Consider the following 106071-nt stretch of genomic DNA (forward strand, 5'->3'; position numbering starts at 1 on the left):
TTGTCAGAACCCTCTCTCCAGATGTGTCTCCAATAGTCCAAATTATGCTCCTTTTTTTTCAGGTAGTCAAAATTGGTGGAGTGGTCATGACAAGGATCATTGAAGTGGAATGAGGTTGGAGCACAAGGTTAACACCTTAAGTGGAACTGGACCGTACATTAGATATTAGGTTTCTGAGTTGTTGTATCTATTTTAAAACCACAGCAAAATTCTGGCTGATCCCAGTAGTTTGAGATTTAACCTATAAAATCAAAATGAATTAAAAACATTTCATTTTAGAAATGGAAGAACTGTAGCAATTCATATCATAATGTAGCCAAGATTTGTCTAGGGAAGAAGGGGAGAAACAAGAGAAACATTCAGAACATAGGGCAGTAGTGAGAATCAGGTATGTTTAAGAACAGTCTTTAGGTTGTCAGACCCCTGAGGACTGCTGGGGAACTGGCCTTGCGTAATTGAGTGGAAATGCCATCCTTCCTGAAATAGATAGTCTTAAAAAAATATTTGTTTTGAAAAATCCATTTTCTGGGAAGGAAGTAGAGCAGAAAAAGATTTTCACCTTAAATCTTTGTAAACGGCTGTACTTTAAGAACTGAGTCTAAATATAAAAACACATTTGAAGATAGTGTGAGCAGGGGTGAATATTTTTTTTACTGTTGGCGTGGTATTTTGGTGCTGAAAAAATCTCCAGAGCAGTTAATTAGGGGTGAGATAAGAAAGGGTTTATTTGCCAAGGCAGTAGATGTTACACGACGCACGCGCGCCGGCCGTGCCTGAGATGTTACATTTTATGACACCATCCATCCAATCCCAGATATGTCCACCCTGTGGCCTTTATTCTGGTCCGCCCCGGGTCCACCCCCTTAAAATGGGTCTGGGGTGTATTTCAGGACCCCTTATTCATCCCATCTTCAATATCATCAGAGCACAAAGGGTACATAGTTACCTAATTCTTGACCGTGTTCTGTGGTTTAGGCCCAGATATGCTGTTCTGCCAACAATCTAGGCCTTGCCTTGACAAAAGACTAAACATTTCCGCTCTATTCAGAAGTAGGATTGATATGGGGAGCATAGAATGGGGTAAGAGGGTTAAGGAATGTATAAACAAGGGTACTGGAGAAAGGGAAAGGGACAAGGGACAAAGAAGGGAGGGGTTTCTGCTTTTAAAACCTACTTATAAAACTTACAAGTCTTACAAATATTAGAAAAATAAAAAACCATTAGGGGCTTAAGGCATCATTACCCTCACAATAATAGACTAGACTTTCCAATAAGTATGCCCATAAATTTTGCCTCTAAAATTATTGAAAATTGTACATGAGTTTGATACTAGAGGGATTTATATTTCTATCAACTTTTCAGGACCCAAAATATTTTCCCAATAGATATTTGATATTCTTGTCTTGGCTACGTTAAAGGAAATATTTTCCTCCAATGTTTAAGAATGTAGATCGGGGAAGAGCTGCTTTTTTGAGGCTAGAAAGAAGCTTTCATTTGGCTTCTATCAGTGTAGGACAAAACCAGCAAGCAATCCAAGTTACTGCAATCTCAACTGCATACTACTTAGATTGCCAGATTCACAAAAAAATAAATGACACTCTGGCTGATGGATCTATCTTTTCTATAGATGTGATTAATTTAAACAGAATTATCAGAATGCAGTTATTCCACGCAATTTTCAAAATTTCATTGTGCAGAAGTACCCTGTTTGATGGGAGATGGATCGCTACCTCATTACTCAGGAACAGGTCTAGAATACTTTGACCCTTGGCAAAATTGCATTGTCACTTTTGGGTGTATCAAAGATGGATCTAACTGTGTTATTCTCTCAGTTACGGCATCACTGCTTCCCACAGCTTCATGAAAGCAGAAACAATCTACCTAAAATATTCTCCTCTGTCAAAATTTTAATTTTGTTTCTATGTAAATAATGCATGTGCTCAGGCACCAGTGCTACTGTCATTAACTGGGAATAAACCTGGAGCTTTCAGCTCTGAAAGTAGAGATCCACACAATTTGAGCAAAAGAAGCAGTTCTGTCACATACTATTAAATAACAGGCTGTTACTCACCATCGGGAGGGACAATCTGCATGCATTAAACACTGCTTATAATACACTGCGTGGAGGTTCCAGCAGACACTGTGGAGCCCTCATTTGATCAGTTTTAAAGGGTAGGAATGAAGCATGGCACGGAGACAGGTTGCACGTAGCTTTGCTTGCAAGCACATCTACCTAACTTTTGCTTTCTCTGGGTGTGCTACAGTCATTAACTACCACAGCTGCATGACTCCAAACAAACCACACTGGAAGGAGCAACTGCAAATGAAATAATTAAAGTCATCTCTGCTTTACTGAATGTTAAGAGGCTAATTGTTCTACAAACACTTCATGAAAGCCTGTACCTTTTCCTTCTGTGAAGTAGAGAAAGCTTAGTTAAATTCTGCAGATGTGCCTGAAATGATCCAGCTAGAGACACTACGTGCTGCACAGGGAAAAGCAAAAAAAAATACTTTTTTTCCCAAGTCTCAAAGTGATGAAATCTCGATTGCAGGGTAAGGCTGTCTTGAAATGCCTGAGAAATAACCCATTGCATTGATATTCTGTCAGAGCCCTTCACTGCTGAAGATACAGAAGTAAAACAAATAAATCCCTTCAGTAAGGAGCAAGCACACATTAACACGGTACACAATGTTTGCAAGGTCACTCTGTGCTCTTTATAGGCAGGTCTGTTTATAACTGCTGTATCCAAAAACCAAAGCCCACTGTTGATCCCCATGTGCTGACAGCAGTTACTATCGCACTGAAACCAAAACAACAGATTGCGCCAAATTGCACCATTCTTTAAAAAAAGACCTGTATTCTTCAGGGTTAACTCTGCAGAAGAGGAAAGTGATGTCAACATGGAGGCAAACATTAAAACACATTCTTGGAAGAGATTTGAACATCACTTGGACTCTGGGAGGGGAAGAGTCCAGAAGTCCCGCTGATTTTTCCATCACCCTTCTCTTTCCAAATAATCTCCATTTCTTTAGTTGTTATTCATTTTTCTGTATGTTTCATTGTATTCTTCTGTGCCTAAACTTGAAGAACCCCTTTACCATAATTTTTAAGATCTCTTTACTCAGCTCTTCCCCTTTCAAGCTACGTGAAATGAGCATAATTGATGTGTTGTGCTGCTCAAGAATGAGTGGATCTTCTATCACAGTCTGCATAACTGTATCACACCCACAGACCATATTCACTCAGTGAATATACAGATTAAAACGTGTGTGCCTCTTTATAGCTGACCACACCCTCACTGATCACCTTCTTCATCACCCTCATCAGGAGGCTGAACAAAGTTCCTCTCTAAGAGGTGTCCATTCCAAGGGAAGGGAAAAAAACAATGGGTTTTTGGGTCCCCAATGACTCAAGAAGGCAGCCAATCCTTCTGCTAGGACACCAAAAAGCAGGTTATAGGAATCAGCCATCAGCCCTGAACCCTCCTGTGCACACTTTCAAATCAAGGAGAGAATAAATGATTCAGGTAGAGGACAGATGTTTAGGCCGTGACTGCTTATAGTTTGAAAAGGAGAAAGATTTTTTCCTCTGTTGATGTCAATAAGGTTGAGTTATCTCATCCTTTTATTTGAGGGAAAATTAAAGCTGTTTTGAAATGCTACCCCTAACTTGGGGTTGTACCTGCTGAGGAGCAGTCATGACCAGCCACCTGCAACACATTAACTGGGAAGGGCAAAATGGGCAAAACTATCAACCTCTGCTGCACAGAAGAACTCTGTGTACACCTCACCACTCTTCCTGTCTCATTAAATTAAACTAAATCAAATCACTTCTGAGGTTTAGAAGGTAGAAATGTGCACAACAGAGATCTGTCTGTGCTTTAAATTCTGCATGAAGTGCGGATAAGAGGAATGTGCCTTTGCAGCTCAGTTTCATTGATGTGTGAGCTAGTATTCATGTCAGGTTTTCTTTTAAAGATACTTGAATGACTCTATTTTTAGATTTTACTGTGATGTTACTTCATCAGCTATTGCATGCATAATGCATCATCGGCAACAAAAATTTTAATCATAGCATAAATCAGTCAAAAGATGCTACAAGAAATCAAAGTCCAAATTGCTCTGCTTTGGGACTTGAGTAAATGGATTTTGATTTTTAATTCCTAAATTCAGAGAGGCTCTGGGGGGTGCTCCCCAGATGTGTAGCTGATTGAGGAACGTGTGATGCAAGGCCCCTCAGGTTCAGTCCTTAATCCTAAAACATCATATTTCAGCCTGAAAGCAGCTTTTACCTTTACAGTTTTCTTAAGAGAAATCGAGACCAGAAATTGGTTCTCTCATTTAAATAATTCAGTTAAAGTAGAGCTCCAGAAAAGTGGCAGAAAACCACTTGCTGATCATTCACAAATTCCAAAACAAGGAAGACTCTGCAAAGTAATTTCAGTGTGGTCCCCCATGACCCAACAAGCAAACCCTTCACAGGCACAGGAGGCTCAAATTCTTCTAGTTTAATTTCCAGCAGCAAAGAAAGAGTAATTACCTGAGGCCGTGCCCTGTTATTAATGTGTTAAGGAAATAGAATTTAAATCAGACCTCTTACGGAACAGCAGAGAGCACTGAAACAGGATTAACAGACATTTTTTTCAGCTAGGAAAGCTTTTTACTCATTGCTGCTGGTTTTGTTATGGACAATCCATTTAATCTAGCTCAACAGCTTTAAAAAGGGGGTCAAATATGTTATTTGTGGGGTCAGATTTGAGGGGGAGGGCATATTCCTTTTCCTTGCATGTAACATGGATATGACACCACCAGATATTTCAGCTAGACAAGGCTCGACTGTTTGTGCAAGTAGATGTCTGCTCCTTGTTTCCCACTCTCTGGGAAGTAGAGGTAGGACCAGCTCATGGCATGCTCCATATAGGGACACCCTGGGCTTAAAAGGAAGTGCTCAGGGATTATGGCAGCTCTTTCTGCCTAAATAGCTGCTCTAGGCTGGATAGATGAGCCAGATTTGGGGAGCAGGTGAGCAGCTGGATCTCTCCAATCCCAGTAGGACAACTGTTGAGTAAAGGTATCATTTAACTGGAGGACCATAACTATGTCCACAGGAATACTTTTTCCTGACCACCGTGACTTCTTCACATAGTGTTTTATCTTGTACAGGGAAAAGCTTTCTTCTCCACACCCCTGCAATCTGGAGAAGCCTTTTGTAATTCTCTGTTTCACGGTTCCATCACATTTATCTTCAAGTTATCTCTTTCCTTTGATTAGGCCTTTTATTTCTCTTTCCTCTGGATTATCCACCTCTATTTCCATAGTACATAATTGAGCTGCTGAATATTCATTATTAGTCCCTGGAGTCACATAAAGATCTCCAGAGCACGATAAAAGCCTCCTTGGGTGTGTTTCGGTTAGATTAGAGCCAAAATACTAAATGTAACTGGGAGATGCAGTATCTCCCCTTAGTTTAGAAAGAAATGGAGAGGGAATAATTATCTTTTCATAAGGGAAAGGAGGGAAAGAAAGACAGCTGGGGAGTGAGAGGGAAGGAGGAAGGAGGAAGAAAGCATCCAGGCAGAGAGCAAGAAGGCAAAAGGCTACAGTCCAGACACCATGATTTGAAATCCTCTCTGTCCTGACACCATCACTTTCACTGAGGGTATTGCATCACTGCTTGGTGATGATGTCACAACATACAGATTTTCAAAGCAGCAGGAATAAAAAATTCAAGCAACTAACTTTTTCCTCAGTCAAGCATACCTGCCAGAAACAAGCCCCACTGTGCAAGCAGAGGGGTAACAGTGCCAGCAGTGCTTCAGATGGTCTAACTGTTACATGTGTCTGAGCACAGCACTGAGACATTGCTTCCCTAGTTAGAAGCATGGTTTCATGCCCTGGGGATCCCAGTCCCACTGGGGCACGAACCTGCAGCAAGGGAAGGCTGTATGCAGTCTGCTACCCTGCCTGCTTTGAGCCCTGCACCAGCAAGCTGATTTCTCCAGGTTGGGTATGGAGGCAGCAGGGAAAGCAACATTCCCAGAGGGCAGTTCAGAGCATCTGGAGGTCTCATCCTCAGCACCAACTGTTTGCTTCATCCTTGATGAATTCCCCATCTGATATTGCAGTTTATAAGCTGAACAAACAGATCAGGAAAACATGCCAATTTGGAAAAGCAAACCAATATATTTTTTCCTTAATAGAATGATCTGCATGACAGAGGGATTTGAACAGTTTTGGATTTGTCAGGCAAATGCTATGTTTGGCTGTAGCAAATACTCCTAATATTCTCATTTAGTAGTAATTCAGTTTGACCTTTTTACACTTTATGAATACAACTATATGAAATATTCTCTCATGACTGTGATTGGGACACTAACCTAGATCTGTGTCCAGGGATATAATGAGTATTTACAACTAGGAGTAGGAGAGAATGAAAGGCTCTAGCCTTTCTAGGAAGGTAGAAGAACATATTCCTGAATGGGATAAAGCTGCACTAAAGTCTCCTCAAGCGCCAAGCAAAATTAAACCCACTCTGTATTTCTGTTGCTTACACCACTGAAACCGTCTGATGTCTTTACTCAGGCCCTCTCCCTCAGTACAGGCCATTTATCCACCAAGGATCTGTGCAGCCCGCCAGTGTGTTACATATGCTACACTTATGTTAAATCCACCATGAGGGTTTGCAAGCAATTTCTTACATTTGTATGCACAAATTCCCATGTTGGACCTTTATGCTGACAAGAGCAGACACGCAGCATTTACATCCCGAGAGGCAACGACGAGATGTATCCTCATGATCATCCCTCTCTACATACCCAAAGTGACTCCCAGCACTTCAAAGTTGCCTGTAAAGCTGGGGGGGGGGGGGGGAGGGGAAGGTCAGTACACATTTTCAATTAAAAAAACCCCTAGATTTGCATTACAGAAATCATATAAATTGCAAAGCAGTGTCTTACAGAAGATGATCTATCTGAATGACGCTTCCTTTGCTGCCTTAGGGAGTTTTCAGAAACAATAACTTAAAATCAAGTCAGAAAGAAAAACTTTCTATAAGGGGCTACTTTTAATTGGGAACATGAAGTATTATTCACGAAGTATTATATATCTGCTGCTCATGTAAAGATTCTTTACAAACCTAGTGAAAAACTTTTCCTTGGTAACTGCTGTGTTAATGGAAAATACAAACACTGGCCCAAGATAATAATTGTTATTCTTATATTTGGAATTTCAAAGGAAAATAATTTTCACTCAGAATAATTTTGCCACAATAATTTTGCCAGATTGGTTTTGTCTTTATTTCCAAATAATCCATGTTAAATTTAAGTTAGCATAGTAAAAGACTGTTGATATAAAAGAAAAATAAATAATTGAGACATCCAGGGAAAATTAAATGTTACATGAAACATATCTTTTTTTTTAAAAGAGATAATGAAAACCAGGATATTTTTTTCAATCTATGTCCTAGTAATCACAAGACGAAACTATTATAAAAAGTATTCAATGTGTTGAGGAAGTAAACAATAAAAAGATCAAAACAGCAAGTCCTGAAATTTAAAAATTAGAATTACAGCCATCAAATCCCTGAATGAATTATAATGAGCTCCGTTTTTTACCAATGTGAAAATAAATAAAGGATATGTTGAACTACTTTACATAACGAATTATAATCAAATGTATCATGAGAATGTAATGTATAGTAAGTGCTGAAGTATTCTTATAAATAAAAAAATTAAAAAGACAGGAAAGATACAGATTCCCCCAAACACTTTGGTCAGGAAAGGATGGTTCTCTCACTCCATCTGATGACACAGGTGGACCCGGTGAATATTTATTTGGTCATGACAAACACCCAAACACACAGCACTCAGTGTTTCAGGTGTCACTGTGGAGCTGGATCTGATCTTCCCCAGGGGAGCTAAGGAAAAAGAGCAATCTGCAACTCTGACAAGACTTACAAATTTTCTGAGCCATAAAATATGGTGCTTCATGTCTGCCCTGGAGAAGGTGAGGAAGTTACGCAAAAATTTAGCAAAAGCACAGAAACTCAGGCTCCAGTGACTTCTCATCATTAAAAGCTGTGTAATCACTAATTTATTAGCTGAGTGTAGAAGTTCAAGTCACAATGTCTCAGTCATGTCCAGTTTTTTAGACAATTACAGTCTGCATAGCTAAAACCCCTCTCCTGATTAAGTGGGCATCATCTACATGCCACCCTTCCCCTCGCCTTCTTTAGCACACTTGCTTTCCAGCTTTCCTCTTCTGTTTCCATCTCTTTGTTTTGAATTTCTCTCCCCACACGTGGGGTAGCTTGAGCCTTTTTCCATGCTGAGTTTCATTTTGTTATTTTCAGCTCAGCTCTGAATGAGTTAGATGATGCTCATGCTGCAGAGCATTGCCAATCTTGTCATGCCATCTGTTTCAAAAATTTGAGAAGAAGCTGATCCCATAATGGGATGAAATAACTGTACTTTGCTCTGGGAGTTTTCTTCATGGGTTATGTTTTTTGTTAACTTGTTGATAGTTCTGTCCTTTATAGCCCAGTAATTTAAATACCATTATGTTCTCTGCAATTATGCCTTCCCAAAAGCTTCATTTTGCCTAAGACTGCTGACACTCTATACAATTCAATTTATTTTTCACTTCCTAACACAAAAGTCTTTACAGGTTTTCTAAAAACTCAACCCCTAAGGAAGAACAGCATGGTTTATGAGACTTTATGATAAGTGAGTGGCCCTTCTACTGATATTTAAGGTCATATAGATTTCTGCATCATCACCTAAAATAATAAAATGAAACAATTTTAGTATTGCTCTTCAAAAATGCTTGTGATTTTTGCTTAAGCTGAATTTTACTCAGGTGCTTTTGTGCATCCAGTTGCTCCTGCCTCAGATATGAAGGATTTCTGAAGAGTCAGTGAGCATGTGCTCATCTACCCCTACGGCAAGCAAATGAAAAGCAACCTGAAAAAGGTCCAAGAGAAAGACACAGCTATGGGAGTGAGTAAGCATTGTTTCTCCTGTGTGCACAGCTGAGCATAAGCTTGTTTCACACCAGTTACACTCCATCTTCCTGCTTCTCTCAGCAAGCTGTCAGTGAAGGTGAGCATGCGGGTCACCAATAACTAGACATGATGAGAAATTTGTTTTATTTTGCAAAGGCAGTGAATATGTAAAACATAATTAAAACATATACTTTTTCCTAATACAGTCCTATGGATGTATGAGAGTGTTTTTTGTTTTTTTTCTTCCCAATTAATTCATTCATTTCATTGCTTTCTAGTGAGCGATTTGACCTAGTCTCTCCAGAGGATGGTATTTTCCTCACCCGAGGGACAACAAGAGACAGAGTTGACAGAATCCTTCATGACATGGGCTTTTCAGCAAGAGGGCCAACGGTAAATTTGCAAGTCCATAAATAAGCAGGAAAACAACTGAGAAAGAATACAGCAGTGGAAGAGGATTCAAGAGGAGCTGAAGACTTCAACAGTTGTATGAAGCTCAGGTAGCAGCTGTTTTTTTATTTCTCTGTTTCAAGCCTAGCTGCAAGCTGCTATTGATGGGGAGTATCACAATCTTGTAGTCCCTATTCTCTGCTAACCAGGTTTATCTTCAGCTCTTTAGGCTTTCTTCCTTCAATTGAACTTTTTGTTCTGCTGGACTTGCTGGAGCTGTTCTGGGAAAATGGAAAACAGCAGCAATTTAAGAGTGGAAGTATGTACCAGAACACAAAGTACAGCTAGAAATAAGTGAGTAGTAGGGGTCTGTGGTGTTTCTCAAGCACCTAAACAATCTGTAGTTACCTACCTGCCCTCCAAACACCCACAGTAAGCAGTGTCTTAGCCCATCACCTTTGGACAGATGTGAATCTCTCTCTTCCCTGGAGATGGGGAGTGGACAAAAAGTCACTAAACAGTTCTTACTTCCCTCCTTTCTCTTTACTTCATGCAAACAAAACAAAGATTATAAAGTTGTGGGCATGGGTCCATTTTACAGGATACAAGAGAACTTACAGGAGTTAGAATGGCAAGCTTTTATGGCACTTTCTTCCTTTGTAAAGTACTGTTACTGTTTCAAAGAATAAGGTGCAAAAAACAGGATTAAAAAATATTAATGCCTATTAGGAAGGATTAGACTACAGCTGCAACTCAAGAAAAGGTTTTTCAGATTGGATCATTTTTAATAAAATGCTCATTCTTCTTTCATCTGATCTCATCTCCTAAGCCTTGAAGTGTTTCACAGGCAAACTTCTTGTTTCTGTGGGACTTTTGGTTGCATAAAGACTGCAAATGCTCACAAGATTCGAATTACTTTTAATTTTTTATAATCTTTGAGATTAATTATTTATGTGCACTTTTTAGAAACTTTCAAGTTTAGTGTTACTAATTTAATGCATCTTTTCTTCTCCAGATCCTTTTGATAGTGTATTTATATGCAGCTCAACTCAATCAATAACGAAACTTCATTTTTTCACTCTAATTAGCCATCACATTTTTTAATAGCCTACAAAATAAAAATGACAAAGTGATTTATTATTCTGACACAATGACCAAAAGTTTGGTACATATACCATTCTTTACCTCTAATGCATAAACCAATTTGTGGCACTTCAGCATGTTATCTGCACAAGACTGCAATGTGATGGATAGCATGTAAATAATTTTGAATTCCCGCAGTGTTGAACGTTTTGGTAGCAGAATAAATTTGTGATTATACCATAGATTTCATGCTACCTAAGAGAACCCATTTGCTGTTTGCCACAGCAGGCTCTGTACTGAGAGAAAATATTCTTTTATTCTGTTCCTTAAGTGAAAGTCAGCATAGAGTTCAGTGTACAAAAAATCTGCTGTCATGAGGACTTTCTCAAAAAAATAATGTTATTAAGAGGATCTAGTCAGCCAGGATGTTGATTAGTTTAAGCATCCAGTCCTCAAAGTTCTAAGCTCATGTTTCTTTGTGAAAGAAATGAGCCATACAGAAAATCAATTTTCCTCTGAATCTGCACATATTGGATTATTTATAGACACTGCCTCATCACTGAGGGCTTTTTTTTTTATTATTTTGTCCAAGATGACTAACTAATTTGAAAATGTGAGAGGAGAAATTGCCTGAAAATACCAATTCATGCCAGTCAGTCTGCGATGGTACCTGTTAACCTTTGTTGCTAAAAGAGAACTAGTTCTTGACAATATTACACAAAAAGAGACAATAGTTACAAGAGAGTCTCATGTAGTCTCTAGAAACTTCTGAATTAATCTAGGCTTTTTTGATTATTTATATTTGTAGGTACCTGAATTACCATGGATCTATGTTGGGTTTTTTTAACTTTCTAGATGCTAATAGGCTTTAAGTGTTTTCTAGTAAAGGCTGCTATTTATTCAATGGAGCTTTTATTCCTTTGATTTCTGGTAACAAAAAGTCCAGCCCAAACAAGGATCAAAATTTTTATACCAAAACAGTGAAATTCAAGGGGAAAAAAAAAATCATATAAAATTAAAATAAGTTAACATCATCAGGATGGCTGAATTGTATAAAAAATACAGTTCCATACAAAGCTTCTACCCATACCACTTTTTTGATGGTAGCAGGTCAAATTCAAGAGATTCCTACTCCTGCTACATCTACCACTTTGCCAAAGCACCCAAATGTGGGTTCTTACCTCTCAATCGAAGAAAGGCCTCAGTTGCCCAGTCTTAGTTTCATTTCAGATGCTGTACTGGTTTAACTGGGATATAAGTTACAGCTTATCTGGAGCTGTGTTTTGGATTGTGCTAGAAACAGTTTTGATAACACAGGGATGTTTTAGTTATTGCTGAGCAGGGCTTACACAGTGCTAAGACTTTTTCTGCTCCTCACAGAAATAAGCGCACAAGGAGCTGGGAGGGAACACAGCTGGGACAGGTGACCCCAACTGACCACAGGTATATTCCAAACCATATGGTGTTGTACTCAGCATATAAAGCTGGGGAAGAAGAAGGAAGGGGGAGGACATTCAGAGTGATGTCATTCATCTTCCCAAGTCACTGTTACATGTCATGGAGCCCTGCTGGCCTGGAGGTGGCTGAGCACCTGTCTGCCCATGGGAAGTGGTGAATGAATTCCTGGTTTGCTTTGCTTGTGTGTGCAGCTTTTGCTTTACTTATTGAACTGCTTTACCTCAACTCACAAGTCTTCTCACTTCTACTCTTCCTATTCTCTCCCATGACCAGCTGGTGGGGAGAGAACAGGCAGCTGTGTGGGGCTTAGTTGCTGGCCAGGGTTATACCATGGCAGAAATCTGGGGTACTCACGGGATGCCAATATGCAGAGGTTTCCAACAGGCAGTTTGCCCAGAGTGGACAGATCTAACCTGAGGGATGTAAATGGCAGCACTTCACTGGACTGCCCATGTGCAAGCACATTGATCCTGCAGCCTTCAGGAATGGCAGAATAATTGTACTTTTGCAGATTCATAATAGCAAAATACTGAGCTACTTGTCACAGTTTCTTATTACCTTTATCAAGAGGGTGGGGAGGAGGGGGGTGAGTAACTTTGCAAGGATCACATTGCAGAAAACAATCCCATCGAGAGGTGGTGCTGTACGTTCATTTTAGAGTGAAGTTTTATCTGCTGTTCAGTGCTGGTTAGGAGAGAGGAGTGGGAGGCAAGTGCTATCCATCCACAACAGGGTTGTTACAATCAAGCCATTGACTCCTTTACAAGAGCAGTACAGTACTTTTTTCTCTATTGCAGCCAACAATCCACTCTCACAGAGAGATCTGTGATTTTTGCTGTTCTTCACAAGCTGATTTTTGCTTGTTCTTCACACCAGTTGTGGTTATAAATTCAAGGTGACCTCAGAACCCTTCTTTTCAACTGAAGTGTTCTACAGCTTCAGTGACAGATGTTTTTACTGTCAGTGATGCAAATTTGAGCCTCTGATATTGAAATGATACTCCATAAGTATCTTGGCTTATCTGCTCCTGGAGTGCTGCATCCAGCTCTGGGGTCCCCAGCATGGGAAGGACATCAATCTGTTGGAGCAAGTCCAGAGGAGGCCACCAAGATGATTAAAGGAGTGGAGCACCTCTCCTATGAGGAAAGACTGGGAGAACTGGAATTATTCAGCCTGGAAAACAGAAGTTTTAGAGGGTGATCTCATTGTGGCCTTCCAGTACCTGAAGGACCATAACAGCCAAGATAGCAGGCGGGAGGATTGGCCAGTTTGCTATATTATCAGAACATCTAGCCCCCGTAGAAGTGTTTGCATCAGTGGAAGTGAATGTTCTTTATATAGGATGTAGCAATTACTAGTCCCATTTCAAATATGAGGAGTGGGAAAACACCCTGGAGCACATAGTAGGGCAAGGGCAGAGTCTGTGTCCTGAGTCCCTGCTCATGGAGAATACATTTATTTATTACAGGAGTACTTTATATAAACTATATTTTTCAGCCAGCCAACAAGTTTAACAGGAAAGGTAAATTTGCAACAAAATGTTCTGATATAAATTTTATTTCCTGCAGATACATTTATTAATCTAAACTAAAGAATGTATAAAAATGTTTCTGCAATCTGCGTGAGATACATCCTAAAGTAATGTAGGAACTAGGCATCAGTGTCTCAGTGTATCCCTAGAGATCCTGAAATTAATAGCTGTATTTATAACTGAATTATATTCTGAATCCTAGCAATGGCAAGAGACATTGTATACGAACTGAGCCATGTTGTTATTCTAGTGAGATACTGTCTCGCTAAAGGAGGAACAGAACTGGGTCAGCCCAAGCAAAGGCAGAATTTATGCCAGAGAGAGGACTAGTGTTATCCCTTAAGCATTTTTGAAATTTCAGTTTTCTTCCTTGTGGGTAAAACGCTGGGGAGTCATTCTGTGAAATGCAAATCTTGCAAGCCCAGTGACGCTTTTTGTCTCCCAGTTCTAAATGTACCTCGGAGCTTGCAGGCACAGTCTCCTGTCTCCTGTCTGTCCCCTTCCCTTACTCCCACCAAACAGAAGTCCCTGAAGAGTGGAAGTAGTACCGTGGAGAATGGCCCTGCAGCCTCCCTGGCACCTGAGACCTGCTGATGGAGCCAAAGACAGGCTTTTGCAGGATCAGTGGAAGTGGGTGATAAGAGAATGATATTAATGTTCCCTTCAACTTCTGTGTTCCTCTCACCCCAGCTTCATCTTACTTGGATTCCCTCCAGAGACAGAAGTTATCAGAATAATCTGCAGTGCTACAACACCTAAAGTAACTCTGAAGGGTGAGCCAGTGTATTACAAATGAGGAATTGTGTACCATTTGTAGTCAGTATTCAGATGACCCATTCAGTTCTGCAGGTGTAACAATGCATTTATAACTATTTATCTGATAAACATATAAGTATATAATGCAAGATTTGTCAGCACATCCCTCACTATGCTGAATCAGCTTGAAACTTAAGGAGACTTTATGCATTAGGGGAAAAGCTGCATAGTGAGGCCTGGTTTTGGCTGCTTATCATTTTGAATTCAAAGTCACAGTAGAGCAACCTGGGTGACAGCAGTTACTGCCCTCAATCCTTCTCTCACCAGACTCATCACCACTGGAAATCAACAACCACATCACCTAAACAGCATGAGTGTTCAGCTGAAATTTTCATTCCTTATGGGAGTCTCCTGATCTGTTGGGTGTTATTCCTCAGTAAGGCGTGGGATGGGAATGTAAGTAGGTTACCAGACAGGCATCACAGCTGGAGACATAGCTGGGAGGAAATGCTGTGGCTGAGATAACATTCAGGGAGCAACACAGAGAAATTATTCCTAGTTCTGAAGTTCTCTACCAAACTTTACCTCATCTCCTGTGCCCTACCTTGTCCCTGTCATAATTTCACCCCCTACAGTTTAGTTAATGATATCACGATAATCTATTATCAGAATTAAAGAAAGGACCTTTTCAAGCTATGCTGATCAGAATGGTTATCTGTTGAGCATTTCAAATACACAGAGAATTGCGGGAAAATACTCTTCAAGTTAGACAGGCAATCACACAAATCCATTCCTAATGAATACTATGGGAGAAAAAAAGCAACCTCATATGAAGAAACCACAAACCCTAACTATTTCCATCTGATTTGAAAACCATTTTAAAACTCCTTAACACAAGCCCAAGAGCCTAAAGGTGAGAAGCTGCTGGAGTCTTTCAGTCTCTCAGTCTTCTTTTAGAAGTAAAATTAAGTTTGAAGTCAAGGATAATTGTCAAACAACAGTTAGGGGTTTTTTTCAATTGTAACTTGCTTCAAACGCAGGTTACTGCCTCTCACGGCAGCGGTGTTGGAACAGCATGGTCTTTGAATTTCATTCCAACCCAAACCATTCTGTGATTCTATGATTCTTCTGGCTTGTAAGCAAAGTTGCTTCTTGTCACTACACAGAGTTCCTTGAAAATACTGTTCCTTCCTTTATTTTTATTCCTTCTTTTGCTTTACTAAGTTTTACTCTATGCAAGGGAGCAAAAGTTAGTTTGTTGCCAGTCAAGTGGAAAGGTGTAATTTTATGGACCACTACTCTCTGGAATGGGACTGATGAGGTAGGAAACAGTAAGTCAGGTACAGCACCATAGCTGGGAGGGAAGAGAGGTTTATGCAAGCCTGTTCCTCTAAAAAGGTCAAATAAGAAGACAAAATCTTCCCTTTGAGAAGGCTTTGCTTATGTGACAGCAACGTTTTCTACCTACCCTTTGAAAGAGTGTACAAAAGTACAGGGAATACTGAAGTATCTTCTGAGCCAATAGTAAGCAATAACATGAATGTGACTAAGTAATCGCATCAGAAGTTTGCAATCAATGACAGACATTTGTCTAAAGGTAGTAGGAGAAGATGAAGCACAAGTTAATCTTTTGCATTTTATACAATACCAGAAAAAACAAAAAATGTCCATAGTTTGCCTTTAATTTTGCCATTAAACATTTTATTGTTAACACAATAAAATGTATTTCATCAGTCTCCTTTCACTTAAGAATCAAGTGCACAAATACCAGTTGTAAACTAAGGCCTGCAGCTTTTGTAAATACAAAGAAAGCAACACCAAAGCTGTAGAAGGATGATGCCTGAGACCACAGCCTGTTTGTGTGGGATCGGGACATGTTTAGATTCCCTGACAGAAATCAGATCAGACATTCAAAGCAAGGAATTCTTTGGACACTATCCAAAATGAGCTCCTGCATTTGGAGATAAAAGAATTGCCAGTGTAAATCGTACTGAAGATGGGATAAACTGCAAATGCTATGTTAATAAATCTGGTGGGTGGCACACATCAACTACGAGCAGTGACAACCAAACACTTTATCCTATGCTTTTAGAGGCTAAACCTGGAGTGATCTATTTGCAAGTGTATCTGTAGTTGCAAACATCTGAAGATGGTCAGAAAATTTGCACCATGGTGCAAATTACACCATGGCACAGTATTTTTTGGTTGTAGCCATGGGTTTCTCTTCAGTACATATGCTGATAGCTGTGGTTTGTTTTAAATAACTAGGAGTTTTTTAAATTATTTGCATATAACAAGCAAAGCAAATTTTAGATTAGGTCTAAGTGAGAAATATTTCCTTTAGCAGTATTCTCCTTTAACACTAGAATATAGATAACAAGATCTATTAACCATAACATCAAAGGCAAAGCGACTGCAAGACAGAACTTCTATTCTGTCAAGCCTTATTCCTTGTGAAATCAGATTTACTGTTTTCAAAAACCATAAGGAGATAGTACTGTCATCCATGATTAGTCATACTGATGCATCATATGATGGAATTATTTTCCAACTGCAAAGTGAATGTCATCACAGCTTCCGGAGAAGTTATCCCGATACACAGAAAAGGGAAGGAGGTAAGGAATGAGGGAGGGAAATTGGCAAATCTGACAGATCTCTCTACAGAACTGAAGTTCTGAAGATTTGATTGTTTGTAAAAGGCAAACAAACAAAATATCAGATGCATCTCACTTAGGCTTTATTATGCACAACCACCAAGAGAGTGATTATGTGATAAATTAGAATCCCACTCCTGTGTCTTGGCCACAAAAGCGTTTTAAACAGGCCTTTCTGTAACACAGAAAATTTTAATAAGGTCCTGAAGAAGAACCGTTAGTTCCAGATGACCTACATTTGTCTTCACAGACTTTTGTATTAAAGTCTATTTTGTCTTGGAACCACAAGTTTTAGTGATGCATAAAGAACACTGCATACCTGCAGTAAAAATGCAGCACACAGTAAAAGATTTCCCAGTTGCGCATAATTTTCATCAGCCCATTTTATGCACTAATCTGAAAAACAAAACCATGTTAGTGGGAGGAAAGAAATGACTGCTCTTAGAGTAACACAGTTATCCTTCCATAAATGAAAAGTAAGAAAACTACATATTACAATAGTTACAATAGGATATACTACTTCTAGGAGTCCTTCGAGATAAAAGGAAATATTTATTTTACTTGGTTTCGTTCTTCTGAAGGTCTAAAATGTAACATAAAGACTAAAGTCTATACTAAAATAAATTCATGTGACAAGCAAGGAATGGTGCTTCCAAATGCCAAACTTATTTCTTTCCTTTCCATATACTGACAGGTTGTAAACAACACTCTGTAAAGAAAGGAAAGGGTTGTTCACCTTTTTCTAGTCTCCATGCAAAAACACTGTGATGACTTCTAAACAAAAGTCTCAGATACTTTTAAGAGCATGATACAACTGCCTTTTACTCTCTGACCCATCTACAGTTTAAATGACTACATAACCATGTGCAAGGCACGCTATGAATGACTGGAAGGCAAGTAGTTGGGAAGAGATTCTTGCGGAATTTGTATCTGTAAAATCTGTCCAGTTTCTTTAGATAAAAGGCATTATAATAGAATCATAGAATGGTTTGGGTTAGAAAGGGATCTTGAAGATTATCTAGTTCCAAACCCCCAGCCATGGGCAGGGACAACTTCCACTAGACCAGGTTGCTCAAAATCCCATCAAACCTGGCCTTGAACACCTTTCCAGGGATGGGGCAGCCACAGTTTCTCTGGGCAACATATTCCAGTGTCTCACCACTCACAGTAAAGAATTTTTTCCTAATATCTAATCTAAACCTACTCTCTTTCAATTTGAACCCACTCCTTCTCATCCTGTCACTACATCCTCTTGTAAATAGTCTTTCCCCTGTAAGCTCCTGTAAGTTCCCTTCAGGTACAGGTATGTTAAATTTATATGGTCAGGTATATTAAATATATTACTAACAATTTAGATATGAGTACTACCAATACTGTGTAGCATTTTTCATGTTTTTTCTGGTTCATGAGTGAAAGGTTACAAAGAAAATGAAAATTTTTTTAACTCAGCTAGAATTTTTTGTTTGCTTCTTTTATTTTCTTCAATACTCTGAGAATTTGAATTTAGAAGATTGAAAACACATAAGAGAAAGCTCTCTTGCTTCAGAAACTCTGAAGTGGAAATCAGTTCAAGATTGCAAAATAAAGTTTTTATTCCTCAGAAACAGCAACTTGTTGTTATTTCTGAAACAAAAGTCCTGTCTTCTGCAGGCTATTTCAAGAGTAAAGCAAATATCTCTTTCATGCTTTCTTTAGAAGTCCAATCATGAAGCCAGCAGAAAATAGAACCAATTGGAATACATAAGCAATTTAGAGACACTTGTTTAATCCCAGTGATTACCTATTCACAGAGGGAGGATTGGTTAGAAATGGCTATAGATATTTTTCTATTTAAAACTTTAAAGAGTTTCCTGGGATGTGTTAAACACAGGATAAATGTCGTATCTCTTCTTCTGTAAAAATCATACTAAGATAAAGGATAGAATATGGTCAAGCAACACATAATATTTTCTATGCAGCAGTCACAGCAGATGAACAACACTGAGCTAAATTTTGTCCATTCACATGCATACAAATCTTGCTTATTTCATTGAACTTCCTTCTCTAGGGCAAAGTGAGGTCAGAAATCAACCCCGTCACTGAGTTTCTGAACAACATTTCTTGAAGTGGTTTTACAAGTCAGCAACGTTGAGAAGCTGCATTTTAACACGTGCTCTTTACATTTTTGATGTGTTTTGGGTTTTTTTTAGTCAGATTCCATACTATTTAAATACATGCTCAGTCCTTCACTCTTTCACTGGGCATCCCGATTAGCTTGGGAAAGTCAGATGAATTTGAGAATCTCACCTGTTCCGAGGGAGCAGGGATAAGCTTCAGGGGATTAAAAAGTACATGGCAGGATATAGCGCTTGGCTGTGCAAGTACTAGGTCACTTTGGGCAAAATTAATAAATTCTAGTGCCTAAAGAAAAAGCATGTGAATGACAGACACCATCAGGCTACTTTACTGACAGCAGTAACCTTGCTGTGGAAATGCTGGCCTTCCTCGCTGCCAACTTTTTGATCAGTTTTGGCCCTAAGGATTTTTGTCTTCAGGGTGACACCTGACATGAACCCTTAATGAAGGACATATGGCTTAGGGAATCAGGTTGTAAGCACGAGGACCAGCTGGCACATCTGAGAGCAAAGCTGAAACTAGTTTCAGATTTTGATAGTCACAAATGTCATGTCAGGGCATGACCTCCTCCCAGGCTGCTGAATCCAACACAAACTGCATAAAGCAACACCTTTACCACAGTTTTCTGTTTATGAACTTGGTATATTGATATAACATAAAAAAGGGAAGAGAAGGGGGGAAAGGAGAGGAGAGGGGAGGAGAGGGGAGAGGAGAGAAGGGCGAGGAGGGGAAGAGAGAGGAGGGGAGGGGAGGAGAAAAATAATGATGCTAAAGTTGGCAAACAACTTTCTATGTGTTTGGTGATGGTGGCTTTATTCAGCCATTTGGTAGCGGGGGGCTACAGGGGTGGTTTCTGTTAGAAGCTGCTGGAAGCTCCCCCTGTTCCATGGAGCCAATGCCAGCCGGTTCCAGGACGCACTTCCTGCTGCTGGCCAAGGCTGAGCTAATTAGAAGCAATAGTAACACCTCTGTGATAACATATTTAGGAAGACTGTTGCGCAGAATTTCCAGCCAGGGAAGAGTGGGATGAGAACATGGGAATAACAAAGTAGACACCAAGGTCAGTGCAGAAGGAGGGGCAAGAGGTGCTCCAGATGCCGGAGCTGTGGCCCTGCAGCCCGTGGTGCAGACCATGGTGGGGCAGCTGCGCCTCTGCAGCCCATGGGGGACCATCGGGGTGCAGAGACCCACCTGCAGCCCATGGAGGAGCCCATGCTGGAGCAGGCGGATGCATGAAGGAGGCTGTGACCCTGTGGGAGGCCCAGGATGAAGAAGGGTCCTGCTGGAGACCTGTGGCTCGTGGAGAGGGAAGCCCAGGCTGGAGCAGGTTTTTCCTGAATAGGGCTTGTGGCCCCTGTGGGGGACCCACATCAGTACAGCTCATTCATGAAGGACTGCACCCCATGGAGGAGTGACCCACGGGACAGCAGTTTGGGAAGAACTGCTGACCGAGGGAGGTCACACTGACTCACACTGGAGAGGTCCATCAAGGACTGTCTCCCGTGGGAGGGACCCCATGGGAGCAGGGGAAGGGCTCCTCTCTCTGAGAGCAGGGGAAGGGCTCCTCTCTCTGAGCAGCGGCAGAAACAACTGACTGCAACCCTCATTCCTGTCCCCCTGCACTGCTGGGGAGGAGGAGAGAGAACATGGAAGGAAGGAGGGGTGGGGGGGAAGATGTTTTTAAGACTCTTATTTCTCACTCTTTGGCTTTTATCCTGTTAGTAGTAAATATAAGTACTATCCCCAGTCTTGTTTTGCCCGTGAACATAATCAGTCACTGACTTCTCCCAGCTCTTATCTCTACTCATGAATCCTTAGCTGTTTTTTTTTTCCTCTCTCCTCTGTCTAGTTGCAGAAGGAGGGTGAGAGAGCGGCTTTTGTGGGTACCTGGTAACTGGCCAGGGTCAACCCACTACAGTCTTTCAGCTCTGTAGGTAAAATTCAACTTGGTAATATGGACAGCAAGTGGGGAAAAAGAAAGATGGCAGGAGATGACTAAAGGAAAATATGAGAACTTCATGCAGGGTCTGGGAAGACCAAGGGACTGTGAGGCAAGCAGAGGAATTTGGGTGGGCTTTTGGTGAGGAATATTGAGTGATGTCAGCATGACTCTGGAAGACTGGGATACAGTTGGGCACAGGGGCTTTACCTCCACCTATCCTTCTCCTCTCCCACCGTCTCCTATACTTAGTCTCCCTCCTCTTGCTCTAGTTCCCCTGAACTATTGGTCTCCCATCTCTCCCAGAACCCACAAACCCTATCTTGCCCTTAGCAACTACATTTTTTCCAGTTGTCCAATTTTAGACCTAGGAGACAGGATTGGAGTGGGAAACCACTGGAGATACTGGAAATTAGCAGGTAGGCATTGACAGTGTTTGCTTCTGCAAGGCGCTATATGGCATAGAAGTAGCAATTGTCCTAGATAAATACTTCAGAAAAGAAAACCCAACAAGTTTTCTGCATTGTAAACTCTGTATCCCAGACCTTAATCTCTGTGCGTCAGTTCAAATGAGGTAAAAGTGTCTTACGTACTCATCTCAAAAAGGTGCTGTATAAAGCAAATTAACATGTACATTTTGTGAGGAACTCAGATAAGTATTGACGAGCACTAAGGCAAAAGTCCACAAGGAAATTAAGTTATAAAAGCAAAATCTGAAGAGGTAACAAATGCTCCACTGAGGAATATGCTGAACAGTGACGAGCAAACAAATTAGAGAATAGCTTCTCATTTGGTAAACACTAATTGCTATGTACCTAAAACATGGCAGAAGTCCAAGTGGAAGCAAATGCATATATATGATCAGGTACTCAAAGTGCAAAACTATGTGCTTGAGTCTGAGGGAGGAAATTAAGGAGTCACACGCCATCTCCTGGAATTTTTTAAATAGAGCTCAGTGACTTATTTATGTATTGCCCACATTGTAACTTTGCAGAAAAATGCAAATCTGACATATGTGCCAAACTATGATTAGAAAAAGTAGAAAAAAAATATTACATCTATATTGTTATTTTCAAAATGAAATCTTCCGGGATTTCATCTTCCGGGAGTTTTGCTCCATGTAGTATTATTTCAAAATTTATCTAAATGACACAGGAAGGATTAAAACATTATAAACCAGCTGAACAAAAACTTGTGGAATCATCTGTAGTTGGGGTAGGGGGAATTTATTTTTTAAAATATATGAAATTATGTGATCCAAGACCCTAGCCCCAGTATTTCCAGTTAACCGGTACTTCTTAAAAAGATCAGGTACCAGCAGAGGGGCAGGGGGATTCCCGTGCCTCAGAGTCTGTTCTTAACACAGGAGAGAGGATGCTGTAGTGAGCATAGATGATCCTGTGCATTTCAACCAAGAGGGATTCCCAAGCTCTGCTCTCCTAATGCCACTCCATGTTTCAGGATGTCACTGACTCCTCCTCACAGTCCCAGTTTCCTCCTTGTGTCCATGTTTCAGGCTTTTGCCCCAGCTTAGGTCTTCTTGCCAAACAGATACTACTTTCGGTAATAGGGTAAAGAAAACTGGGAAATGTTTTGTGACAGAAAGGGATGAATATCCTACTTAGTTTTGATACACTTAAAATAGTTAATATAGTTAATGTGATAATTTTATGCCCATTTCCCTGAAAAATATTCCTGCCTAATTTTTTTTGTTTATTTTCATCATTATGTCATACCCTGATAGTTTTAGTAGCCCCCCCACATTCCCTCACTGCCAGCTGGGATGAAAGAAGCACACATTAGGCCTGGCTTGGTGTGTCTGTGCTGTCTGATGTTGGTTGTGCCTGTAGTTTGTACACACAGCATGGCCAGGCCAACAAAAAAATGTCGAGTTCATGTCAGGCTTTTTTCTCTCAGTGAGGTCACTAATTCAGTTCACTCTTGCCAACCACTGAAAAAATTTTCACAAATCCTCCAGAACCGTTTTACCTGTTAGACTTCTATTCGTGTTTATTGTGGCTGAATTTGGCCTGTTGGTTCCCAGGTTATTAGAGACTGCCCAGTGTGATTGCAAAAGCCCTAGAAACCAAGTAAAAATTAAAAAAAAAAAAAAATGGGACATAATATGGATTTTTTGTTAACAGTACTTTAAATGACATGGAACAAACATTCTTTGCAGCAAAAGCAAAGATTTTTGGAGCACATTCATTCTTTTCTAAAGAGTTTTAATTGATTCTAAAAAAAATAATCTAGCCAAGGCTGAAAATGGAAGAGAATAATTAGATTCTATTTTTGGATGTTATGGTAATAAAACATTTTGACATTACTCTCCTATTTTGTAGCAGAGGGAAGAGAATGCTTCAAGTGAAGACATACAGAATATGCCAAGGTACATCAGCAGCTCAGTGGAATGGAGTGGGAAATTTTCTAATATACACAGTTACTAATTCGGATCATGAAAAACTGCAATGGGATCAGCTGGGACCCATGCACGTGTCCTTACAGACAACACTTCGGGAAATCTGAGTGTCACATGCCATGTGTGAGGCATCACATTGCCACCCACTTTGGATTGGTGAAAGCTCTGTACTTCATTCCCCTTCTGTTCCCAGTTGGACAAGTCAAATTTTAATAACACAGACCTCATTTTAATATGGTATTATAACCCCTTTTACTTTATAGAAACACTGCCTATCCTAAATATAAAATCTATCAAAAACGCTCCAATCTGCCAGAAAAATCATCATTATAGACACTTCTGATGCCAGAGGAAAGGATGGAAAGTATGTAATCTAATGGAATAAGAATGTCTCCTCCGTTTTGCAAAGCATCTTTAAGACAATTAATGACATAAGAATAAAACATCTCTGAATCTAAACTATTATTTGTTATCAAATGTGTGTAGATATGATAACTTCTCTTACACATCTGAGGATTCTCTAATATTGACATCTTTAACCGTGGAATTTCCTCTCCAAGTGTATATGGCCATAGTTTTGAAAAATATTTGGAGATTTTGGCTGCAATTGTAAGATTCTTGCTCTGAGACATCTGCAAGACACTCACTTTTCTGACAGTGGCTGCTCAGCACTTCCTTGGAATTTCTAAAAAAAAATGTAGTCATTCCAATCTATTTTTGCTGTCCCTCTGACAGCTGTCTTCCCAGTGAGCAGAGCTGTCACTGAGAGCTATCGCTTGAGACAAGACTGGGAAAAAAAAAGAGAGATCAACCAGGAACTACTGGATAGTTTGGAGGGAGGAATTGGCATGAACTCTCTGCTCTGCTTTTCATGGCTGGTTAATGTTGTCAGTTGGCATCCACCATGACTCCTGACAAAATGAACAATGACAGAGTAAAAGTCCTAACAGAGGCCCTGAGGATTCGATCTCTGCAGTCTAACAATGCTTGGTAGAAACATCTTCTATCATCAGCTACATTTAGATGGTCATAAAATATCATAATTACCATTCATTTACAGAATCAACCATAAAAATACAAGGTTGGAAAAACACACCAACAAACACGTATTAACAAAATGATTATTCCTTTGGTGACTGACGTTTTTTATAAATAAAACATATTTCAGTGAAATGCCTGTGAGTGGCTTTCTTTACTGGTGGCCGAGCAAGTAAAGGAGTCATTGCTATGAAAACTCCTGTGTTCTCACTAATGAAAGCCAAAATTAATGCTATAATGAATTATAATTGCTCAGCAATTGAATTATTAATGCTCATCAATCCAGCCTCTAATCATTTCTGTTGATGAGTACTGTACGTTTCCTTATCTCTTTTTCTCTATCTACAACATTTTAAACTTGACTGTACAAAAATAATATTAACTTCCTGTCATTCCTGCATTATATGGTTGTTAGGGTACATTAATTCCTTCAGGGTTTTTTAATTTTCTTTAAAACTCCTTGAAGAGCTCATTCTCTTGGACCATCTAAGGCTAACTATTCATTCCTGATATCCTTTTGAACCTCCATGAGCATTTCAAACTAAGGTACTTTTTGCTGCTTGCTGCAGACACTAAACATTTGATTGTACTTTTAGGTGAATTAGTAATCCAACTAGAAAACATAGAACTGTTGCCGCCAAATTACTCATGAAACTCACATTTTATTATTGGCCTCAGAACAGGACATCTGACATCTCACACTTTAGATACTACTAGGGTGAAAGCTCTAAAAGCTCTGCTGATGTAATGATCACAGAATCACAGAATGGGTCAGGTTGGAAGGGGCCACAGTGGGTCATCTGGTCCAACCTCCCTGTTCAAGCTGGGTCATCCCAGAGCACATGGCACAGGGGTGTGTCCAGACGGTTCTTGAATATGTCCAGTGAGGGAGACTCCACAACCTCTCTGGGCAATTTGTTCCAGTGCATGGTCACTCATAATTCAGGTGGAACCTCCTGTGCATCTGTTTCTGCCCGCTGCCTCTTGTCCTATTGCTGGGCACCACTGAGCAGAGCCTGGTCCATCCTCCTGACACCCTCCCTTCAGATACTGACAGGCAAGGATGAGGTCCCCTCAGTTGTCTCTTCTCGAGGCTGAACAGTCCCAGCTCCCTCAGCCTTTCCTGTTAAGAGAGATGCTCCAGTCCCCTAATTATCTCTGCTGTCCTCTGTTGGACCCGCTCCAAAATTATGACAATCACTTTTTAAAGAAATATAAAGGCAGGTCACTTGAGCCATGGAATTTTGTGTATATTGGGATCAACACATGTATGAACTGGTGCTCCAGGAGATTTAGGAGATGTTCAAGCCAAACTGGGCAGTCCGCTTACCTAGACTTGGGATGAAGGGGAGTAAAATAAGACAGTTTGGCTGCAAATTAGTCATGCAGCAATATTATATATATGCAATTCAACATTTTCTTAATCTTACTGGGTAGTGTGATTGTCACCTTCGTGTGGTCAAATGATCAAGTCTGTCTTTCATTGACAATAAATGAAAAATTGGTGTTGGACAGAAAGGTATCTGGATACTCTTCTGCCGTCCTCACTAAACCAAAAAATTCTTGTATTTCACAACTAAATTTGTTACCCATTATATAGCACATAAGGAAGCTCAAAGAGATCAACACATGCATATTCATAGACTACAGCTGTTTCCTCTGTTTTGAAATTGAATTAGGAAAACAGTTGTTTTGAATAACAACACTACAATTACGCTAAGAGCTTTATTGACTTTTATTGATTATTAGATACCCCATGGTTTATGTAATAATGTTGTAAAAGAGGCCTGCTTTAAAACATGCTAGCTTTCTTCAAACAAACCTCAATCCCAACACTATATTTATTTTGTGATTTGAGCTTTATAAGGCTACTCCATATTCACAGATGCTTGCAACACAATAAAAATGGAGGAAAATTTTTTTATAAGCCTCAGAGAATAAAAGGTATTAATCACAGAAAGAGGATCTGTAACGTCATCAGGCAACTGAAAATTTGGTTTTAAACTGTTAAAGAGAAATTAGGATGTTACATTTATATCCGTGAGTATTGGCTGAATGAACACCAACCTGGCTCGCTGCTTGTCTCATTCAGACAACTAGTAAGATCTGGTAACTGCACTACTTGCCAGCATTTTGGTGAAACCCTATGGCTTGATGAGCACGTTGGAGCCTGCATGCTCTTATGCACAGCTAATAGAAAAATGAGACAAATAGCTGGAATGAAACACTTCAATAAACAGAGCAGTCTGCCTGGAGCTGATGGATGGAAGAATGATCTTTGAACTAAAGCTGCATCTGACATGAGTTAAGGGCATGATAATTAATTCATATTTTTGGCTGATGAAAATTTTTTTAAAACTTTCCTCTAGGTTTCTGAAAATAATGAGGAGGATTATTATTACCAGCTGTACTTAAAGGACAAAGGACAAATGTAGCTCTACAGAATATCCCAGTGCTGACTGTTTTTGGCAGAAACATCAATAAATTGCATGGCAATTCCAACATGTTCTGCTTTGCAGGCAGTGACTCAACACGCATATTGAGTACGACTGTTCACTGTGTGTTATCACTTTCATGATGTTTGGCCCCAAGAGTTCAAAACCATAAGCTGTATTTCAGAAATCATATAAGCAAACAAGAAGGACTTTAGTTTCTTCCTTTCACTCCCTCAGTTGCACCAACGTGTGATAGTCTGATCAATTTTTGCAAATTAACATGCCTTGGATAATGCTGAAAACTGCAAGACGTGTAGACATCTCACCTCCTCAATTTCACATTTTTAGGGATTATTTTCAAGAACACAATTGAGAAATACTGATCCTGTTTTGACTGTTGTTGAAAGGAAAGAAAATAGATTCAAAAAGTGTAAGAAAATAAAATGTTAGTCTTTAATAGATGCAACATGAGCAGACCTGAAGTCAGTAAAATATATAAACTCAAATGGACTCATCCACCTAACCTGGAAGTTGGATTGATGTCTTCCCTCAGAAGGGACTACAACAGGAAAGGGGCTGTTAGGGGCTATAGGCTGCATTAATGGGCTGAGGTGAAGTGCCAGGTCCTGCACTTGGGTCACAAATAACCCCTGCAGCACTGCAGGCTGGGGGAAGAGTGTCTGGGAGTGGCCCTGAGGAAAAGAACCTGGGGGTGCTGATCAACAGTGGCTGAATATGAGCCACTTTGTGCCCAGGTGGCCAAGAAGGCCAATGGTATCCTGGCCTGTGTCAGCAATAGTGTGACCATCAGGACCAGGGCAGTGATCGTCCCCCTGTAACCAAAGGGGGCAGCGGTGAGGCCGCACCTCAGATCCTGGTTTCAGTTTTGGGCCCCTCACAACAACACAGACATTGAGATGCTGGAGTGTGTCCAGAGAAGGGCAGCAGACCTGGGGAAGGGTCTGGAGCACAAGTCCTGTGAGGAACAGCTGAGGGAGCTGGGGGTGTTTAGTCTGGAAAAAAGGAGGCTCAGGAGAGACCTTCCCGCTCTCTACAACTCCCTGACAGGAGGCTGTAGCCAGATGGGGGTTGGTCTCTTTTCCCAGGTAACAAGTGACAGGACAAGAGGAAATGGCCTCAAGCTGTGCCAGGGGAAGTTCAGGTTGTTCATCAGAGAGAATTTCTTCACTGAAAGAGTGGTCAAGCACTGGAAGGGGCTGTCAGGACTAGTGGTGAAGTCACCATCCCTGCAAACACTCAAGAAACGACTGGACCTGGCGCTTAAGGTCACTAGACAAGGTGACTACCGATCAAAGGCTGGACTCGATACTGGAGGTCTTTTCCAAACTTAACGATTCTATGAAACAATGAAACAAACTTTTCAGATTTCCCCTTGCCCGTCTAGAAAACTGGGCATCAAAGGCACCAGATTTGGAAGCCAGCAGTATTATTTCCAGGAGAACAGCCTAAGAGGTTGTGCTGCCTTGGGTTTCACATGATTCTCACTGGGGTTTGGCACCACGTTCTGTGTAGGTGGATTTGAGCTCTGGTCTTAGCGCAGCCCCCAAGCACCACTCATCCTCCCCTTCTCCTTCTTTCAGTCCACGGATGAGGGGAGCCTCAGCACAGCCACGGCTGGTCCCATAGCCCCGATCCGATGGATAGCAGGACAAATTCCCACCCAAGTCTCGGATCCTCCCTCACGGCCGCCCCTGTCCCGGCGGGCGCTCGGACACGTGACCCGGGACTCTGCCCCCAGGAGCCGACGTGTCCGCGCCGCAAGGGCTGCTAGGACTTGTAGTCCGCTGCGGAGGCCTCCACCCGCCTGCCCCGCACCTGGCGCTGCCAAGCCGGCTCCATGCCTAAGGCTGTTCCCCCGAGCCGTGCCGAGGCGCTCCTTCGTCCCCCGTGAGCCCTCAGTGTTCCTCCGTGCGGGACAAATGGGCGGAGAGGGGCAAAGCACGGCTTTCAACAGAACTACAACTCCCGGCGTGCACTGCGCCCCGCGCACCACAACAAGGGGTGTGGGGAAGATGGCGGCTGCAGAGCTGAGCGGGAGCGGTGGTTGAGGTGAGTCTCGGCCAGCCCGGCAGCGCTCCCGTCACCCGCGCTCACCCTCACAGCCGCCTCCTCTTCCAGACCTTCCGCTCCCTTCCCTCTCTCCACGCTCGGGACCGAGGAGGACGCGCCAGAGGGGCGGGCGCTGAGGGGGTGGCGGTAGGCTCAGGTCGCCCGGCTGCGGCGGGAGGAGAATCCTCAGGGCATCGCCGCAGCCCAGACCCGCTGGGACGGCGGCTCGGGGATGTCCCTGTGGTCCTGGCGGGAATGTTGGCTCTCCGCCCCCGGAACGGGCGGCTGCTCCCCGCAGGAGCTGTGCCAGGGGGATCCCCCCTCCTTCCCCGGGGAGGGCTGTGGCTTTGGGATTTCCCTCAGCAGGTTTTCCTCAAATGGACGTTAACACAGCGAGATATTAACCGAACGCAATGCAGATTTACAGACAGACGGCACTGTGAGCTTTCGTAGCTTCGTCTTCTGCTTTAAAGTTAATTGTGAGTCACGGAGCCGTGCTTTGAATAATTGGGGTGTAGATTCACAAATCCTGTTATTAAGAACTAATTATAGTACAGTCTCTGAATACATCTAGGAAGGGATCCCGTCGTACTTTTAGCTGATACACAGGGAAGAAAGGATCCCGGGTTGCATAGATCTCTGCTCTGTTGTAGAACTTGTGGGAAAGCCACTAACTTAGAACCAGAGTTTAAGTACCTTTATCAAAACCAAGTTTGCTTGCCCAGATTTTATGCTTTGTAAAGCTACATCAAATGTTTGCTGTGCAAATTGAGTAGGTAAGCTAAAACCAGAGTTAACAGCCAAGACTTTGGGATTTTATAGACAATTACTTCCTGAATTATTTGTAATTCATTCTAGATAATTTGAAGTGTTTTCTCAAATAACATCAGGGCATCTTGTTGGAAGACTCTGCCTGGATGCTCTTAAACATATAGTGAAATTTCTCTGAGAAATTGGCACTTTGGAGTTGAAACCTTGACTGTAGTGCCCTGCTATGCCTAAGGGCTTATCCATTAAGCCTTCTAATATTTGTTTAAAAAAACGCTGCTATAATGGTTTAATTTCTGATTCAGGAAAAACTTTACGAAGATGGGAAATAGAGTACAGTTTGTAACTGTTTTAAAACTACATATTTTTATATTTAATCCTGTTATGAAAATGTTTGTGATTAATGATGGCCAGTACCTTCTCTCTACTTCTGATCCAAACTTGTTCAGGAGAAAAAAATGAACAAATTTCATATTATATGCAAGTTGAGGGAGGCATTAGAATACTAATCAGACTTGGCAGTCAAACTTCAAGTATAATAAAAGGGGATTACACTTCTAATTATGAAATCTGAATTATAAAGAGTATGAAACAGCTTTGGTAGGTATCAGTGACTTTTAACTGCCCAGCCTGACACTATAAGGAGTAATTCTTGTAAGGTTACTGTACAATTTTTAAACAACTTTGAAGATACTTAATTTTTTTAAGTAGAAACAAATCCTGTTTTCTGTAGTTGTGTTCTGTCTTAGGGAGGAGAACTGGGTAGTCTCATTAACTGGGCTCATGCATGGCATTGCTTCTTCACCTGAGAAAGCTAATTCAAAATAAAGTCAGGTACTTTCACAGAATTATTATCTTGCATTTTTGGGTTCTGGTAGGTGGAGTTGGAGCCTGACTTGTCTGTATTTAGGAATGAGTATGTGACTTATTAGTCTTGCACTGCACTAGCCATTTTCCTACCTTCCAAGCTAAAGGCATTGATTAATTTTTCAAATAGGAAATATGAGTGGGGAACCAAGTGATGTAAAAACTTAATGTGCAGTGGATTTTTAATTTTTCAGTTCATGCCTGACTAGCTTGGGTTGCATGACTATCAGAGGTGCTCAAACCTCTGCTTTTCGTTGGCTTAAGTTGGAGGAATGAATCAGTGCCCAGCTGACAATTTCATTTTGAAGACTTAAAATCAAGTTAAACATTTACGGTGTTACATAATAGAATAACATATTAGAGGGCTTATTAGAAGAAAGTACAAAAACTCAGATATGCTGACTTCTATTCCTTTGCCCATAGCACAAGGTTATGTACGTTTTTCCATTTTAAGTCTTTTAAAGAGATCCACTCTTTTAGGCAGGAAAAAGATCTTTGCTTTTCTGTTTGGCTTTCAGTGCCACTTATGGAATCTTGTGATAATAATAAGTAATTTGTGCTTATAAACTATCCTTTAATTTCAGATCCCAGGTTAGTTAATGAAAAAAAAATCAGCAAGTCTAACAAACTGTATTTTCATTCTTGTTCTGATAGAACAACACATTGACATTGGGTTTCCTATGGTGGCCAAATTGTGTAGAATCTTCTCTAAACTAAAAGGTTTTGTTCAGAATAGTGACTCTTGCATGACGTGCAGGTGTTGATCGGCCTTTTAAGGTACATTCACTATCATTGCACTTTGATTATAATTGTAATTAGAATTATTGTTATATCCCTGGGAAAACAAAATAAGTTTTAATCCTCCACAAAAAAACAGACATGATTTTATTTACCATTTTAATATCCAAGAGTCAGTTCTTTTGGTGCTAGAAACACTGTATACATGTATAACATCCTTAAGTTGCTTCTGCTAATCTCTCAAATGTCACAAAATGACATGGAATATGTTAAAACAGTGTTAGACGCTGTTTAGTAATCTAAATGGTATCTCATGATTTTCCATCTCTCTCTTTTAATTGGAGCCAAGTTCTGCTTCAGATTCTGTGGAGTTTTTTTTTTCTCACACTATGTAAAATTTTAATTCAGTGACAAACCACTGAGCAGACTCATGGTGGGAAGCTTCTTGGTTTGGTTTAGTTTAGTTCTGTTCTGCTGGAACAGAAAACAGTATCTGTGGATTAAACTTTGCCCTAGGCGAAATGAGGCAGTGATTGAAGGCTTTATGGAGAGGGAATTGTGTGGTCTGTTCTGCATGTAGAAGCCAGGCCACCTCTATATTGAATTTTTGGTTCTGTTACAGATCTTAAAATTATTAAAAATCCAGTTATTTGGTTCTGTTTTTAAATAATTGTCTTCTGCTTGTTTTAGTTGCTTATACAACTTTTCTGGTAATTTCTGCATTAATATCTTCCAAAGTGAGTTGACTTTGCTGGCAGCAGCAGTCATTTCCTGATTGCTGGTGATGGTCAGTAAAACACTCAGAGGCTCTGGCACTTGACTCCCTGAAACTGTCACGAGGTTCTTTGCGTTTTTATGTTCTAATATGCCAGTAAATCTGACTACTGTAATCTCTCAACTAAATTAACTACACTCTGAATTAGAGATTTTGCTTTTCCATGTATCTGTTGACCATCACAATCCACAGCATGTTTTCTTTTATAAAATTACGGTGTTTCTCACTCTGTCCTTGGAGAGGGACGCACACAGCTTTCTAATAGGAAGGGTTATTTTAAATAAATTACTTTGAACTGCTATTTTTAGTCACAGTTGCTGTCAGCAAATTGCAGCCTTTGATTGAAATACATGTACAATGAGAATAAAGTTTATTTTTAGTAACTATGAGCATTGCTTTAATGTGTGCTCATTAAAACATATGACCAAATAAAATGTTTATTCTCACATTAGCATGTTAGTAGTCTCTGGAATTATGGTTTTTTGGTGTGCATATACATGCAATTCTTAGATGAATATCTTTAATTTTTTATTGTATTTTTTTAAAACAGCAAAACTCAGTGTCTTTAACTGAGATTTCGTTTTCATTTGTGGAAAGGTACATTTGCAGGGAGTTTGCATTGGGCAGTTAATGAAACCTAAAATGCGCTGCTTTAATATAGAAAAATCTTCAAATGATTTGTACTTTAATGCTAGTTAATTAAACAGTAGATTAGGCTACTTCTATCCTCAAAGTAGCTTGTTGTAACTTCAATTGAGTTAATTGTATGAATATATTTAATTGCATCAAAAATCCTTTGGTCAGCTGATGTTTATAGTACTTTGCACTCTGATCTACAAAATCTGCCTTTTTTGATACTGAGAGAAAAATGCCCTAGAAAGTGTTACACACCTTGTTTTTTCATAGCGTTGAACAGAAACCTCTCACAGGCATTTTAGTGGGGAAGTGCTGTAATTTCCATCTGAAGGGGAAGTATCCTGTGAGGCTGTACCCAGTTTAGCTTCCTGAAACAGTGGTAGTTGGAAAGGTCATCCCAACATACACAGAGAAAAATGTTTATTCCGGCATCAAAGGCGAGAATGGAATGACTACATTTCAAGTGCTGGCAAAACCTACAGATAGTCTGGACAGATAAAATGATATCTGGGTTTCTGTGGTAACAGCCTCTTTGGTGTTGGAGCTGAAGAATGTGACTTTGGCTCATTCTGCAGAAGTTACTGTGCTTATTTGGATGTAAATTGTCTAAAGCTGTTGTCTTGACTTTTTGTTTGTTTGTTTGTTTTCTTTATAGTTTATTATATTTTTGCAAAATTGAAGACAGATTCCTGATTAATAATGCCTGCCAGTAAGTATTCTTACCTTAAGTACATTAAGACAATATTTAGGGGTGTTTACTATTAGATATTTTCTTCGGGGTTTAAAAATTCTAGCAAAATTAAAATGGAAAAAAGAAACATTATACTTGCCATCATTTTTAGGAACTTTAAGATCTCAGTGTTATCTGGTCTCTATAAATCTCCATATATTTTTCAAAGAACCCAGTATAGGCTCTGCATTTTCCTTTTCGATCAGAAATTCACAGTTTAACACTGATGAATTTTGTGATTTAAAGTATATTCTGAAATAGTTGAATTCAAAAAATAAAAAGGTATTCTGATATAGCTATAATCCTAACTTTGGAAAATGGTAACTAGTGTTTATAGGGCATAGAATCAGTATTTGGGATAAAAAGTGATAAGGCTTAAAATTTTAACATTCAAAGTTAAGTGAGATTTTTGAGGCAGATGTCTCTAAGAATCAAGTTACCTTCAAGAGTAGCAAATTTCACTAACACAAATGCTCGAGTTATGAAATGTGTTATAATAATATTAATTTAACAATTTTTTAAGATTATCTTTTCTGTTTTCCATTTAGAAAAAATTCTGCATGATCTCTAGTAAGATTACCAACATCAGACTTTGGATAAAGCAGTATTCATAAAGTTACAGTACCAGTCATATTGCATGCACTTTAATTATATAGGTTTGTAATGGATTTCATAGATGTTTAATTTCATGAGGAAATGTTTGAGCACTTTTTTTTTTGCAATGATTTGTAGTAAGCTATGACTACTGGGTACTAGAACTGCCTTACAGTAATTCTGTGTTGTGTTGTTTGAACCACTGTCATGTAAAATATCTTACTGTATTTAGGTGTCTTCTGCTTTTGCGGTAAAAACTGAATAGGTTGAAATTATTTCTCTGCATAGACATGGGTTTGTAACAGACTAGTGGCACATATGTGTGTTTTATGTCATATATGTACATGAGAAGCTGCTGGCTTGGATTGTGTCAGCTGGGATTCAGGTTTGTAACACAGGGACCTGCTGGTGAGGCTTCAGCTGCAGGTCAGTGCTGCTGAGGCGCCCCTCTCATGGGACTCACTGCTGCTGTGAAGGGGTGTGTGGGTTTTTTAAGCAATTAAACTGAAAAGTGATATTTTTTTCTTCTAAACTAGTTATGCTTATGTTCAGGGTCGTCAGTACTAACGTGTGTAGAGCCTGCATTTCTGCAGCAGATGGGACTTAGACGAGACCAAACCAACCGATCACAGTGTTTATCTGCAGCGAGACATCCAGAGCTCTGCAGCCACTTATTTATCTTTAATGGGTTTGAGCGCACAGGTGAAGGAAAGGGAACCTCCCAGGTGTGTGTGCGTGTGTATTGCAATTCTTAAGAAATTTCATAGCAGTACTTTCTTAATATTTCACTTCCAAAAGTGATGGCGATGAAGTGTGATTGGATTTTAAGGCAAAGAAGCATCTTTTTGTGGCTGGTTAACTTATTATCAGTAGAGGTAGAGAGAGCCTTCAGAATGTCAGCTTTGTTGCATGTGAGAAGAAAAGCTTCTTCCTGCTAATTTAGGCTTCTCTAGAGGTTCCATAGGCTTCTTTTCAGAGCATTTTGGTGGGCTGGGCTGCTGCTATTTAGTGTTACTTTGAAATCTTAAAGTATTTGTCCTTGAAATGCAAAAAAAGTTGTTTCAGAAGGCTGGATTGTTTTAAATTTTATTATTTTTTTTCACGTGGAGTTCTCTCATCCCACGCATGAAGAAACTCAGACATCTTTTGGAATAAAATGTGGAAAAGGCTGTTACTGTGAGATATATTCCTTAAATGTTTCTGTCATGCTAGAATGAGTTCTTTATAAATTAAGTAGAAGAATAATATCTGGTTAACAGGAAAGTTTGATGGAGTTCTTGGGTCCTACTGACCAACTCCCTCATCCAGTGTTGCCCTTCTTGCTTTCCTGAGTCTGTATATCAGTTTCTGCTGGTAATTTTACCCCTTTATTTCCAGTACAGTAGTTAAGGAATGTGTAGATCTAAAAGTGCAGTTTGGAAATACCAGGAGAGGCCAAGATACTGGTATTACGTAAAGACTGAATAAGAAGACTTAATTAGTCTTTCTGGAGACTTTAGCTGTTCCTAGTGACATTTTGGAAGTCAGTCTTGAAGTTACTGTGCATGAAACATTCACAGGACCATATGCTTTTTATCTCGTTCAGTATTAACTGTGGAAAAAAATAGGCATGTGGTCAGAACTGGGATGGGGTGTTGAGAGGAGGAGAGATGAATGTGGGTCGTTAGCCCACACTGAGAAGTGCCCTTCTCACTGAACTCAGTCATGGGTGCTTCTCTTTGCATTGGTTCTTTCTCACATATTCGAGTTATCAGATTTTCTATTGATGTTTTTGCTCAGTGATCACATTTAGGAATGCAGGAATTTTGTTCTGCATTGAGTCCTTAATGAAATAATATTAAGGTTTCAGTCTCAGTGCAGTAATAGTCCAAAATAGTGAAAAATCTGAAGATGTAAAAGTGCTTAGCTTTGACTAGCCATAGCATGGCATTTGTGTCGACGTTTAGTCTGTAGAGGAGGTGTGAAGCTCTGTCATTGCTGCAGCACTTGTATCAGCCTTGCCAATATAGAGCCTTTTCTCTATATTCTTTGTGTATGAAACTTTATGAGTTTCTCCTGTGCAAGTAACATGGGCATTGATGTGAGATATGCTTACAAACATGGTGTCTTCAGCTGAAGTGCAAATTTTGAAATGTTGAGAAAGCAAATATGTTTTCTCATTGCTATTATAATACAGTACAAGGAGAGCGATTTGAGCCACAGCTATTTTATTAACCATTTAAGCTGTACTTTATCACAGAGAAACTGTGGATTAAAAGATTAATTTGTCCTTTTATTTAAAAACAAAACCAAAGAACTTATAACCAGTTAACCTTTGCAATACAGGCAGTATGTGTTTTTCATTTGCTTCAAGTGTGCTCTCAATTTCCCTGTTAAATAACTTGTGCAAATAATTTCATTTAACCTACTTCTCTTATGGATCATCAGTGGTTTTGGTAGGGTTTTTTGGCTGTATTTGGATTGAAATGTTACAAATGCTTCTGTTAGTGAAAAAAAGCAATAACTAAGTCATATATCAAAACAGTTGTTTAAGAGACTCTACTTTTTGAACAGTATGTTCTGGATATTCACACTTATTAATCAGATGCTTGAAACACAGCATGGTAGATAATGAGGTTTTTTTTCAGAAAGAGCTAACCTACTTACTGGCTGTATTCCCTGACTTGAATTAAACATTTAACTTAAAGGCAGATTTTGTGCTAAAATGAAATTGCATGAACTAGAAGAATTATGTGTGATACAGGTGAGAGCACCTGCCGACATCAGAATACATCAGAATGTATTTTACTTGTGGTAGCTCTGTGTGTGATTTCTTTTTTCCTTCTTTTATGGCTCATACCATTAACATACTTAATTATATCTTTGCTTTTCAGGGTTTTTTTAATAATAATTGTTATGCTGACCTGTTCTTAGCTGCTGACTATCAAGTCCTTATGACTGCCTGTAACATGTAAATTAAGAGAGCAAATAAATAAAAATTAGGATTTTGCCAAATGTTATTTTCCCACATTCTTCCCTTGAGTTTCTGCTGTGAAATTTAGTATTATGAACACCTCCTACGCTATTCTGTCAAATAATTGCCAGTTGGAAAGAGACCACTCTGATTTGAGAGGTGCATGTACCAGTTATGAGGAAAATATTCCATGATTTGGCCTGGCTTTGGTTACAATGAAGCGGCGGTTTTGGTAGCTTCAGAATGCACCTCCAAGGATACTTAGTGCAGATTGCTTCTTGTCAGACTGCATAACCTTGTGTTTCCTTGGCCTTCCAAACACCGTGTGGCTTTTTGCCAGTTGTCTGTGCAGAGGCAGCTACTCTGGCAGAAGGTGGAACGTGCTGGTGGCTTCCCTGGTTGGTGCCAGGTGAAAGTAAATAGAAGACATAACAATTGAACAGTGCTTGGTTTTTTATTGTATTCAGGGATGTTACTGCTTTCAGTTACTTCATAGTCTTTAAATAAACAAACGACCCACCCCTCCCCCCAAATCAAAAATACCTACTAGACTTTTAAAAGTATAATTTGCTATGTGAATAGAGCTTCCTTGCCAAGTGTAGGAGGGAAAACAGCACTTGAAATGGAATTTGAAATGAGTGAATTCTTAACTGGAATTTAATGTTCTTAACACATTTTAAGGTACAGGTAATTTCCTCGTTTTGGGTTTCTCCCCTCACAGCAATTTTGGGAAATTAATTTTATTTGTGGTTTGCTATTCTAGTTTTTATTTTATATATAATAAATATTAATGAGATTGTTAATCATAGAATCATAGAATCGATTGGGTTGGAAAAGACCTCCGAGATCATCGAGTCCAACCCTTGGTCCAAATCCAGTCCATTTACTAGATCATGGCACTCAGTGCCACGTCCAATCTGCGTTTAAAAATCTCCAGGGATGGTGAATGCACCACCTCCCTGGGCAGCCCATTCCAATGCCTGATTACTCTCTCTGTAAAGAATTTTCTCCTGATATCCAACTTAAATTTCCCCTGGCGGAGCTTAAGCCCGTGCCCCCTTGTCCTATTGCTGAGTGCCTGAGAGAAGAGACCAACCCCCACCTGGCTAGAACTTCCCTTCAGGTAGTTATAGACGGTGATGAGGTCACCTCTGAGCCTCCTCTTCTCCAGGCTAAACAACCCCAACTCCCTCAACCTTTATGTGCTTTTAAACTATACATGGACAATTCACCAAATGTTAAAATGTAGCTTAATAGTTTTCTCAGGTTTTATTAAAATATGGCTGTTGTTGTTATTTACAGAAATCGCTTTGCAACTGTCAGTCGATTAACCTTCATGTGCAGCCTTGTTTGCTATTGATTTCTCAGTCATGGGACGAAAGGGTAAGAGGGCTCATGCTGACTATGCATGCAAGTGTCCTATTTTTTTGTGCATGACAACAAAGAAAAATTGATTTTGGTGAGTGGGGGTTAAGATTTCCATTATGTGATTAAATGCATGTCTCTGGAAAAGCCAGGATGAACTGCTTTTAAAAGTATTTTGGCCTTCCTTTCCTTGCTATATGGACTTTCCTTCCCACCATCAGCCACTATGAACTCCAGTGGCTCTCTAGAGAATCAGGTTCCTACAGATGGAAAGGTAGCTGTGTTTAGCTCTCTTGGCTTTCTGAGAGTGCTTTTTCATTTCTAGGAAGTTACATCTTTCCAGATTAATTGGTGCAGGAATTAGACAGGAATGAATAGAAAGGTGAGGTAGGTAGATGAACAAGACTCTTCTACGTCTGCCAAGAGTTCAAGAAGCGTTTGGACGATGCTCTCAGGCACATGGTGTGATTCTTGGGGCTGTTCTGTACAGGGCCAGGAGTTGGACTCGATGATCCTTGTTGGGTCCCTTCCTACACAGAGTACTCTATGATTCTTTTTCTAACAACTTGTAGACACCAAGACTTCAAAAAATAGTTGTTGCCTTTATAACTCAGTCTTCCTTTAGATGTCCAACTTGAGATCTGTCAAAGGTCTCAGTCCTTTCATTTTTCAAGAGCACATTTGTGATTCTGAATTGTACTGGGACCTGTGCAGTGTTTTGCTGATAATGGTCTGTGCTTTGGCTTGAAATGGGCACCCTGAGTCTTCAATTGTGGTTTGAGAATGCTTACTCGTTCCTTAGTAAGAGAATGAGTAAGGAATTTCAACCTAACACTTAGCTGTATAATTATATTAAATCAGTACTCTTTCCTGATTGTTTTGTAGAGCTGTTAATAGGTAAGGAAATATGTGTAGATAAAGCTTCACAGGTATTTTGTTAGAATTACACAAATGCACCAACAAATACAGAATAATTTATGCTATTAGAACCAATTTTCCTGTGTTCAGTAAACTGCACTATAACTGTCTAATGATTAGAAAAGGACTTTAGGATGCTGATACACTACTTATGAACTTCATATGTAATAAAATATGAATAGTTATTAAATTATAATCGATCTATGCCTGACATGATTGAGTTAGTAGAGTCCTCTTGTCTTGTAATAAATGCAGTGTAAGCTGGATTCAAGACCTTTTCTATTGTGCATGTGGTGTTTTTTTAAATGAGTTTGTGATTTGTTATTGACATTAGTTTAGTTGTGAGCTTGAAGTTCTTCATAACTGACAAAACATAATTTTTACAAATTGAATCTGGTGTTGGAATTGCAGCATGGTGAGAAGTGCTGGTTGTGGGCAGGAACTGCTGGATTGCTGTAGAAACCGATGAGCCTGTGTGCCCACAAATGTCCCATCTGGTTTCTACAGAAAGCTGGGACACTCAGTATTTACTGATTAACAAAATGGGTTTATAAAAGCTACTTCTTTGTGTATAAATACAAAGCTTTCTCCTAGACTGAACAGTTCAGTTTGATGGGAAACAGAAGTTGTGGTAGTAAAGGAATGTGGCCTTTAAGTACTGAAGGTGCATAGAAGAGCAATCCACTGCCTCTGTGTTCCTTTTGTACTCTCTGACTCATTAGATGTTACAGGAGGGGGGAGGATGCTTTTTAGTTAGCTGGGATATGTGGTTCTAGATAGGAATATGTTTTACCCTTAAATCTCACTGTTTGGGAGACAAAACAGTTCAGAACCTTTTAACAGCTGCTTTTCAGTTCTTGTAGGAAACCTGAATTTGAGCTGAAGGACTTTTTAGAACTAATGTGAAAGGTAACAACCATGAGGATATTTTATAACTAGAAGGAGGCTGTTTTTAGTGAAACTTGTCTCTTTCAAGTCTGTGTTTAAAACTGTTTGTTATTGAGAAGTTGTTGCATAAAATTCTGTTTGTTGGTTTGTTCAAAAGCTTCTCTTCTGTGGGGGCAGGATGAACTAGGTAAAGCTGTCTGCAAAGAAAAGAAAGTGTGAAAATGGAGTGTATTGGCAGCTCCAAGGACCTGTTTTTGTAATATGTAACAAGATTTTTTCAAATTTTTGATTCCACATTCTTTTAATGTTCTTTTAATGGAAACAATGTGTATGTTTCCGTGTCCAAATTGCCATATCCTATTTTGTAAATGTTTTCTGGGAAAATCAAAGGAATAGGTAGGAATAGACACAGAGTATTTTATTGAAGATTGGTGATATTTAAACAAGAATTTGAGTTCTTAAGTATCCTCTGTGACTCTTATTTTTCAAAGTAACATTACAACATTTTTGTTTAGCATTTTATTTTTCATTAATGTCAATATAGTTTAAACACTTTTGTGGCTGAATAGGAGCAGATGTTTTGTCATGTTTGGAGCCCTGTGTATGTGCCTTGGGAGAATTGCTGCACTCTGTTTTCTCAGAGGAGATACCACAGTATGGTTCTGGATGCACAAAAGTGCTTTCATTTATTCTTTCTTATGTTGCTTTCTATGTATGTGTATGTTTGGGGGAAATAAAATTTATGTAACGTGGTATTGAACTACTTGTGAACAGAACATTTTCTTTTTAATTGAGAAATGTTTTTCAAAATCTGTGCATATGTACGGAAACTTGTAGCTTAATGTGCTCACATGAAGTTAAAACTTGTTTTTGAAGCTCTGGCTGTGCTTATGTTGGCATTTGGGATATCTTAAAAGGAAAAAGGATCTATAGAACCACGCGCTCTTACATGTCCTGTGTACAGCTCAGCAGTGTATGCCATACTAATTAAAATCCCTGAGTTAAACTTACCTACTGCATTAGCTTTGAGGCTCCAGAAAGAAAGCCTGTGAGCCTTTGCTTTCTCCTCATCATCAGGACTTTTAATCATGACATACATGCCCTTTTCATTCACAAAAAGCTTCTTGTGCCTTATTTTACTTCAAGTGACAATGTGGTACCTACTCCCTGATCGCTTTCAGCCCTGTGTGTTTGTGCAACGTGTGCTGAAAGGCACCATTGGGCAGGAGTGGAGAATTTAATCCTCCCTGCCTAGATACTGCAGTCATAGGATACCTGTGATGGAGAAGTCACACCACTGTTCTGACCGTCCTTTTTTTCTCAGGGAAAAGGTGGATAGCAGCATAAGATTCTGGGAGTTCTTACCACTGCAACTGTATTCCTGCCCTGTGGATTGGATCAAGAAAACAAACTGCATTGTCTTAAGGAAATGGAAAAAGTAACAGTAGTCAGGAAAATTCTTCTTGCTTCTTTGTATTCAGATTTTTCAGTGCACAAAGTTGCAGGTGTTCATCACCCTGAGAAGACTTGAAAGCCTGGGCACTTGCTGACTAGTTACTGGTTTGAAGTGGGCTTGTCTTCTGTAGGGTACATTTACAATGGGAGCTCGTGTAACTCGTGGTACTGCCGTGAGATGTTGCCTTTGATTTAGCATCTGCTTAATAGACTGTCAACGTATCGTGTCCTAATGCTCCCCCAGAGCTGTATCCAGACGTGTGCTCTTGTCCCAGCTCCCTTTTGATGCCACTCTCATTCTTAGAATTCATATATGTACAACAGGTGTTCCTTTAAAGGCAACAGCCTAATCCACGTGAATTCCTGTAGCAAAAGAAGTGAGCAGCAAGTGTTAAAACAGCAAAATAATTTTCTTCCTTGTCAGGAAAGACGACCGTGTCCAGTAACCTGAGGAAATGCAATGGAATGGGAAATGTGAAAAATCTAGTTTAGAAATTTTAAAACTAGAACTGGGCATGGATGGAGTGGCACAGAGAAAGTCCTCGTCTGTTGTGCTGCCTGGAGCTGGGACTGGGAAGAAAAGATATGACCAGCTTGAGCATCTGGAAGGGATTCTGTAGCCTGGGCTTTATGTAGCAGTCGCCAAAGTTTACTGAGGCATTTAGCCAAGTATATATGTTTTTACCTGTAGTTGACCAACCTGCTGATCAGAAGTAGAGTTTGAAGGCTCCAGAAGCAGAGCGTGACCCTATTGGAAAAATTTTGCCGTTGACATCCCTCAAGAATTCCTCATTACCCACCTCTGGCCACCCCAGAGATAGGCTAAGTGTTCCTCCTTGGACTGTTAACCTTTCAACCATGCCTTCCATAGTGTCTTTTCTCCCCTTCAGACACAGTGTCCATCTCAATCTTGAGGTGCACCAGCACCTTCTGTAGAATGATCTTCAGTGTTAGGTGTTACTCCTTAGTTGCAACAAAGTGGGAACAAAGTGGTATGAGAGGTGTGGGTTTTGCAGTCCCTCTCCTCAGTGGAACTCAGGGAGGAGTGTAAAGCCAAGTTATTTGGCCTTTGTGTTCCTCCAAAGGTTACAGCACACTCTTCTGCCCTCTGCAGCTGTTTTCTGCAACTGGGAAGTGTTCAAGGATGGAGCATTCTGAAAATGGCTCATCTGGGTTAGAGAATAGGTTAGGGTCAAGGTGAAGCCAGGCTTTCAACAGGATAGTCTGGTACTGGGTGGTTACTTCTATGCCAGGATCATCACTGTGCTGAGGAGACATCATTCACCTGTACCCATGGATCTTGGAGCATGCCAGACATTTGGACAGGCAGAAGTAGATCAAAATATTTGTGTTAAGTAGCAGAAGAAAGTGGTTGCTGTGATAATGTCAATCCTTCTTTACTTTTTTATTCTGAATAAAATAGTAGGGAAGGAATGTCCTCCTGGCTCAGTGTGTTACTGGATGTGTACAGTGGGTGTTTTGTTAGTGTTACGAGTCTGCTCCATGCTCTGCTACTTGCCTGGATGGAGGAATAATGCCAGTTCATGTGGTTCAGAGAATACACAAAGCACTATGAGCCTCCATTTCCCTCCCCTTCTCCTTTAGTCCAGTAGTTTGCTTATGTCCCCATTTTTCAGATGAAATACGTTGTTATGAAATCAGTATTTGCTTAGAAATAGGAATGTGATGACACAAAAGCTCTGGGGTGTTTTTTTCCTGTGCTGGGTTTATCACCTAGAGCTCATTACCTGATTGTGAACCAAATACTGAAAGCAGGAATGAAAGCTGGACTTTGCCTATTTTTTTTTTAACCATGATCAGGTTATCAGTGCCACCTGTGAAGGAGAGGGGTCAAGGAGGTTTATGTAGATGTGTCTTTCCAGTCTCCTGAAGTCAGAGGGACAAAACTTCCTTTTTATATTGTTTCAGTGATGAGAAATAAATGACCTAGGCCAGTTTAATAGGAAGATAAGTAACAAACCAACAAGCAAAACTCATAATGTCATAGAGCTTCTTTCACTGGAATCAAATTAATTTTAGGTAATTTTAATGCTGTATTAAAAATAGAGAGTGCTGGTATAATCTTAGAGTAGGAAAGGTGGAGCTGGTGTTGAGGAGAACAGAAATGAGCAAGTTAAACAAAGTTACTATATGAAAAGAACAGAGGTGGAGGAAAGAAGAGACAGTATGGAAACACTGCAGGTGGTGGAACTTGTGTAAAAGAATGCAACCGGAGAATTTGATGTAATGGAAAACTTCCTTTTAATGGATCAGGAGTCTTTAAAAGGCACTTTCCCAAAGATAATATCTTTCCTAGGGATTTGTTTTAATTGCTACTTCTGAAAAGAATACTTCATTGAAGAAGCTTAGCGGTAAGCATTATTTGACTAGCTTGGGTTTTTTTCCTGCTTCTTATTAGTATCTTCACATACACTGTCATTTCTTGCTTTCACAAAAAGTTTATACTCAAATTATTTTTACATGTAGCATGCTGTGCATCTCTCCATGCTGATTCCGTGCAGTGCTACAGGTTTGGAGAAGACTGGCTGGAAAGCTGGCAAAAAAAGACCTGGGGGTGTTGGTCAAAGGCAGCAGAATGTGAGCCAGCATGTGCCGAGGTGGGCAAGAAGGCCAATGACATCCTGGGCTGTATCAGAAATGGTGTGACCAGCAGGACCAGGGCAGTGATTGTCCTTCTTCGGCAGGACAACCAACTACTGGGCACTGGTGAGGCCACACCTCAGATCCTGCGTTCATTTGCAGGCCCCTCATGACAAGAAAGACATTGAGGTGCTGGAGCGTGTCCAGAGAAGGGCAATGGAGCTGGGGAAGGATCTGGAGCACAAGTCTGATGAGGACCAGCTGAGGGTGTTCAACCTGGAGAAGAGGAGGCTCAGGAGAGACCTTCCTGCTCTCTACAGCTCCCTGAATGGAGGTTGTAGCCAGGTGGGGTTTGGTCTCTTCTCCCTGGTGACAAGTGACAGATGAGCAGAAATGGCCTCAGGTTGCACCAGGGGATGTTTAGCATGGATATTAAGAAAAAAATTCTTCACAGAAAAGGTGGTCAGGCATTGGAATAGGCTGCTCAGGGAAATGGTGGAGTCACCATCCCTGATAGTGTTCATAAAACATGTGGATGTGGCAGTTGTGGACATGGTTTAATGGTGAACCTGGTGGTCGTGCTATGTTGACAGTTGAACTTGATGATCTTAGAGGTCTTTTCTAACCTTAGTGATTCTGTGATTCCAGTATAGAAAAACACATCTTGAAATCATATCACCTTATATGTGATACTTTACACACTTTATAATTAGCTTTACAGTAAGAATAAATTCTAGGGAGAAAAGTTTGGGGTTTTTTTCACTTGTTTCAAATAACCTGAGCACCAAAATATTTTTAAAAATAAATGCAAAATTGCCGAACTTACGTATGGATGGAATTTTCCCCATTAGCTGTTACTGGGATTTTACTGTCAGCAGGTGAGAAATTCACATCAAGGTGAATATTGTGTTCTCAAGACAAAAATTTCATCTGCAGGTTGGACATTATTTTTGCTGACTTTTGGTGGAGGGAGAGTGGAAACCAGGTGTATGGAAGTCAGTTGTCACTCCGGTGGGAGGAGGAGAGGCTCACCCAGGGATGAGATTCATCTTGTCTAAATGATGAGTGCACTATTCCCTCTGGGAGTGCATTGCAGTGACATTGCAATGGCTGATGAGCCCATCCTTACAGCAGTTGTTCTTTTTATAGTAGATTGAAGAATATTTTTAATTAGCTCCCTTATATGGCTGGAATAATTTTCTTGTTCTAAAATATCTGATCTCTTTTTCATAGTAGAAGGGGAATGCCCTTGAAAATCTTTTCAGTTCTGAATTAAATGCGTCAACTGATATTAACAGTTCCAAACTAACCAGGTATAGTAAGTGATAATGGTTGTAGTGTTATTTTATGCACTTTCCTTCGATATTTAAAAGAATTTTCTTTTTGTTTATTTTTCTCATCTTGGATACAGAAAAATAAACAAAATGAAAGTTTAATGTATAGAAGTCAAATAAATTTTAACGTAATTATGTTTAAATACATTGAGCAACAAATGTAATTTTAGTATTTCTCAGTTTCTTGATATTAGCAAAACATTTATTTGTAGATTCAAACTTTTATGTTAATTATACTATTTTTGATAGAATAAGATCTATTTTTTTAATCTTGGAGGATAGTCAATAAAGATATGAACGACCAGATCCGAACTTGAGTCATGACCAAAATATTCTGTGAGTGAACGTGAAATCTTGCTTCAGGTTGTTAATGTTCTGCAAACTGTTGACAACAATATTAGACAGCATTACCAAATTTTGGAAGAAATTGTAGCGTTAGATAAATCATACAGTTGTTTTCTGTTTTGCTAGGGTTTCATGAAGAAGAAAATAATGTGGAAGTTTTAAACTTGATGGAAAGAAGTTAGTGCTTTATGTTTAAAGTCTCTTTGAAGGTTTTGTTTTCCTGTAATCTTTTTATGAGTAAGAGGTAGCACAAATATTCAGACAAACTAATTTGAAATAAAACTTATTGTAATGTGCATTTTTCTTATTTGCACTCTAGGATTTCCCTTAGTGAAATATGTAATGACAGTTTCTGTGCAACTTAGTGTTTTCTCTGAATTTATTAGCAGTAAACACTACTTTGTTAACATTAATCTTCTAAGTCTGGAGTTGGTATGGAGTTGTCATTTAGTGGATGTTATTCGCTGCGTTTTTATTAAAACCAGTAGTTATGATTTCCAGGGTTTAAAAAAAGGCCTGTATGAAAATCCTGTATTTATGTTGCCCAAGTGGATTTAATGTAGGAATTGAAACAATAAAGTGCTGAGAATTAATGGGAAGCAAGAAAGTAACTTCAGAATTGTTTAACTCAAAAGTGTTTTCTACCTGATGTTTCATAATCTTTGTGAGTAAAGGTGTTAAGGATTTAAGTTCTCTAATCCTTGCTTCTTAAACTCAGAAGTATTATTAGAGATAATGTTTAATTTCATTAATTTTCAAATGTTTCTTTAAACCCTTCTGTCTTAAAAAGTCTTTTTGGTCAGTAGTCTGCTTTGTATACTTTTCTTTCTGTCCATTCTTCTGCAAGATCAAGTGAGTAGGTTTTACTAAAATATTTATCACTCTGCAGTGATATGTGGCAGCTGACTGAGTATAGTTTTATCTGAAACTGTATGGATTTTTTACTTCTAGTCACAGAAATAATGAACTGTGTGTACCAGGAAAGCCAAAGTAATGAAACTGTTTCCGTGCGGTTTCATTCGAGGAGCTGTGAATCACACACTGACAATGCATCTTTTATTCTTTTCTACTTTCTTGTGCCTGGCCTTGTTAACAGAATTTGATACTGATGTTTTTCACGTGTTTGGTGGCTTTATGTAGATGTCACAGAGCTGATCAGATAAGCTTACAGTGCTGCAGAGCCCTCGCGGGAACTGCTGCTATGGGAGTGTGAGAGAGCAAATTTCTGAACCAAGAGAGTTCCCAGGGAGTAAAATCCAAGATGAGGCAGTATGTGCAAGTTCCAACTGTTGAGCAAGAAAAAGCCTATGATTATAATTCTGCTTTTGAACCGAGACCATGTATGTGTTTGGGTAGGTGAAATTACCATTTTCTGATAGCGGGGACTGTATCTTGCTGCTGCTGTGTAGAATAAACGTGTGTCACAAGAACTGCCCGTACAGCTGGGAAATGTGTACAGCCTTAACTCGAAAATGCAGATTATAGGACTCCTTCGGCAGAAGAGAACATGCATGTTTTAACTTGGAAAATCCCAATACTGGAAAAGTAAACAAGGAGTATTTTTTAATCCTTTCATGTTGACTCTCACATAGCAATGTGAACTTCTATAGATACTGCTTAAACCTTTATATTTCCTGGTATAATATGATGTAGAGATGTCTGCAAGGGCGAGATGATTAAAATGCAAATTTTGCCTGACACTGAAAAGGAATTGTCATAGGATTTTTCCTTAATAAACCTGCATAAAATGGAATGGGTTCTTTTTACCTGAGTTAGTGACTGTGTTCTATAGACCTACAAAACAGCTTATCTGTGTGAAATAAATGTGTTTATTTGGATAAATTTTTATCTGGGTTAAATTGCTATCCAAGATGTAGAGAATCTGTTTTCAATTGCTCAGCTTCTGTACATCTTTGCAACATTCATCTTTCCTGATCTATGAAGAAAAATGTTCCCAGATTTTATGGGTTCAGTCTATTTTTGATGTTGTTGCGACATGATTTTTATGGGATTGTGTTTCATTGTCTTTTTATATTCATACATTCTCTAAACCTATTCCTACAATTTTATTAATCTTTCATGGTTATGTCAAAATGATATAACTGAGCAATGATCAATAGTTTTCCCACAAAATCTGTGTTATGACTGTTAATCGTTTTGATTTTTGCTTTTGTTTCATTTTTTGCTATGTTCTTTGGAGTGCCTGTCAATTTTATTTCTGATATTTTTCTGCTTATATTTCTCTACTGAAAATATCTTTGGAGTCTGAAAGCCTTGATAGATTAACTCTCATTTGCTGATATTTGGATGTTCTGTTTAATTTAGGCAGTTCTTTTAGTGAGATTAACATCCATATTTCTTTTAGATTTATACTTTGATGACAGAAAATTTTTGGCAAGTTTGTGGGTTTTTTCTATGTAAATTGTTCTATAATTAAATACATAACAATGTAAAGACACTACTGAAAATCTAAGATGAGGAGAAGACAAAATTTTAGAGCTTACTCAGTATACTTACTGCTAGGCCTTTTCTTGTGTCAAAATTCACTATGTACCATAAATTTGAAGAGCAGTGTTTCAATAATATTGAGTTTCCATTAACTGAAACCACCTGCTAAGGGGGCCAGAATGAGTTGCTACTGTTATCTGATATTTCTTTATCCATCTCAAAGGAGTAACAGTATCCAGGTTTTATGTTAAATTTATGATGGGTTTAAAACGCCATTTTAAGATTTAAATTGTGGTTCTTTGCAAAGATTTTTTTCTTCTATCACTTAGAGAAACTAATTATAAATGTATTTTTAATTGCCTCTGTCTTGCATGCAATATTTTAAAAGATTTTCCTGTTCTTTTTGTAGTTTAGGTAGTTATATCAAAATATTTTACTACAGTTAGTGTAAGAACATTTTTCTATACTTAGTAGTCATCTAATGCTGTTTACTCTGGACCAGAGTTAGAGGTCAGCCATAAGGTAGAAAATCAAGTAGGAAGACCATGTACAGAGAGTGTTGAGCCAGGTGCAGAGTTGCATACCTAACTCAAGAAATATTTAACTATATTAGGTCTTGTTTTGGTGGATTTTGATGGTCTTACTGGAGTTTCCCAATATGAAGTGATATACTAGACACTAATAAAGTGTTCCTTTCTTATTATGATTTTACTTTTAAAATGTTGCACAGCATTGCTCTCAGTAGAATATTTTTGTAGAACTGTGGATTATTTCAATTTTAAGACAAGTAGATTTCTAATATGTTTTAATACCTACATTTTTGAGTTGCATATGAAAGAACTTTGATTTTAGCTACTTCTTACCTGCAGCTTTCATGTAAATGTCTATTTTTACATTGGTTAGACCTCGGTGAGTAGGACATGTCAGCAGGAGTCATACGAAGAACTTGACAGTGGTAACGAAGCACTATTTAACACAAACATTCTCAATATTCCAGTCATTTATTCCTTAAATGCTTTTTGTTTTCGTAGTTACTAACTGAAGTCGTAAGTCAGTGTTGATCTTACTGGTGGTACCGGATTCTCTAATTCATGAGCTGGGGAGAACTTTGAGTTAATGTATGGCTTTAAAATCACGGATCTGTCTTTGATAGTAGTTTTTATTTAAGTAATTGCAAGCATTAAGTTGTCAGAGTATGAGCAGAATACATTTTTGTCCAAAAGACAAACAGTTTCAATAAACAGGTGGAATAGAGGGAGAATGTCTACTCCTGTAGACACTTGTAATAAAAACAAGTACAGCAGGGGAAGTCTTTGTTGTGAATCTCCCAGATGTTCTGATAAATATGGTTAAAAACAATTAAGGTTACTTAGATATCTTAAGTAAAAAAAATACAGGTCCTAATATATTTGTCTAATGCTTCTTCACAGCCTGAAAAATTTGCAGATAAATTATACTTGTTAAAGTTTCTGCCAGTATACACTTTATCGTGTTGCAGTTTTTACTGTTTTTAGTAAAGTGTGTAATGGTTTTTTGGAATATGGAAATGGATACCTTTAATAAGGTATCTGTAAGGTATTTAGCTACTCTGAATCCTTCAGGAGTTGAGACATGAAAGACCAGAAAGCCACTGATCTGCATGTACTTGGTATATTATTATTGAGTGTATTATTGTTTATTTAGTGGCTCTTATGCATCAGAGCTGCTTTAGTGTTGATCTGAGGCCGGACCAGTGAGTTAGTCTGATAATATGTCTGCTGAAACATTTAAAACCTCATTTTCAAAAATTTCCAAAAAGAGTTGGGAATAAATGTATCCTGATAAAACAGTTGGGCAGATATTTAGGAACTTTTTCTTAATTTTATTTTTGTGCTGAATTTTAACTTAATTCCAAGGTTCTAGTAGCCCTGAGTGCCAGAAAAAAACTCAATCAATGCTTTGAAGGTTTATCTTTTTAGAGCAGGCAGTATGACTTTTAAAATTAATAAAATTGGAGTTACACGTGTTGTTCTGATTATATGAGTGCAGGATTAGTACTCATAGAAGTGGAAATGAAATCAAAAAAATGCCTTTCTCCACTTCCAAGTGACTGTCTTTTCACTGATGCCCAGTTAAAGGCAGGATAAGGGATAAGGAAGGTAGAGCTCGTTTTGTGTATTATGGTTTACATAGGTTTATACGGGTGCTTGTAAAACAGAGGACTTCATAGTTGATTTCTTTTTTAGAAGAATGAACATAGTGCACATTTTGATGTTTTGAAATAGTCATTCAGAATGAAGATAAAACAGCAACTAAAGTAGCTTTGGTTAATATGACTAAATTTTAAAATGTCTTGATTTTTCTGTGTTTTTAAGTATGGCTGGATAGCAGGTGCATTTCTAGTACCCAAGTTGCTTCCATATTTTCTCATAGTTTCTGTGATAGCAGTTCTGCTTATTTGACTTTTTTGTGCTAATTTTCAGTTACATTGATTCTGCCTTATTGCTGAGAGTGACAAGCAGCTGAATTCAGTATATCTTTTTCCTCCGTGCTTGTCAGCTTGTCCCTTCAAATGAGTCCCTAAAACTGCATTCTAAATCCCGTTGTGTAATTCCCTCTGCAGGAGTTTGCTGTTGCTGTGCTGCGCTAAGACCTCGCTACAAGCGTCTAGTGGATAACATATTTCCTGAAGATCCAAAAGTGAGTGATGACTTTCAAATTTTAAGGGATTGGTGTTTGGAAATTCTTGGTTATAGCTAATGCTTTAGTAATTTTTTAATTTTATTTTTTCTTTTCTCTTTTAACATTTTACAGTAAATTCTGCTTTAGCTCTTCATAGCTTTAACAGAGGTTAGTAGAATAATTTAGCTGGAAAGGGACATATATAGATCATCTTGTCTAATTCCCTTTCCAAAGCGGGGCTGTTCATTGAAGAATAAAATTAGTATGTTTTGCTCAGAGAAACAGAGATTTAATTCAACAAGGTATTCTGCTACAGAGGTAGCACTTAACTTCATAGGTACGTTGAACCACAAACACTTGCTTTGGTGTGGTTACACATGTACACATTTTCTGGTTTTCTACAGGATTTCTTTTAATTCTTGACTTACTGACTTCATAGTTCTGGTAGACTGTTGTGACCCAAAAGGTTTTTTTGGTGGTGTCTTTTAAATTCTCCAGTTACTCATGTCCAGTTTTTTCTTTGCATTTCACTGCAACAGTCTTGGAGCTCTATTAAAACTTAACTCTTACACTGTGTGTTATTTATTTTAATAACTTCAGTGTTACCATTTGGTAATGCCTATTTCTATACATAATAATGTGACAGTTCAGACTGATTAAGAGCTTGTGCTTCTGCTACTGTATTTTTTTACATGTGTTACCAAATTTTTTCATCATTTGTTATAGTTTAAGCAGAACAGTGGGTTTCTATAATATTTGGCTTATGTGTTACAAAGTGTGTGGGCTTTTCTTTAAAATATGTTGTTACTGAGTGCTAGTTACTGCATGTTACTGACTTCAAAGGAAATGTTTTCTGTGTATACAGTATATTGCGTGCACAGAACAGTGTGGGTTTATAGGTTTATTTGTTCTAATCTACTCTTTCTATACAGGTGTAGAAATACCTGGAATTACCACAGTTTTAATGTTATGGCTTAAATCTCACACAGGAGCTCTGAGTTGGCACTTCTTACTCTCTGCTTTGATTAATATTCATCGCTTCATTGCAGGACACAGGCCAGTCCATGATGTTTCACTGAGTTGCAGGCCTTCTCCAAAGTATGAGAAGACTTGTTGATAAAATACATTAATTTGAAAAAGAGAATGTTTTTATGAACTTCCAGGGAAAAAATAAAAAAATATAAAAGACAAAAAAGCCTTATCTTGCTTACCTGATAGTTATGATTATAACTTCATCTGAGCACATCCATGTTACAGTTCATGTTGGAACTAATATGTTAATCTTTTATCTTTTTCTAGCAAATAGCTTTTGGGTACCCTGTAGGTCAGCATTATTCAAAATGTGACACTGAAGGAATAAGATGTTTAAACTACAATCTAAAGTATTTAAACTACAATCTTGTTTGTATGTAGTGTCAAAATTATGCATCAAATAAACTTTTGGGGGGATGGGAAAAAAAAAAATTACATTATGCCAATAGGGAAGAAGTGTGTCTTAGAACTGGTGACATCTCTCACTAAATACCTTCTTTTAGAATAATCATTCCCTCACCAAAAAGGAGGAGGAAGATAGTTGCTTCATTTCCTTAAAAAATATTTTACATAATTTTTTAAAGTTGCTGATTTTTGCAGCTGAGCTAACAGCAGTTTTGCTCAAAAGACTGGGGTTTTTTTGGTAGCTTATTCCTATCAATAAGGCTCAAATCTTTAAATGTTGAGTAGACTAAAGGAAAAACGCTTCAAAAGCTTCATAATTTCTGTGAACTTTATTTTATAATTTGTATTTCTGCTTTTAGGATGGTCTTGTTAAGGCCGACATGGAGAAGTTGACTTTCTATGCAGTTTCTGCACCAGAAAAGCTGGATCGAATCGGGGCTTACCTGGCAGAGAGACTGAGCAGGGATGTCGTCAGACACCGCTATGGGTGAGGAGAGAGGTCACAGCATTGAAAAGAGATGCTTGTATGTCGTGGGATTTTGTCATGTTTGTTCTGATCAAGTCTGGGAGGCAAGACAGACCCAGTCCCTCTGTGGTCAGTTAACCTTGTCAGGCTGGCAGGTGCCCACTCAGCTGCTCTCACTCCTCCTACTCAGCCAGACATGGGAGAAAATAAAATGCAAAGCTCACGGGTCAGGTCCTGCGTGGGCCCCTCTCCATGGAGTCTGTCAGGAGCCTGTTCCAGCACGGCCTTTCCATGGGCAGCAGCTTCTTTCGGGACACATCCAGCGGCTCCAACATGGGGTCCTCCACGGTCTGCAGCACGGATATCTGCTTACTCTGGGCACTACCAGTGTCCCTGAGGGACTCAGTTTTGGGAACCAGTGGGTTCATCTTGGAGCTTGGCTGGAGCTCTGTCTGACATGATGGGCAGCTCCTGGTGTCTTCTCAGAGAAACCACCCCTGCAGCCCCTCACTGCCAAAACCTTGCCATGTAAGCCCAGTACATGGGCTTTTGGCTGAATCATGTTTAAGTGGGAAATGTTGAATCCAAGTGTCAGGAGTTGGAAAAGAAGGGCAATATCCATCACAGACCATCATTTTTTGGCCTTCGTGATGTCCAAAACTATTTTTATAGCTTTATAGAAAGCGTAAATGGCCAGCACTCAATTCCTCACTTCCCATCCCCCCCAAAAAAAATACAGGTGTCAGAAATAGCACTAAGTTTCATTTTTATACAGTGGGAAATACATGCCTTCCATTCTTTTCTAATTTTTGTGGTAATAAGGACCTAAAGAAGGAACTAATGGAGTTAATGATAAATGCAATACATCTTTATGCAAGTCTCTCTAATTAATTTTCAGTTATGTTTTAATTGCCATGGAGGCATTGGACCAACTTCTGATGGCTTGTCATTCTCAAAGCATAAAACCATTTGTGGAAAGTTTCCTTCATATGGTGGCCAAGCTTCTGGAATCAGGCGAACCAAAGCTGCAAGTCCTTGGAACTAATTCTGTGAGTAAGCTCAGACACTAAATCAAATCAGAGTAAACCTTTGCATGGGAAAGTAGTTTCAGAAGTCACAAAATGTCTGCCAGTTCACATGAATTTAGAAGATTCTGTCTGTGGTAGGGGGTACCACTTGGGCCTAAACACAGAGCAAATAGCAGCTGGAGGCAGATAAACTGTCTCCTTTCAATGTCTCAAATGCTTTTGATGTCTGGGCTCATTCCCTGCAGAAGTGATTTCTGGAAGGAACAAGAATGCTGTTCTGTGAGTTCATATTTTGAATCTTTAAGCAGCCCTCCTGGAACCAGTGTATAGGTGAGACAGTGTTTGGCTCTCCAGCAACGAGTGATGGTGCGAGGAGAACGTAACATCCTTCTTCCCAGCATTGACACTACACAGAAAGATTCCTGTTAGCTGAAAAGTACCTTTCAGAATCAACACCTCGCCATCTTATTGGCTTAAATATTTCAGGATTCAGATCTCTGCTTGAAGGGCATAACTAAAAGTGTCAAAATGAAGATTTGGAGATCCAGTTTTCCAAATAGAGTGATGGGTGCAATCAGCATTACAGTTCTGTCATACTTCCCTTCTAACCATTGTATTTCCCAGATGGTAAAATAGGAATCTTATAAATTCCAGGATTGTGATGTGGAATGTTTTCACTTAAAATGATTGTTTTTACATGAATGTAGAGTAGTGCTTGCATGGGGTTCTTTATGGATTCAGTAGAACTGTTGGGCTTTTTTTTGGGATTGATTCCCAGTTGGGAGTTGCAGTTCAGGGAGATAGGAGGGTGTAATAAAGTGATGCTGCTCTGGAGTAGAATTTCTTGATATCGCAGAATGCAGAATTTTGTGTAGGCTAGAAGTGTCCCCTTGTGCTCCAAACTAACAGGGCAGCTTTACTGAGGGTAATGAGATATACATCTCATTAAACATGCAAAATTGTAACGGTGCGGCCCTTGTGTAACAAGGAATAAGTCTGCTCCTCGTAGGTGGTGTGGACAAAGAGAATTTATTTCAAACTCGTGCTCCCTTTTATCCTTACATATCATGGGACTTTCTTAACCAACCAGTTTACTAACTCTGGGGCATGCTCTCTTGGCTCTGTACCTGGGCACATCCTTTCTGCCTTTAGACACGCCTCCTACACAAAATGTTATTTATTCATTTGTCTTCAAGCCAGGCTACCCTTCTTTTGATTTGTTTGTATAATAATGCCTGGGTGAGGCCTCTTAGGGAAATAGCTTTGGAACTTATTTCCCGGGCTGCCAAATGGCAAGATGTACATCACTTTCCATTTGAAGTCCCTGGTGGCAAACAGTTACTGCCAACCTCCACTTGGGTGTACAAGACACGTGTCACTTTGAAAGGCATGTTCTTGTACAGAACTCCACCCTAGGGTAATCTGTTTGATATTCCTGTCACTTCCTAAGGGAGTCTTTTATGAGCAAAGGAGATTAATGGACTTCCTGAATTAGGAGATAATTTGTGTTTGTCTTTTGTAAAACTCAGAAACAGAAAATAATTAAGTTTTCCTAAATAAAATGTGAATTTCTGTGAGGAAAGTGAATCTTTATAGCTCTTCAACAGTATTCCAAAAACTAATTTTAGCCTAACTCTGCTAATTTCCCTAGGTGCCTTCTGTAGTTAATGAAGACAAAAGATAGAGTCTTTTTGTGTTGACTCAAGAGGAGCAAAGTGTATTGGCACTGACAGCTTGTCTGTTACCAAGGACACTGACCTACTGGATTCTTAAATCAATTTTATTAGGAATGTAGAAAGTTTGCAGTCAAATTCAGCCTTTTTTCTCTCCTCCAGAAGGAAATAAATAAACAAATTTAAAAAACCCCAACAATAATAGATGGTAGAGTGACTGAATAAATGTTTCATGTACTTTAGATATTCTGATTTTCTACTTTGGAGTGGAAACTGCTGTTGTCTAGAAGAGAAGACCAAATTTTATGTGAAGTAAATGTCTTTAATTGGTGAAAAGTCAGGGAACCTTTGGAAAACCTTCCGTAATATTTTTAGTTTAAACTCAATTTAAGGCCCCTACAAATTTGTAGTCTGCTTGCACATAAAAAGATATTGTGGCTATAAGTAGATCTTGATTATGTTCCATCCCAAAGCTTCGCTGGGATACAAAGACATTGATGTCTTTGAAGTAATATTCAAATCTCCTTACTTGAGCTGTAGGGTTTTTCAGCATCACAAGCAGATTTTGCTTCAGCTGTCGGGACTCTTGTGATTGCTCAGAAGTTAGGGTTTCAAATTAAACAAATCTGTGTACTGGGTGTCTCTCAGTAGTTTAAAGGCTTGGAAAGATCTGGAAGCTCCAGCTGTCTTCTAAAAGTATTTTGCTGACTTCAAAATATCTGGTTTTGGATGCAGAACTTATTCTACTTGCTGCTTTATGTCTTAGAAAAAAATTCAAACTTTCACTCAGTTGTTTGTCATCTTATTATTTTTGGAATTTAAATTTCATTTTTTAAGTTGATTTACTTATAAAAAGTAAACCTGAAGATTACCATTTTAGATATATAATTGTTTAGGGTTTATGTATGTACTTTTAAGCCTGATCTTCAGGTTACATGTAGTTAATTCCTGTGACTTTTTATGTGTTGCATATATAAGTTTTACTAGCTTATTTCCTGCAGCAGCAATGATTTTTTTTTTTTTTTTGGTAACATAATTGTAAATCTATTATATAGGCAGATACTTGAAAACAAGTGAAATTCAGTAGTGGGTATGTTGAATAGTTGTTGGGGTTTTTTTTATTTGGACCAGATTTTGAATTGACAGTGTCTGTGAGGTTCAAAATGGCTTTTTCTGTCATGGAAGATATTTTTATTAACCATGTGCTAGGATATCATATGCTGGTGAAGAAACTGAAAAAACGTGGTGGGAAGAAGTGATATTTCTTTGGCTTAAGTGTTACAGGATCTGAAGACTGATTGCAACAAGCTTTTCCTTAGAAATTTACAGCAATACTAAATTTCTCTCTTTATTTTCCTGCGGAATTTCAGTAACTGAGTGTTATGTAAAACATCTCCATCTCTCATGTGCATATCATTAGATGTATTGGTTAGCTCCATAGTGTTATATTACTAGGATAGAAGTGAAAAGCTTTGAAGTCTTTGAACTTGTGGTCAAAATTGTTGGGGACAATTATCTAAATCCAATTTATATCTATTTTTAATTTTATGACAATTTTTTTAAAGAAGAGGCAGAAAATTTCTGTAGTGAGCAGCTGGTCTAAACCAATGGGATATGTAATTTAGTAAAACTTTCATCTTAACCACATTGACAAAACTCAGTTGAATATGAAACATTTTAAGCTAATTTGGAATGCTGATGGAGTGAATTCTTTGTATTTTGACAGTAAAATACTGGGGTTTTGTCTGAAAAATAGCAGATCTATTTTAGATTATTTACCATAAATGCTTTCTTTAGTTGATAGGGTGCTTCATTTTTATAAAGGCCATTTCTTTTTAGGAGCAGTGAAATAATGATCTCATAAGTGACAGTGCTGAGCTTCCTGTGCACGAGGAGGTGACTGTTATTGCTGGTTGTTATCATTTGTTATTTAAAGGAAGACAAGCAGTTTTCCTCCCCCTCGTACATGTGCTCTCTGGTTTTGCTGTTCTGTAGCCCCACTAACGTGGCCCTGGGAGCCAGCATACCATTGCTAACTTTGTTATACATCTCTACATGTGGTGTTCAGGATAATTTTCGTCCAAGTGGCACAAAGTAAAACAGACTGTGAAATTATCCATCCCATTCTGATAAAACTGAAAGTGAGTGTCAGGTGACCTTAACGATTAACAACTAAACTAAATCACCGATTCTATTGCTGAGAACCTTATCTTGGGATTATTTACTGTGACAATTTTAATACTGTGTTCGTGAAGTTAATGTGTGAATCCAGTGTTTTAAACTTTTCTATTTAGGAAAGTTGAAGTGCTTGTCCTCTGGCATTTGTTTGGTGAAGTGCATACATACATTCACACTCACTATGAAGCCTGTTGTGTGTGGTTTGTAAGAATCTTATGTTTATAAGATATCAAGTCTTCCAATGTAATAGTTTCATAATAACAACGTACTTGGTCCATAAAATACATTGGTCCATAAAAGGTGATACCTGTCAGTACCTCTTTCCCCATTTCAAGCAAGGGAAAATTCCAGGCTATAGAAGGCAGACTAGGGAGCTCAGATATGAAAAAAATACTGCTCAGATCCAGCCTGCTGTTCTTACAGGGGGATACTTTAAATAGCATAACCCAAACTCAAATATGATGCATGAAAAAAACTGATTCTTCATGAAAAAAAAACTGACCTTCTTTAAAGACATCCAGGAACCACTAAAAGTTACTATTTTTCTCCTAATGTACTCTCTGCATAACAGTGGTAAAACAGCATTAATACATAGAAGAAATTATGTCCTTAGGAATTAACTTGAGAACTTGCATGATTTACTTGCAAGACTTGCCCAATCTCTCTCTCCCTGGTTATATGATCCAACTTTCTTGACTCAGGCTGGAACAAACATCTTCTGAATAGATAATATGTTTCTTCTTTACTTTGTGATAGATTTGTATATTTTTATATTTACTGAAATTTTTTGGTTTCAAAATTAATGTAAATAAGATACTACCAATGTAAGTTCCTTTCTGTACCTTCTGGATTATGAAATATAGAAGATGCTTGTAGTGGTAAAACTTCCATAAGTTGCCATTGGGTGCTTGCAAGCATTTACTATGACTGAATGACATATTTACATCTATAAAAGCTTTGTAAGTAAATCCGAGGCAAGTGCTTGGACTTTCTTAAGAATTTTATCCTTTTTTAGGTGGAATATTTTTTATATTTGAAGTACGGTTGAAAATGTGTGCTTAGGAGTAAAATATTCTTTGTTTAACAACAATAACGACTTCAGAGCAGCACTGCAAAGCAAAGTATAGATTAATGTGTACTGTAAAAACTTAAAATTCCATTTCATCACAGAAATTTTATACTTAACTAGATGACAGTGCACAATTTAAAACTGTTATTGCAGTCAGCTTTCCTGTGTCCTCAATGTTCAGTCATCTGAATGATGATCTTGGAACGTGCTTCAGAAATGCTGCGTGTTCAGTGAGTGAAATTGTTTTGTTATAGACATAAGGACATAAAAAAACTTTGTCCCTTCTGGACATTTTCCTGTGCATGCCATTTAAAGAGATGTAACTTCATGGTCTTTGCTTCCCTGCTATAAAGCTGCACCACAATGTAGAAGGGAGTTCCTGACACTTTCTTGGGCTCAATTCATCTTTTATTCTTAAAAAGCAATTTTGTGGTAGCAGAAATCTGCTTTTTTTTTTTTTGTTTCCACAAGCAAAACAGGTCTTAGAGTGTAAGTTTTCATGTTGGCAGAGCCTGTCAATCAAATAATTTTGTGTTTAAGTAATATTAAATTAAATGTTGATATTAAATTCTACATGAGTTAATATTTTTGTTCTCACAGCCATTCTCATAGTGCTCTGTGTTCTTCAGACTTTGTTTCCATTCTCTTACCTACTTTTATGGAAGTTTGCTGGGTGAATCAATTGCAGACTTGAACACTTGAATGTCTAAGACAATACGATACTAAGATCATATTGTCTGGGATTTTTGATAATAGTTGGTCTTTATGCCTTATTAAGTTGTAAGAACTAAAGAAATTCTTTTCTTTAAAAAGAATTTGAAAAATCTATCTCTGTTTTGATATCAACAATTCCATGAAACAAAACAGGGAGACATAAGACATATAAAGCATTTTCCAGGGTCACTTGAGAAGGAAACACTCATTTTCATTATTTACTGTATTGAAGAAGACTTATAGGTGCTGTTTGTGGATTGTTTTTCAGTGTGTGGCAGGAGTCCATACAGAATTGAATTTTGACTTTTTGACTTCTGTCACTTTCTTACCACGTGAAATACAGGATATTCCTAACAGAATGACTTATAAAAATGGACTCGTATTATACAATTTTGCTCCATTTTCAGTAATAGCTGAGAATGTACTTTGACAAACTCTATCATTTTCAACTGCCCCTGTAGCTTTTAGTGGGTAGTGCAGCTGAAAGTGTTCTAGATAAAACAGAAAAAGACTAAACAAAAGAGTAGAAAAATGATTGGTTTTTTTTCATTCACTTCCACTCGAAAACCTCAAAACTTCCCCAAATCAGTGTGCTGGAGATTATGCTACGGTGCTTTGGGCTTGTCTAGATGTAGATGGGTCATGTACTGATAAAAGCAGGTTCTGCATCATGGAAAGTATAAAAGAAATGCCTCAGCCTGTGCTTAGGAATTGGTAAGAATGACACTGGAGTGGGTAAAAGCAGAGGGTTCGGTTCTTACTGGGACATCACTCTGCTTCAGGGCAGAACCTGCACCATGTTCAACCTTTCCTGATGACATTTCGTTTTCCTTTTTCCTTCTGTTTGTAGTCTGTTCTTAGAACTGTCAGTGGTGGAGAATCCAAAAAGTCTTTAGGCAGTCTGCTCACTTTAGAAAGGAGGGTTTTTTAATGTCTAACTTAGACAGGCTTTGCTTCAGTGTAAGCCCATTACTGCTTTTCCTATTACCATTGGACAAAGAAAACCATTTATTTCTTTTCTTTTTTATAACTTTCTTCTGTACATTGTCAGATTGCTATCTTTTAGGCAGCTCTAGACTAGATAATTTAATGTCTTTCAGTCTGTTTTAACAGATGTTTATCTAAAGCTTTGTTCATCCCTTCAATAATTGAAGGACTGTATCAGTTAATCACCATCTTCAGCGCTGATGTTTCAGCTGTATGCAGCATTTCATCTAAGGGCTTACTAGGCCCAATTAGATGGCAAAAGTTTCTTCATAGGTGTCATGAGCAGTACAGATGTATCAAAATATATTGGTTTGTTTTTCATGCCATTATTACAGCATTGACCAAGTTCCTTTTCTGCATTCAGCTGTTTCTGGCTTGTATTTGTACAGCTGTTTTAAAGTGGTGGTTTGCAACCTCCTTCCATCTTCAGGTCCTGTTTCCAGTTTGTCATGAACCAGGTGTCAAGTGTGCCTGTAACTCTGGCCAGTTTAGTGTTCTTTGCAAATTTGGTGAGCCAACTCTGCCGTCTAAGTCTCTAGTGAAACTCAAATTCTTCTGTATTCCAGACAGGCCCCTCCAGAAGTTCACTCAGTACTTTGTACTTTCATGATTTACAAGAGTTTCCAGGGGTTTTTTTCCAAATTACTTTCCATCTGCTTTATGGAGAGTGTTCTTTTGACAGTGTTTTTCTAGCTTCCCTTTGAGAATTTTGTGTATTTTTTTGTCAATAGCATCACTGAATTTAAGATTTGACAGATGCTACTTCATCTGGATTCACAAAATTTATTTCCTTGTCATAGGAATAAGATGGATTGATGTGATTTGTTCTTGACAAATCCATGTTGACTGTTGCTTACCCCTTCGATACTTGGTAGATGTTTGCAAATTGGCTTTTTTTTTTTTTTAAGTGTCTCTCTGTGAATGGAATTAAAGTTGACTGGCTTGTAATTCCCTGACTCCTTTTTCATTTTTGCCAAGATAGAATTGACAGTATGGCTCCAAGTTTATTTCCCTTGGACTTTGGTAAGTCAGAATGTAGGTAACCTGGTAGTGTCAGTGGACCATTTGATTGCTTGGACTGCTCTCTACAAGCACCTGAGAGAAGGGTATAGCTGGGTGGGGGTCAGTCTCTTCTCCCAAATTTCAAGAGATAGGAAAAGAGGAAATGGCTTCAAGTTGTGCCAGGGGAGGTTTAGGTTGGATATTAGGGAAAATTTCTTCACTGAAATAGTTATCAAGCATTGAACCAGGCTTTCCAGGGAAGTGGTTGAGTCACCATGGAGTTATTTAAACATGTGGTTTACTGGTGTACTTGTGTTAGGTAAATGGTTGGCCCTGATGATCCTAAGGGTCTTTTCCAACCTTAATGATTCTACCAATTGATGACACTCAGTGTTGAAGTGTTAGATGTTTCCATATTGCATAGTATGTTGTATTTCATGTAGTTGCACCCTTTCATCATTATCTAAATGAAGTTCTAGTGGAAAGACTTTAAAAGAAAATTCTCTAATTCAAATTTTTCTTCTCTGAAGTTTTAAAGTGTTGTCAAATCTAGATTCGTACATTAATACAGATGGTTTATGTTGCTTCTTAAATGAAGCTTAGTACTCATTGTTCTATTAGGGGAAATTGATACTAAAAACTTTTTAAAATGTATTTCTTTTTCCAGTTTGTCAAATTTGCCAACATTGAGGAAGACACACCTTCCTATCACAGACGCTACGACTTCTTTGTGTCTCGGTTCAGTGCCATGTGTCATTCGTGTTACCCCGATCCAGAAATACAAACTGAGTAAGTGCATTCTGTATGAATTACAGAAAACTGTCTTGACACATTAATATTGTGTGTAATACAGTTTTTATTAGGGTATTTAATGGAGTAGTTCACAGGAAGAAAATGAAAGTCTGACTTTTTAAATAGCACCAAATATTGCAAATCTTAGGTAGCTGGCATTCCTAGAATATTTAAGTGTAATTTTACCTGACTAGTGCCTCTCAGACTGTGTGGGTTCTCCCCAGAAAGGCACCGCTTATTACTGTAAATGTGTGAGTTCATAACTTACTTGAGAAATAACTGGGCTACTTATATGAACAGCAAAAGCATATTTGGAGACTGCTATTTGAGAATTACGCATTAAAATTGAATTGTCTGAGATGTCTGAAGTATGCTCACGTGTGTGAAACTGAAGCGCCTGCATGGATGAGAATTCCAAAGGTTTCCGTTCTTACGTAAGCACCGCAGTTTGTTTTCCTGCGGCTCCCCCTGGCGGATGTGTCCGTCACAGGAATCGGCAATCGGTGTTTAACTCCTGAGCATTTTGGAAAACATAAGGCTTTTCAGTTTATATTATTTACATCTCCGTTGTAGTAGTTTTTTCTGTTTCCGTGCCTTAAGCTTTTTATCCAACTATGACAAGTCCGTGTGCTGAGCATTTATTCCACCCTTCAGGTGTACTGTTGTTACATTAGCTGCAGTGCATAAGGATTTTTCTGAAAATTTGCAGCTTCAGAAATCTGTGAACTGTATTTTCAAAATGAATGAATACTGCGTACATTGATTAGGAGGAAGAAACCCCAAACATAAACCCCCAAAATAATTTCTCCTTATATTTAGTTATTTGCTGCTATTTTATTTGTTGCCCTACGGCTGTGCGTAGGGTTCTGCTTGTAAACTCTAAAAGGGTCAGAATTAAATCTGCCTGCTTTGCCTGTACCATTACCCCTGCCCCCACCAGCTTTCCCTTTAGGAAGATTTGGGTTTACACCATCCATTTTTTAAGGACTTGTACTCAGGGACCAAAGGGCAAATGGGATGGAAACTTCTTAAAGAGGTGTCACCAGTGAAGCTGGTATATCATGCAGCTACCTCATAACTTAGGCTTCAGTCAGGTACAGTGTATTTACCTAAAGCTGATTATTGCAAATAGTATTCATAAAGGTTTCAATGAGCTTTTGGATATTTTATATTTTTAGGTTTAGTGAAACTAAACCAGAAATGTTCAACTACTTACTGACCGTAAAACGTTTCATAAGAGGTTCAGACATGAAGCTCAGCTCAGGATTTTCAGCATTGCTTTCACCTCCATTGCTTTCACCAAATGAGAGCTAATATTGGTAATGAACTGGAATATGGAATAAGTTAAGTGACTAGGACATCCCTGATTCATATATCAAGTATGATCTACCTGTCACAAGGATATCTCAGAGTAAAATGCCCCAAAACTGCGATTGCTCTAGGAGTAAGAGAACTGGGCTAACCTTTTGCTCTCCAGATTGGCAGCTTGCACTGTTATCTGTGCTTCAGTTTCCCATGTTGGTGTACCCTTAGACAGGGAGGAATTTCATCTGAGTGACATAATATTATACATGACCTTAAATTAAATGTAATCTTGGCTTTACTCCCTGTCTGAGCCTTGTTTAGAGGAATGAAACCTTTCCTGTGCGATGAAATTTGATGCTGCACTTTCCTCACTACTTCCACACACTCTTTTCATCCTTTTGTGCAATAGTAAGAACATGAAATTAGTGCTAGTGGCGCTCCAGTACACAAAACTGTGGCCTTTTTCCCACATGTGAAATTTTTTTTTACTGAGGGTAACCAAATGTATAGCAATATGGCTTTTTCCACATCATCCTAGACAGTTTAAATGTCTCTCTTTAAAAGAGATCTTTGTGAGCAGCAATCATTCTTGGAGTTGGCACGGCAGGTTTGTTGGTTCTGAGGTAATTCAACAATCAGCTGTGACTGCAGAGGACATTTCTAAATGCAGGTATCACAACCAGTCAATACCATTGATGGGGGACGGGGTAGTTCATCTGATCCTAAACCAGACATCTGCATTTGCTGTTCACCTACATGACTTGAGGTTCCACTGAACTGAGTGGCTTGAGTGGGAGCTTGAACCTCACCTACACGTGTGGTTGTTGTCAGGTAAAGTGGGCTTCTGAGCCTGAACTGGAATCTCCCCAGTAAGTGAGATTTCCCTTTTGTCAGGGGAGGTCAGTGCTAGTATTTAATGTATCTAAAGCCACAATATCAGCAAATCTTGATTGCCTTAAGATCTAATAATTAAAAAAAAGTTTCATTGGTAAATTTCTGAAGGCTCTGGGTCTTAAATGTCAATCTTAGGTTGTTAATATTGAAAACTCAATATTAGATACTGCACTGTAGTTGTAGTACAGCAATATCAAGTGCTTTTCTGTCTGTTTATGCATCCGTTTTCTTACCTACTTTGCATATAATCCTATTAAAACTATCTCAAAAGGTCTAGAATGGCATCAGATCCATATTCAATGTACATGATTTTTTTCAGAAATAGCTAAAATATAGGAGGCTACAGATTTAAGTATTTACAAATTGAAATAGAAACAAAAATATTAATTATAAAATTTGGTTACCTCTGTATTTCATCTTACAAATATTTTAATTCAGTGAATTTGATTGAGCAAGGGCTAGTTGTGTGTTGTCCATACTGAAATCAAGATTTAAAAAATGAGGTATAGATTTTGATAGAAATAATTTCAAATTTTAATGAAGCTTGTGCTTATTTCACCTGGCAGCTGTACCACTCTCAAGAAGTAAAATTTTTTTCTAGCATTTATTATAATGGCTAATACGTTATTACCATTTCAAAAAAGAGTATTTTGCTACTCATTTCATTGCACAGATTTTCCTGCAAGCTATTTTTGTTTAACAAAATAATGAAAACAGCTGGAAGTTAGACCAGGGCCTTTATTGAAATTATTTTTTTCTTTTTATTATTTCATTTTTGTTGATTAGTTCTCAGTTGGTTTCATTCAAACAGTTTTAGGATAAAAGTGGTGATTCCTTTTATACATCGGGCTTAAGCTGACAGAATCATTCTTTACTCTCCGTCTTCTGAACCCTTAAGAAATCTGGAGAGATCCTTTCTGATTAATCTGTAGCCTTAATTTCAAATTTTAAGGCCTTGATCCCATGGCTGTGCCAGGTGTTACTGCAGTGGTGCTGTGGTCACTTCACAGCGTTTTTCTTCAGCACTGGAATAGGTTGAAATTGCACAAAATTTCGACCAGCGGGGAGTAAATTGGGGAAGAGTTCATGACTTTTGTCAGAGGTGGTATACACAGTTTGAGTCTTCATTGATCAGTGTCAGCTCCATCCTGACAGGTCATCTTCTATTTAGTTGTTGGTTTTGTCAGGTTCCTTATGGGTTTTAAAAGGGTTTGGAGAAAATATGGGCAACCTTACTGAATTGGCCAATTTTCCCAATTGCTGCTTGTGAGAACCTACTGGAATTCCATGCTACGTAATTACTGCTGCCCAGTAGGTAAAGAGCTATACTAGGAGGTGCTGTGTTTCTTGTTCTCTGTAATTCCTTTTATTCCTTCCTTAGGATCCGAATTGCTGGAATCAGGGGCATTCAGGGAGTGGTTCGAAAAACAGTTAACGATGAACTTCGAGCAACTATATGGGAACCTCAGCACATGGACAAGATCGTACCATCATTGCTGTTCAACATGCAGAAAATAGAAGATATCGACAGGTAATTTTGTTCCTTATCACTGGCATGCTTTTTTAAGCAGTATCTAGGCTTAGTTTTTGTGATGGATATCTTTTTCTTTTTTTTTTAGTGGAAACAACAAACTAACCTTTACTAGCTGAGGCTCGTTGAAACTGATAGCACAGCTCTGCATAACGACTCAATGTTTCTTGTCTCAAAGTAGTGGCCACCTCTTTTTCTTCACTTGTTCTAGCTTCTATTGGCCTTAAAGTTGCTCCAGAAATTGTATATCCATGTTTTGACTTGATACAAATTGTAAAATAGTGTTTTATAATATCAGATGCAGAGATAACTATGTGCAGGCTTTTAGGTGACTCAAATGACTTTACTACTTATATTTGTTAAAAATTTAAGGTTTAATTCCCATTAACCATTAGCAACAACTGTCTGTCCTGGCTGCAGCAGTACATAAAGTAAGGATTTAAAGTTTACTTATAGAAACTCTTTTTTTGCTTTCGATGACTCCTAGGCACAGTACCTGCCAGGTATGCAAAAAGATCTTCAAAAGGTGTCTGTGATTATTAAAGTTGAGGAGATGCCAGTCACTTTACAATTGAAAAGTCTGTATTTGTGGTTAAATACTCTGTAGGTGTAAAAACTGTGTATTGGTAGCACTGGGAAATTTCCATAAAACCAACTTCAGCTGTGCAGGCAAGCTTAAATATTCATTCCATGTCCAACCCTAGCTGCTTCAAAACTTGCTTGACAAGAGGCTCAGCAGCCTTTCTATAACAACAGACTTTTCATGCTTTCACTGAGCTTTCTGTCAGGTTTCATTTTTTTGGTTTGAGTTTTGGTGGCATTTATTTTTCCGTTCCTCAGCCTTATTTTTCTTCTCTTATTTCTAAGTCCCAGTACCTGTCTCTTCTCTAAAGCAAATTTTCAGGCTAAATGACTAAAATCAATAGTTGTCTGTGTGCATATAACTGAGGGCCCAGACAATATGTACTGAGATGCCTACTTGAATTTTACATCTGAAGAGTGATTTGAGTAAGAGACTAAGGTTTCTGAAGGTGCTGTTTGAACAAGGAGAATCTGGTTTGCCTTTGCTTGCTCTTAGAGGGCTCCTGGCTGCAGGTGGGCCCTTTCCTATGTTAATCTTTACAGAGCCCTCAGGTGTGCACTTCCCTTTATATAGCAAAATAAATTAACTACTGATAGAAAGCTGAATGAAGTAGGATTCAGATTAACCACTTAAAGCAGATCAGTTTATATGTCCTGCAGGACTGATTTTTATCATCTGTTGAGCAATGCAATAGTGGTGGTAGAAAAACAAATCTGTCAAAAAGTAACTGTTACTTAAATATCTGAACTGTCTCTTTGAATCTTGTTCTATAATGCACATACAACAGAAAAAAAAAAAGACTAATGATTTTCTAAGTGGTGAGTAGGGGCCTTGTATGATGTGCATATAACAGAAAAGCTGAAAACTGTATTTGTAAATTGTTGATCTGCTGGCCCTAAGTGGTGTTACACGGAATTTCTCATTTTATGGGTGACTTCATATTTGTGGAGCACAAACAGAGACATCTTGAAGAGTAGGAGTAGGAGGCATATTGTTCTGGCAGATGGAATCAAAGCATTATGTGAGAAAGAGCAGAAATTCCAGAAAATACCCCCAACTTAGGTCCATGGAAAAGAATGACTTTTGGTTAAAGCGGAACTACGTGTAAGGTAAATCTTACTTTAAAGGTCAGTGTAATTTTAATTTGTGGAACTGTAATATATTAATTGAAGATTCTTCTGAGTACCTGTCAGAAGAGACACTTTTTGGAGTTAAGAATTTACTATTTAAACAACGTTTTAAAAAGGTAATTGTATTCTTGGATGCCATTATTTGTTCATATGTCTGAATGCACAGTCTAGTTATGTGTTTATCAGACATGACGTGACTTGTATGTCTATTTATGTGCATCTCTAAAATGGGGAAGGGATGTATGAAATTGGTAATTCACTGGCTAAACATGCCAGCCTTGTTTCAGGCAGAAGGACACTCTAGCACTTGTAAACTTGACTTTGAATCCTTCTAATATATCTATAATGTTCATACAAATTCTGGTTTATTGGTAGGTTAGAATGTATTTTTTTTTTCAGGGTTATTAAATCACAGTCAAACAATCCTGCAGCTACTCTGCTCATGAGTGGTGGTTGTCTTACTTCACATGTCCTGTCATTTTTTTTGGCCAATCCTGGTTATGTGGTATTAAAGAAGTCTAATGCTTGAGATGCTGAGTTGCTCTAAGCCAGTTCAAGCCTTTGATAAGGTGTTTGCTGTTCAAACTGCTGAACTTCAACGCATCCTCCTTCCATTTCCTTGTTGCCACTTCTTCTGTTAGAGATTGTCAGATGTTTTCTGATATTTCTGTAAAAGCCAAGTCAGTGAAACAAAATGAGTATGAATTGCTCATTTGGAATGGAAACTCGAGAGGCTGCATGAAGCTTTTCTCTGAAACTAAAAAGCATAGTTTTCTGTTCATTGTCTTTCATGGATAATGCCAAGGAACACTTCATGAGAAACACTTTTACGTAGGTGCTGTTCAAAATAAAATGTGATTCCTACAGACAACACAAGATAGTTTTGAATGTTCCTATGCAGTCAGAGACTAATGTTTTATATGAGGAATACTGGATTGCAATTTCATCCTTTAACTTGTTCTAAAATAAGACTCCAGGCAGGGCTGAGAAGTCAGCTTCTGTGGGTTTGCGTATACGAGCACTTAAAACATAACTTACTTCTACTGCATTTTAACTGGCGTTCTGCCAGACAGCCTCGCTCTGTGTGTTCTGCAGTCTGCTTGCTTTTTCCTCCCCACCCACCTACCTTTGCAAAGCTGCTGCATTTTAGGGAATCAGTCAAAACAGCAATGGGAATGACAGTACCTACAGTGTCATTTGTACCTTCTCTGTGCTGAGAAGGATGCCCATCTGCCTAGATGTGATTCTAGGCAATACGGGGGGGAAAAAAGGGAGATTAAGTGGCACAGCAGTTGAATAAAGCTGTAGTTTAGTGGTACTCGTGGTGGATTATATATAAATTGTCATGCCTTTTAAAATTCTAATCATGGTGCATTTGTAAAAGTATTTCTCCTTACTTACATAACAGGGTGCCTGAGGCTCTTCTGTTATTAAAATCTGACAAGCTGACAATGTTGTGGTAATTCTGAAACGCCGATGTTACCAGAGGCAACAGGATTTTTATATTGCTGCTTTTAGATTTCAGTAGTATTGAAACAGTAGAAAATCTTTTGCTATCAGAAAGATATATGACAACTATGATGTCAACATGTTCATTTGAGTAGTGGTATTTCAGTTTGCAACTTTTTATAATGCTCTGAAACTGAGGTTTTATGATGTTGAAGAGTGAACCTTAACTAAAGGTGGTGCTCTTGGTGAACATTTTTAAACATATTTATCTCACAAATTTTAGCTGCAGAGCTGAAATAATGTTTAAAGATTTAGTGTACTGATTTCTGCAATTTAAAATAAATCTCCTAATGCATAGGTGCATAATGTTAATGTAGGTGAATGAATCCTCACTTAAGTTTCTGTAATGTGTTTAAACCACCTGTAGGTACAGTGTTTCTTGATAAGTAATGGAGGTGCCTGAGGGGGAGCTGTTTGCTTTCTTTCTGAACTGTTTTTACCCCAGCACCCCCAGCTTGGCTGAGGGGCTAAGCTGTGCTCTGTCCGTTGTAATGATGGGAGACACCAGTTAGAAGGTGACCAACTTCTGCACTACCTATCTAGAGGTAACTGTGTGGGTGATAATGTTCTAATTACTTCAATCAGACTTTTTTTTTTTTTCAACTCACAAGCCATCTGTTTTTGCAGAAGTACTAGAGTTTCATTTAACACTCACCCACACAGTATGGATTCAGTAGTGGGCAGGTGAATGAGATCATTAATCCGAACAAAATGACTAAGATTCTGCCTGACATTTTTCATGGTTTCACAGCCTTTTTCATCATTGGCAACAGGTAGTGGTTTGTCAAAATGGAGAGGGTAACAATTTAACAATTTAACTCAGTATTAGCAGCCTTTGGTTTTGCCATATAAATGTATATTAATACAGTGGTTAGTACTGTGTGGGTTTATAGTCCAGCTATAAGAGAATAAAATATTTTATTCAGAATTCTGGTTTGATGCATATTTGAGATACAGTTTCTGCCTAGATCAAGAGTGTGAGTCATGAGTGGTTTAGTACCAAGGATGGGTACAGTAAGGAGGCTGAATATTAATCAGTAGGATAAGCAATGTATTTTGTCTTATTTCAGCAGAACAGGCCCTCCATCCTCTCCGACAGGAGGAGAGAAAGAGGAGAATCCTGCTCTGCTGGCCGAGAATTGTTTCAGAGAACTACTAGGACGAGCAACCTATGGAAATATGAATAATGCTGTCAGACCAGTTTTTGCGTAAGTTAAAAATTCATGACGTGTTAAGAGATTTTCTTTATTTCATCCTCTTTTCTGTTGCACTAAATTCCTTCCTCCTTTTCAACCCAAAGGATTCCATTCATGTTTCTTCAAAAAATTACTCCTCTTTTCATCTCACCTCTTTGTTGCCTGTATATTAACTCGAAGGTAGTTACAGAGAAAACGGATTTCAGAAGTGAATACAATGGTTTGGATAGATCGTTGCCTCAGATGGCCTTTTTTTTTTCAACGTGAATCTGTTTATTCAAGATATTAATTTCCCATAGATGAGTGTTGCAATCAGTGGAGAGACAAACCAAGTAAGATACAAATAGCACAACAAAAGTTGCAATTTATACTGCCAAGTTAAGTCCAGTGATTTTCAGTTCTCAGCGTTTGCCCCGTTGATTCCTTAAAAATATGTTGTGAAAAAAGCTACAAGCATTGAGATAAGTCTCCCTCTTTCACCTCTGTTAAATGTCTGTTGCAAAGCAGACATTTATCTCCCAGCTCTGTTGAGGCACATCGCACAGCAGAGCAGAGGGTCATGGCGTACAGGGAGGTTTTCCAGGCTCCATGTCCAAGTGGAGATCAGTGACAGGTGGTGCTCCCCGGGGGTTGGTAATGGGCCAGCACTGTTTAACATCTTTGTCAGTGATATAGACAGTGGGATTGAGTGCACCCTCATAAAATTGTCCAGTAACACCAAGCTGTGTCGTGCAGTCAAACTCAAGAGGGAAGGGATGGCATCCCAAGGGATGGGGACAGGCTTGAGAGGTGGGACCTGTGAAAACCTCATGAGGTTCAGCATGAGGTCCTGCACCTGAGTCAGGCCAATCCCCAGAACCAGTACAGGCTGGGGGATGAAGGGATTGAGAGCAGCCCTGGGGGAAAGGACTTGGGAGTGTTTGCTGATGAACAGCCCAGCAATACCTGGCAATGTGCTCTGACAGCCCGGAAAGTCAAACGTGCCCTGGGCTGCATCAAAGAGGGAGGGGATTCTCCCCATCTGCTCTGCTCTCGTGAGACCTCACCTGGAGTACTGTGTCTGGCTCTGGGGCCCCCAGCATAAGAAAGACATGGACCTGTTGGAGCAAGTCCAGAGGAGGCCCCAAAGATGATCAGGGGGCTGGAGCACCTCTCCTATGAAGAGAGGCTGAGAGAGTTGAGGTTATTCAACCTGGAGAAGAGAAGGCTCTGGGAAGACCTTAGAGCCCCTTCCATGCCTAAATGGGGCCACAAAAGAGCTGGAGAGGGACTTATGACAAGTGTGTGTAGCAGTAGGACATAGGGGCGTGGCTTTGACTTGAAAGAGGGTAGATCTAGATTAGATATTAGGAAGAAATTCTTAGCTATGAGGGAGGTGAAGCACTGGCACAGGTTTCCCAGAGAAGTTGTGGATGCTCCATCCCTGGAAGTGTTGGAAGGCCAGGTTGGATGGGGCTTTGAGCAACCTGGTCTAGTGGAAGATGTCCCATCCCATGACAGCAGGGTTGGGAACTAAGTGATCTTTACAGTCCCTTCCAACCTCAACCATTCTGTGTTTCTATGAAAGTTCACGTGTTCTAGGCATAAATCTTTGCAGGAAGCTCTGCACTTTCAAACCCTGGCTTTTCCTGGGGATGAGAAGAGCTGCTTGCTCCTTGTAGATTTTTCAAGATATGCTTCTGTTACAGGAATACGTTCTCTTATATGGCCTTAGTTCTTCCCACAAGTATTAAGTATTTTATTAGTACACTGAAGGACTTTCAAGCTACCAAAAGTCATTTTTAAGTTACTGCTGTTAAGAACAGAAATTGCAAAGGAAGGTAGGGTTGGTATTGAGGGCAGAAAATTTTTGTATCCTTTTGTTTTTCCCCAGAAAGCATTAAATACAAAGAACTATGCTACTCTCTTATTTTCCATACGTACCTGTTATAGCAGCCTGATGGGATTTTAAATGTTGCAAAGTTGAGTGTTTAATTAAAAAATACTCATTCTTCCCTAGATTTAAAATTTGCATTCCTCAAATACCTGCCACCAGAGTGAACAGTTAGGTGCCAAAAAGTCTGAATGGACTATTTTAAACTACATTGCAGCTTCTTTCTTACCACTTTTAAATTCTTTTGATGGGTTTATCACAAAACTTTATCATCATGTGCAGTAACTGCAGTCTTTTGTATCACTTTAGTATCAGGGAAGTTTCCTACAAATAATTCCTGATTCCCTAGACAAGAGTTAGTGCTTGGTTTGGGATTTGAGATGGTGTCATACCTGTTTTTCCTGTTGAAAGTCTAAAGCCTGATGTATTCAAAGCGTGTGCACCTCAGCGTGCCACATGCTGCACTGAAATCAGTAGATAATGACCAGGTGCTCAGAATATATCATCTCTTTTATAAATAGACAGTCTTTGTGGTCACCATTTTTGTGTTCATTCTGAGGAAGAATTGCCAAATGTGTCCTTTTAGAAATGATTGCTGTAAAGGTTTAGTATTATTGAAGAACAAGAGATGCAGAAAATGCAATTTCAATCTGTTTTTCCTAAACAAAAAGGGAGTGCTGTATCTAATCAGCTTCACTTTGTGAGTGAGCACAACAGGTAGAATGAAAGTTCAAGATAGTGAGTCCATTGTACTTTATCGGATTGAAAAACCTGACTGAGCTTATGAGAAAACAATTTCTCCTAACAATTTTCAACAATTTTACAGCTTTTAAGAAAACTCTGGAGCAATAGATAAGGCCTCTTACGTTAACACTGAAGGTACAGATTCAATTCCCCACTGGAAGATTTGCTTCATGTGGCACTGGAATATCAGGCAACATGGTATCACTTCCTTGCAAAGCTGAGATAATAGTGCTTCTGTCATCATGAAACTGGGTGTATTCAGTGATTGAGGGATTTAAAAATAGTGAAGATAGTAGAAATCTGAAGTCAGTGTCCTAATACAGGTTTGGCTTGACCTTAATTTTCCTTGCCTTTGGTAGAAAATCTCCATGGTTATAAATGTCTTCATGTAGCTAAATACTTTCAGGTAATAATTTTTAATGAAATCTGACAGATGGATCTGGGAAATTGCTTAATGAAAGTAAAAAAAATAATTATATTAACATTACCTGAAAAAATTTTCTATGTTGTGTCAACAGTCAGAAGCTGTTGAGACTTACTTAGCATGAATTTGCAGTGGTGAATAGATTAGGCAGAATCAGAGAGATCCAGGAACCTAATGAATATAAAAAACTTCCCAAGTGTAAAAACTGTTTGTCTTACTGTATTTCCTTTCTTGTCGGTTATCACATCATCTCTGCAAGGCTTTCAAATACTAACAGACTGGTGCATGATGCGTGAGCAGATTATTTTGTGTATTCCCATACATGCATGCCTCAGTTATGCTTTCTAATCCTCAGTATCAGTTTATCATCTTGTACTGTAGGGATTGCTTGCATGTGTGACAATGAGAGGGAGTTCAGGCATCGTTAGTGGCTGTCTCTCTCTCCATAAGGTAATTTGCATGATTGGTTCTGCTGTTCCTTTTAAATTGAGAAACCCAGTTGTGTACATTTGCCGCATATATGCAACAGATGTCAATGGAAGGCAGCTTGGCATTTGTTAATCCAGCAGTAAAATTTTTTGTAACCTTACTTGGATCTTCTTTATTGAAATAAATGTAATTTGAAAAAAAAAAAAGGAGTCAAGGTGTGACTCGATTTTAACGAAGTAAATGCACCATGCTGAAAATACCCTTTACCCTCTTTTACAAAAACAAAACTACATTGAATACACTGTGTTATGATCACTAAAATGTGTCACCTACAGTAATCGAATACTGCTGTTCTTAGGAGGAAAATTCTAGTACACAAAGTAAGCTGTTGCACAGATCTTTAACCTAGGCTGTCATCTTCCCCCTGCTGTCATCCCATCAGTTCATCTACCTGAAGCAGCTAATACTTGGCCTTTCTGGAAGAAGAAAACTGTATATCTTGGTTTGAGAGGAATTTGGTTTTTTTTAACATGATATAAGATGTGGTTGACCGTAATCTGCCTGAATGGATCTTTAGGGCAGATAAATAGGAACTGTCAAGGGTAACAGAGAAAACATGCTGCCCTGAAAGATTAAGGGATCAGTTCCAATCAGGAGAAAATAGTGGAGAGTATGATTTTCTATTTGATGAGACAAAAATAAAATAGTTTAGGCAAAATAAGCTATCATGTACAAGAAATGATGGACTGTACTGAAATTATATTAAGAAGGAAGAAGACAGGAATAAATACATTATGCCCTCTATACCCTGAAGGATTTAAAGAGGTGATTTTGTTTGTTTTTCTACCCCAAGGCAGGATTAATTATACCTTGTAGTCAGGTTTGATATTTAGTAATGCAAATCTATTGTTATTTTGACAGGCAAAATACCTTTAAAATCCCTGACATTCTTTCCTGTAGGGATTTCTATTAAAGGTATGCAATGTGTCAAAATGGCAGTAGTTTTTTTTTTAAGCTCTGCAGTGGACTGCAAGATAATTTAGGGCACAGGAGAGGATGGCTTTGTATCAGCTGGTTTAATCAAGCTTGAAGGAGACCTGTGTACGCAGCTGGGTCACTGCCGGGAGCAGCTGCCCAGTGAGTGAATTGAGACCTCCATATTCTAGGCAGAGAAAGTTTAAGCATCCAGTCAGTCCTCCTGTGTTCAGAGCACTGACTCCTTTCACCTGTGGGCTTTTGAGCTTGCTGTTTGAAGCACGTGTTTCCTAAGTTCTTTGAGAAAGGGCAGAGCAGTAAGGATTCTGTAGCTGAGATACCTGTTTAGAAACACAACCTAAATTCAGTTTCTGTTAGAAAGTTTTTTGGTTGGTTTGGCCTGTTTGTTTGTTGGTTTTTGGTGAATTTGTTGAGTTTCATATGGTTTTTTTTAAACCTAAATCATAGCAATTAAAATGCATCCAAAATTACCTTTTCTTTCAGTCTTCCAGATTGAAAAATGCAGTTATTTTTGTCATGCTTTTTCAGATACTCAGATCTCCTTTTTGCAAAACTTTGTGTGCCCTATTCATAACTTTCAGCATAGTGCTTAAGCAGAATTCCTTGTATTTGCTTAAAACTCTGACAGAGTTTGTCATTTGTGGTTCCTCTCCCATTTAAAAAGAAAACCGTGCATTTATCATTTGGATTCTGTTTTGATATTTCTTGCAGAAACTGTTGAAATGCTTCAGACGTAAAGGTGTATATGCATAAAGAGTAGCTTTTTTTTGTTTTCCACATATTTTATTCATGAAACCACCATGAAAAGAAAAATAGATCTTAAGAGTCTCTGTTCTGAATGGAACATTCAGCCCTAATTATTTTCTAGCTTGTGATTAAAAACAAATTATTTATCTTCTGTAGAGTAGAAGTTTGTCACAGTGTTATAACATCCTCTTCAGCATATCTCTCACATAAGTGAGCATCTAATGTCACAGCCATTTTTATGCTTGCATTTTGTGTGGAAATAGTATATATTCTTAACTGCATATCTTTGGAGTGACAAGATTCCTTAAATTTCTGGAACTAGAAGCTCAGGCATTTCTGTTTCAGCCGCATGTATTGTGATCACGTCCTAAACCTTGAAAAAAATGCCTTTTTTAAGTTCTAGATTTCTCACTGAGTTAATAAGTCATTTTTTAGAAGTTTTATGTAAGTAAATAATCCCTTTGGGATGAATTTTGAGAAAACCCTAAGATACCATTTGTTATATCTGCAGAATGTCATTATTTCAAGTCTCTTAATTTTTGCTTACAGGCATTTAGATCATCACAGACTATGGGATCCTAATGAATTTGCTGTTTCCTGCTTTAAAATCATCATGTATTCTATACAGGTAGGATTTTCTCCAGCGTTTTTTTTCCTTGCATACATGTTTTGAGCACATGAGAGAGGTTTAAATGCTCACCTTACCATGATAGTGGTAGACAGTAGATGAAGTCAAAGAATCCAAAAGATCCCTTTCAATAACTCCAGTGGTAGGTAGTGCAGAGGTCCTTCAGCAAGCTCCAGAACAAGGACTAGGATAGCTGTACTGATCTGGCATTGTGCTTCACAAATAGATCTCTCAAATTGGTCATTTCTGTGTGCCAGTACAGCTGTGCTGTTTTTACAGCTCAAGAAACCAACTTCACATGGAACTGTGTTGTGCTCAAGATTTTCATTAATGAGCAGCCTGTATTGTGGCCTTAAGCTGAAGGAGGAAAGGTGGAAATTGGATATTACGGAGAAATTCTTCACTGTGAGGGTGGTGAGGCACTGTACAGGTTGCCCAGAGAAGTTGTGGATGCCCCATCCCTGGAAGTGTTCAAGACCAGTCTGTGTGGGTCTGAGTACCGTGGTGTAGCAGAAGGTTTCCTACCCATGACAAGGGAGTTGGAACTGGGTGATTTTTAAGGTCCCTTCCACCCCAAACCATTCTATTATATGATTGTCTGTGATAAACATGATCCAAGTCTGATTCTTTGTGTCAAACAGACACGCAGAAGATCAAGTCATAACAGTCCAGGTTTGTAGATGAAAGCTGAGTTTTCTCAGCATTTACATTAATGGTGCTGAAGTCCTTGAACTGCAGTTAGCTCACTGAAGGACCACTTCACACTTCCTCTGTGCTGTAGATGTTCCTTGATATTTTAAGACTGTAAACTTTTGTATACTGGGCTGAATGGACCTGTGTCACTTCATCTATTATGGTACTTTTTTGAAGTCATATTTAGTCATGAATTGATGGAAATTTTGATAAATTTCTGAATGAAAATGTTGCAGAACAGGAACATGGTCATGACTGTAGCTGAGCGGTGTATGAGTTCATTCTCATTAAAGTCACAGATGAAGCTTTTCTGTCTGTTTTTTAATAGGCACAATATTCCCATCATGTCATACAAGAAATCCTTGGACACCTTGACGTCCGCAAAAGGGACTCGCCACGAGTCCGTGCTGGCATTATTCAGGTTCTTTTGGAAGCAGTTGCAATAGCAGCTAAAGGATCAATAGGTAAGTTGTATTAAATTCAAGGCATCAGGTCAAAGGATAGATTTGCAGGATGGTGCTCGTTTTTTCTTTGGTTTCAGACAGAATGAAAGCATTTATTTTGAGAAGGTTTTGTATTTACTCGTTTTTTCTCCTTTGTGCTGATAAATTACTCAAACGTACTTTATTGTTTGACTGTTACATAACCCTTCTATTGAAGAACTGAATGAAAAAGTCGTGAAAGGCCAGAATTCCTGTTTGTTAAGAAGTTTGCAAAGTCTGAGAGAACTGTGTGTGACTACAGAATGTCAAGAGCACTGTCGCTTTTTGACACACCTGCTGTGACCTGAGTGGTAATATGGGAGTTGAGTAAAATGATTCTTTGAGAAATTTTAGCTTAATAACTGTGAAGCAGCTGAAACAAGGTGAAATATGTAATTTAACTGTGATATAGTTCCTTGAAATAGAAGTAGTTAGGAAGATACATAAACACGTGTGCTCTGCTTCTGATTTTTTTTGGTCTCGTGCTGTAATATTATTGCTCTGCCTCATTAGTTTGAGCCTGTCCTTTCTCTTTATATAAGACCCACTTGCATGCAGAGACCTGTGAAGTCTTTTACTGTATGATGAAAAGAGCTCATTATTTGATCCAGTATTTAGAACTGCATTTTAATAGCAGGTTTTGAAATAACTGAAGTACGAGGGTGGGTACCTGAAGTTTAACCCATTGTTGATGCTTAATTTCAGCAAGCTCTCCTATTTTTTATCTGAAACTTGCATGGTGGCTTGATTCTGGCCAACAGCTGTTTGCTCATTCCCCTTTCCCACAGGACTAAGACAATGTAGACAGAAGGTGAGAAGTCTCATGGATCAAGATAAAGACAGTTTAATGGGTGGAGCAAAAGCTGCATGGACAAGGAAAAAAAGTTATCTCCATCCTGGCCATACCCAGTACACTTGATCAGAATGGAATATGCAGATGTATCTGATTGCATTTCCTGATTCCAAGTTAATTTCTAAAACATCAAGATGTAGGCACACTTCAAAACTTCCTTACGCCTCAAACACTAAATTTCACTTGGGTTTTTTATGCTTACTCAGATTTCTTGTGAAAAGGGATTGAAAAGGTCAGTTTTCATTTCCGTAAGACATCTTTCCCTTGACAGGTGCAATCACTGTTACTTGTTGTTTCCAGGCCCAACAGTTCTGGAGGTGTTTAATACCTTGTTGAAGCACTTGCGCATCAGCGTTGACTTCGAGCTGGGTGACAGGCGCAGCTCAGCGGGAAGTGCCGCTTTCAGCACGAGCTCCAAGGAGAGCGATGAGAGGATTGTCCAGAATGCAATTATTCAAACAATTGGTGAGTAATGACAGTAACACAGGCTCACTTAGAATCCCTCTTGTTTTCCCCCTTCCACAATGAGATGGTATTGGACCAGCTTGAATCCAAAAAGAATAATACCAAGTGTCATATCTCTGATTGTATTTGCCTCATTCTCAGGCTCACTTTATGTGTTTGTCTTCTGAAAGGTTGTTCTTTTAAATGCTAACTGAGCAGATAGGGAAGAAGCTCGATGATAATTAAAAATGGTGGTAGACTTAAATTTTAGTTACATTATTATATGGCCCTTGAAATATAGAAATAAATCTCTACCTTAGGACTAATATTAGTCCTTTTATGAAAATCATATTGCAAACAATCGTATACAGTAAAATATATTTTAGTAGGAGCTGCCTGAAAACTTGTAGAAACAAATGTTAAACACAGTAGCAACAATGACACCTAATGGCCGGGTGTCCTACAACAACTTAAGTACTTTAACGGACAACACTGTAAGTGGCGTAACAAATTCTGTAAATTATTTTGTTGGAATACCCTCTCCCCTTTTCTCAGATTTTCTCTTTGTGATACTGATATTATATATTGCATTGCATTTCTGATGTGTGTTCCTTTCCTTAAAGAACAAGGGGCAGTGTTACTTAAATGTTGTTTACTAATCTGTACCTTGAAGCTTTTTAGAGCAGTAGCAAGTGTGTAATAGATTATTTCTCATCACTGCAGTAAAACTCCAATTTAAAATATTAACCCCCCCCAAAAAAATGCTGGAAACCCCACAACCCAACTTTTTAAAGTAAAGCTTCTTTCTGTCGATCATCGATTCCAACTCCCTGCTCCTCACAGGACTTCTTACAACTAAACCGTGCAACTAAGAGCATTGTCCAGATGCTCCTTGAGCTCTGTCACGCTTGGTGCTGTGACCACTTCCCTGGGGAGCCTGTTCTAGTGACCAGCCACCCATTCAGTAAGGAACCTTTTCCCATCTGAGCTTCCCCTGATGAAGCTTCCTTCCATTTCCTCATGTCCTATCCCTGGTCACCAGAGAAAGGAGATCAGCACCTGCCCTTCCACTGCCCCCCTCAAGGAAGGTGTAGACTGATGAGGGCACCTCCCAACCTTCTCTTCTCCAAGCTGAACAAGCCAAGTCATCTCAGCTTCTCCTCATAAGTCTTGCCCTCAACACCCTTCACCATCTTGGTTGTCCTTCTCTGAACAGCCTCTTAATAGTTTGATGTTCTTATACTGAGGCACCCACAACTATGGACTGGAGGTGGGGCCGCCCCAGTGCAGAGCAGAGCGGGACAGTCACCTTCCTTGACCGGCTGGCGATGCTGTGCCTGATGCCCCCCAGGATATGGTTGGCCCTCCTAGCTGTCAGGGCACCCTGCTGACTCACACTTAACTTGCCATTGACCAGGAACCCCAGGTCTCTTTCCATGGGGAATGTTGGGAATAACAGCGTTATCTCTGTTCCCCTCCCTGGGCGCAGTCCCACAGCTGTGGCCTTGCTGCCATAAGAGCAGGGCTCAGCCTGCAGCTGGCGTCGGGGTGGCAGTGTGGTCCTACTGGAACTTTGACTGGGCAGCTGCCTCAGTCGTGGGGGGTGCAGGTCTTAGAGAGGCCAGGGTAGAAACTAGTGGGTAGAAACTAGTTCTCCCTGGTCGAGCTGGAAGAGCTACAGCACCCTCCTTGTGTGCCAACTGTTGCTAGCACCCCCTAAGGGGTTCTTTTAAGGCTGGGGAGGGTGAGTGTACCTGGTGTTTCTCCTGGCCCTGCACAGGCCCCTTCAGCCGTTGTGGCGCAGGCTGTGGGCTCCAGGTGGGTCTTTCTGCTCCCCTGGGTTCCTTTGGTTCAGGAAACCCTCCCTGTGCACCTTGTGGACCCCTCTGGAGCACTCCACTTCCCATCAGGAGCTGCTTGCATCATCAGTCCCTCAGTACAGCGATAGTCATATGTCACTTGTATGTCTGGGGTTTCTGTCCCCTCACTTGTAACATTTAACGGAGACTTCACAGACAAAAGTAACAGCAGTGTGTACCTCGAGAAACACTTCCAGCTCCGCACTAGTTACAAATTAACAGATGCCACGCATGTAGTTTTTAAATGGTATATTTAGAGGAGGATAAAATTAGAAAGCTTTAGGATTCAGAGCTGGAAGCAAATGTCACAAAAAGACTCTCAGCAGAAATGAACATGTGAGATTATGGCCTAAAACAAATCATGATTTTATTCTCATCTATTTTGACCTTGCTAATATATTCCTTGTATTTATAAGGCTTTCCTTATAAAGAGAAGGGCCCTATTTATCTTTTCTTCTGTGATTTCATTCTATTTTTATTTAGGATTTTTTGGAAGCAATCTCCCAGATTACCAGAGATCAGAGATTATGATGTTCATTATGGGCAAAGTACCTGTTTTGGGGACTTCACAATCACTGGATACCAGCCACCTTGGGTTTGTATATCCTACATTTTTAATTAGATTCTTGATAAAGTATGAAGCGAAAAACATTAAGAAAAGTGAAATGCAAATCCTTACTCCTTAGGGGCTGTATTAAATACTGTGCAGAACCAAGACAAGCGCAGTGTCAGCAATATGAAATCAACCTACAGACTTGATACTGATAGAAAATACCTGATTGGAATCAAGATTATTTTGCACTAAAACATTTCTTCTCTCCGTATCTGTGCAAATGTTTCCAAAATTATCCAGTGAATGCTGGTTAATTCCATAAGTTCTTACATGTGTGTTTTGGGAATGAGGGATATTAAACTATGTCTACCTTTTTCCAAATAGCTGTATAATTTTCAATTTTTTTTGGTTTTAATACATTCTGTTCAAGCTGACTTCAGCTTAAGAAATAAACTGTAGAAATTCCAGTGAATTTGTTTTAAATTTTCCCTATTTATTTAGAAATAGGAAAAAGCTATAGGTGGTCAGATTTCTGTAATAAATCCATATTTAAAAAGTTGCCATACACTGAAGTAATTTTTTCCCTGTGACGTGAATAATTATGTTGAAAAGACTGTGCTTCCTCAGTATGGGGAAAGTCACTGAAGAGGCTGCAGCTGTTCTTTCCAGATGTGCAGGGACACTTTGCACCACATAACTGGTCCCCTGCTAGATTAAGTAGGAAGTCATTGTCATACTCCTGGCTTCTTGGTAGCTTTTCGTACAGTATTGTGTCCCTGTGGCACGGGATGATATTCCATGGAAGATAGAAATCTGTCTGTGCCAGGCAGTTATCACTCATTAAGAAGGTATTTGAAGAACAAATCCATGTAAAATTCTGTGCTTGGATTAACAGTTGGGGGGTGTGTTTTTTAACTACACAATTTTCTTTTTATGGTGTTCTGTGTAAACATGCGCCTGACTGTCATTCTGAATAAAGCAGGCATTCTGACTGCTGATACAGTCTTGCATTGCATGAAATTTTGGTCTCTGCTACCCAGAACATTTGAATGATACAATAGCCAGGATTACAGCCCCTGTAGGTGAAAGTTTCCACTGTTATGCAGGGGCCAACTCCTGTGAATAGTTTTGCTCTTTCTTTATGCTACTGATGCACAAAGTGGTTTGTACCTTTTTTATTTTCCTGAGAGAGTCTCTTTGAATGGAGCAATTTATTCCAAGTGCACTTTTATCTCGTAAGATCTTGCAAGAGTAGTGACTACATACCATTAGCTATTTGGCTTCTTTTAGTACCAGCAAACGGAAAATGAAAACAGATGAAGAACAGTTTAAGTAGTGTTCTGTGTACCTTCCTGTGATACCAAAACTGAGAGATCTTTCAGTTTTCCTTACTGATTTTGCGAATAATTTTTTTCCAGTCTCAGAGTTCTGAGGTCTGATTTAAATAAGAGGTGTCCTTGTTTCTTAAGAAGACTCAATTATATTTTAATTTAGAAGAAATTCTGAGTGCTGCTGCTTGTGAAAAGAAAGTCAAGCTTGTAGTGGTTGAATGTTTTAGATACAAAGGGATTGCTAAATGAAACATGAATTTTAGATCTGCTTTACAGTATACAATTTACTGTTTTTTTCAGTTACACGAGCTCCATTTTTTTAAGCCTTTCTGTAAATGTCTCTTCCAAAAACATTTAGTTATTGCACCTCAGTTGGAGATATTTGCCCTTTATTTATGATCGTCCAGCATCCCTTCCAAGACTGCTGTATTCACTTGTAGAAATGCAGTTGTTAGAATGATGTCTAGGTAATATTTTGAAGATATGCAAAAAAACCTAATTTGCAACTTTTTTTTTTCTAATTGCAGAGATTTGGGAACTAGAAGGATTCAGATCATGTTACTGAGATCTTTACTTATGGTAAGCTTTTTGTGCTCAGTATACTATGTTATAAACACATAATGTCTCACTTTATATTTTTACACACGTAAGTGCAGTATAACAACTCTGGGTTATGAAATTAAACATACGTTCCTATTACATAGATCTGGAATTCTACTGTGTAAAATTGTGAAAGCATTTTCCCAACTTAGATTACAAACAGGTCAAGAAATACTCCTCCATCTCTTAGAGCACATTAGTGAATATCAGTTATAATTGGATCTGCAGATCCAAAAGAACATCATAGAGTAGGTTGAGTTCTGCCAGCAATACTGGCAATATCAAAGTGAAATCACTTTTGTCTCTGAGCCCAGAAAAGCAGTAATTAGTAGAGTGGACAATATTTTTAAAAGCACAGAAGTGGATGCCTATCTCCAAGCCCTTAAAGTCTCAGACACAATTGTTCTTTCCTTCTTAATATTTCCCAAGTTTCTTGTAAGGTATGACTGAATGTTTTATCACAAAATACATTTTTTAACTGTAAACCTTTAAAGAGTATTTCTGGAAATAGACACAGATGGTAAGAATCAGAAAGTGGGTGGTAAAGGAAACTCTTGCCAGTAGAAGCCTGACCTGTTTTGTTGCAGAAGCTGAAAACTGTTTAGTCACTGAAGTAGGGGATACAGCATAAAGAATGATTTCACAACTAAAGCAGAAGAATACTTTCCTGGAAAATGAGCTTCTATCCCTGCTTTGACATGAAATTTGTGTGTGGTGTTAGGCAAGTTGTTTAAACCATTCTTTGCTTGTCCAAATCTGAAATCCTAGACTGTGGTTTGCAGAAGACCTGAGCATTCACAGTTGCAATTTAAGATAGAAAACTTGTTAGAAAGGGCCTCAGGTGGTCATTTTGCACATTGTCTCCAGTAAAGATAGACTCAGGTATGCCTAAGCTATTCCTGACAATATTCATCTCACCAGTCTTAAAGTTCCATCCAAGTCAGTAAGAATTGTTCTCATGATTTTGAGCACTGCATAGCCTAAATATACTTTAAGGGATTCAGGTTGTGCATGTGGGAGGAATTTAACATTTTGGACCCTGAATTTAAATTTGCCTTCTCTTTAGAATATGGAAGTAAAATCCCATCATGGCACAAAGGTGTGAAAGTGAATGTTCTGATGCTTAATGAATTACTCAGACATTGATAAATATTGTGAAAAAAATGTGAGCATTGTACATCATGTATTCTTTACAAAAGAATAATATTTCATAAAATAATTAGTCTGTTCCCATGCATACACACAGGCAGACAAGTTAATGTTAATAGACGGTTGAAATCTGGCACTTAATTAAAAGTGTGCACTTACATTTGCAGCCTTGCTGCTTGTAATATTAACCATTTTCCATTTTCAAAATGATTGGTTAGATACCTTCATGTGCCCTTGTGCTCCTCTGCCAGCCACTTCTCTTTGAACACCTTCAGTTATGCTGCAGGCACAGTGCTTGCTCACGTGTTGTGGTTTAACCCCAGCAGGCACCAGGGACCACCCAGTCACTCCCTCACTCTTCCCCAGAGGGATGAGGGAGAGAATCAGAAGGTACCAGTGAGAAAAGTGGGTTGAGATGAAAACAGTTTAGTAAGTAAAAGAAGGAAACCAAGAGAAACGAAACCAAGTAATAATAAAATAAACCAAAACCCTTACCCAAAACCCAGTTGCTCACCACAAGCCAGCTGATACCCAGCCAGTCCCTGAGGAGTGGCAACCCTTGCAAACTGCCACCTCTTTTGTTGCTGAGATGACACATTTTAGTGTGGGATATCCCTTTGGAAGTCTGCAAGCTCTGCTCAGCAGTAACTAAATCAACCCCATGTTATCAGCACTGTTTTGGTCACAAATCCAGAACACAGCAGCATATGTGCTACTATGAAGAAAATTAACTGTCCCAGCGAAAACCAGCACAACACAGTTCACATGTAAAAGGGTATGCAATATGTATAATAAAGATTCAATTATTAAGTAAGCCTGAGATAAAAATATTACTGTGTTTATTGTAATTAAATTTTGAATAATTTTTCTCCCCTCATGCTCAGTACCTTATACTTTGTAGTTTCTGAATCTGTTTTGTTTTTGAGATTCTAGTATTCTGATAACCTCCATTTTAAATTTTAAACATACCTGACTGCTGTAAATGTTCAGCTAATTAATATCTGAATTGTCAGTAGAAGTTTACTTTTCTTTATGTACCTACAGAGTTTGCTTTAATTAAAAGTAATTGAATGAGGCAACTGAGAAGTCATATTAGTTTAACAAAAGAAAAAAAACCCACTATGGTACCAGATTTCTAAGAAAGTGGTGTTTGCTGCTTACGTTATGTTTTGCAATAAAGTAGTATCAATAAATGTTTAAGGTGTACATACAGGCTCTGACTTCTCTTTTTTAATTCACATGAGCTTACTCAGTAACATATGTGAACTGAACAGCTCATAGCCTGAAATGGAAAAATCTCTATTGTAATTATTACCATCTTCATTTTATGCCCTGCAACTTTTCATAGACCATTTAAAAGAAAAAATTCATACCTTTATTTTTTCTTCTGGGTATCTTGGTAAAGGAAGGATCCTGAGAAACAATCCTTTTAACAAATGAGAGAGTTAATTTGAAAATGTGTGTTGGAGTCCTTCCAAATCCATAGTGAGGTCAGGAATTTTCAAAATTAATCCAATACTTCAATTTGAATCCACCTTTCAGATGCCAAAGCAAGCCCACTAAAAGTATGTGACAAATGCAGTTAATTCTTACAGTGCAGTAACGACACACATTAATTTAACTTCCCACAACAAACAGGTGACTTCAGGATACAAAGCCACAACGATCAGTAATGCACTTCCTGCCCCATTCCTGGACCCGTTACTGTCTCCTTCACTCATGGAGGACTCTGAGCTAAGGCAGCTGGTCCTGGAAATCCTGCATAACCTCATTGATCGGCACGACAACAGAGCGAAGCTCAGAGGGATACGGTACTGCTTTTTGTTTGCTTTGGCCTAGTTGAAATTCTAGTTTAATACCTGAATGATAAGTACTGTTGATCTTTAAATACTATTCCTAACGTGAAATTTTGATGTACTGTTTTGGTAAATGCACAGTGTCTTTTATTGATGGCAGGCATTTTACAGGTAAGCCTCAGTGCTCCTACCCTAAATAACCACTTCAAATATCTGCTAGTTTAGCTGTGGAAGACAGAATATGTTATTTTATGTAGCAAAAAAAAATGTGATTGTCATAATTCTGTTTATTGTTCTCCCTCTTCAACTGAAATTGGAATACAATTGTTAAGACTGGATATAATTAAAAGGGAAATTGCATCAGATTTGTTTGAATAGTTCCTATATTTCACATCCTCTTCCTTTCCAACTTTTTTTTTGCTAAAATGATATTTTTCTTACGTTTGTAGAATAATACCAGATGTTTCCGATCTAAAGATAAAACGAGACAAGATTTCAAGGCAGGATGTGAGCTTCATGAAAAAGGTAATAGAGTGAAACATCACTTTTTTTATCTAGAAATAAAGTAACTGAACTAGTTATTTTGATTGTCTTCTACAGTTGTATTTTTGCAAGAAGTTGCAAAGATCAGTACCAAATGATTTTAATCAAATTACAGTGATTTCAATGTTGAGGTGCTCTAGATACTTTAACGATGGTTCCATGAAATAAAATTGCCATGTATGTCTTAGGTGAAAACCCTTGTATGCATGAAATTAGACAGAGAATTAAAAGAATGAAAGAGGATAAAATACATGTGTACACATGCATACACAAACAAGTATGATTAACCAATATTACCACTAGTTTCTAACAACAGCTTCTTTATAAACACAGTACTGTTCTATTTTATGCAGAGAATTGCATGAATACTGCACTGTCAGATGTTGGCATTCATTTCCTGTTGAAATATTAAAAAAAATAATTTTCCATTTATGAAAAGGAGGATTCTAAGTTGACCCTGCTTGGAGTAGAGAGTTGGACTAGAAGACCTTCAAATACCCTTTCTAATCTAAATTATTCTATTATTTTAATATCATTTTCCCTTTTATGTCTTTTATAGCATGGTCAGCAGTTGTACAGACACATCTACTTAGGCTGCAAAGAAGAAGACAATGTCCAAAAAAACTTTGAACTCCTGTTTACATCTCTAGCTCTAACCACAATTGAACTGGCCAATGAAGAAGTGGTTATTGACCTCATTCGATTAGCTATTGCCTTGCAGGTATGAGACTGAGCTGGTGGTGTGTTTGTTGACTGACAATTTATATTTGTAATTGGATATGTGAGTAACTTGTTTTGTTTGTATATTGATCTTCAAACTGGAAATCTCATCATTTGGTCCAAACATGTTTGAGCCACTAAGGAAGTACACTTTGTACATGCCACTTATTATAGGGAAAGCTTCAGCTAATCAGTTTTGTAACAAATTTCTACAGCGTGTGCTGTTCAGGAAAAGTAGCAGATGTGGAAATTTGTTGAAATGTTTCCTAGAATCACTGATATTTGTTAGCAGATTGAAAAGGTGTTCTTACAACATGTCATTGTGCATCAGTGTTCTGTATAAAAGGTATGAACTGTCCTTGCCTTGGATGAAAGCTTTTGTGTAATCGATTGGTTGGGAATATTTGTCAAACCAAGCTATTTAATCTCACCTTAGAGTAAAATTCTGTTAGTGTGTTGATAGGCTTTATTCCTTAACATTTTGTTAAAAAAATCATACATTATCTCATACTTGCATACAGTCTTCAGGGAAACTGTCAAACTTACTAAGTTTGTCTGTGTTGAAATCAAAGCATTAAAAAAAATAAAGGAGTGCTAACATGTGCCCTGGAAATTTGATGAAATCAGGCCCTGTATTCCCAGTTCTCTCTGTCATTAATCTTATTCCCAAATGTGCATCTGTATTATGAAACCTCTGAAATGCAGTGTGCATCCTTAATTATAAAATTTGTCACTGAACCAAATCCTTACTTAATGAAAATGACATTAGGAGTTTTACTAGAGCAAAAATAATGCAGTCTGAATAAACATAGAAATGCTAATAAGGATGAAATAATTCCCTTTATGGTGCTGTATCTGTGACTCACACAGGTGATCTTTGTGATTAAACTGCTATTTCTAATTTTCCTGAAAAATGTTTTGATGAGGAGGTGGTAAGTACAAGAGATTACCAGTTATAAACCAGTACTTCCTTTTTGAGAAACAGAATTTTGAGTTGAGTAAATTTATTTCTCTTCATAGTGATTGAATTTTTAAGCTTTTTAACTTCAGATCAATATATTTGTAATTCAGGAGTGAGCTAAAAGACTAGAATTTTAAGATGAGAGGTATCAAATACTAAGTAGTAGCAGATCGTCATCATATGTCTGGTAGTGTTACTAATAATAAATTTGACTTCCATATATTCAGGACAGCCTGTTAACTTTGGAAAGCATAATGCTATCCCTTGTATTTCAGGACATTGCCATCATCAACGAGGATAATCTGCCAATGTTTAATCGTTGTGGTGTCATGGCGTTGGTTGCAGCCTATCTAAACTTTCTGAGTCAGATGATTGCAGTTCCTGCCTTTTGTCAGCATGTCAGCAAGGTAACACATAATTAAATAAGTCATTTATGACACTACACATTCTACTGTAAAATGGGTAAATAACTTGTATCAAGTAGTGGCTTATGGTCTTGTTCTCCCATATTTGTGTCCACTGACATTGCTCTTGGTCTTCAGTCTCTGATGGCATTATTTGCTGACTCTTCAAATTATAAACAGAATAAACTTCTCTCAAAGTATAGCATTTTTACTTTGTTTATAGTACCATATATAATGGGCTAAATCCTCATCTGGTATAAGACTTTACAGCCTCAATGGCTTGGGTGAAAAAGTACTGACAGGTACAAGACCATGAGAACCAGATTTTTAGTCTAAAGGGTGAGTGCCAGAGTCTCTTTCTCTGGTTAAAAGAAATTCTAAAGGCCTCATTTGTGCTGAGATAGATGTGTTAGTGAGAGTTAGTTATTGGAGAAAACAGCTGTGGAACTACTCCATTTGTACTGTTTGTCTTGTGTTTTTTTCAGGTCATTGAAACCAGAAGTGTGGAAGCATCTTATTTTCTCCCAGAAACAATTTTCAAAGACAAATGCAAGTAAGGAGATACAAAATGTCAATTAGTGGACAGTGAAGTACCTCTTTTACTATTAAAATTCAGACATCACTGAAATATGTTACATATGTGAAAAATAATTTAGGGGTTTAGTAGTGTACAGGGTAGGCAGAAGAAACTCAAATATTGAAAGCATGTGCGTGTATAGGGGGAAAAAAAGGTGGGTTTCAGACTTTTTTATTGTAGTCAGAGGCACTTACACCCTCACAAGATGATGCTTGGGTGTGCGTGCTAACACAGCCAAATGCATTTTCACTGAATCACAGAATGGATGAGGCTGGAAGGCATCTCTGCAGGTCATCTGGTCCCTGCTTAAGCAGGGCCACATCCAGATGGCTTTGGAATATCTCCAAGGATAGAGACTCCACAACCCCTCTGGATAACCTGTGCCAGTGCTTGGTCACCCTCACAGTAAAGAACTGTTTCCTGATATTCAGCCAGAACCTTCTGTGTTTCAGTTTGTGCAATTGCCTCTGGCTCTGTCACAGAGCAGCACTGACAAGCCTTTCCACCCTCTCTCCCTTAAGGTAGTTGTACACATTGATAAGATCCACCTTCTTTTCTCCATGCTGAACTGTTCCAGCTCTCTCTCTCTGTCTTCATTGGAGAGATGCTTCAGTCCCTTAATCCACCTTAGTGGCCCTTTGTTGGACTCCCTAAAGTAAAGGCTCACCTTCCCTGGCAACTGCAGCACCTGACTCAATAGTCCAGTGTGGCCTTACCAGAGCTGAGTAGAGGGGTAGGATCTCCTTCCTCGACCTGCTGACAATGTTCCTCCTGTCAGTCAGGATACAGGATGCAGCCCAGGATACCTCAGTCTTTTTTGCCACAAGGGCACACTGCTGGCAAATGGCAAATATTACTGTTGATATTAATTAATTACTATTAATATTACTATTGCTCTGCAGGCGTTTTTTTTTATTTAACAAAGACTATTTTCTCTCAAGATGTAGCAGAATAGATGAGGAACATATTTCGGATAACCAGTAAGTGTTGAGGTAATTTAAAATAATGCAGAGGTGTTGAATAAACTAAATTTGGGTGTATATTCATTCCTAAAAAACTGAGCAAGCTTCATTTCCATCAAATCATTACCATTGGTTGCTCACAGACATTGGAGGAATATTTTCTGTAACCAACAAATACCTGTGTGTAGACAATAATTTCAAATATATATTTTGACAGTCTCCCAAAATCCTTAGAGAAGCATGAAAAAGACTTATTTTTCCTGACGAACCAGATTGCAGAATCATTAGGAGGCAGTGGATACAGTGTGGAAAGATTGTCAGTTCCGTATGTACCCCAGGTAACAGGTAAGTGCTGATTAGTAGCAACACCACAAAGTACCAGTTATTAAGAACGCTTTCTCAATGTGTTGTGTGCCTATGAAATGTAATGTGACTGCTTGGCAACAAAACCTAATCAGATCATTTTGTCTTCTCAGGATGGGGTGTTTTTTTCTCATTAACTACTCTATGAAACTGTAAAAAGTTTCAACTATTTGTCCTTTTAAGGTTGGTTTTTTTCCTTAAAGAAAGGAAGAGGGGCAGAAAGGCCTTGAACCCACTTTGACTCTTTTTAATGAAGTCTTTGCTTTCAAAAGACTACCTGTGTTAGTTTGAGAATATACAAGCCAGCATACTTTATTCTTTTTATGTAAACACTAAATGAAAGATATTCCATGCTTTTGCCATATGGTCTTGTTCTGAGTTATTTGCCTTAGATAAATTCTAAATGAGCAGATGCTAATTTAGTCAAGAATGGGATGTTTTTCTCCATTAGATACCTATGCAAGCTTAGTGTCAGGTAACAGTAGAAATGCCTGAGGAAGGTTTCTGGGAGTTCCAGCTACGCAGGCTGCGTGAATAGTGTGTGGAGGACTAGCAAGTATGTGACATTACGTGCTTTTGGCTTTTAATATACTTTCAACAGCCAATTGAGCAACTTACTCAAAAAATGGTTTGAAGAATTTTTTTTCTTAACAATGTGTGTTTTGTGGCTCTATGTAACCAGTTGCTATTGTAAACAGACTGTGGGACACCCCAGCCTGAAGCATGGACCTTTTTAAAGCAGAAAAATGTGACTTCTCTGGTCTGTAGCTCCCACATAGGAAGAATCATAGTACACAGGGACAGTGAATGCCAGATCTGTCATTCTTGCAGTCTGATTCAGAGACATTGCTGCCTGCTCTTGAGTGTCTTTTTTGGATAGCTGCTATGGGAGGAATTGAGTTCTGCAAACAGCACGTGTGGATTTGTCCCAAATGCTAGCAGGCACACTAGTGATATGTTCTGACACAGCTACAATGTCTATGTTTTCTGTTGCTGGTTGTCTTCTAGAAAGGATAATGTTCCTATCCTTCACAGATTTCTTCTTCTGGCATCCAGAAAAACAATTAACTTTATATTTTAGTATTGGCAGAAGAGGTAGCCAGCAAGTAAGGAAACGTTACTGACTTTGAGTAAATGAGAATGGAATGAGAAAGATAGATTGGTTTGAAATTTATGTTAAGCCTCTTCTAGAAATCAGGGTGTATTTGTGCCCAAATGACCTTGTTAGGGTTTTCTTGGATATTTTGCTGAAAATGCATTCCTACACAGGAGGACATGAAAGTTCTGACAGCGAGATTAAGTGAGTTTACCTGCAAGTATGTGATTAACTGCCTCTGCACGTGATGAGAAATTGCCATATTTAGTCCTAAATCTTAGTATATGTGAGTCAGATGGGTTTGGGTTTTTTTGTAATTTTTTTGTAAAGAGCAGCAACCAAAACTCGCTCCTTGTCTGTTGCCATAGCTAATAAATACATTAATATCTAATCCTGTGGAATATTGAGCTTCCAAGGTTTTCTTTTAACTAAATCAGGAACAAATGGATATTTTGGAATTCCTAAGCTTTTAATTTTTTAATGCAATGAAATGTTTAATTTCTGCTATTAATATTATAATGCTAGAATGTAGTGTTTCAAAAGAAATCATTAATCTTAGTAAAAAATTAATCCATTTTTCTATATTCCTGTGAAATCTAGGGTTGAACCCAAAAAGCCAGTAAATATTTCATCGTGATTATTTCTGGTATTTCCAAATATCAGTGACACAATGCTTAACAATGGCTTGTAGACATAATTTTGTCATCCTGTCTTTGTTTCATGTTTTGATATTTCTTGTCAGTTTGAAAGACATTCATATCTGCAGGTTTTTTTATCTGCCTTTTTCTCTTCTTTACTTTGGGGAGAGAGAAAACTGGTAATTTAAATGTACTTTTAATAATTTTTTTTGTCAGTACATATATATATTTTTTTAATTCAGTTCTATTTCCATCAGGCAAAAAACCTCATAAATGCAAACACAAGTCAAAAGGTAAAAATGAGTTGTAGGTCAACCTGCTCTCCTGCTGCCTGTGGTGTCTCTATAGGATGTGCACTGTCAAAAAATGCTTTTAGAAGGCCTTTAGATCTTTAGGCCAGAAATTGTGTTGTACTTGGTGTACTTAGTGTTTTCATATGCTTCTTTTTGTTCATCTCCTTGAAATGCCTGTAGCGCTGTTAGCTGCTGTGAGGTTTACCTTTGTGTTTACTCTTGATTTGAAACTCTACAATGGTAGTAGCTTCCTGTTTTCTTTTCCTGAGCAGGTAGTAGGGCTAGAGGTATCATTTTTGTGATGGTACTAATTACCTCTTTGAGTGACATTGCAAGAACTTGTAGAAAGTTGGAAGAAGCTCTCAATTGTTCAAAGAATGAAGAGTTATCTTATTCACTGGCTGTTCAGGATAAAGGTCCATTAGCAGAACATGTGTATGTGCATATGTTCTGTCTGCATCCCAGTAGCTGTGTGCATCCCACCAGGACTGGGCTTAGACACTGTCTTCCTACCAGCTGTCTCCTGGTTCCCAATCTCCCCAGTCACTGGCACCTGAGCATGTGAGTCCTTCAAGTGCCACAGCCCCAGTCCAGCTGCTGGTACAGATCCCCCTTGCACACTGTGATGCCCATGTGCATGTCCATGGATCCCAGTCAACCCCCCAGGCTTCATGGTCTTCCTGACAGCTGACCTGGGCCTCCTGGTCTCTCCAGGGGCCTGCCCCTCAGGAACACACAGAGCCAGACACACACGGTCACCCCTCGCTCCCAGACCACTTGGCCTATTTGCCTGCTGGTCCGGCTTGATGTTCCCTCATGATCACGTGGGAATCATCATGCTGTGCACCTTTGCTTGCTCCAGACCCACCAGGCCTCTGACCTGTGGTCTGACTCCAGTTACTGTGCTCAGACCCCCATGCACATAACTGCACAAAGAATAGAGTTCCTCACCCAGGAAAAGAGGCACTTTAAAGATCATCTAGTTCCAAACCCCCCTGCTATGGGCAGGGACACCTTCCACTAGACCAGGTTGCTCAAAGCCCCATCCAACCTGGCCTTGAACACTTCAAGAGACAGGGCAGCCCCAGTTCCTTTGGGCAGCCTGTTCCAGTACCTCACCACTGTCACAGTAAAGAATTTATTCCAAATATCCAATCTAAATCCACCCTCTTTTAGTTCGAAGCCATTCCCCCTTGTCCTATTCCTACATGCCCTTGTGAAAAGTGATCAGCCAGTGAGGTGGATGCAGAGAGCAGCTCCTGTTGCCCCATGGTGTGGGTGCCACTCCCCAGGCCACGGAGCCAAGGCTCCTGGGACAGGCCTGTCAGGGGCTGGGGCAGTGGGTGTTGGGGCTGTCCTGGTGCCTCTGGGCTCCTTTGTGTGTATGGAAATGAGCTTTGTATCATATAACAGAAAAAATGGAAACTTTCACCATTTTTTTAGCCACTTAATATGTTGAAATAAGAGACAAATGGGTATTTTTCTCAGTCAAGTACAGTGAAGCATCCATTACAAAAATGATTTCTATCCAAAGTAGCCCCAAAAATGTATCTTGTGGTGTTTGTGTGTCAGTTACAGAGAGAGCAGCAAGATGGCAGCAGAGATGTAGTTTTGTCTTGTGTTTTCTTTTGAGGGCTGAGGTGCTTTCCTCAGACTCTATATATTGGGTCATGTACCAGCAAGCCATCAGGGATTAAAAATTAAGTAAATCCTTCAGAATGCCACTTCAAATGCTCAGGGTCTCTGGGAACCTGGCAAATATAGCTAGAATTCAGGTGTTTCCCACTAATCTTGTTCTTTCACTGCCTCTTGATCTTAAAATGACATTTCATTTATGTGATTTCTGAAAGTTTTTTCTGATTTTTAAAAGCTGAGGATGTTCAGCTCTGCTGGAATGAATTCTGTTTGTTCATGCTCAATATTTGCACAGCAAAAGCACTTTGCTAGAAGTGGCTTAAACAAAGCTTGTAGAAGAACCAGCATAAATTACCTTGTGGTGGGGGAATTTTAAATCCTTCTCTCAGTCTTAGTTTCAAGTGCCTGTAGGTGCTTCTAACTGTGTGCAGTGCAAGTCATCAAATAATAGTAGCCAGGTCCAAATGGCTTGATCTTGGCTAAAATTTAAAATGTGACATTGCAATTCATGGTTTTGTAAATGAGATACACAAAAGTCAGACCTCTTGAGTCTCTCTTTATTGAAGGATTCTCATGACATGTCTTAAAATACATTTTTACTGTTTATTAAAATCTCATGTTAATATACTAAACATTAAAAATGAGAAAAGATTATTGCTGCACTGCCTCAGGAATGGAGTCACAGAAGGAAAATCCATCAACTGATGGATGGTTCGATCATAATCTGCTTATGCATTAATGAAATTGTTGTGCTGCTTTTAGTATCAGCACAGTTGGTCTTATTCTGACAACTTTTTAGGCCAGCTGGACCTGCTAAAATCTTTGTAGGAAGTGTGAAATGGAGAGAATTTTTTTCACCCAGTAGATTTTTAGACTTGCTGAATATGGTACTTGTAGCAACAAGAATAAGGAAGGATTGTTGTTCATTTCCATTCAGAAATCTATTTCTTCTGTTAATGAGTCATCTTCCAAGAAGCCCTTTTCTGTTTCAGAATACCTTCAGATTAAGACCTTAATATTTAAATTTCACAACCAACAAAATAAGTTCAGGCTTTTGTAAAGAACTCTGCAGCTATATATCATCATGTGCTATGTTACTTATTATGCATTTGAATAAGAGCTCATCTCATTTTTTTAAATTCTGGGCTTTCAAGGGAAAGTTGGCAAGATCTGGGGTGAGAAAGAGACAATAAAAACGTTATTTTCTTTCATATTTAGTAATTTAAAGCCGTAACTGATCATTTTTTCACAACTATTCAAATGATAAAATAGATGATCGTGGGTAAAATAGGCATATAGAAACAAATTTGCATCTCATGGGTAGAAATTTGATTGATCATGTTTCAAGTGTTACACAAAAAGTGAGAGAAGTTGTTTTTCTGCTAGATGAGGACAGACTCTCCAGGAGAAAAAGCATTGTGGACACAGTGTCTCTTCAGGTGGATATTCTGCCTGGCAACAACACAGAGGATAAGGTATGAAAATCCCAGAATATTTTATAGCAGCATCTTGGAGGGAGTGGGGGAATGCAAGTGAAGTTTTTCCAGAAAGTCTAATATCTGATTATTCTAGCATTGTAAATACTTCAAGGGGTTGATTTTTTTTAAGTTGTCTTTGCAGAAATGTGTTGTCAAAGACACTGGTGCTGGTCTTGCTGTATAAAAATGTTAAGTATTTTATCACTGTAGTTTTTTACAGATAGTGCTGCAGAATATGGGGTAGCAATACATATACACACTGAACAACTGATGGTTTATGAGTAAATATTCTGAAATGTTTTATCTGCCTTTTGAGGCAACCAGTAAATTCCTGTATCCGTTCATCATTTGAAGTATTTGAGAAACTTGTTCATCAACATGGGGCTGAGAGATGTAAAACCAGAGAGATGCAAGACTAGTGGTTGACCTGCCGTCTCTGAGAGGGACAGTCAGGCTTTGTGCACCATGGTGTTACAGTATCACTGTTCCCTTCCAGCAGAGTTTAGCACACAGCACTTTAAACTCACAGAAAGGATAAAGTAGCAACAAAAAGTTCATATGTAGGGTACAGGAGCTGATGCTAATTATCCCTTAGGAAGACTGCCTTATAATTAAAATTATCGCACATCTTTTGACACTTCATTTGAAGTATTTCTTAAAATAAATTTCTACTGAATCTTTTTCAAAGTTCTGCTTATTTTTATTAACCAGATTTCTGCTGGCTGCAGTGGAGATTAGCTGTTGAAATTGAGGTGTTTGTACCTCAGATGAAGTACAGATGATTCTTACCTTTGGCATATTCAAGCACAAACTGCCTAAAGACATGAGGCAGAATATGTGGACTTAGTCAAGCTGAGTGCTGTTGCAAAGGAGCAAGCTTCATTTTAGACAGAAGTGATCTATATTTTGCATGATTATTATTATTATTTATTTCTGCTTTGTGCTAATGGTACCTCAGATGATATTATGTGTTCACTTTTGTGCTTTAGCAAGGATACAGATAAAAGTTCAGGAGAAAGAAGAAAAAAAGTATTTGAAAAATAAGGGAGACAATCAGATCTCTAGCTTTCTGAAGAAAGTGAATGGTCCTCGTAGGATTGGGGGTGTTTGACATTAGTATTCATTTTAAGATTGTGTATTATATGTGGTTATATATGATTGAACAACTCTCTTGAAAGTAGAATTAAATGAATGAAGTTTCCACTTCAGATTTCAAGTTATTATGCTGATATTATATCAAGCATCAATATATAGACATTTTTTGAAGTGGTTGTAGTGGTTGTAGATAAATCAAAACCTTTTTATGGGTTCTCAGTTTAATATGGTCTTAATGGGGTCCAGTGTCTTGGATAATTAATTACTGGTTTACCTCTTAAAAAGAAGAATTTTATTAATCAGAAACACAGGAAGCAAAGTATTTCTCCCTTACTTATGATGTTTGTTTACAAAGCAAAGGAAGAACCAATATTTTCCAATTTACTGACTGCACCTTCGTAGCTATATATGAAATCTGGTTCTCTTGCTTTGTAGATTAGTAAGTATAACAATCCATAACTGTCAGCAGAACTAAACTGCAGAAAAAAAGGAGCATAAAGCTTTATGATTGAGAGGATTAGCTACTTACTTAATGGAAATTTTAGAATTAATGATTAATTCACCAAATGTGAATTGTATAAAAGGTGATTATTTCAGAACCTGAATACCCTTGATCTCTAGCCATATCCACAAATATTTGACACAAAGGGTATTTCACTGTTTATTAATTATTCTTTTATATATTCAGAGGTAGAGAATACAATGCTAATGTAGTAAAATGATAGAAAAGTATCATTTACAGCTCCATCTCCTGAAATAACACTTAAGTAAAAAGGAAACAGCTATTTCTGCTGGCTTTTCCCTCTACAATAGCTCAAGCCAATGAATTAAAATATTGAAAGAATTCAGAGTCTTCTGAATTGGATGAAGTAACTTTTTGCTACCTTACAGATCTCTTATCTTAAATCATATTAGACCATTCTAAACAATTAGCGTTTATAAGGAAAAATAAAAGTGCTGCCTATTTACATGTTTGAAGGATTGAAGTGAGGCGGTTCAAGCCAAGGAACCATGTTATATTCAGGTGAACACTGTTCTACCATCTAAGCATTCTCCCCTAATATCATCACAGTGGTTTCACTGTAAATATATTTACTGCTATAGAAACTCTACAGAAACTCCAGGTCTGTAGTGAATTGAAACACGAAGATCCATGAGCTGGAGCTCTTCAGAGAAATATTCGTGCGTCTTTGGTAATTTTGCAGCCCCAAGCAGTTCCTAATGAAGTACATCTGCAGCAAATGGATATTCATATCACTAGATGAACAGATTTTCTCAGTGCATCAGACATAGCTTGTTATGAAGAGCCCTTTAACTTCCGTGTTTATGACATAAGCACCAAATTATTTGGAGCCCATACTGGTACAAAGTTAGACTAAAGCAATAACCATTTTCCACTCTCCACTCTACTGCCATCTCTTTATTTTAGCATCACATTGCTGGTAACTCAACAAGTCTCAGGAACCAGTTGCTGTTATTCACATCAGTTGTTTAAGAACCCAATACTAAGACTTTACAGTATACAAACACTACAGCCTATTCCTGACCCAAAGGAGTGTTCTGCCAGAATTCAAGTCCTTTTCCGAAGTATAGTTGCTATAGAGCATCTTGACTAGAATTTGCAAAGTTTTCCTTCACCTCATTTGATAAAAAATTCCCCACTATTTGCAGTGGCTTTAAAAATGTGAATTAGTGTTCTGTTGTCTGTCACAGAAACTCCAGATAAAGCTATTAGAGACTTGTAAGGCAGAAAAGCCCTGGCCGCTTTGGCCTTCTGTATTTTTCATATTCCTTATTTTTTTGAAGCTTATATGTTATATGTGATGATTAAGGGTTTTGTTTCTTTGTGTTTAGATTGATAATACTGAAGAAATCACCTTTGAAGCTTTGAAGAAAGCCATTGGTAAGACTTATTACAGTTGTGTTTATGCAGAATAGTTCTCAATTACTATGGAATTGCTAGAAAAAAAGGAATGGCCAGAATAACATAATGAAAACATTACATTTGTTTCTCTTCAGCTAGTAAATTTGTTTAAAACTTCAGTTATTTATTTCTAAATTTCTGAAATGATACTTTGATAATGTTAGTGAATTCATTTTCTGAAGTTAATGGGACTCAATGAAAAGCATCTGGAAATGCCTGTCATCTGTTAAATTTGCCTTACAGGCCAAGCCATAAATAACATGAGATTTGCAAGCTATATTGGATGATTATTTATAAAGCAACTTAAATATTTTTTATGTATTAAGATTTTAAGGTCTTCAATGCATTCAGAAAACAGATTGTAAGGTGCACATTGTGGACTTCAAAAACACTCAGATTTTTTAAAAGAACATTTCTGTAACAAGTGACCCAGCTACAAGAACACAGAATTACTCGAATTCCTTATTTCATATTACTATAAGTAATTACTAATTAATGCTGTCTAGTCCACTAAAATCCTGTTCAAAATATGGATTAAACATGGGTGTGTTAAACAATAGACACTGATATTTTAAACAATAATTTAATCTGTCAGTCTTCCAAATGTGCCTAATTCCGCGAGGTACTTAAATTCATTAGATGCTGGAAAGTTCCAGCTGCTTGTAAGTTCACTCAGTCTATGGAGGTTGAACTCACTTTTCCCAAATTCTAATAGAAAATTCTGGCCACCTGTCAGCATGATACCGGGAGGCAGGATGCTTCCTTCTTCTGAGTCTGAACCAGCGTGCACCCAAGTGCAGGCCTGAGTCCAGGCAATAAAGCAAAAGGGAGTATAGATGTACTCATAATTAAAGCACTTAGTAAGAAAGGGGCCAAACTGGGTCCTCAAACCAGCTCCCTGAAATTTTATCTGCATTTCACTAGAGGCAATACCAGATGACACCTTACTTGAGAATGGGTGCATCACTTCAAGCACAGTGCTTTTTCTGCAGTGCACATATGAACGTTTATATCACTTATACTTGATAGGCAAAGATTGCAGTTGTCTCTATTTTTTTATTATTCTTTTAAGATAACAATGGACTTGAAGAACAGGAAAAGGAAAAAAGGCGTCTTGTGATTGAAAAGTTCCAAAAAGCGCCATTTGAAGAAATCGCAGCCCAGTGTGAAACCAAAGTGAGTTTCTGGAAACTGTTATACAGCACTGAAGAAATTGATGTAGGCATTAATGGGGATGTGCTGGCTGCAGGTGATTTATGTTGTGTCACTGCTGCTGTTACTTGTAAAGAAAAAGTTCAGTTCTTTGTTTTGTCTCCACTGTTGTCAATGTTGGGAGATTCCAGTAACTTTAAAGCATGCTTTTGGTTGTTCCTAGACCGTTTGGAAAGGAATGGATATCTCATATATTCTTCACCCTAATGCTTTCCTTGCTATCTTTGAAATCCACATTCACAGTCCGTTCCTATTTCGTTCTGGGATAACTGGAGCAGTATTTACCCCACTATATATTTTGAACAACTAAATGTATTTCAGGTTTGCTAAACTCCTGTCTGCAACAGCAGAATTTGCTATATAATTCCTGGCACTCCAGGACAGGCTCACTCAATCTCAGATGCATCTTCAAGGCTCAGAATGCTTTCAGCAGTGAGAAAACGGGACAGGAATTGCTGCCTAGATTTGCATGTGGCAATGCAGAACACACTCACTGAGTATGGCCTGGCACATTCATCGGAGCTCAGTTCAATATATAGGAGCTAATAATTCAATTTTAATTTTTCTTCCCTAGGCAAACTTACTTCATGACAGACTTGCACAGATACTGGAACTCACCATTCGGTAAGGCTTTATGCAGGAAGAGTGTCATGAGTGAAAAATGAGTTATAAAACAATTGTGGCTACTTTCAGTTGGTTATGTCATGGTGTTCATAAACACATGTAATAGGGAGAAAATAATGGGCTTAACTGTGTGCTGTGGTTGAACCCTGGTAGGCATTTCAGCCTCACATAACCACTGGCTTACCCCTCCTCAGTAGGATGAGAAAGAGAATTGGAAGGGTAAAAGTGGGAAAAAGCATGGGTTGAGATAAGAACAGCTTAATAGGTAAAGCAAAAGTCCCACATGCCAGCAAAGCAAAATAAGAAATTCATTCACTTCCCATGGGTGGGCAGGTGTTTAGCCATCTCCGGGAAATCAGGGCTTGTTGGGAAGACAAATGCCTGAATGTCCTTCCTATCCTACTTCTTTGCTTAAAGCTCTTATTGGTGAGCATGACACCACATGGTCTGGGATATCCCATGGGTCAGTTGGGGTCATCTGTCCCATCTGTGTCTCCTCCCAGCTCCTTGCCTGCTTCCAGCCCTCACACTGGCACAGCAACGTGAGCAGCAAAAAAGGCCTTGATTCTGTGTAAGCTCTGCTCAGCAATAACACAAACATCCCTGTGTTATCAACACTGTTCCCAGCACAAATCTAAAACACAGTCCCAGACCAGCTAATGTAAAAAGAATTCTCAGTCCCAGCCAAAAACAGTACACTGAAAAAAAGTACTCTTCATCACTTTGATTTTCTTCCTATTTTGAATCTTTTTTATAATGAAGACTCTCCAGAAACCATGTCACAGTGTCTCACAGTCTTACAGTATTTCTGTGTCTATCAGTAGTGTTGCAGAATGCTGTTGTTTTCCCATTGCTGCATCTGTTTGAGAATGTAATTAGATACAACCCAAAATAGTACATGGCATTATTACAGAGCTGTGTGCATCCATTGTTCAGAATAAATAGTATTTATTAGCAATAAAATGCATTTGGGTAGTTTTGTAACATCAGTGAAATTGATGATATAGATGAGAATACAAAAATCCCTGGGGCATGGTAATTTCATTAGAATTTCAGGAGGAGGATAAAATACTGTTGGTTGGGGGTGGGGGGATAGTTTACTCTTGTTTCTCAGCAATTAGTGTGTAAAATTATAACAAAGCAATCCATGTAATTATAAATTACATATATTGATTGTGCTTCTCACACAGTCCTCCGCCTAGCCCCTCAGGAACGATGACCATTACTGCTGGACATGCTCATTACCATTCTGTTCCAGTCTATGAGATGAAGTTTCCAGATCTTTGTGTGTATTAAGTGTCTTCTGAAGTCTGCTGGACATTATTTAGAATAGAGTACAATAGAAAGAACAAGATGAGTTTTCAAATTTTATTGTTTACTGTATCTAAACTAAGTAATATAATGATGGACATGAGCCAAATACAGATTACTTTAGCCAAATTCATGAAATTGTCTTGAATTGTTTTCTTCTGTAATATATTGTAAGTTAGGTTTTTCATAGATCATGTTTCATTTTCATATTTGAGTACATGTAAAAGTCAGACATAAAACTTGTCTTGCCATACAGGGGAATATTTCAGTTACTCTAGGAATTTGTGTTGCTGCAAATTCCTTTAATTGGAGATACTGTAACTGAAGAACCTGTTAAATCTTTTTTTTTTCCCTTTTTTTTTGGTTGGTTGGGTTTTTTTCTCATCCCCACCTCAATTCTATGTCTAACTAGAATGCTTTTGCCTTGCTTCATCTCATTAAATGTAACCAGTGGAGCACTACTGTAGCTCCCTTTTGTTCATACTGTCATAGCTAGTCAACTTGTTTGCTTTGAAATATATGGAAAAAAACCAATACCTTACATGTGTTCAAGTACAACAAATGAATTAATGGACACTTGTTAAGTATTTTTTGGATGCATCACATAACATGCTTTTTAGGTAGATATGCCCAGTATATGTCCTGTGTTTCTTGCTAAAAGTTTAATGCTTTGCATAAGAGAGGAGAAATCTCCTCTCAAAGCAAGAAATTGTGCAATATTTTTCGTGTCTTAAGGTGTATGGTTTACAGACTGTACTTTTGAAAACATAGTAGTATTTTACTGTCTGCTTTAGTATAAATACACGAGAGATATATTTAGTATAGCAGAAAATAAACTGAGGGCATTTTAAATAATAATTAATGAAATTATAAATATATTCTATGAGGCATTTCTCTGTAGTTTATTACAGCTTTTTAGTGATATTTAGAAATTGAAAGAAAACTAAATGAAACCATTTAAAGATCAAGAATTTATTACATATATTTTCAAGCAAAAGCATTTTTAGAGATGCATCTCTGTGTTTGTTTTTGTTTCATTTCTCAAAACTTTAAGGTAACTTTCATAGGTTTATGTATCTGAGCATACTATTAAATGTAAATAAAGTAAAAGTGATACAGGAAATCACTGACATTTGATGATAATTGCCAAGACTGTCTTATGACTCACTAAATTCTGCAGGCAAAAAAGAAAAACAGCATTCATTGATGCCATGCATATTAAGTTTGAAGTCCCTTAATCTCTCTGAATCTGACTGAAGCAGCACAAACATGAATGAATGCTCTCAAAAATCTGTAATAAATGTAGACATTTAATTTAGCCAGTGGTTTGCATGAACAACGATCAGGCCGTGAACAAAGTGATCTAACTTCAGTTAGCCCTGCTTTGAGCAGGAGCTTGGTTTAGATGACTTTCAGAAGTCCCAACCTAAATTAATCTTTGATTGCATAACTCTACCATCTGAAGGGTTATCAGCCCAGCTAATTTGCTGACTGTTTGAAGCACTTGCAAACCCACTGTAAAAAGGATTTTAAGTTTTTTGAACTGTAGTTCAGCATTCTGCTGAACTACTTTTAAAAGCCTGATGTGGCATAACATCAGACAAATATCAGCTACTTAAACCTATGAGATGACATGCTGAGACTTTCAGAAGGCATTCACAAAGCTCAAAAGGTAATTGAGACCTTCTTTTCAGTTTAACAGTGCAATCACAGCTGTTAGTGGATGACGAAACAGCCCCTTATCTACAGCATTCCGTTGCGATTTTTACTGCTGCAGCGTGTCAGCCTGATCAGACCACAGTCTACACATAAATAGGACTCTAGCCTTTAGTTTTCATTTTTTTTTTTTTTTAAGGTAAGACTAATAGCTTTTTGGCCTATATAAAAAGTGTAATTTTTTAAACAGTAAATCTAACCTAGGGATACAATGTAAAACATTTCTCCACGCTGTAATTTTTTAAGAATATCACTCGGCACTTTTGTACAAAAAGAAAATAAGGAGTCTAAGTAATAAAGAATGTACTTCTGTTTGCACTTGTGCAGTATGAAGACTATGCTGTAAATACAGGATTGTTTCTGTGATTGAATTCTGTTGCATGAATGCTGCATGTGAAAATAACTAGATTCAGCATTTCATTTTCTGTTCTTTTTATGAAGTATTTTTCATTTATGCTAATGGCAGGTTTCCATGTTTCCAGTGTTCAAATGAGCTTTGTTTGATAAATGCAGGTTTTGTGCAGGGAACAAAGAGCTTATAACACTCTGCGTGTTCACGTGATATTTAATTTCTTCCTTTCTGGAAATTCAGGGAGTCTGTAAGTTGGTAATTGGTTCACTTTGACCTTTCTAGACGTATGGGAGACAGGAGAGACTGTAAAATGTATTGTTTTGGTAGCTATTGTTATAGGTAGCTAATGAATGAAACCAAAAGAATTGAGAATGCTGTTTGTTGTACAGTATGAAGCTGCTATGTTTCACTTCTCTCTTTATGTTCTTCAGACAAGTTGCAGAGCTTTAAAAGCTCCTTATGCAAACTGGTCCTGTTTTATCTGCAACATTTTGTGCACTGTCATAATGGTTATGAATTGGTACCCAGCTGTTTAAGTGTATTCCAGTGCTTTGGGTTCTCTTTCCCATTATGTCATTTTGAAAAAAAATATAGCTTTTGTAGTGGGTCACTTTAAGGTAAATTAAATCTGTGGTAATTTCAAAAGATAGAAATAGCCTGTTGTCCAAAATCACAGTAGGGCTAATTTGTCTGTTGTTCTGATGGTCATATATTCTGTACTGTATGTAATGAACCAGTTTCAATAAATGTAAGAACACACTGTGCAATCTATATTTAAGCAATAAAATAAACCAAAATTTCAAATTATTTTTTTCTAAGGTGTGTCAGTTTATATTTACTGCTCACAGTTAAGATGTCAATGACATCATTTTTAGCATTTAAAATAGAGCTTGTTTTACACACCATTTTACTTGGTTTTGCAAATGTTACAGCACTGCAGCATTATTAAAATACTACATTTATTTACTATTAAACCATTGCTGTTTCTAAGGCCACCAGAATTTGAGAGTGCAGCGATACAAAAATAATTTTCTAAAAGCAAATAAACTTCGAGAAGATAAATAACTTGTGCTTTTCAGGCCTACTTTGCTGGTTAAAAAACCTGTTGGCTTTATAGTGTCAATTCTAGTCACTTACAATTGTGTGAGTTTTCTGCCCCTTGTTTTGGGGGTACAGTCATAAAATAAATCAGACTGGAAGGAACCCAGAGTCCTCCCAAGTGACTGGTGACTCGGAGCTTACCTGCTGCTGTTCCTGCTTCTCCTTGAACCCTGTCCCTACACAGAGTCTGGGGGACCTTGCTGATGGGAAGGCACAGCAGAGGTTGTTCAGTCTGTGCTGGGAGGTTTTCAAAACCCAACTGCATGCAGCCTTGAGGTACCAGGTGTGGCCTCTTAATTGACCCTGTTTTTAGCAGAAACTGTATCACCTCTGAGGTCCCTTTGAGTGCCTCAGCTGTGTGTGTCTGCTCTCCTAAACCACCCACCTCCTTGAGCAGGTGTCCCACATTTTGGAACAGGCTGCCGAGGGAAGCAGTGGAGTCACCATCCCTGGAGGTGTCTCTAAACTGGAGAGACATGGATTTGACTGATGGCCCACTTCATTGGATAAGGAATTGGCTGCATGGTTGCATTCATGACTCAATGTCCAGGTGGAGACCAGTGATGAGTGGCATCCTCAGGTGTTGGTATTGGTACTGACACTTCTTAAACTCTTTGTCAGCGACATGGACAGTGAGATTTGAGTGCAGCCTCAACTAGGTTTCAGCCATCTGTGCCCAAAATCTGTGAAATATATGATGTAAAGTGACTGTGAGAATGAGAGGAGAAAGAAGAAAGCTATGCTCAATGTCTTGATCTGCTTGACATTTTTCTATTATTTTAGCACTGATCTCTGAGAATCAATAAATACAGCTAATCATAGCTAGATTATTTTAAGACTTCTCTTTATCCACACAATTCATGTGATAGTAATTATGGCACAACTTGGGTGTTAAATTCTACCTGAAGTAAGAGATACTGGAAAAAAAAAAACCAAAGGAATTAATGACAACATTGCCTGAATAACAGCATATTTATGTTGTAATTTCTCTGTTACTTGATCGATT

General features: G+C 38.5%; 1 protein-coding gene across 6 annotated transcripts; it reads left to right on the top strand.

The window, feature by feature from the left end:
- Nucleotides 1-28839: 28839 nt before the first annotated feature.
- EFR3A (EFR3 homolog A) lies at nucleotides 28840-104771 on the top strand. 6 transcript variants are annotated; one of them, XM_027712030.2, is made up of 25 exons: nucleotides 28840-28889; nucleotides 33329-33382; nucleotides 38253-38333; nucleotides 50907-50983; nucleotides 52762-52889; nucleotides 53767-53917; nucleotides 62187-62308; nucleotides 65892-66041; nucleotides 70334-70471; nucleotides 76222-76300; nucleotides 77322-77457; nucleotides 78629-78793; nucleotides 81115-81226; nucleotides 83043-83094; nucleotides 85903-86075; nucleotides 86510-86585; nucleotides 87163-87324; nucleotides 88560-88691; nucleotides 89174-89241; nucleotides 90445-90572; nucleotides 95639-95727; nucleotides 98680-98728; nucleotides 99822-99925; nucleotides 100536-100585; nucleotides 103591-104771. In XM_027712030.2, the coding sequence occupies exons 3-25, from the start codon at nucleotides 38321-38323 to the stop codon at nucleotides 103706-103708; spliced, it is 2472 nt and encodes an 823-aa protein (XP_027567831.1). In that variant the 5' UTR covers nucleotides 28840-28889; nucleotides 33329-33382; nucleotides 38253-38320; the 3' UTR covers nucleotides 103709-104771. The 6 variants fall into 6 exon arrangements, with proteins under 6 accessions (XP_027567831.1, XP_027567832.1, XP_027567830.2 ...); XM_027712031.2 differs by lacking the exon at nucleotides 38253-38333 and having other exon boundaries at nucleotides 28844-28889; XM_027712029.2 differs by lacking the exons at nucleotides 28840-28889; nucleotides 33329-33382; nucleotides 38253-38333 and adding exons at nucleotides 47187-47208; nucleotides 101776-101870 and having other exon boundaries at nucleotides 103591-103678.
- The last annotated feature ends 1300 nt before the right edge of the window (nucleotides 104772-106071 follow it).

The sequence above is a fragment of the Pipra filicauda genome, unplaced genomic scaffold (genome assembly GCF_003945595.2).
Source record: "Pipra filicauda isolate LSUMZ 115617 unplaced genomic scaffold, ASM394559v2 scaffold245_size1146780_pilon, whole genome shotgun sequence".
NCBI lineage: Eukaryota > Metazoa > Chordata > Aves > Passeriformes > Pipridae > Pipra > Pipra filicauda.

Bases quoted from the DNA above. Each gene is read 5' to 3' on its own strand.
- EFR3A (XM_027712030.2), top strand. The intron at 83,095-85,902 runs GTAAGCTTTTTG...CACAACAAACAG, and splicing joins TACTGAGATCTTTACTTATG to GTGACTTCAGGATACAAAGC. The intron at 89,242-90,444 runs GTAAGGAGATAC...ATATTTTGACAG, and splicing joins ATTTTCAAAGACAAATGCAA to TCTCCCAAAATCCTTAGAGA.